The 121,896-nt window shown below is 44.6% G+C and overlaps 3 protein-coding genes across 3 annotated transcripts in view; all 3 read right to left on the bottom strand.

The window, feature by feature from the left end:
* Nucleotides 1-6,431: 6,431 nt before the first annotated feature.
* LOC115462261 (granzyme A-like) lies at nt 6,432-31,971 on the bottom strand. Its single transcript, XM_030192271.1, has 5 exons — nt 31,911-31,971; nt 19,122-19,260; nt 16,399-16,540; nt 9,431-9,703; nt 6,432-6,590 (listed from the first exon to the last, which is right to left on the bottom strand). Exons 1-5 carry the CDS (start codon nt 31,969-31,971, stop codon nt 6,432-6,434), a joined length of 774 nt encoding a protein of 257 aa, XP_030048131.1.
* A 23,762-nt stretch (nt 31,972-55,733) lies between these two features.
* LOC115462260 (granzyme A-like) lies at nt 55,734-82,011 on the bottom strand. The gene is made up of 5 exons (XM_030192270.1): nt 81,951-82,011; nt 77,985-78,123; nt 72,707-72,848; nt 58,097-58,369; nt 55,734-55,892 (listed from the first exon to the last, which is right to left on the bottom strand). The coding sequence occupies exons 1-5, from the start codon at nt 82,009-82,011 to the stop codon at nt 55,734-55,736; spliced, it is 774 nt and encodes a 257-aa protein (XP_030048130.1).
* A 37,789-nt stretch (nt 82,012-119,800) lies between these two features.
* Nucleotides 119,801-121,896, bottom strand: part of LOC115461874 (granzyme A-like) — a 5,600-nt gene continuing 3,504 nt past the window's right edge. The window contains exons 2-3 of the mRNA XM_030191933.1: nt 121,784-121,896; nt 119,801-119,959 (exon numbers count right to left, since the gene is read on the bottom strand). The exon at nt 121,784-121,896 is cut by the window's right edge and continues 160 nt beyond it. Of these exons, the coding sequence (XP_030047793.1) occupies nt 119,801-119,959; nt 121,784-121,896 (272 nt within the window). The remainder of the gene's footprint in view (nt 119,960-121,783) is intronic.

Raw genomic sequence — 121,896 nt, 5'->3', positions numbered from 1 at the left:
ATAATCTGTAAAGTCCACAGTTTCAAAACTTCAGTGATACCATTATTACTGAAGCAGGAAAATTACAAAGTCCAAAGAAAAAAACAAATTCAAACTTCTTGAGCACTTACTAAATGAAGGTTGGGGCTTCCACTGAGGTGTTTTCTCTCTCCTCCAGCACAGGGTGATTGACTAGAATTCTTTGATCCTGTTTTCAAATACAATAATCATGTCAATGTGTGTTTGGCAATGGCAACTGAACTTCCAGAACCAGGTTTTTATCTCTCTGGTGCTGGCCCTGGGCTCAGGCCCCCCTGCCTGGGGAATCTCCCCCCTCCTCCCAACCCTCTCGTTCTGCTTCCCTGGAACCAGAAGGGTTGAATTTGAGGCTCTGCTACATTTTTAAAAATAATGTTAATAAAGTTGGTTTCAAAGATTGAATGGAAGGGCTTTAAATTGCTAGCCACCATGTTTGTTAGCCTCAAACCCTGCAAGTCAGAAGAGTTTATCAGCATCTTTTTGAAGTATGTAAGAATGACAGCATAAGAATGTTTGATATATTTAATAGAGCATGCTGGCAAGTTTTATGTATACAATGTGCTTTTGCAGTGGCAAAAATTAGAACTTCCCTGACATGATATTCACAATGCTTGTCACTGTCAGAAGTGCTTGAAGACCTTTATGATATTCTGACATGCTCAGATAAGTTCAGCTTATCTAAATTAAATTAAATTAAATGTATTTTTTGAAAGCTTTCTGATGTTCTACAGAATTTAACTTTTGATTAACTTTTGATTAGTTTGGATTGGTTTTTAATATTATGAAAAAAATTTTTTTTTTTGCCTGTGATTGAAAAATATTAAGCACTAAGGGGTCCTTTTTCTAAGCTATGGAAAAAGTGGCCTTTTTTACTGCAGCCATAAAATGGCTGATTTTTTTTTTTATTAATGACCATTCGATAATGTTACAAAAAATGGCCAAAAGCAGTCCACCACTTTATAGTTTTAGAACACCAAAAACTATAAAGTGGACCAAATAGATTCACTCATTTAATTTACAAAAATGGAGGAAAAAGACCTCAGATGCCACATGGCCCTTAAACATCCCAATAAAACAGGTCACTGTTTTTTGGCAAGTTTAATCATAGGTCAACAAACCTCCATAAAATGTGCATATATCGTAAACATAATGCCACACTGGGAAAAGACCAAGGGTCCATTGAGGCCAGCATCCTGTCCATGACAGCGGCCAATCCAGGCCAAGGGCACCTGGCAAGCTTCCCAAATGTACAAACATTCTGGAATTGTGGATTTTTCCCAAGTCCATTTAGTAGTGGTTTATGGACTTGTCCTTTAGGAAACCGTCTAACCTCTTTAAACTCTGCCAAGCTAACTGCCTTCACCACGTTCTCCGGCAACGAATTCCAGAGTTTAATTTTTCGTTGGGTGAAGAAACATTTTCTCCGGTTTGCTTTAAATTTATGACACTGTAGTTTCATCGCATGCCCCCTAGTCCTAGTATTTTTGGAAAGCGTGAACAGACGCTTCACGTCCACCTCTTCCACTCCACTCATTATTTTATATACCTCTATCATGTCTCCCCTCAGCCGTCTCTTCTCCAAACTGAAAAGTCCTAGCCTCCTTAGTCTTTCTTCATAGGGAAGTCGTCCCATCTCCGCTATCATTTTAGTCGCCCTTCGCTGCACCTTTTCCAATTCTACTATATCTTTCTTGAGATGCGGCGACCAGAATTGAACACAATGCTCAAGGTGCGGTCGTTCCATGGAGCGATACAACGGCATTATAACATCTTCACACCTGTTTTCCATACCTTTCCTAATAATACCCAACATTCTATTCGCTTTCCTAGCCGCAGCAGCACACTGAGCAGAAGGTTTCAGTGTATTATCGACGACAACACCCAGATCCCTTTCTTGGTCCGTAACTCCTAAAGTGGAACCTTGCATGACGTAGCTATAATTTGGGTTCTTTTTTCCCACATGCATCACCTTGCACTTGCTCACATTAAACGTCATCTGCCATTTAGCCGCCCAGTCTCCCAGTCTCGTAAGGTCCTTCTGTAATTTTTCACAATCCTGTCGCGAGTTAACGACTTTGAATAACTTTGTGTCATCAGCAAATTTAATTACCTCACTACTTACTCCCATCTCTAAATCATTTATAAATATATTAAAAAGCAGCGGTCCTAGCACAGACCCCTGAGGAACCCCACTAGCTACCCTTCTCCATTGTGAATACTGCCCATTTAATCCCACTCTCTGTTTCCTATCCTTCAGCCAGTTTTTAATCCACAATAGGACATTTCCTCCTATCCCATGACCCTCCAATTTCCTCTGTAGCCTTTCATGAGGTACCTTGTCAAACGCCTTCTGAAAATCCAGATACACAATATCAACCGGCTCCCCTTTCTCCACATATTTGTTTACTCCTTCAAAGAATTGAAGTAAATTGGTCAGACAAGATTTCCCCATACAAAAGCCGTGCTGACTTGGTCTCAGTAATCCATGTACTTGGATGTGCTCTGTAATTTTGTTTTTAATAATAGCCTCTACCATTTTCCCCGGCACCGACGTCAGACTCACTGGTCTATAATTTCCTGGATCTCCCCTGGAACCTTTTTTGAAAATTGGCGTTACATTGGCCACCCTCCAATCTTCCGGTACCACGCTCAATTTTAAGGATAAATTGCATATCACTAAGAGCAGCTCCGCAAGCTCATTTTTCAGTTCTATCAGTACTCTAGGATGAATACCATCCGGTCCAGGAGATTTGCTACTCTTCAGTTTGCTGAACTGCCCCATTACGTCCTCCAGGTTTACCGTGAAGTCAGTAAGTTTCTCCGACTCGTCCGCTTGAAATACCATTTCCGACATTGGTATCCCACCCAAATCTTCCTCGGTGAAGACCGAAGCAAAGAATTTATTCAATCTCTCCGCTACGTCTTTGTCTTCCTTAATTGCCCCTTTTACCCCTTGGTCATCCAGCGGCCCAACCGATTCTTTTGTCGGCTTCCTGTTTTTAATATACCAAAAAAATTTTTTACTATGTTTTTTTTGCCTCTAATGCTATCTTTTTTTCGTAATCCCTCTTGGCCTTCTTTATCTGTGCCTTGCATTTGCTTTGACACTCCTTATGCTTCTTCTTGTTATTTTCAGACGGTTCCTTTTTCAATTTTCTGAAGGCGTTTCTTTTAGCCCTAATAGCTTCCTTCACCTCACTTTTCAACCACGCTGGCTGTCTTTTGGACTTCTGTCTTTCTTTTCTAATTTGTGGAATATGTTTGGCCTGGGCCTCCAGGATGGTATTTTTGAACAGTGTCCATGCCTTTGTAAAAGGAACCCAAAGCGAAAAAACTGGATGTGAGATAACTTTTTTTAATTTTTAATTTCCAGTAGCATGGAATGTTGCTAGTATTTGGGTTTCTGCAAAGAACTCGTGACCTGGATTGGCCACTGTTGAAAACAGGATACTGGGCTTGATGGTCTGACCCAGTATGGCTATTCTTATGTTCTTTCATAAAAAGGAGGGGATTCAAGATGGCTGCAGAGTTTTAAGATACTCTGTCTGGGGCTTGTGTATGCAAATGTCTCTCATGAATATTCATTATGGATATCCTAAAAACCTGATTGACTGGGGTGCCTCCAGGACCAGGTTTGGGAACCACTGACTTAGCATATGGTTTATAGAATAGCCCTTAAAGCCGGGAACCATGACTACATTTAGGCATGACTAATGAAAACCTGGTGTAAGTCCCCATTCGTAAATTAGGCTTGAATCCCCCTAATTCTGTAATAATGTGCATAAGTTGCAGGAATGGCCCGACCTGCCCATGCTCCTCCCTCGGCCATGCCCCCTTTTTGAGTACACACTTTAGAAGTTATGTGCACCGCTTTATATAATACGCCTAAAAGATGTGTGCGTAAATTCTAATTATTGCCTATTAGTGTTAATAATTGCTTGATATTGCCCAATTGGTTCATTATTCAAGTAAGTTCCATGCGCAAATTGGGTGTGTGCCCAAATTTACACACGCAGCTCAAAGCGCCATGTATAGAGGCATATTTTCAAAGCACTTAGAGTTTCAAAGTTAGTGAAGGGACATTTTTGATATGATGTCTAAGTCGAACTTTGGATTTTTTGCGTTAATCTTCCCAAATCCAAATAGGAATTATGAACATTTTTGAAACATCAAATGTCTGTCTGTCTTTTTTATTTTTTTTGGAAAATGGCCACATTCAAGATGTTTTCGTGCTCAGTGCATTTATCTTTTTGGGCCATTAAAAAAAAAACATCCAAGTAAAAAACTTAGAAAATCAAGCCATTGGGATGTAGGAGAATCTAGCATTCTTAGTAGACTGGCCACAATGACATTCCAGAAGAGCAATAGGGCTGCATAAAAGCTCCCAGGTACACATCTCACCATTACCTCCTTATACTGTATACTGAGCCCTCCAAAAACCTACTGTACCCAATTGTACACCACTACAATAGCCCTTATGGGTGAAGGGGTCACCTATATGTGGGTACAGTAGGTTTTGGAAGAGTGTGGAAGGTCTCACACTTTCCACCACAAGTGTAACAGGTAGAGTAAGATATGGGCCTGGGTTTTCCTCTCTATAGTGCACTCCACTGACCACTCCACTACTTCAGGAACCTGGTTGCTGCTCTAATAGACCTACTTATAACATCTGAAGCTGTCATAGAGGCCGGTAAGCAATATTTTAAATCATATTTTGGGGGTTAGGAGGGGGTCAGTGACCACAGGGGGAGTATGGGGGATATCATCCCTGTTTCCCTCCAGTGCTCATCTAGTCATTTAGGGCACCTTTTTGTGTCTTGTTCGTTCCAAAAAACAGGCCTAGACCAAAACATTGAAGTTTCAGCCCTAGAGTTTCTGTTTTGTTCCATTATGACTGTAAAACGTCCAAGTGTTAGGAATGCTATAAGCCCACCCCCAAAACGCTCTCAACATGCCTCTTGTGATTTGGATGCACTACAGATGAATTGGAAGTTTTGAGAGGAAATTCATCCAAATGCTGCTTCATGACATGTTTTGGATGTTTTTCTCTTTTGAAAATGAGCCCCATAGTAACCTATTGAATTTTGCAAGTTTTAGTGCTTTGAAAAATGAGCCCCATAGAATCCTGGGGTATATGACTTTCAGCTTTGCCCTTGCTTGCCCAGCACTAAAGATCTCTGGGGCCCTTTTACTAAGCTGAGTAAGCGTCTACGCGCGCCCAACATGTGCCAAAATGGAGTTACCGCCCGGCTACCACGTGACTCTTGCAGTAATTTCATTTTTGGAGTGCGTCCGATATGCGCATCCAAAATATTTTTGGATACGCATATTGGGCACGCACCAAGTGGCATTTGACATGCATAGGTCATTACCACCCGGTTACCGTGTGAGACTTTACCACTAGGTCAATGCTGGCGATAAGGTCTTAGACCCAAAATGGACGTGCAGCAATTTTCATTTAGCTGCATGTCCTTTTTCGGCAAAAATTTTAAAAAGGCATTTTTTGCAGGTGCGCTGAAAAATGATTCTGCGTGCGCCCAAACACATGTCTACACTACTGCAGGCCATTTTTCAGCACACCTTAGTAAAAGGACCCCTCTGTGTTTATCCCAGTCTTTATTGAATTCTGAAACTGTCTTTGCCCCACTGTTTCCATTGGGAAGCTATTTTAATTATCTGTCACCCTTTTGGTACAGAAATGCTTCCTTTTGTTGCTTTGGCGGGTGTCATCTAAGTTTCATATCATGATACTTTGCTCTGGAATTTCTTTTTCAGTGCAAAATGTTTGTGTTATGTGCAATATTTATATCTTTGTCTGTACCCTGCATTTAATATTTGTGTCATGTCTGTCCTTTAGGATACCCCTCTAAAGCTCTTTAATACTTCTCATATAGGGCTTGTGCTGCAGACTTTGCATCCTTTTGGTAGTCCTCCACTGACTATTTTCATTGAGAGTGACACCCCTCTAGTACAGAGGTACTACAGGAGAGAAATGAAGTATATTAGGTGAACAATTACAGAAAACAAGACAATTTATGCACGTTTTGAGTGTAACACATAAAATAATGTACAGAACTGCTAATAATTTTATATATATATATATATATATATATATATATATATATATATATATATATATATATATATAACATATATATATTAAGTTTCACAATTATTATGTTCTAGAAACTGACACTGCTTTAAAGCTTGCATGAGCTTTCATTATTATGCTTGTTTAGGATTTTCATACCACTGTCATATATGAGGGACAAATGATAATATCTTACACCAAAGCAGATAAACATTGGAGGAGGGTTTGTTAGTTGCAAAAGTAGATTTTTTAATAGGTTTAATAATATAGCCAGGCTGAGAATTTACTGTCCAGAACCCACCACCCCCCCCCCCCCAAACTTTTAGAAATCGCCTCCTATGGTTTTCTTGATCCATGACAGATAGGTGTCTGTAAGACGGGTGTAAATTCCAGGTTTCTTAGGATCACCACATATTTTGTGGCCAAAAGAAGTGATGCCTCGAAGAATGCCCTTGCACAGTAAAGGGCCCCCGGAATCTCCCTGGAAAACAACAGAAAATATTCTTCACAAATATCTCTACAAAACCTTAGAAATGTTCTAAAATTCTGGCCTTATTTCACATCTATTTCCTAAGACTACACTTTGGAAAGATAATAAAACAATCATAATGTAGTAGTTTTGTTTAATGGTCTCTATGCATGTTTAAAGGATCTGCTGTATTACTTGGTCTGTCTCCATGCTCCACTGTGCTGGCTAGTTATGCAGGATTTAGTCAAAAACGTAATGATGGAGTTGTCATGACCATAAATGCTATTCGTACTCCCACTAATTTGTTTTCTTTCAGGAAGGGTAGTGCTGCATGATGGTTATTACATTATTTAATTTTAATTATTTTTATAGTCTGCTCCGGTTCTCATTCTCAAAACACATAGACTTACAAAGTTACATGGAGGGGCATTTTCGATATGACATCCAAGTCCAACTTTGGACATTTTGCATAAAATGTCCAAAATCTGAATATGAAAGAAGGTCATTTTTGAAAAAAAAAAAAAAAGTCTATCCTTTTTTTTTTTTAAATACCGTTTCGAACAAGGTTTTGTGCTTTACTGTTTTGTTTTTTGGTCCATTTTTGGAAATAAATGCCATTGGGACATAGGAGGAGCCAGCATTTTTAGTAGACTGGTCCTCCAGACATCCTAGGAAAGAACTTCTGTGCACTTCATAAAAATGCTCCCAGGTACACATCTTACATTTGCTCCCTTATCTTGTCCTCTGAGCCCTCTAAAACCCACTATCTCCCGCGTCCCCCACTGTACACCACTATAATAGCTCTTATGGGTGAAGGAGGCACCTATATGTGGGTAAAGTGGGTTTCTGGTGAGTTTTGGAGGGCTCACAGTTTCCACCACTGTTGGATGGTTGGAAAGATGGAAGGAGAGGAACAACATAAAATTCAAGAAACAGCTTGGTGAAAAACAAGACGCTGATGACTTTGGTGCTGAGAATTGGGTTGTTTCAGTTCTTCCTACCATCTTGAACGAGTTTGCACCTTGTGACATTTTCAATGCTGATGAAAACGAACTCTACTGGTGAGCGATTCCTGATGGAACACTTGCATTCAAACCAGGGGCGTAGCTATGTGGGGCCACGGGGGCCTGGGCCCCCGTAGATTTGGCTCTGGACCCCCCTGCCGATGACCCTCTCTACCCCCAGTCTCGCCGCCAACCCTCCCCCGTCGTTGCCGTGGGCTACCTTTGCTGGTGGGGGACCCCAATCCCCGCCAGCCGAGGAGGTCTTCTTCCCACGAAGGCTTCGTTCTATTTCTGACGTCCTGCACGTTATACGTGCAGGACTTCAGACTCACAGAAACAGAATGAAACCTTGCAGATCAACCAGGCTTTGTTCTGTTTCTGTGAGTCTGACTTCCTGCACAAACAGAATGAAACCTTCGCGGGAAGAAGAGGACCTCGGCTGGCGGGGAATGGGGTCCCCCATCAGCAAAGGTAGGCGACGGCGGCATTGGGGGAGGGTTGGCGGTGGGAGGGGGGTCGAGAGGGTCGTCGGCAGGGGTAATCAAAGTTGGTGGTGGCGGCGGGGGGGTCGGTAATGGCGCGGGGGGGGGGGGGGGAGTTAAAATGTACCCCATCACCTCGGGCTCTGGACCCCCCTCCTGCCGAAGTCTGGCTACGCCCCTGATTCAAACAAGCCAAAACTACAGGAAGTAAAGCGTCGAAGGACCGACTGACGATCCTCCGTTGTTGCAACATGGATGGGAGTGAGAAGTTGGAACCACTCATCATTGGAAAGAGCAAACAGCCCCATTGCTTCAAGAATGTTAAGCGACTTCCTGTGTTTACAAGGCTAATGCAAATTCATGGATGACTGGGGAAATTTGGAAGCAGTGGCTAAAGAAGTTAGACACTAGAATGCAGGCACAAAAGCGTCAGATTTTCTTGCTTTGTGATAATTGTGCTGCACACAGTGATGATGTCAGGCTGTCTAATGTCAAAGTGATCTTCCTGCCTCCAAACACTACCTCTCTGATCCAAACTATGGATCAGGGCATAATAGTCAATTTCAAACAACATTATTGGGCTCTTGTGCTACGTTGTCTGATGAGTGTTATGGATGACCAGACTGGCAAGGATAAACGTGCTGTTTAACTGGCTCGTAATCTATCACTGTTGGATTCCCTACATATGTAGAAAGAATCCTGGAATCATGTTACACAGGCAACCATTGTGAACTGCTACAAGCGGGCAAGCTTTGCTAGGGATATGGAGAGGGACCATAGGCGGTTGGTGGCCCAACTGTTTGGGGAGGCTAAAGGGGGTGATGTTAGGGGCGGGGTTAGTGGCAGGGTTAGGGGTGGGGCCAGGTGTGGAGTTTAAATCCATAATTGTCTGATAACACACAAAAAAAATAAATAAAAACAAAAGTCACAATTAATACCTTTTATTAAATTTAGATATTAGATATGTATCATATGTCAAAGAATAAAGTGGTTGCTCAAAGCATATACTAACCACAATCGCTCAACTGCAAAACACTATGCACCACTTTGTGCAAAAACACACTCAGAACCTTATTGTACCATAAATATTACACAGGTGAAGGGGTTGGCTATACTACAGCCATACCTATGGGTGGGGCTACAGTTTTTTTATGTTTATGTGTCTAAGTATGATAGAGTATTCAAATATAAGCATAATATGAACTCTCAATATTTACTACCTTCTTACTAGAGGCTTCCAGAGCTCATCTTTTTCTATCTTCTGCCATCTCCATCTCTTTAGGTCTTTTGATTCAGTATTGCTTTTCCTTCAAACACTTTAAATTTCAAATTTGCAATAAAAACTAAGTAGGTCTCTTGTACTTACACTACAAGTATCCTTTCGTCCTCTCTTATCTCCAGCACAGAGCATGTTATTTGTAATGACAGGATTAAAATTATAGTGCTTCATATCACTGCACATTTGTCTGTCCAGAATGGTAATAGTCACATGCATTAGTTTGTCTGAACCAGATGTGGCTTTATTATTAGTTATTCCCCATCCAGCTACTTCACATTTCGTTCTCGCTTTGATGTCTTCTCCATTCTTTGGTAGTGAGTGAAGTTTAACATTTTTATTGAGCTTTGCATTTCCAGTCAGCTGCAAGACAAATGAAAATAAAAATCTAAAAAATCTAGAAGCCACTGTATGATGATTAGTGGAAATGTGTCTGAGGTTAATGTCAAGAAAAAGAAAATATTTAGGTCCCCGATATTCAATAGGGTTGAACCCTGCTGAGCTGGTCATCCACCAAAATTCAGTGGCACTTAAGTGGGTAATGCCACTGAATATTGACTGTGACTGCCTAGGCATTGTCTGGTTAGTGCCGGGGCATTCTGGGGATGGAGCCTGAGCAGAGTCAGAATTAACTGGTTAGCAGTGATATTCAGTCAGCTGTCCTAACTTTATCTACTGAGCTAACCGGGCATCGGTCTGAATATCAGCTACTGCTTGGTTAACTACTGGACGACAGCACATACTCAGATACTCAATGGCAGAGCCCAGATATAGCCTGGCATTGAATCTCCTGGGTTAATTCAACCTGCAGCTGTAAGCGGCTTAAAAACCATGGACTGCTGCAAGCTGAATGTCTACCTCTTAGTGTTCTTTGGTGACTCTGAAAGGATATAGAAAGAGTAGAGGCAATATTAGAGCAGTTTTCAAAGGAATTTGTCCAGGTAATAGTTACTGGGTATAGACTGGAAACTTACTTCCATTTAATATGCACACAAGTACATATGTAGCAGTGGATTTCTCCAAAGGGAAACTCTATATGACACTAAGCTCACCAGAGAAAGACACAGAAACATAAACATACTCTCTCTCTCTTTTTTCTCATCATCATGTGCGTTGGCGTTCCTTGATTGGCTGCCACCCAGGGCGGATTGCCTCTGTGCACTCCCCCCCTGGGTGCAGCGTCATCCCCCCCCCCCCCCCCCGGGAGCAGCACCTCCCCTAGTGCATCACCGTGCTCCTCTGGCACATCACTTCCAAGCATCCCACCCCCCCAGGTGCATTCTTCTTACCTACTGAGGTGGCTGTCGGCTTCACTGGTTCCCTGCTCCCTCTGGCCCAGAACAAGAAGTAACAGCAAAGGGAGCAGGGAACCAGCGGAGCCAACAGCTGCACGGCTGCTCCCTGCACCCCTCCTACAGCGTGCACCTGGGACGGACCGCCCCCACCGCCCCTTCATCGGGACGCCACTGATCATGTGAAGTTCTTGTAGTTTCTACTACTACTACTATTTAGCATTTCTATAGCGCTACAAGGCGTACGCAGCGCTGCACAAACATAGAAGAAAGACAGTCCCTGCTCAAAGAGCTTACAATCTAATAGACACAGCTCTTTTTCTCAGCCTTCAGCAGCTGCTGCCCCTTCTCTCATCCCTCTCCTATTCCTACCCCATCTCAGCACCCTTCCCCCAGAAAATACTCATTGGCTTTCTTCAAGGTCATCCCATTGCCTAATACACAAGCTTCCTTTGTACAGCAAAGGGCCTTCCCATGGATTACCTTCTCCCTTGCTGTGACAAGAAGGTTTGATTGACAGCAGATGGTGTCACGTGACAAGGCTAAAGCCATTGACACCCTACACAGCCGCAATCTTGATACACTCAAAATACATTACCTTGTATGGCAAGCTCCGCCTACTGGTTTCAGGCCAGATAATAGGCCAAGCATGTTCATACCTCTTCACCTTTTCCAGCTAGGTTTCTGCACCCACCATAGTACCAAGACAGTAATTATTAGACTTCTTAGTGATCTTCCCTAGAAAACCATGACATCATGTTCCTGGCCTTTGACCTTGCTGATCACTCTCTTCTAACTTGTCTGTCATTGGTCTTTGTGACTCAGTACTTAGCTGGTTTAGATCTTTTGTTCACAAACATAAATTCTCTGTGGCAGCTCATTCATCAACTTCCCTGCAGTACCCTCTCACTAGTGGAGTGCTGCAAGGATCCATCTTATCTCCCTATATCTTCTTATCTCCTCAATATCTTCTTAAGTCCCCTGGCCACTTTAATCTGTGGCCAGGGGATTTAAGAAGATATTGGCTAAATCTGTGGCCAAAGCTTTCATCTGTGCAGATAACAATCCCCCCCCTGGCTGTGCTGGCATTACTGCACCGGCAGCTGCAAGCATGGCTTTGTAAACAGGGGGGTTAATTACTTAGTTGCTACTTTCCACAAACAAATCTCAAATGTACTGGAAGCTGGTTTTTATGCTCTTCAAAAAATCTGCTCACTCCTTGAGCATTGCGTTCAATTCTGGTCACCATATCTCAAAAAAGATATAGCGGAATTAGAAAAGGTTCATAAAAGTGCAACCAAAATGATAAAAAGGATGGGACTCCTCTCATATGAGGAAAGGCTAATGAGGTTAGGGCTCTTTAGCTTGGAAAAGAGCTGTCTGAGGGAGGATATGATTGAGGTTTACAAAATTCTGAGTGCTGTAGAATGGGTAAAGGTGAATCAATTTTTCACGCTTTCAGAAAGTACAATGACTAGGGGACACTCAATGAAATTACATGGATATACTTTTAAAACAAATAGGAGGGAATATTTTTTTACTCAAGGAATGGTTAAGCTCTGGAACTCATTGCCGGAGGGTGTAGTAACAGCGGTTAGTGTATCTGGGTTTTTTAAAAAGTTGGACAAGTTCCCGGAGGAAAAGTCCATAATCTGTTATTGAGGTGGACACAAGGAAAGCTACTGCTTGCCCCAGGATTGGTAGCATGGAATGTTGCTACTAACTGGGTTTTTGGCAGGTACTTGTGACCTGGATTGGCCACTGTTAGAAGCAGGGTACTGGGCTAGATGGACCATTGGTCTGACCCAGTATGGCTATGCTTATATTCTTATCTTTGACTTTTCTGCACTCCATACACTCATGCAGACTTTTCTCATTTCACGCATTGATTATTACTATGTTGTGTATGCTGTCTTGGTCAAATCCCAATTTAAACGGGCTTGATTGTTATATAATGCAAAATGATTTGATCATGTCACTCCACTATTATTCTGCCTTTATTGGCTATCTGTTGAAATTAGTAACATATAGTAACATAGTAGATGACGACAGAAAAAGACCTTCACGGTCCATCCAGTCTGCCCAACAAGATAAACTCATATGTGGTACCTTTTGTGTATACCCTATCTTGATTTGTACCTGTTCTCTTCAGGGCACAGACCGTATAAGTCTGCCCAGCACTATCCCCGCCTGCCAACCACCCAAACTCGGCTAAGCTCCTGAGGATCCATTCCTTCTGAACAGGATTCCTTTATGTTTATCCCACGCATGTTTGAATTCTGTTACCGTTTTCATTTCCACCACCTCCTGCGGGAGGGCATTCCAAGCATCTACCACTCTCTCCATGAAGAAATACTTCCTGACATTTTTCTTGAGTCTGCCCCCTTCAATCTCATTTCATGTCCTCTCGTTCTACCGCCTTCCCCTCTCCTGAAAAGGTTTGTTTGCGGATTAATACCTTTCAAATATTTGAACATCTGTTTCATATCACCCCTGTTTCTCCTTTCCTCCAGGGTATACATGTTGAGGTCAACAAGTCTCTCTTCATACGTCTTGTAATGCAAATCCCATACCATTCTCGTAGCTTTTCTTTGCACCGCTTCCATTTTTTTAACATCCTTCGCAAGATACAGCCTCCAAAACTGAACACAATACTCCAGGTGGGGCCTCACCAACATCTTATACAGGGGTATTAAAACCTCTTTTCTTCTGCTGGTCACACCTCTCTCTATACAGCCTAGCAATCTTCTAGCTACGGCCACCACTTTGTCACACTATTTCGTCGCCTTCAGGTCCTCAGATACTATCACCCCAAGATCCCTCTCCCCGTCCGTACCTATCAGACTCTCCCTGCCTAACACATACGTCTCCCTTGGATTTCTACTCCCTAAATGCATCACTTTGCATTTATTCGCATTGAATTTTAATTGCCAAATGTTAGACCATTCTTCTAGCTTCCGCAGATCTTTTTTCATGTTTTCCACTCCCTCCGGGGTGTCCACTCTGTTGCAAATCTTGGTGTCATCCGCAAAAAGGCAAACTTTACCTTGTAACCCTTCAGCAATGTCACTCAGAAATATATTGAATAGAATCGGCCCCAGCACCAATCCCTGAGGCACTCCACTACTCACCTTTCCCTCTTCCGAGCGAACTCCATTTAACACCACCCTCTGGCGTCTGCCCGTTAACCAGTTCCTAATCCAGTTCACCACTTCAGGTCCTATCTTTAGCTTGTCTAGTTTATTCAAGAGCCTCCTGTGGGGAACCGTGTCAAAAGCTTTGCTGAAATCTAAGTAGATTACGTCCATAGCACGTCCTTGATTTAATTCTCCAGTCACCCAGTCAAAGAATTCAATGAGATTCGTTTGGCACGATTTCCCTTTGGTGAAACCATGTTGTCTCGGATCTTGCAACTTATTTGCTTCTAGGAAATTCACTATCCTTTCCTTCAGCATCGCTTCCATTACTTTTCCAATAATTGAAGTGAGGCTTACCTGCCTGTAGTTTCCGGCTTCTTCCCTATCACCACTTTTGTGAAGAGGGACCACTTCCGCCGTTCTCCAATCCCACGGAACCTGTCCCGTCTCCAAGGATTTATTAAACAAATCTTTAAGAGGACCTGCCAGAACCTCTCTGAGCTCCCTCAATATCCTGGGGTGGATCTCATCTGGTCCCACTGCTTTGTCCATCTTTAGATTTTTAAGTTGTTCATACACACTCTCTTCCATGAACGGTGCTATATCCACTCCATTCTCACATTACTTTTGCCAGTCCATTGCGGTCCTGCTCCAGGATTTTCTACTTGGCCCATAAGGCCTACTATCATGGAAACCCCTCCTATCTATCCCAATAGTGCATAAGTTAAGTAATTTGGGAGACATTTTTAATTTATTTATTTGGATTTTGTTCACACCTTTTTTAGTAGTAGCTCAAGGTGAGTTACATTCAGGTACACTGGGTATTTTCCTGTCCCTGGAGGGCTCACAATTGGTGTCTTTAAAGTGTTTAGCATATGTCTATTTTTAACCTCAGCATGCCTGAGTAAAAGACCCCCTAAGTTTGTACCTGAGGCAATGGAATGTTAAGTGACTTGTCCAAGATCACAAGGAGCAGCAGTGGGATTTGAACCCGGCACATGCTCTAACTACTAGGCCACGCCTTCAGGTTTAGCAATGAGAGTTCAGACACAAAAAATCATTAACGTTGTGTTTTACAAGTTGAGACTGGTAAGGTGTTTAAAGGATCTACTTAAACCATGTAATTTTCAGACAGTAGTACAAAACCTTGTATCACCTTGTTTTGACTACTGTAACAGGTTACTCTTGGGGATTTAAAAAAACCTCAAATTAGAGCCCTATAGGTGACCCAGAATTCAGTCGCCTGGGTTTTAACTAGTAGAAATCGTTATGAGAACATCTCTCTAGTTTTATAAAGATTGCACTGGCTCCCTATTGAATACAGAATACAATTCATGATCATTTGCATGTTTTTTAAAATAATAATGGTACAGGTTTCTAAGGTTTTTGCTGTGAAGCTTCACATATATCAACCTATGCGATCTTTGAGATCAGCAGGTCAATCTGTCATATCCTGTGATAAAATCAATTGAATGCAGGAACTCAGTCTTATATATTGCAGGTCCTTTGCTCTGGATCAAATTACCTTTGAGGTTGAGAAGGATTCGGGACATGAAAGAATTTAAATGAGAACTAAAAACTCTCTTTTTTATGCAGGGTAGATGTCTGAATTAAGAAGGTGAAAGCTTTTATTCTTTGTAATTTGCTTACTGTTTTTGATATTGTGTTGTTTTTGTCCGTAGTATTATGTGATTAACATATTATGAATGCATAATCTGTAATCTGCCTAGAATTTTGCAGAAGTTTTTAAAATAAATAAATAAATTCATGCACTATACCTTATACCCTTCCTCGGATGCTCACCATATGGTACTACCTGCACCTTGCTCAGCATACCTTAAATCAACCAGACATTCATGGGTCTGTTTACTAAGCTGCACTAGTGGCTTCCGCATGGCATTGCCGACCCAGCCCCTTCAGTCCTAGCGCACAGCCAGCCGCGCTACCGGCTTAATAAACCCCAGCATTAGTCTTTTTTTTTTAGTGCCCCATGTTTGGAACAAGTGTTTTCCAGGTTTAAAATTTTTTTTTAATGTACACCACATTGACCTGCAAGACAGATAGGGGTCCTTTTACAAAGCGGTGGTAAACTCACTAAAAGGGAAGTACTACCGGGCTACCGCAGCAGCAGCCCGGCGGTAGTTCCCACACTCAGCATGCACCATTTCCAGCGCTACAAAAGTAGGGCCAGTGTGTATCCGGTGGTAATCGGGCAGTGCCACATGGTGCCTGGTTACCGCCAGGTAAGTGCTCCCACCCGAAAGGGGTTCATGGCAAGTGCTTCACTTGCCACATGTCCATTTCTTTTTTTAAAAACCCTGCCTTTTACCAGCTGCAGTAAAAGGGGGCCTCAAAGCACATCAAAAACACATGCCGACACCAGCGCAGGCCCCCTTTTGCCGCAGCTTTGTAAAGGGACCCCATAATGCTGCATGTCAATGAAGTTGATAATGAAGTTCTGTTTGATTTATTCTTACTGTAACCATCTAGAGTGAATTCCTTCAAAAATACAGTAAATAAATCCTAATAAATAAGTCAATAAAAGATAAACATAAACATAGTAATTCAACATTGTTCTTCTGTTTGATGTCATGTTCTGGTCATCTAAAAACAGGTGCAAGATGCTTACCTGTAGCAGCATAAGATCATTTTCACCTGTCTTTTTGTCAAAGCACTGATGTGGTATCCTTTTCTTTATCGAAAACATTTGTTGTTCCTTCTCTTTCGTGGATATCGAATGAACCCCAAGGATAACTTTTGTGTAGTTATCCCTAAAATAAAGTAAGTTCTAGGTAAGCATGTTTCTAAATGGATTCATCATAGTAAAATAATGAAGCATATGTGAATGTATATGCTAGGGATGGGCAATTGTTTCAAATGACTATTGTTCACCCATAAGAATGCTCCTGATGCCCACATAGTATGCTCTTTTCTTAGAGGCCGCACTATTTGCATATAGTGCACACTCTTTCCTGAGAGGATGCTCATGCGCTGTGGTTTATGCATGCATGCATACTAGTTTACACATCTGCACTCCTTGGGAAAGAGCGTGCACTATCCTCCAGATTCAATATATGGTACCCAGATTCAGGCGTGATCACGAGATGTGTACACAGCCTAATTGGCTAATGTGCTGTTAGCAAGAAATAATTGATGGATAACCAATTATTGATATTAATTGGCAACAATTAGGTATGTATGCACATGCAAATGAAACAGGGCATAAGAACATAAAAACATAAGACTACCATACTGGGTCAGACCAATGGTCCATCTAGCCCAGTACCTGGCAGAAACCCAAATAGTAGCAACATTCCATACTACCAGTCCCAGGGCAGGCAGTGGCTTCCTCCATGTCTATCTCAATAACAGATTATGACAATGCCCAACAAGTTCTACACACATTAATTAGTTGTACTAAATAATATAAAAATTACATCTAACAACCGTTTGAAAATACAAAAAATTCCTTTATTATTTCAATATACTAAAATACTAAAATCTGAATTTAACATAAACTAACCCATAATACTCCTTACATTCACTTCAATCATAATCATTCATCCTCCAAAACACAATACATTGAGACTCCTAATTTTTCAGCACACAATAACAGATTATGGACTTTTCCTCCAGGATCTTGTCCAAACTTTTTAACCACATACACTAACCATTACTTACCACTGTTGAATACCTCTAGGAGCACTATAAAATAAGTATTATTCTTCCGAAAAATCCTCACCCCTAGCTCAGGGGTGGCAACCTATGGCCTGCCATTGAATTTTATGTGGCCCACAAGACCATGGGAAATATACACAGAAAATGTCATGAACCAGAGTTTTGGTGATTTTAAATACTGTATTTCACAAATATTTTCACAATAACCACTCTAGTGGTTTCTTTCCTTTGTTGTTAGTTAAATTTTTACTTATTCATTTATCACAGAAGGACTATGGAGGTCTGTGCATTTCTATCTCCAACATTACGCAATGTCACAGACTGCTAAGGATAATAATCCTATATAATAAAACGCACCTCCAACATTCTGAAGCTGACTGCATGGCCGAGGCATTCCTGCTCTCTGTATCCATCTCCTGAATTGACATCACGTACTTCCGAGTTCGTCACAAGCAGAAGTGACCAACCACACGAGGTTTCTCGGCTTCAGAATGTTGGAGGTGCATTCTATTAAATAGGATTGGTGAGTTCCTTGAAGTACAGCCAGAGCTCAGCGTCCTGCACAGTAACGCTCAGACACCAGAAAGAGAGAGAGAGGGGGGGGGGGGGGCTGACACCAGAGGGAGGGAGGGAGGGAGGGGGGGCCTGACACCAGAGAGGGGGGGGGGAGGTATCTCTGTCACACACACACACTCTCTCTCTCACAGTCAATGTCTTTCTCTCTCTCACTCTCACAGTCAATGTCTTTCTCTCTCTCACACACTCTATGTCTCACACTGTATCACATTCACGCTCTATGTGTCACACAGTCACTCACACACTCTCTTGGTCTCATACAGTCAGTCTCACAGAGAGTCTGTGTTTCACACACACTCTCTCGCACACACTGTATCTGTGTGAAACACACTCTCTCTCACACTGTGTCTCACATATGCACTTGCACACACTCTCATTCGCACACACACACTCTCTCTCTCACAGACACACTCGCACCCAGACTCACTCTCTCTCTCTCACACACACACACTCGCACATTCACTCTCTCACACACACAGTCACTCTCACATACACTCTCTCAAACATACACACTCCAAGGAAAACCTTGCTAGCGTCCGTTTCATTTGTGTCAGAAACGGGCCTTTTTTACTAGTAATAATATATAATTTATAATCCGCCAACACCTCATGGTTCGAGGCAGATGGTTATGCCTAGGAATTTACATAAAATAATTCCTACCTAAGTATTAGATTGTGTGACAAATTTCTGAAATAAATAAGTTTTTATCGATTTTCAAAATTGTTGCAGAAAATAGTAGGGTTAAAATTTCTTTTTCAAGACGGGGTGCTTGAAATGAGAATAAAGTGTCAAACAATCTAAGGGCCCTGTTTACTAAGCAGCACTGTAGTTCTAATTTTCCTAATAAAAACAAAATGATCTAATAAATATAATGGTACTGCAGACTTCTGTGTATAAAATTTGCCTACCCTTACCATAGCTATGGTACTGCTTGTATTAATATAGCTCCATAGCACCAATAACATAAGCAAGCATTTGACGCTGCAGGATTTCTATTAGCTTTGGATCTTTGTATTAATCCTTGGAATCATCACTAATTTCTGAGTCTGGTCCTAAATAATTCATTTGCTAGTCATCTGAATGAGAGGATGAACTTACGTTTCACAGTGAGCTGCAGTTAACACCCAATTGGATTTGATCAAAATTCCTCCACATATAGATTTGCCTTTAATTAGAGCCATGAAAGGCATTGAATGAGGTTTTGCTTCCTTTCCTCCAATAATTTTCACACCTAATCCTGGAAAAACAACAACATATAAAATCCTTATTAAAACATCTCACTGTGTTCTAAACATATAGACATAGGTTAGAATATCAGGCTGAGAACCAAAGGAAGTTCCAGCAGATATCCGTCCAGGAGGAGAACTCTGAAATCCCATGAAAAGAAGCAGAATAGTGGGAAACTGACCACGGACTCCAGAAATGAGGAAGACAATCTTGATGCTTAAGAAGGTTTATTGATAAAAGACTCGACACAGTACTGTGTTTCGGCCTATGGCCTGCTTCAGGAGTCTTTGGCAATGAATGGATTATAAAAACTCCAATATCAAATCTTTCCAGTTTTGTACTACAGAAATTTGGTCTTGAGAAAAACCTTTGTAGCAATGTTGCCAATAACAGATAATTTGTGCGATAATCTACAGGAGGGTGAAAGTAGTAGCCCAACACCACCTCTGCGGCCAACTGGGCGAGGAGTATGGGAAAAAAGGTAACCTCCATGACACAGGGCTGCGGCTGAAGCTATCTCTTCAGGGCAAAGCCAAGTCTCAGTTAGGGCAAGCAGATGAAAAGTACGAGAGATAAAGAGGTCATGGATGTAGGAAAGTTCATTGCAGACAGAGCGGGCATTCAACAGAACACATGAGAAAGGCAGAGAAGAACAAGGAAGGAGAGGAACAGAAATTAGATTGGAGACATCATGGTGTGACCTGCACGGATAGGATGAGAGCTGATGTGGAGGACCAGGATTGGGACTGATATCCCAAGCAGAGAGCAGGAGAAGGAGCAAAAGAGTACGGAGAAGAGTAGGAAAGGCATGACGACAGAGATGAAGGCAAGATGTGCTCAGATGGAATGGAGATGTTTGAATGGAAGGAAGGAAGTGTTGAAAGTTGAGAGCTGAGAGGAAAGGAGAAGACAAAAGAGATGGCGAGATGATGAAAGGAGAAGGTGGGCAATGTGTTCCTGCAGTATACAGTGGTTTCAGATGGAGACAGAGATTGGGAAGGGACATTACCAAGAAGAGAAAGTGTACTGGAGCCTTAAGAAGTAACTGGGAGAAAATACAAAGTTTATAGAGAAAATGGGCACCTCCACCACGCACCTCCCAGCCAAGAAAAGGCTTACCAGGGGTTAGGCCGAAGCCAGCATTCCTCTCCCTAAGGGCCACCTGATCTTAGCTAAAAGGCACCTGGAAGCCCTGGACACCTGGAGCAAAGGTCCTGGGAGGATCGGGGTGGACCTGGGAGTCACCCTGGAGAAGGCTGTGAGGATATGCAGATGGGCTGCAAGTCCTAGGCTTCTGGTGGGAGCACTGTGCTCCTCCACCACGCACCTCCCTGTCAGGAAAAGGTCACCTGATCTTATTATATAATCACATCTAAAAAGTTTATTAAAAAAAATACCATACTGTCAATATTTATACTCTGTACATTTGCACAATGAAAACAACAAATCTCACTGGCTATTATTTGCTCTCATTAGATAATATCCTTGGCTGTCAGCATGGTGAGTGGACTGAACAATTTACTATGGCACTTCTCTCTAGGAGTGATCACAATAGTGCAGTCCAGGGCGTTGGTCAGTGCAGCCCTACAACCCCTACTGAGGGTCTTGGAGCTCAGGAGGAGAAGGTCAATCTCATTTCTCTAAAGTTGTAAAGGGGAACTGAAGGGGGAGGAAGCCTGCAATGGATACAGAGGGCCGCACAATACAGTCCTTATGGTGCTTAGAGCTGACACTAGAGGGGGAGGGGTAAAGGAGGCAGCTGCTTCAGCAAGAGGTGTCAAGGCAGGCTGCTTTCCACATTGCAACACTGCCTACAATCCCCCTACCTACTGTGCACCTCTTAGGCAGTCGGAAGCAGAAAACATTTCATTTTATATCAATTACTGATGAATACACTCTGCCCAAGTGTTAGATTAGGCAATGGGGCCAACCGATTGTCAAATCTAAATCGATTAAAAAAATAGCCTCAAGAGCCCAGGGAACCTATATTTAGGACTCCACTATAGTGGCTATCATCATTGGCTCCTCCCTCCTCCACAACAAACCACAGACATCAAAAAACTCCCTTTTACTCTCAATCTTAGGGAGAAAAAGATTCTGTGGCCAAAAAAACGGATAGGGGGATATCTTAACTTTATCAATATGTCGCTCCCAGTGCACAAATCCAACACCCTACTATACAAAGGATGTGAAAAACATTTTCCAGTCCCATCAGAGGAGCTCACTTATTCAAAATATACATCCAAAAATATATGTCACACTTAACTAACGTATATCAATTTAAGGAACCCCCAAGATGATCTCATATTTAAGGTCTTTTCACTTAGCTTCAAATCCTGGTTATGAAGATCCTACAAGTGATCCGAAGTCTTGGCTTTCACAGGAAGCACTGCTCCCTCTAGGTTTCTTTTCTCAATGTGAACCACACAGTGCAACATACTCCGAGGAGCTCTCCGTCAACCGTTGATATCACCAACGTTTCAATTTATATGGGTATTCCACTTGTTACTCGCAATGTCTTTACAATTTCTCGACAGCAAGGGACCCATCTGTTTCGCTACTTCATCAGGAGAATATACAACAGTGCCAAGAACCTGTTTCTCGTATCAATCCAATGCGAACAACTAGCTCAAAATGGCAGACATTTATATAGGACGCCTACAGAGTGACTCCTCCTCCAAGCAATCCCCACACAGCCAATCGAACAGAGCCAGAACGCAAAGGGAAAAAAATTCCTCAAACTAGCATCAGACAACTAAAGAACTTTAATAGAAGGCTTCCCATTCCATAGGACCATTAAGCCCCTTCGGCCAAACAGTTTGCAGATAATATATCCATTTTTGTTCCTTTTGATGAAGAACACGTGAGGTGTCACCTCTTCTCCCATTATCTTTCAACTGTTTTATGATCACACATCGCAGTTTTTCAAATGTATGTTTCTTTTCGTCACAATGTTTAGCTAAGGGCATATGTAATTTACCTGATGTAATCACATGCTTATGTTCCAATAATCTTGTTTTAAACATCCGCTTAGTCTGACCTATGTAACGCAAATTACATGGGCACGTGATCATATAAATAACTGCCTTAGATGTACAAACATAGTAACATAGTAACATAGTAAATGAAGGCAGAAAAAGACCTGCATGGTCCATCCAGTCTGCCCTACAAGAAAAACTCATATGTGCTACTTTTTGTGTATACCTTACCTTGATTTGTACCTGTCCTTTTCAGGGCACAGACCGTGTAAGTCTGCCCAGCACTATCCCCACCTCCCAACCACCAGCCCTGCCTCCCACCACTGGCTCTGGCACAGACCGTATAATTCTGCCCAGCACTATCCCTGCCTCCCGCCACCGGCTCTGCCACCCAATCTCGGCTAAGCTCCTGAGGATCCATTCCTTTTGAACAGGATTCCTTTATGTTTATCCCACACGTGTTTGAATTCCGTTACCATTTTCATTTCCACCACCTCCTGCGGGAGGGCATTCCAAGCATCCACTACTCTCTCTGTGAAAAAATACTTCCTGACATTTTTCTTGAGTCTGCCCCCCTTCAATCTCATTTCATGTCCTCTCGTTCTACTGCCTTCGCACCTCCGGAAAAGGTTCATTTGCGGATTAATACTTTTCAAATATTTGAACGTCTGTATCATATCACCCCTGTTTCTCCTTTCTTCCAGAGTCTACATGTTCAGGTCATCAAGTCTCTGCTCATACATCTTGTAACGCAAATCCCTTACCATTCTCGTAGCTTTTCTTTGCACCGCTTCAATTCTTTTTACATCCTTCGCAAGGTACGGCCTCTAAAACTGAACATAATACTCTAGGTGGGGCTTCACCAACGACTTATACAGGGGCATCAACACCTCCTTTCTTCTGCTGGTCACACCTCTCTCTATACAGCCTAACAACCTTCTAGCTACGGCCTCCGCCTTGTCACACTGTTTCGTCACCTTCAGCTCCTCAGATACTATCACCCCAAGATCCCTCTCCCTGTCCATACCTATCAGATTCTTCCCGCCTAACACATACATCTCCTGAGGATTTCTATTCCCTAAGTGCATCACTTTGCATTTCTTCGCATTGAATTTTAATTGCCAAACCTTAGACCATTCTTCTAGCTTCCTGAGATCCTTTTTCATGTTTTCCACTCCCTCCCGGGTGTCCACTCTGTTACAGATCTTAGTATCATCTGCAAATAGGCAAACTTTACCTTCTAACCCTTCGGCAATGTCACTCACAAATATATTGAACAGAATTGGTCCCAGCACCGATCCTTGAGGCACACCACTACTCACCTTTCCCTCCTCCGTGCGAATTCCATTCACCACCACCCTCTGGCTTCTGTCCGTCAACCAGTTCCTAATCCAGTTCACCACTTTGGGTCCTATCTTCAGCCCATCCAGTTTATTTAAGAGCCTCCTGTGGGGAACCGTGTCAAAAGCTTTGCTGAAATCTAAGTAGATTACGTCCATAGCTGTTCCCTGATTCAATTCTCCTGTCACCCAATCAAAGAACTCAATGAGATTCATTTGGCACGATTTCCCTTTGGTAAAACCATGTTGTCTCGGATCTTGCAACTTATTGGCTTCCAGGAAATTCACTATCCTTTCCTTCAGCATCGCTTCCATTACTTTTCCAATAATCGAAGTGAGGCTTACCGGCCTGTAGTTTCCAGCTTCTTCCCTATCACCACTCTTGTGAAGAGGGACCACCTCCGCCGTTCTCCAATCCCTCGGAACCTCTTCCATCTGCAAGGATTTATTAAACAAATCTTTAAGAGGACCCGCCAGAACCTCTCTGAGCTCCCTCAATATCCTGGGGTGGATCCCATCCGGTCCCATGGCTTTGTCCACCTTTAGCTTTTCAAGCTGTTCATACACACTCTCTTCCGTGAATGATGCTCTATCCACTTCAATCTCATTTGTACTTTTTGCAGTCCATCGCGGTCCTTCTCCAGGATTTTCTTCTGTGAAAACAGAACAAAAGTACCTATTTAGCAAATTTGCTTTTTCTTCATCATTATCCACATAGCGGTTCACAGTATCTTTTAGTCTCACAATTACCTTTTTAGCCATTCTCCTTACATTTCTAGCCATTTGTTCTTCCGCTTTTGCCAGACGTATCTCTCTCTTGGCTTCTTTCAGTTTCATCCTGTATTCCTCCTCGTGTTCCTTTTCTTGAGTTTTTGTGTATTTCTGGAACGCCAACTCTTTAGCCTTTATTTTCTCAGCCACTTGCTTGGAGAACCATATCAGTTTCCTTTTTCTCTTGCTTTTATTTACTTTCCTTACATAAAGGTTCGTGGCCCTATTTATAGCTTCTTTCAAACAGTGTTATTTCGCAAAAAAATCCATCTTCTTTTAATAGGATCCCAAATTTTATCCGTTTTTTCCATTACACCACACATCACACATTTCCCACATTTCTTATGTCCTATAATTTTAAATTGTGAATACTCTATGTTCTTGTAGATGTCAGAATGGCATAAGACATCGGAAAGATTAGCTCCTCTAGAATAGGAAACTCTGCATCTCTGTTGAGCAAACATCTCATGTGCAGACAATATTTTCCAATTTTTTTGAACAATACAGTGGCGTAGGAAGGGGGGGGGGCGGTGGGGCGGTCCATCCCGGGTGTACGCCGCTGGGGGGGGGGGTGTCGGCTCGCTGGTTCCCTGCTCTTTCTGCCCCAGAACAGGTTACTTCCGGTTGGCCTCATTGCCTAATCTAACACTTGGGCAGAGTGTATTTATTATTTGATTTTCTGAGATATTTTTCACTCTGAGCAGTTGTGAGAATTTTTTGAGTATCAATTACTGATGCCATGGGGCCAAATTGCACAGTTATCATGAGACTGGCACTGTGACAGCAAGAGATGAGGTCAGATTAAATGTGTCTCCTGCTGCCCTCGTGTAGGGATGTATGGAAGGCAGAAAAAGGATCAACTGTGTAGGTGACTGCATGGCTTTCTCAGCTTGGGAAGAGGTGGAAAAGGGATAACTGAGGGAAGGAAGGATGAGTAAGGGGTGAGTATCAGGAGGGAGAAAGGACAGGCAAAAGGAAACACAATTAAGAGAAATAAGGTTGAGAAGAAAGGAAGAACATCTGGATGAAGGGGTTGGGAAGATAAGAACAGCCTCCAGAGAGAGTGGAGTGAGAAGGGGAGTATATCTTCAGACGTGAGAGGTGAGAAGAGGGGAAAGAGTGTCTGGAGAGAGGAGATAGAAGGAGATAATATCTTAAGGAAGGAAAGAGAGGAAAGGAGAGCCTTGAAAGAGATAGAGGGAGGGGTGAAAAGGGGAGAATGTAGTAATGTAGTGTAGCTTCCGAGTCTCAGAAGGCACTGCAAGCTCTACTATTACCCGTGGCCAAATACCTCAAGCTTGCAGTTCACCTCTGAGCTCAGAGACAATTAAACTAACCTCATCTCCAAAGTTCTAAACTAGGGAAAGGAAAGAAAACTAAAAGGATTTTAAGACCCAGTAACCAGACAGATGGTAAGTACTAGTTGTTTATTTAAACCCAATATGGGGTATAGAAAATGTGGTGTTAACACATTAGGTTCTTTTGTTGCATAAACCTACATTTAAAAATAAACTAACAACAGACAGTGCTCTAACAGGTGCAGTAATATACAGTGGATTAAGAACAATGAAACCATCAGATAAATATTCATCAAATTATCTTATTTGCTCTTTCCTACTCTACAGTTATAACTTTTCTTTATAGTGTATGTCTCAAGAATTGATTCTTTTTGTCTTTCAAGTGTGAACACCCAGATCCAGTCTCTAGAACAGGTAAATCAGATTAAACTCAGTGGCCTTTCTTTAGCAGTGCTTGGGAGTACAGTGGTATCTTTGGTCTTCTTGAAGCTTCTTTCTTCTCCTTGCTTGTACATTGGAGCTCAGGTTCTTCTCTTCCAGTTCAGAGACCTACTGCCTCATACTTTAAGTAAAATCAACAAAAAAGACTTCCTCCCTGACTAACACTATGCTCAGTTTCACTATAATGAGCATGCATGGCACAACTGAGAATAGCCCCCATGGCCCCCTGTAACTATGCCACTGCCCCAAAGATGTCAGAAACACCTGTGCTCAGCATAACAGTCAGCAGCAGCTTCCTGAGCCCCAGATGCTGATACTCTGCGCATGCTCAGTTTTCGCAGAATATGCACAGTGGTCAGCGTTAAATCAGCCATTCCCAACCCAGTCCTCATGGCACACCTAGTCCCATTGGGATTTCATAATATCCACAATGAATATCCATGAGAAGTTTTGCTGCAAATCTAACTCATTAATATTCATTATGGATATATCCTGAAAACCTGATGAGACTGGGTGTGCTCTGAGGACTACATTGGGAATGACTGCATTAAATACTGACCATCACTAACTACATTAGAAATGATTATTCAGTGCCAGCCCCTATCTGGGCACTGACCTTGAATATGATGGCACCAAGATGTTATTTGTGTACGGCCAATTTTCAGCACTGTACCTGGATAGCATAGGTAGGATATGTAGTCCTTCTTGCCCAGTTAGCTATCCGAGCACCAGATAACTTCTGACTCCACTCCAAATCCACTCCCAGACCTCTGTGGCACCAACTGAATAGCACCAAGGTAGTAAGAGCAGATATTCAGTGGAACTCTCCAGTTAACTGCCACTGAACATCTGCTCCCAACCCACTCAGTACGATTTAAGGTTTAACAGTTTTTATTCAGGATCAAAACACCCAACATCTAACAATGAAACAACACATCTAGACAAAGACATCAAACGGTTACATGACAATGAGCAAGCATAACAATAATAAGCAAAAACATCTTACAGCAAAAAACTGGGTATCATATGATCCCTTTTATTTTTTGTGAGAAATCTCCCGCTACCCTCCTACCATGCAACCCTATTTTCTGTTCAACAGTTGTATGCAGGATCGTCCCCCCTCTCCAACCCTACCTTTACCTGTATCTTAAACAGACAACTGAGATGACCCAGCATCTGGACTCTTATGACCCCAGGTCATCTTTGAAAGGATAACGTCTATTATTCCCAATCCACTCTCCCCTACCCAAGCAGAGAACACCAAAACATCCCTTTATATAGTAACATCAACTTAGGAAACACTCTGAAACCTATTCAGTACAGCGCTTCTTGCTTTATGGGAGATAGTTTGCAAATAACAGTTCCAGATACACATGAAAGCCCTTCTTCCCTTTGGGGGAATTCCTAGAAGCCCTTGCCTCCCATAACATGAATGCATGCAATCTGTTTCTTCAGTACCAAAAAGAGGGAGGCTTCTCTTGCATCCAATGCCTAAGTATACACTTCTTCCCCAATGCATACGATTTACTAAGTAGTAAGCACAAATTTTTGTCTGAGATTCCATATGTCTCCCAATTATTCAGTAAGTTTCCTTTGCAAGAAAAAACTACACAGTGACCAAAACGAATCCCTAAGTATCGATGAATCGACCTCCAAAACGCTTGAATGCAACTACATCACCAAAAAGCATGAAAAAAGGTATTGTCTCCCCGCTGACATTTGGGACATTGCCTACTCAGTATGATATCATTAGGCAGCAGCCTGTCCTGCCCGGTTAAATCATTTTAAACCGCAGGCCCTAAGTTTCGACAGTATTCTAGGAATGTACATTCATTAGCAAGCAGTGTGTGCACAATCAATGTAATGCATATTAACTCACAAATGAATGCATGCACAATCTGTTTGCATGTATTAAAAAGTTCTGTGTATTAAAATTTTTAAAATTAAACTGAATGTGGGAAATGAATAAAAAGAAACACCTTAAAATTGAGAAAAATTCAATAAACAAACATCTTTTTGGGTCATGCAGCTCCCTACAATACTCTAAACACTATTACCACCTATTGAGTAGATTGATTTCAGTCTAGTTATTTTAATTAATACCTCATCATAATGTAACTACGTTTCACTCTTCCTTATTCAACCTTATTTTATTACAAAACACTTCTAAAACATCTTATTAGTGATAGAATTAAATATGCCAGTATCCCCAGGATCAAAGTCCACTGCACTAACCACTAGGCTACTCCTTGAGGGCAAATCCAGTTGTATTCTGGATTTGCATGAGCAACTTAATTAGTCAAGCCAATCAGTGCAGATAATTGCCACTTAACAAGCAATTATTGGCACTAATTAGAATTTACGCACAAAACTGTCTAGGCGTATTCTGTAACAGATGCGCATAAATTCTAAATCGCATAGTTGAAAAGGGGGCATGGCCATGGGCATGGAATAAGTGGGTCATGGGCATTTCTGAATTCTATGTGCATGGTTATAAAATATACCCAGTCTACACCCAATTTAGCTGTCAGGATTTACAAAACGTTTTACTTGGTATAACTTCCCACGACTACTTTTAGTCATCATGTGGACAGTCACTCGGCATACTCTATAATGCACACATAAATTTAGGCTTATCTATATAAATAATTCTCACCTGCAACATTCTGAAGCTCACTCTGTGGGAGGGAAACACTGAAGGCTAGGTTGTCAGCAACACTCACTCACACTCATGCACCACTCACTCTCACTCATAGACCCGCCCTCAGCAACGCTCCTTCCGGACATAATTCGTAACCCCAACGTTCTAAATGAAGCCTCCAGCCGGAAATTGAGGCGTTGAGACCACTTTTTGCCCATTACTGTGTGCCCCGCCCTCGCGTCACAACGTGATGACGACGAGGGCAGAGCACTGATACTGACACTCCAGGAAACGCCATTGACGAGGGCGCAGCGCTCACACTCCCTCTCCGATTGGCTATGATTGCCTCCTGCCACTCCCTGGAGCACCCTCCCTCTCTCCCCTCCAACTTCCAGCCCTGCCCTTGGACCCGCAGCACGCTCTCTCCCTCCCCCGAGCCCCCTCCTCTCCCAAGTCGCCGGCGCCACTGCACATCACCCCGCCCTCAGCCCTCCCTCCCTCACCCTCCTCCCCGATGTTCACTGCCCGTAAGCTCTGGCCGCAGCGGCCCGGCTACAGGACCGACCTCCAACCACTAGAAGACGCCGCAAGCGCCACTGCCTGAGTTCGCGCGTCAACCCTCCCAGCCATGGAGCTTAGTAAACCCTTCTTCCTGCTACTAGCCCTTCCCCCTTCTTCCCAACCTCCTCCATCAGGGTTGCAAAGGAGGTGCAGCAGCGGCTTTTGCGGAAAGCTGAGGGAAATAAAGGCGGCCAATCACGAGCGCCGAATGGGAGGTGTGTGTGCGAGCTGACACCATCAGCTGGGAGCGTCATTTCCGGTACCTGTGCTGACACAAACAAGGACGTGTGAGTCACCAACTGCTGCAGCCACAGCTGTTGTCCTTGCTCCACGGGGCATAGCACCACTTGCCTCTTCGCCAGGCAGCGGCTATTCCCCGCTCCCGCACGACGTAAGGCTGCTCTCAACTTTTTCAGTCGGAGGGAGAGCACACAGTTGCGTGCAGCGTGAACACATCTAACAAACAAGCCTTACACTTCGCCAGATTGCACGTGTCGGGACTCGCTGTCACCCTTTCTCTGAGCGATGTTTCGCTATGGTACGGTCACATGGTTCCAAATCTGCCACAAACTTTGCAGGATGCCAATTGTGGGGGGAGGAAGGGAGAGGGGGCGAAAGGGAGGAACAGGACATGGGGGCAAACGGGAACACTAGGGGTGGGGGAAAGGAGAACGGTGGCAAAACACACTCTCTTACACTCGTTGTGTCTCACATACCCACTTGCACACACTCATTCTGAAACACACACACACACTCACAGATACACAAGCACCAACTTTCAATCTCTCTCTGACACACAATCCCACAGTCACACTCTCTCTCTCACACAGTCACTATCACACACACACTCAAACATACACACTACAAGGAAAACCTGGCTAGCGCCCGTTTCATTTGTTTCAGAAACGGGCCTTTTTTACTAGTTTTATATATTACGCCTAAATTTAGGCGTACTTTATAGAATATGCCTAGGCATATTTTTTGGGGGGGCGGTGGATTTTTCAGGTGCCATATATAGAATCTAGCCCTTAGTGGGTAATAACAAAATATGAGGGCCTTTTACTAAGCTACTTTCAAGTGGTCAGCACTGTTCGTAGCACGTGGGTTTTCCACACACTGTGGCCACTTTGAGCACAGCAGTAAAATGGCTACATTTGTCTAATTTTTGGTAATGGCCATAAGTTAATTTCCCAATTAGCGCATGGCTATTACCGCAGGAGCACTTACTGCCACCTGTTTACTAGCCGGAAAGGGCTCTGGCGCTACACTCCTAATAATCGGGCAGTGGGTGGCAATGTACCTGTGCTACCCATTTACTCCCAGATTCTATATAGCGCGCGTAGAGTTCTGCGTGTAAATCTAGGCATATTCTATAACTACACATGTAAATTAATTATTTTAACAAGCTGTTAAGTGTTAACAGCTCTTAACAAGCAATAATGAGCAATAATTGCCAAAAAAAATAGAATTTACACACGTGCATTGCTAAGCGTACTACTACTACTTATCATTTCTAAAGCGCTACTAGACATACGCAGCGCTGTACACTTGAACATGAAGAGACAGTCCCTGCTCGATAGAGCTTACAATCTAAATAGGACAGATAAACAAGAGTATCCTGCCAATAGTGACTAACACCAAAAGCACTGTTCAAATCACTGCTCATGTCGCAAGTCTTAACAGTTCAATATAAGTTTCAAATACTGGCAAGAAAAGGCACGAAAAGCCCTTATCTGGAAACTTTCAATCCAGCAACACAGCAGTGAATTGGAACTTGTGTCAAATCATTTTCATATATAAATCAGCCATCATGTGCAGCAGTCATTGTGGTGTACACATTTGTATTCCATCCTGATGTAATTTTCAATCGGGGAAGAAAGGCAGCTTATGAATGTTTAGAATCAATTAAATTAAATGTAGGATGCATTAAATCTGAGCAAGAGGTACCTATACATAGGAGGAAAGAATATCTACTATATATGTATTGAAACATAGATGTTGACTATAGTGTTGCTTCCGTAGTTGCAGAGCAGCCAAATTACCCGGTTTCAGACAGTCCTGGTTTTGAACTTATATCCAAAGCAGTGTGTTATTTGTAGTCCCTGAGTTTGCCTATCAAAATCACTGCTGAAGTCCCATGATATATCATGACAAGGTTGCAAAAAAAATAGAAACAGCCTGAAATCTCTCTCCTCGAACTAGGCAGTCTGTAGCTGCGAACTTACCCAGTTCCAGTAGGGACATTTGGGCTACTCCTGATTTTGAACTTATATCCAGGGCTTTATCAAGGGCTGACTCAACCACTAGGCAGGACTAGGTAGTCACCTAGGGCAGCAGCTTTTGGGAAGTATAAAAGGGCTGCTACAGTCAAAGCAAAACAATAGGTCCTGACAGCTACACAAAGTCAAAAGAAATAGCTAGGAGTAGTTTCAGAGCTGCCAGGTTACCCATTCCAGGAAGGAAACTTTTTCGCTGGTCCTGGATTTCTGGCAACCTTATCCTGCTGCATTATGGGACCATCAGCACTGATCTCAATGGATAGAATCATGGACTACACCGCTTTGGGATGGAAGTTCAAAACCAGGAGCAGACAAATCTCTGGATTAGAAATAAATAAAAGAAACACTTACCTCCATGGATATTCAGGAGAAAGGCAGCTGCACAGAGAGACAGAGTTAATACAAGGGCCATTCTTCTTAACTTCTGTTTGCTCTGGTCCCTGAATCTTTTCAATATATACTAAAAAGAAAAAGGATGTGGTTTCTTTGGCTTTTGAAACATTGCCAAACCTTCTGCCCTGTCTTGAGTACTTTATTTTCAGCTGTATATTAAATATTGCTTTGTCTTCCTTACCTGGCTTTTCACTTTAGAGAATGTGAATCTTAACCACACAGGAAAGGTTATGACTTCCTTTTCACACCATGAGTAGGAAAATCTATCACTGGCCCCTCTATTTGTCATAAACTTCTGGGAACATAGAGCAATAATGAATGTTTCCTAAATATGGTCATATTGACCAAATATCCCTTTATTGGAAATATTGACGTCAAAAGATGAAAATGCTAATTTAAGGGCCAATGCTCAAAGGCTGCTGGTAGAGCTGTGAGCGGATGTCTGTGTGTGTGGCATCTACCATGAGTATAATACCGTACAAGAGCAGAAAGCAGATTATATGCAGATTATATGGCTAATGGAGAGAGAAATGTGCTTGACCAAAAAGGTTTTGCGGTAAGCGCGGTTCTTATGCGCATGCCCAGACAAAAATTGAAGTGTCAGCATGCATCAGCATATGTTCTGTGCCTAAATTTTTTCCAAGATTCATATTCATGTGCAGAAGAACAGGAGTGCATATGGGCTTTTACGTTTGGTTTCTTTTTTCAGACACCTGAACATCCCTCCCTGTTTACTAAGCCACGCTAGCGACTGCTGAGCAGCAATGCCAACACAGTCCGTTCAAAGTGAATGGGTTGTGCTGGCATTAGTACATGGCAGCTGCTAGTGTGGTTTGATGTTATCATGGCATGCACAACTGAGACAAGGCTTGCCTTCTCAATGTAAGGAGATAGTGTAGTTGTCGCAAGCGAAAGAAGCTGCTCTTGAAGGTTGCTTGGATTTGGGGGATCAGAGTAAGTGTTGAATCAAGCAAGTACTGTTCCACTGAAACTTGTTTCTGCCACTCGTGCTAGCATAATATCGTGATCCACAGTGTCAAAAGCTGCTGAGAAATCTAGCAGTGCTAACACTGAGGCAAATCCCCTGTCTCGGGTTTTGTAAAGATCATCTAGTAGGGATACAAGGACTGTTTCTGTTCCATATCCAGGTCTGAATTCAGATTGTCATGGATCTAGCCAGTTTCTTTCTTCTAGCTAATTGTATCTTATTTAGATTATTGCAATGGTTTGCATTGTCTTTGTATTGGCCCATTCCATTTCCAGTCTGCAGGTTTTGCAAAATACTGCAGCAAAACTGGTATTTGGTAAGAAAATGTTTGGCCATGACACTCCGTTCTTGATTAGCCTGCATGCATTGTCTTTCTATAAATGCTTGTATTTCTTTTAAGTTGGCATGTTGAGGTTATAAAATGTTTGATGGGTCATGGCCAGATTACCTGGTAAAGTTATTTGCTTTTTTTCTGTTTCTTTATTTTCCTTCATTGTTAGGAGTTTGGAATTCTCTACCTATTAAGTTTAGGACAATACTCACATATTTGTCCTTTTGGAACAGTTTGAAAACTTAATTGTGCAGGAACTTTTTCTGGCCCTAGAGGGCTCACAATCTAAGGTTTTTTTTGCTTGTTTTTTGTACTTGGGGCAATGGAGGGTTAGGTGACTTGTGCAGGGTCACAACAGGTTGCCAGGATCAAAGCCTGCTGCACTAACCCTTAGGCTACTCCTCCACTCCAGAAGAGATGTGTTCTCAAAATGTGTGACCTTATAAACAAGTCTGGCTGCAGTGTTCGGGGCTGTTTGTCATCTTTTTAAGGTCAATTTTTTGCAGCTGGCATACCAAGGATCTGAAGTTATCATTAGGGAAGAGATATCTGATTCTTTTTAACCTCCATATTATTCTGCACGCTTTTGCTATGACTGCTTGAACTTGGGCATTGAAAGACATATAAGAGTCTATTATTACTCCTAATATCTTTAGTTGTGACTCCAACAGCTAAGTTACTTGATCGATGGTAAAACTATGGCAATGTATAGTGTGATAGGGGTTAGATAAGATAAAAAATGTGTTTTTTCTCTATTTATTATTCATTATTCAGCACGTCTTCAGTGGTATTGTTCATAAGGGATATAAATTGTTACATCATCTGTGTAAAATTCCAATTGAAACTGAACACTGAAAAAACACATTGCCTCATCCTCTCATCTCAACACAACAAGAACAAACCCACAACCATAAACACCCCAGAACACACCCTCCCTATCTCAGACAGCCTCAAAATATTGGGTGTCATAATCGACCATAACCTCACTCTTGAGAGCCAAATAAACTCCGTAACAAAGAAAATGTTCTATTTAATGTAGAAACGTAAACTCGTAAAACCTTTTTTCCCGAGGGAAATATTTCAAAACCTAATACAATCAATGGTTCTAAGCCATGCAGATTATTGTAATGGAATCTATGTGGGATGTAAAGAACAACTTACAAAAAAACTTCAGACCGCCCAAAACACTGCGGCCAGGCTGATATTTGGTAAAACATGTTTCGAAAGTGCCAAACCCCTCCGAGAAAAACTACACTGGCTCCCAATCAAATAACGGATCACCTTCAAAATCTGTACCCTGGTCCACAAATTATCCATGGTGTAGTCCCAGGTTACATGATAGACCTTATAGATCTACCAACCAGAAACAGATCCAGATCATCTCGTACATACTTAAACCTCCATTACCCAACTTGCAAAGGACTCAAATACAAAACAACCTATGCATCAAGTCTCTTCTACATAAGTGCACAAATATGGAACGCACTCCCAAAAGCTGTGAAAACAATTCACGACCACTTAAACTTCAGAAAATCGCTAAAGACCTACCTCTTCAAAAGGGCCTACCCTACTGATCCAACATAAATCCCCACATTCGGCCACACAACTATACCAAAGAATGAACTGGACAATAAACAACCCTCCTCCATTCGACCCTACTGGAGCCTGGAAAACACCTACCTTATTCGAACACAGCATAACCTTGTATCTGCTCTCTACCGGATTGGCAAACGCCTTTACGGTACTGTGTAAGCCACATTGAGCCTGCAAATAGGTGGGAAAATGTGGGGTACAAATGCAACAATCAAATAAATAAAATGAAATTTTTGTAACCTCGAGCATCCAGAAACTTCCATAGAGGGGCCATCATGATGTTGAACAGGATGGGTGACAGGAGAGAGCCCTGTGGCACTCCACAGTCTGGTGACCATGGGGGAGCAATAGAGTTTTGTGATTTGACCTGATAGGATCTGGATTTTAAAAATCCTTGGAACCAATTATGTACATTCCTGCCTATTTCTAGATTGTCCATGAGTGCTAGTAGCAAATTGTGATCGACCTCATCAAATGCACTAGACAAGTGAAATTAAAGATGAATGGTTTTTCTATCTATATTGATTTCTTGAAGAAGAGTCAGCTGAGGGGAGATATTATAGAGGTTTATAAAATATTGAGTGGAGTGGAACAGGTAGATGTGAATCGCTTGTGTACCCTTTCCAAAAATACTAGGACTAGGGGGCACACAAAGAAGCTACTAAGTAGTAAATTTAAAATGAATCTGAGAAAATATTTCTTCACTCAACGTGTAATTAAACTCTGGTATTCATTGCCAGAGAATATGGTAAAAGCAGTTAGCGTAGTAGGTTTAAACATCAAGACTGGATTACTATAATGCACTCTGTATGGGTCTGACTACAAGGGTTTGCACCAGCTCCAATTGATTCAAAATGCTGCATCAAGACTAATAGACAGTTGTAAGCGATGTGACCACATCTCACCATTTTTGTATAAACTTCACTGGCTACCAGTACATTACAGAGCCAAATTTAAAACTCTCTATTTGATCTTCAGTGCCCTTAAAGGAAATGACCCTGAGTACTTGAAGAACAGGATCTCCCTCTACACACCTTCAAGGTCACTAAGGTCCTCCCAAGGAGTTTTCCTAACCACACCCTCTCCAAAGACCATCACAGGATGTGATACCCGCAAGTGAGACTTCACTGGAGTAGCCACCATGCTCTGGAATGCACTCCCTGAAAGGCTTTGCTTAACACAAGACTATCTCTATTTCAGGGAGCAGTTGAAAGCTTGGCTCTTCAACCAGGCCCTTAACGGAAGAAATAAATGACACAAGCTGCACATACTATAGTGGGACATATTTATCCACTCCTACCCTAGCTAAGATAATGTTCAAGCACCTTTCTGACCTCATTTGCAACTTTCTTTAAACTAGTCCCTTATTTTCTTACTCCTGTTACTCTATCTTATCTATCTGTTCCATCTTTGCTTACACCCTATGTTGTCTATTAAAATGTTTTATTGTATATTGTGTTGATATTGTAATGTAGCGTCCTATGCCATACTTTGTATTGTTAGTTGAACATTTTTTAATGCTGTAATTGCCTATTGCTTATGTTTGATTAATTCTTGCTGTACACCACCTTCAGTGAATTCCTTCAAAAAGGTGGCAAATAAATCCTAATAAATAAATAAATACAATTATTGACTAGACCAGAATAAAATGCATATCCTTCGTATTGTTTAATATTTAGTTATGTTAATAGAATGTGGCACGGAGTTTCACTATGTATTTATATCTATGTGTACAGTTATTCTATATTTATTTATTGGATTTACCTCACCCCTTTCCAGTGAAATACGTACATTCAGCTGCACTAAATATTTTCCTGTACCCACAGGGCTTACAATATAAAGAACCATTGCAGTAAGCTTGCATAATACAAATATTTTGCTCCTCAATGCAGTACACAAATAGTACCCAAACAGGCTGAGCACTAACCTGGGAAAACACATTGCACGCATGCGACAAAAAGATTGTATCAGCAATGGGTTCCCCAAGGGTCTGTGCTGGGACCGCTGCTTTTTAACATATTTATAAATGACCTGGAGATGGGAGTAACTAGTGAGGTAATTAAATTTGCTGATGATACAAAGTTATTCAAAGTCATTAAATCGCGGGAGGATTGTGAAAAATTACAAGAGGACTTTACGAGACTGGGAGACTGAGCGTCTAAATGGCAGATGACGTTTAATGTGAGCAAGTGCAAAGTGATGCAAGTGGGAAAGAGGAACCCGAATTATAGCTACATCATGCAAGGTTCCACGTTAGGAGTTACCGACCAAGAAAGGGACCTAGGTGTCGTCGTTGATGATACGTTGAAACCTTCTGCTCAGTGTGCTGCTGCGGCTAAGAAAGCAAATAGAATGTTAGGTATTATTAGGAAAGGAATGGAAAACAAAAATGAGGATGTTATAATGCCTTTGTATCGCTCCATAGTGCGACCGCACCTCGAATATTGTGTTCAATTCTGGTCACCGTATCTCAAAAAAGATATAGTGGAATTAGAAAAGGTGCAGAGAAGGGCGACGAAAATGATAAAGGGAATGGGACGACTTCCCTATGAGGAAAGGCTAAAGCGGCTAGGGCTCTTCAGCTTGAAGAAAAGGTGGCTGAGAGGAGATATGATAGAGGTCTATAAAATAATGAATGGAGTTGAACAGGTAAAAGTGAAGCTTCTGCTTACGCTTTCCAAAAATACTAGGACTAGGGGGTATGCGATGAAGCTACAACGTAGTAAATTTAAAACGAATTGGAGAAACGTTTTCTTCACTCAACATGTAATTAAACTCTGGAATTCGTTGCCAGAGAATGTGGTAAAGGCAGTTAGCTTAGCGGAGTTTAAAAAAAGTTTGGACAGATTCCTAAAGGAAAAGTCCATAGACCATTATTAAATGGACTTGGGAAAATCCACTATTTCTGGGATAAGTAGTTTAAAATGTTTTCTACTTTTTTGGGACCTTGCCAGGTATTTGTGGCCTGGATTAGCCACTGTTGGAAACAGGATGCTGGGCTTGATGGGTCTTTGGTCTTTCCCAGTATGGCAATACTTATGTACTTATGCACCCAGAGTTGCATACATCTTGTTCATGTGCATGTTACACCAACCCACGCTCTGTCCCTGTGAACATGCCTTTGCATATATATATGCTGATCCCCAAATTCTATAAATGGTGCCCAGAGTTGGGCACACAAATGCTCACCCAGTAATAGAATAGGGTCAGTGATGGGAGATAAATACCTGTAATTGGCCTTAACAAGCACTAATTGGCACTGATTAGCAGTTGTGTACATAACTTTGCACAAAGGTCCCTGGAGGAAACTGCTCGCTATTTCCACCTCGGTAAAAGTTACTGAGGTGAAAATAGTGAGCAATTCCCAAAGAAAATTGCATGAAAGTGAGCTGCTCGCAAAACCAGTGATTAGCTCGGTAAGGGAAAGCCAGCCTGTAAGCTACACATGCACAGAACATAAGTACATAAGCACCACCACGCTGGGAAAACTAGGCGCGGCTGCTCTGCGCATGCTCAGAACAGTGTGTGCTACCCACGGCTTTCATAAACGCCAACAAGCAGCATGTATGAAAGCTGTGGGTAGAGGAAGGTTGGGAGCTTTTGCCCATCTCTCTTATTAAATTGCCAGCAACAGGGAGAGAGCAGAGGAAGGTGGGCACAGGCAGACAGGGAGAGGGAAGTGCCAGTGCTTTGTTTTCACAGGCTGTCAGTGCAGATACCTATAACCCTCACCTTCTGCCCCTGGTCCTGGCTTGATCTGCCTGTGCCCGGTGCTGCTTCTGCTGCTCTCTCCCTGCCCACACAGATGACTTCTTGCCCTTTAGGAAGGACCCTATTCTTGCCCACAGAGCTCAGGGAGAGGCCCTGGCTGGTGACTTCATGATGGGACTTGCCTGCAGAACCCCAACCACTTCTTCCATTACCCAGCAGCCCACCACTGATCACAGCTGTTTCCCTCATCAGAGAAATATGCAGCAGACTGCTCCACCAAGAAGCCACCATCATTCTACGACAGCTCCTAACCTCATGTTAAAATTTCCACATAAAAGGTAGGGTCTGTTTCTGTGCACGACTCAGAAAATGGCTGTATATCGCTGGGAATGCACATTTGAGTGCTAAACAGCTCATTTAACTAGATTAGCATAGAATTCCCATTGTCTGCTGTGCTGCCCCACATGGTAAAAAGCCCTCAGAGCCCCTTTGTGCATCTCCCACTGAATAATGTGCTCGCTATACTGGCTGGAACCAGTTTAAAAAGCACATTGCTGGCCTGGTAGGCTTTGTGCAGGGAGCCCTTACACCCTTATTTTGTAAACTGACCATGTCTCCAAAGGGGGTGTGGCCATGGGAGGGGCATAGGCATTCCCAGGATATTATAGAACACCTGCAGTTACATGTCCAACTTCCATTAGTTGCATGCCAGCGTTTACATCAGGTTTTCAGCAGGTGTAAATGTGGTGCCCCTGGTTAGGCACTGGGAAGATCTGCACTAAACTAGTAGTCAGCAAAGGGCACTCTGCGCTGTGCATCCTTTACAGAATACTATCTTAATGTAGATCTTCCCAGTGCATAATTTTGGGTGCCATTTACTGAATTCACCCCAAGTGATTTCCACATTAAAATAGAGTAGCAGTCAGGGGAGGCCCAATGCAATCTGCTGCTTGAAGCAGGGATGAGATGCTGCCCCTGCCTGCACCCAGTCTAGCATCTCTTCCTTCCCTCCTCAACTCTCTTCACTGTGTTTACCTTATTTTTGTTTCCAAAAGGCGGCAGAGGCAGCAATTCCCATAGGCTGCCATACTGTGGTTCCTCCAGCACTGGTCTCTTCGCTCTACTGCATCCTGCCTCTGAGGAAACAGGACGTTACATCAAGAAGTGGGCCACAGTGGGAGAAGAGGCTGGTGCCAGCGCCAGAGCAGCCTATGGGAATTGCTGCCGTTGCCACTGCCAGCTTTTGGGAAAAAAAGTAGGGTAAACGGGGGGAAGAGGGTTGAGGAGGGAAAGGGAGAATGCCGCTCCTGGAGAGTGCCGCCTGATAGCAGGGCCGTCACTGGCAGCTCTGAGTCCTCTCCTAGCACTTTCATATGTAAATGTGCATTCATGTGCACTAAGTACTAATACTCTTGTGCATTCATGTGCACTAAGTACTAGTGCAAATGGTGCTGAAATTTAAGTGCCCTGTTATTGATTGAGGAGGATGCTGTGTTCCAAGTCTGCCATATAGTTGTGTGTTCCAGCATAACTGGGAGGACCTTTATTATTGCAATACAGAAACTCACAGGCCGATGCTCAGAACCAAATACAGGTGTTGGAGGCAATTAGCGCCAAACTAGCACCCGCATTAGTGAGCACAGAATGTTCAGAGGCTATAGTGCGGGAGACAATGAGCATGCCAAAGATTAGCGCAATTAGCATGCTAATGCAGTCAAACTGATTTTAATGAGGTCATTTCCTGTTCCCTCCAATGCTCAGAGAACAGTGGACAAAACAAAGCCACCTTACCACTGAAAACAAAAATGCCAGCTCAGAGGAGGCATTAGGGTATTTGAAGAGAGGATTTCCCATGATTCTTTCTTTAAAATCTGCTGGTTTTTATATAATTTGGAAGCAGAAGGAAGCCCGTGCAAGCCCTTAAGCGCTGGTAGTGAGAGATAAGTACATAAGTAATGCCACACTGGGAAAAGACCAAGGGTCCATAGAGCCCAGCATCTTGTCCATGACAGCGGCCAATCCAGGTCAAGGGCACCTGACAAGCTTCCCAAACATACAAACATTCTATACATGTTATTCCTGGAATTGTGGATTTTTCCCAAGTCCATTTAGTAGCGGTTTATGGACTTGTCCTTTAGGAAGCAGTCTAACCCCTTTTTAAACTCTGCCAAACTAACCGCCTTCACCACGTTCTCCGGCAATGAATTCCAGAGTTTAATTACGCGTTGGGTGAAGAAAAATTTTCTTCGATTTGTTTTAAATTTACTACACTGTAGTTTCATCGCATGCCTCCTAGTACTAGTATTTCTGGAAAGCGTGAACAGATGCTTCACATCCACCTGTTCCACTCCACTCATTATTTTATATACCTCTATCATGTCTCCCCTCAGCTGAATGTGGTAAAGGCAGTTAGCTTAGCGGAGTTTAAAAAAGGTTTGGACAGCTTCCTATAGGAAAAGTCCATAAACCATTATTAAATGGACTTGGGGAAAATCCACTATTTCTGGGATAAGCAGTATAAAATGTTTTGTACTTTTTGGGGATCTTGCCAGGTATTTGTGACCTGGATTTGCCACTGTTGGGAACAGGATGCTGGGCTTGATGGACCTTTGGTCTGTCCCAGTATGGCCATACTTATGTACTTAAGTCAGAGCAAACTCAAAAGTGAAAGCACACATTGGTGCCTGTTTCTTGCATTTAAATTTAAGCATTCCAAGTTTTTAAAAATTGTGGGCTTATGTTTAAAGGTGCATAAATCAAACTCCAATGTGTGCTTCCCTTTCAAGTTTCAGGTCCACCCCTACTCCTGGTTTTGGTTGTTTGGATGTAGGGGTTCTGTTACCTTTTTGGATTTTGTCGTGTTCACCTTCAGGTTTGCCACGGTAATGCACACAGGAACTGAGCTTACCATGAAACTCCTCTGTACATGTGCCAACGACATTCCCTCTCCTTGCTTTTGGTTTTACAGCATGCATATTTATTTATTTTCAGTATTTATATACTGCCTAGACATAAGTGGTTTACAATTTCCTTTTTCAGGTACTGGTACTATCCCTAATGGGTTCACAATATTGTATTATATTCAGTGCTTTTTTTTGTAGGAAAAAAGGTACCGGTACTCATTATGGGTGGGGTCACCATCTACGGCTCCGTCTATACGGTAGCCACACCCACAGTAGCCACACCTCTTATACCATCCATGGCACCTATAAACAGGTATCTTTGAAAATACTATACCAGTATAGGAGAAAAAATAACTTGTGATTTTTTTTCATTATAAATAATTTCTATAAGCTGTTACAGCTCCAGTATATCCAGCACAAAAAAAGACATGTCAATTCTCAAATTGGACGTATTCCAAACACTAAAATGAAAATAAAATGATTTTTCTACCTTTGTTGTTTGGTGACTTTGTTTTTCTCATCATGTTGGTCCCAGTCTCTGATTCTGCTGCTCTCTAGCTATTCCCTTAATTCCGTTTCCAAGGCTTCCTTTCCATTTATTTTTTTACTTTCCTCCTTTCTTCTTCATTTCCTGCTCAACATCCATAGGTAAAAGCTGGGTCTTCCACAGACGTGACTGGAGGAGGTATAGTGGATCCAGTTTTTGCCTATTTTCTCCATCCATGTGCAGTTTTTTTCTCCTCTTTTCCCTTTCCCTCATCTTCATCAGTATGTATCTCCTTCCTATTCTTCCCTCTCATCCATCCATGTCTCTCCTCCCCTCCATCCATGTTCATCTCACTTACTCTCTCTTCCCTCTCCTCTATCTATGTTCATCTCATTTCCCTCCCCTCCATCCATGTCCAGCATTTCAACTCTCTCCCCTCCCCTTCATCCATGTCCAGAATTTCTTGTCTCCCCTAAATCCATGTGCATCTCTTCCTCTGTCTTCCCTCCCCTCCATCCACGTCCAGCATTTCAACTCTCTCCCCTCCCCTTCATCCATGTCCAGAATTTCTTGTCTCCCCTAAATCCATGTGCATCTCTTCCTCTGTCTTCCCTCCCCTCCATCCATGCACAGCATTTCTCCTCTCCCCCTCCCTTCCACTCCATCCATGGTTATCTTCTTCCTTTGACTTCCCTCTCCTCCATCCATGTCCAACATTTCTCCTCTCTCCCTTTCCCTCCATCCGTGTGCATTTCCTTCCTCTGTCTTTCCTTCCCTCCAACATTTCTCTTCTTTGCCCTCCACTCCATCCATATCCAGCATTTCTCCTCTCTCCCCTCTCCTCCATCCATGTGCATCTCCTTGCTGTCTTCCCTCGCCTCTATCCATCTCCATGTCCAGTATTTCTCCTGCTCTCCCCTCCATCCATCTGTGTCCAGCAACTCTCCTCTCTCCCCTGCCCTCCCCTCCCCTCCCATCTATGTCCAGTGATTCTTTTCTGGCCTCCCTTCCCATCCATGTCCAGCAATTCTCCTTTGCCTCTATCCTTCCCTCCCATCCATGTCCAGTGATTGTCCTCTCTCCCCTGCCCTCCTCACCCCTCCCCTCCCCTCCATGCAGTGGCGTAGGAAGGGGGGTGGGGCGGTCTGCCCCGGGTGCATGCCGTTGGGGTGGTGTTGTCTCCATTGGTTCCTTGCTCCCTCTGCCCTGGAACAGGTTACTTCCTGTTTCGGGGCAGAGAGAGCAAGGAACCAATGGAGCCGACGCAGCTCCCAGCGACGTGGACTCGGGGGCGGATCGGCCCTCCCGCCCGCCCCTCGCTTCTAAACTAAGTAAGAATGCGCTCCGGGGGAGGGTGCGCGCTGAGGGGGGGGGGGGGCGCCGTGCTGCACCCAGGGGGGTGCGCAGCGGCAACCTGCCCCGGGTGTCAGCCGCCCTCGCTACGGCACTGCCTCCATGTCCAGCAATTCTCCTTTGCCCCTATCCTCCCCCTCCCTTCCATGTCCAGTGACTTGCCCCAGCCTCCACCTGCCCCCAAGATCATTCCAACTCCAGCCCCACCTGCCCGCCCTCAGCTCCCCGAATTTCCGTTCATGCCCCCTGCATTGAAATCTATTTACCCAAAGTTGCAGCGGCGAACCAGCAGTGAAAGAAGCAGGCAGGCTCGCCTCCTCATCACTTTTCTCCTTCCCTCTCAGCATCCCGCCCTCGCGGAAAGGAAATTACATCAAAGGAAGGCAGGATGCTGAGAGGGAAGGAGGGAAGTGACGAGGAAACGAGCCTGCCTGCCTGCCTGCCTGCCAGCTGCTTTCACTGCCGGTTCGCCGCTGCGACTTTGGGTAAATAGATTTCAACACAAGGGCACGAATGGAAAGTCGGGGAGCTAAAGGCGGGCAGGTGAGCCGGCCCTCAGAAAAAAGGTGCTGGTACGCCATACCAGCGCATATCGGCACAAAAAAAGCACTGATTATATTGTAGCTGGGGCAATGGAAGGTTATGTGACTTGCCCGGGGTCACATAGAGCTGGTTTTAGGCAGTAGCAGGAACTGAACCTGGTTCCCAGATCCACAACCCACTGTACTACCCATTAGGCCACTCCTCCACTTGTGTATAATTTGAATATAATTTCCTTTGAGCACTGGCAAGCTAGGTTTCTGTGCTGTTCCAGCGGTATGGTTTCTGCGCTATTGGCTTACCGTGGGAGCTGAAATAGTTGATAGAACTGAGAAACATTAGTGAAAGGAAAATCAAGCCAAGCAGAAGGAAAGCAGCTTCTCTTTCCATAAACCTGTCCTTTGGCCTTCCCGAGGTAACAGAAGAACAGCCTACACCCAATCAGTCTGAAAATATTCCATTTAATTGAGCTTGGGAAAATGTGACTGCTGAACACACAGTGTTTTGGTCGTAATATCAGCACCAAATGGTGGTTGAGGAGGGGCCAGCACACTTAGCATTCAGTGGGGTCATCCACTGCTTTCAGAAATGAATTTGCAAAGTCATAGAACTACTGCTTCACTGTTCCCACTCTTAGTTTAAACTGAAATATTTACTAGAAATCACGTGAATGCTGACTTTAAGCCTAGAGAGTTGAAATGTCATCTCAGATATTGGTTACTGTCTCCTGGTATGCACATGAAAAGGTTACCAGAGTGCTGTATGCGCTAACCATAATGTTTCAGTGGCAGTTCAAATGTGGTCTTCTTCAAAGAACACTGAAGGAAGTGCCTTTTTGTTATGTTAAAAATAAAAGCATTCTATCTGCAGATAGTGAGAAAGTAAACTTACCAGAGTACTTTTTAATATAATAATGCATCTGACTTTAGATTGTAAGCTCTTTTGAGCAGGGATGGTCCTTCCCCATGTTAAACTGGCAGCGCTATAGAAATGCTAAGTAGTAGTAGTAGTAACTACAGTTAGGCTTTCTGTAACATGAACCCTGCTTTAATAAGATAGGTGAGAATGCTAATACCAGAGCTCTCTGAGAGTAGACTATTTGAGCTGGACCTGGTATAACTCGTCAATTTTCCCTACCACATGTGAATAAAACCTTTCCTTCTCTCTATAGCCACTGGAAAAATACCCAATTATGCTTTAGAGAAAGTATGGACAAAAAGGATTAGCATTCGATAAGCAAAGAGGAGCACAGGGAAGAATATCCAAAAAGGATGAAAGCAATAGGGAAAGTACTCAGGTGGCTACTTGTGTTTTTCCTTTTTCCACATTACTTTCCAACATGATACTTTTTCTTTTCTGTCTTACAGTCTTACAGTTCTACCTCTGCATTTCCTCCTTTCACTGGTATACTTGACAAAATCCTGTCACTTCACTTTATTGTGTCATTTATCTTTTTTCCTTCTCATCTTTGCCGTCCTGACTACTTTTCCATTTTTTCTCTGTGCTCCTCTTTCCTTATTGAATGCTAATCCTTTTTGCCCATGCTTTCTCTAAGGCATGATGGGGACTATAGATAGAACTTTTCTTCACATATGGTAGGAGGGAAAACACGAGTTAGACCATGTCTACTGAAATATTCTATTCTCATTTCAAAGAACTCTGGTACTCACTTCCTGCCTGCCCTATAACTATACAGACCTAGATATAGATATCAACACCCCTTTTAACTAGTGGGGATTGCAACCAGCAGACATTAAGGGGTTTATCTTCAGAATGTAGCAAAAATCACTTATTGAAATGTCTGAGAACAAGACAGGACCAGAGCTGTCAACTTTCACAGTTCCAGGAGGGAGATTTTATTTCACCACAACCCAGTGTTACTTCCCAAAGGAGTGTGGTATTGCTAGTCCCTGATTCTATTGTCTGGGCAACTTGGCAGCTCTGCAGGACCTGCAATAGCTGTGAGACCTTTACATTAAGGGATCACAAACTCCTTTTCACTCCACTCAAAAAATAGCCCAGATATTTGTTCTAAAAAAAATCAAACAGTGCAATAGAGAAAATTGATGATGATACAGAAGAATATAATCTGTTAAAGTCCACAGTTTCAAAACTTCAGTGATACACCATTATTACCAAAGCAGGAAAATTATGAAGTCCAAAGAAAAACAAATTCAAACTTCTTGAGCACTTACTTAATTGAAGGTTGGGGCTCCCACTGAGGTGTTTTTTTTATCCTCCACCTCAGGGTGATTGACTAGAATTCTTTGATCTTTTTCTCAAATACTACTACTACTACTACTATTCAGCATTTCTATAGCGCTACAAAGCGTACGCAGTGCTGCACACACATAGAAGAAAGACAGTCCCTGCTCAAAGAGCTTACAATCTAATAGACAAAAAATAAAATAAAGCAAACAAATCAATTAATGTGTAGAGGAAAGAGGAGAGGAGGGTAGATGGAGGCAAGTGGTTACAAGCGGTTACAAGTCAAAAGCAATGTTGAAGAGGTGGGCTTTCAATCCAGAATTAAAGATGGTCAAGGATGGGGCAAGACGTAGGGGCTCAGGTAGTCTATTTCAGGCGTAGGGTGCAGCGAGACTGAAGGAGCGAAGTCTGGAGTTGGCAGTAGTGGAGAAGGGAACAGATAAGAAGGATTTATCCATGGAACGGAGTGCACGGGAAGGGGTGTAGGGAAGGACGAGTGTGGAGAGATACTGGGGAGCAGCAGAGTGAGTACATTTATAGGTCAGTAGAAGAAGTTTAAACAGGATGCGAAAACGGATAGGGAGCCAGTGAAGCGACCTGAGGAGAGGGGTAGTATGAGTAAAGCGACCCTGGCAGAAGACGAGACGGGCAGCAGAGTTTTGAACCGACTGAAGAGGGGAGAGGTGACTAATTGGGAGGCCAGCAAGAAGCAGATTGCAGTAGTGTAAATGAGATGTGACAAGGGTGTGGATGAGGGTTCTGGTAGAGTGTTCGGAAAGAAAGGGGCGGATTTTACGGATGTTGTAAAGAAAGAAACAACAGGTCTTGGTGATCTGCTAGATATGAGTAGAGAAGGAGAGAGAGGAGTCAAAGATGACCCCAAGGTTACGAGCTGAAGAGACAGGGAGAATGAGAGAGCCATCAACAGAAATAGAAAACGGGGGGAGCGGGGAGGTGGGTTTGGGGGGGAAAAATGAGAAGCTCGTATTTGGTCATGTTTAATTTCAGGTGGCGCTGAGACATCCAGACAGCAATAGCAGACAAGCACGCTGAAACTTTGGTTTGGATGCAAGGTGAGATATCAGGGGTAGAAAGGTAGATTTGGGAGTCATCAGCATAGAGATGGTAGAAAAAGCCATGGGATAAGATTAATGAACCAAGGGAAGAAGTGTAGATAGAAAAGAGGAGGGGACCAAGAACAGAACCCTACGGTACGCCGACAGGCAGAGGGATAGAAGTAGAAGAGGATCCACCAGAGTGAACACTGAAGGTGTGGAGGGAGAGGTAGGAAGAGAACCAGGAAAGGACAGAGCCCTGGAATCCAAGTGAGGACAGGGTATCGAGGCATATGCTGTGATCGACAGTGTCAAAAGCGGCGGAAAGATCAAGAAGAATAAGGATGGAATAGAGACCTCTGGATTTAGCTAGTAATAGGTCATTGGAGACTTTAGTGAGCACAGTTTTGGTTGAGTGGCGAGGGCGAAAACCAGATTGTAGTGGGTCAAGAATAGTATGTGAGGAGAGAAAATCAAGGCAGCGGTGGTGAACAGCACGCTCAAGTAATTTGGAGAGAAAAGGGAGGAGGGAGATGGGTCGGCAATTAGAGGGACTAGTAGGGTCGAGTGAAGGCTTCTTAAGGAGAGGTGTGACCACAGCATGTTTAAAGGCAGCAGGGACAGTTGCAGTGGAAAGTGAGAGGTTGAGAATGTGACAGATAAAAGGAATACGAGCAGGAGAGATGGCATTAAGAGGTGGGTGGGAATGGGATCAGAGGAACAGGTGGTGCATTTTGAGGAAGAAAGGAGAAGTGTAGTTTCCTCAATAGTAACTTCAGGAAAGGAGGAAAAGGAATGAGGGGAACGAGAGAGAGGGGAATGGACTAGTGGAGGGAGAGGTGGCGAGGTAGAGAATTCAAGGTTTATCTTTTGAACCTTGTCGTGAAAGAATTCAGCAAGGGTCTGAGGAGATAATGAAGGGGGAGTTGGGGGAGGGGGCACCTTGAGGAGAGAGTTCAATGTGGTGAAGAGAAGTCGAGGGTTAGAGCCAAGAGAGTTAGTCAGTTGGATATAATAATCCTGTTTGGCGCGTAAAAGAGCAGATTGGAAGGAGATCAACATGAACTTAAAGAGTGAGAAATCAGCAAGGGCCCGAGATTTCAGCCAATATGTGTTTGGCAACTGAACTTTCAGAACCAGGTTTTTATCTCTCTAGTGCTGGGTCCACTCTCTGGTGCTGGACCCAGGCCCCCCCTCTCTTTCAGCAGCCCTGGAACCAGAAGGGTTGAATGTGAGGCTCTGCAACATTTGTAAAATAATGTTAATAAAGTTGGTTTCAAAGATTGAATGGAAGGGCTTTAAATTACTAGCATCAGCATCTTTTTGAAGTATGTAAGAATGACAGCATAAGAATGATTGATATATTTAATAGAGCATGCTGGCAAGTTTTATGTATACAATGTGCTTTTGCAGTGGCAAAAATTTGAACTTCCCTGACACGATATTCGCAATGCTTGTCACTGTCAGAAGTGCTTGAAGACCTTCATGATATTCTGACATGCTCAGATAAGCTCAGCTTTTCTAAATTAAATTAAATTTATGTTTTGAAAGCTTTCTGATGTTCTACAGAATTTAACTTTTGATTAGTTTGGATTGGTTTTTAATATTATGAATTTTTTTTTTGCCTATGATTGAAAAATATTAAGCACTAAGGGGTCCTTTTTCTAAGCTGTGGAAAAAAGTGGCCTTTTTTACTGCATTTAAAATATTTAATTTCTTTTATTACAATACATATATCACATAAAACCACTTATGCTGTGTAAGTTCCGGAACTTGCCCAGTCACACCCTTCACTTCACCACCCATTCACATAAACCTTGTGTGGGCACATTTCTATATATCCATAATCTGTGTACATGCTCCCCAATTGTTGTTTCCTCAATTTCAAATCTTCCACTTGTGTCTTAGATATCGTCCTTAAAGGTTCAAATTATAGTCCTTTTAAATCATAAAAATCTTCTAAATCACATCAAGCAGGAGCACAGTGTTCACAACAAAGTCTCTCCAGCACTCTTCTTGGAGTAGTGTTAGTTCAGCAGAGTGAATCAGTGCAGTGTGTCAAGGGCTTCCTGGAATTTACATACTGTTTCCAGACTTTAAGTACCTTCTAACTCTTCACACCTTCTCTCTTTTGTTCCTCGATGCGAGACCCGCATTTCGAACACTCCTTCTTCAGGAGGAACATTTCCCTTAGGAATCATGAGTCCAGCACAGGACCCTCTGTGAGCGTCTCAGCAACTTAAATGACACAGATTATGGATATATAGAAATGTGCCCACACAAGGTTTATGTGAATGGGTGGTGAAGTGAAGGGTGTGACTGGGCAAGTTCCGGAACTTACACAGCATAAGTGGTTTTATGTGATATATGTATTGTAATAAAAGAAATTAAATATTTTAAAGGAAGAACGTTTTTTGTGATATAGTTTTGGGATCTGTTCTTCTAGTTTAAATATTTATCCCCAGTAATATATATACTTTTTTACTGCAGCCATAAAATGGCTGATTTTGTTTGTATTAATGACCATTCGATAATGTTACAAAAAATGGCCAAAAATAATCCACCACTTTATAGTTTTAGAACACCAAAAGCTACAAAGAGGGGCATAATCGAACGGAAACGTCTATCTCCATGGGCGTTTATCTCCGAGAACGGGTCCGTGAAGGGGTGGACTGAACTGTATTTTCGAAAAACATGGACGTTTATCTTTTTTTGAGCTGGGCGTTTTTGTTTTTCAGCGATAATGGAAACCGAAAGCGCCCAGCTCAAAAACGAATAACCCCAAGACATTTATTTGTGGGAGGGGCCAGGATTCGTAGTGCACTGGTCCCCCTCACATGCCAGGACACCAACCGGGCACCCTAGGGGCACTTTTACAAAAAAAAAAAAAAGGTAAGAAAATCACGAGGGGGGGGGGGGGGCGTGTCAAGATGGCTGCCAGACCGATAGGTTGGTAGAGAGCGCCGAGCGTTTTGGGGAAATTTATTTTACCTTTGTGTGATAATGCCTCATTCTAAAAGGAAGGGAGCGTTAAGGAATGTTCCTCAGCCTACCTTGACGTCTTCCCCGGCCCAAGCGTCTCTGGAACGATACTTCCCCTGTTTCTCCAAATCTCAGAAGGAAGTAGATCCCATAGCGGGGGTTCTCGGAGAAGCGAGTTCCCCGCCGGGAGAGGAAGCCTCCCTTTCGCCACCACCCATTTCGACGATCCCTCCATGTCCAGCGTCGACTGCGGCCCTGGAGGGAAACCCCGCTGATTCCGGAAGTGTATCGGAAGGGGCAACCAGCGAGGACCCAGGACCGCAACAAACGGCTCTGAAAGCTGATGGAACTCGGTTTCCCTCAGTAAAAAGCTCGGAGGTGACACTGGAAATGCTTTGGGTGATGTTGGACCGGATGAATACTACACTGCAGAAAACCTCAGGTGACGTTATAAATTTAAATGCCAAGTTTGAGGGTTTAAAATCAACTGTTGATTCCGTAAAAGAAGATTTAACAAAGTAAGTGACAACTTTGAGGAAAGAAGTGGACTCGCTTAAGGATTTTAAAGATGTGGCTCTTAAAGATAATATGGAAATGAGGAGGAAAATTGAACAGTTAGAGAACTATAATAGAAGGCTTAATCTCCGTCTTTTGAATTTTCCCAAGTTAACAGGGGTAACCCCGATTGACACATTACGAAGATATTTGACTGAGATATTAAAAATTCCCCTAGACTCTATTCCTCCAATAAATAAGATTTATTTTATTCCTAAACCAAAGGGGGAATTACAAGGTATTGAACAGAATATGCCTGACTTACAAAATATCTCTGAAATATTGGAACAATCTATGGAAATAGTATTGGATAGAGCTACAATAATAATTTCTTTGGTTTGTGAGCAAGTTTATAATAATATCTTAAGACTTTACTTTCGGAATTCCAAAGCTCAATTTTGTGGATCTAAAGTCTGGATGTATCCAGACGTGACAAAACAAACACAACAGAAAAGAAAGGCGTTTCTTGTTTTGAAACAAAAGACAATGGATATTGGGGGATCTTTCTTTTTGGCATATCCGGCTAAATGTGTAGTTAAATTAGGTCAAACTAAATATAATTTCTTTTCACCGGAACAAGTGAAATCGTTTTTAGAAATGAAACAACTGAAGTAAATGTAGAAAATAATTTGGAGAAATGGCAGCTTTTACTTCTGTAAATGTTACTTCTTTTGATTACTTCTCTAATTCTATCACTCCCCCCTCGTGTTTTGAGGTCTAAGAAAGGTTAATTGTGTTTCTTAATTGATTAGTCAATTCTAATTTTCTTTTCCTGTATAAGATATTTCTTCATTTCTTTTTTTTTATTCTCTTTTTTGAGTTTTGAATAATGCAGGATAAGAATATTAATATTACTTATTACTTGCCTGTTTTATGTTCGCAAGGTTATCCTTGTTAATGATATATTGAAAATATAAATAAAGAATTAAAAAACAAAAAGGTAAAACAGCTCCCAGGTGCATAGCACCCTTCCCTTGGGTGCTGAGCCTCCCCAAATCCCCCTCAAAACCCACTGCCCACAAGTCTACACCATTACTGTAGCCCTAAGGGGTGAAGGGTGGCACCTACATGTGGGTACAGTGGGTTTGGGGGGCGGTTTAGAGGGCTCCCATTTACCAGCACAAGTGTAACAGGTGGGGGGAGGATGGGCCTGGGTCCACCTGCCTGAAGTCCACTGCACCCCCTAATAACTGCTCCAGTGACCTACATACTGCTGCCAGGGAGGTGGGTATGACATTTGAGGGTGAAAATAAAAAGTTGTGAAACGGCATATTTTGTGGTGGGAGGGGGTTTGTGACCACTGGGGGAGTCAGGGGAGGTCATCCCCGATTCCCTCCAGTGGTCATCTGGTCATTTAGGGCACTTTTTGGGGCCTTATTCGTGGAAAAACAGGGTCCAGGAAAAGTGCCCTAAATTCTCGCTAAAAATGCATATTTTTTTTCCATTATAGGCGAAAGGCGCCCATCTCTGATCGACCGATAACCACGCCCCAGTTCTGCCTTCACCATGCCTTTGACACGCCCACATCAACTTTGTCTGCATCCGCGACGGAGTGCAGTTGCAAACATCCAAATTTGGCTTTCGATTATACCGCTTTATTCGTTTTTGTGAGATAAACGTCTATCTCCCGATTTGGGTCACAATATAGGCGTTTTTTTTATTTCGATTATAAGCAGGAAAGTGGACCAAATAGATTCACTCATTCAATTTACAAAAATGGAGGAAAAAGACCTCAGATGCCACACAGCCCTTAAACATCCCAATAAAACAGGACACTGTTTTTTGGCAAGTTTAATCATAGGTCAAAGAACCTCCATAAAATGTGCATATATCGTAAAAATGTCTTCAAACGTGACAAACTAACATCGTGAATAAATCCATCAAAAGCAAATTTTTCTTCAAACAGCACAGAAATGCAAAAGGCTCCTTTTACAAAGCCATAGCAATGATTCCCGCAAGGCAAATGTGATGAAGCACATAGGAATTGAATGGACTTTGTCGCTTTTGCCTCGCTGGGAAACAGTACCATGACTTTGTAAAAGGAACCCAAAGGGAAAAAACTGGATGTGAGATAACTTTTTTTAATTTTGCATTTCTGGTAGCATGGAATGTTCCTACTATTTGGGTTTCTTCAAAGTACTTGTGACCTGGATTGGCCACTGTTGGAAACAGGATACTGGGCTTCATGGTCTGACCCAGTATGGCTATTCTTATGTTCTTCCATAAAAAGGAGGGGACCCAAGATGGCTGCAGAGTTTTAAGATACTCTGGGGCCTGTACATGCAAATGTGTCATGAATATTCATTATGGATATCCTAAAAACCTGACTGACTGGGGGGCCTCCAGGACCAGGTTTGGGAACCACTTGACTTAGCACATGGTTTATAGAATAGCCCTTAAAGCTGGGAACCATGACTACATTTAGGCATGACTAATGAAACCCTGGTGTAAGTCCCCGTGCGTAAATTAGGCATGGATCCCCCTAATTCTGTAATAATGCACATAAGTTGCAGGAATTGCCTGACCTTCCCATACTTCTCCTTGGCCATGCCCCCTTTTTGAGTACACGCTTTAGAAGTTATGTGCACCTCTTTATAGAATACGCCTAAAAAGATATGTGCATAAATTCTAATTATTGCCAATTAGTGTTGATAATTGCTTGATATTGCCCAATTGGTTCATTATTCAAGTAAGTTCCATGCGCAAATTGGGTGTGTACCCAAATTTACACACGCAGCTCAAAGCGCCATATATAGAGGCATATTTTCAAAGCACTTAGAGTTTCAAAGTTAGTGAAGGGACATTTTTGATATGATGTCTAAGTCGAACTTTGGATGTTTTGCGTTAATCTTCCCAAATCCGAATAGGAAATATGAACATTTTTGAAACATCAAATGTCTGTCTGTCTTTCTTTTTTTTTTTTGAAAATGGTCACATTCAAGATGTTTTCGTGCTCATTGCATTTATCTTTTTGGGCCATTAAAAAAAAAAAAAGCATCCAAGTGAAAAACTTAGAAAATCAAGTCATTGGGATGTAGGAGAAGCTAGCATTCTTAGTAGACTGACCACAATGACTTCCCAGAAGAGCAATAGGGCACCCTATGGGCACTGCATAAAAGCTCCCAGGTACACATCTCACCATTACCTCCTTATGCTGTATACTGAGCCCTCCAAAAACCTACTGTACCCAACTGTACACCACTACAATAGCCCTTATGGGTGAAGGGGTCACCTATATGTGGGTACAGTAGGTTTTGGAAGAGTGTGGAAGGGCTCACACTTTCCACCACAACTGTAACAGAGTAAGATATGGGTCTGGGTTTTCCTCTCTATAGTGCATTCCACTGACCACTCCACTACTGCTCTAATAGACCTACTTATAACATCTGAAGCTGTCATAGAGGCCGGTAAGCAATATATTTTGTGGTTTAGAAGGGAGTCAGTGACCACTGGGGGAGTATGGGGGGGGAGGCTCATCCCTGATTCCCTCCAGTGCTCATCTAGTCATTTAGGACACCTTTTGTGTCTTGTTCATTCTAAAAAAACAGGTCTAGACCAAAACGTTAAAGTTTCAGCCCTAGCGTTTTTGTTTTGTTCCATTATGGCTGTAAAACATCCAAGTGTTAGGAATGCTATAAGCCCGCCCCCAAAACGCTCCCAACATGCCCCTTGTGGTTTGGATGCACTGCAGACTGAATTGGAAGTTTTGAGAGGAAATTCATCCAAATGCTGCTTAATGACATTTTTTGGATGTTTTTCTCTTTTGATAATGAGCCCTGTAGTAACCTACTGATCTTTGTAAGTTTAAGTGCTTTGAAAAATGAGCCCCATAGAATCCTGGGGTATATGACTTTCAGCTTTGCCCTTGCTTACCTAGCACTAAAGAGCTCTGGGGTCCTTTTACTACGCACGCCCAACATGCGCCAAAATGGAGTTACCGCCTGGCTACCACATGGCTTTTGCGGTAATTTCATTTTTTGAGTGCATCCGATATGTCATCCGAAATATTTTCAGATGCGAGTATTAGGCACGCGCCAAGTGGCATTTGACGTGCATAGGTCATTACCACCTGGTTACCGCGTGAGACTTTACCACTAGGTCAATGGCTGGCGATAAGGTCTTAGACCCAAAATGGACGTGTGGCAATTTTCATTTTGCCGCATGTCCATTTTCGGCAAAAGTTTTAAAAAGGCATTTTTTTGCAGGTGCGCTGAAAAATGATTCTGTGTGTGCCCAAACACACGTCTACACTACTGCAGGCCATTTTTCAGCACACCTTAGTAAAAGGACCCCTCTGTGATTGTCCCAGTCTTTATTGAATTCTGAAACTGTCTTTGCCCCACTGTTTCCATTGGGAAGCTATTTTAATTATCTGTCACCCATTTAGTACAGAAATGCTTCCTTTTGTTGCTTTGGCGGATGTCATCTAAGTTTCATATCATGATACTTTGCTCTGGAATTTCTTTTTCACTGCAAAATGTTAGCATTATGTGCATTATTTATATCTTTGTCTGTACCCTACATTTAATATTTGTGTCATGTCTGTCCTTTAGGATACCCCTCTAAAACTCTTTAATCCTTGTCATATAGGGCTTGTGGTGCAGACTTGCATCTTTTTGCTAGTCCTCCACTGACTATTTTCATTGAGAGTGACACCCCTCCAGTACAGAGGTACTACAGGAGAGAAATGGAGTATATTGGGAGAAAAATTACAGAAAACAAGACAATTTATGCAAGTTTTGAATGTAACATAAAATAATGTACAGAACTGCTAATAATTATATATATATATATATATATATATATATATATATATATATATATATATATATAAAGTTTCACAATTATTATTTTCTAGAAAGTGACACTGCTTTAAAGCTTTCATGATCTCTCATTATTATGCTTGCTTAGGATTTTCATACCACTGTCATATATGAGGGACAAATGATAATATCTTACACCAAAGCAGATAAACTTTGGAGGAGGGTTTGTTAGTTGCAACTGTAGATTTTTAATAGGTTTAAAAATATAGCCAGACTGAGAATTTACTGTCCAGAACCCCCCCAAAAAAACTTTTAGAAATCGCCTCCTATGGTTTTCTTGATCCATGACAGATAGGTGTCTGTAAGACGGGTGTAAATTCCAGGTTTCTTAGGATCACCACATGTTTTGTGGCCAAAAGAAGTGATGCCTCGAAGAATGCCCTTGCACAGTAAAGGGCCCCCGGAATCTCCCTGGAAAACAACAGAAAATATTCTTCACAAATATCTCTACAAAACCTTAGAAATGTTCTAAAATTCTGGCCTTATTTCAGATCTATTTTCCTAAGACTACACTTTTGAAAGATAATAAAATAATCATGTGGTAGTTTTGTTTAATGGTCTCTATGCATGTTTAAAGGATCTGCTGTATTACTTGGTCTGTCTCCATGCTCCACTGTGCTGGCTAGTTATGCAGGATTTAGTCAAAAACGTAATGATGGAGTTGTCATGACCATAAATGCTATTCGTACTCCCACTAATTTGTTTTCTTTCAGGAAGGGTAGTGGTGCATGATGGTTATTACATTGTTTCATTTTAATTATTTTTATAGTCTGCTCCGGTTCTCATTTCAAAACACATAGACTTACAAAGTTACATGGAGGGGCATTTTCGATATGTCTAAGTCCAACTTTTTTTTTTAAATACTGTTTCGAACAAGGTTTTGTGCTTTATTGTTTTGTTTTTTTGGTCCATTTTTGGAAAAAAATGAATAAATTCAAAATGTAGAGATTTATGCCATTAGGACATAGAAGGAGCCAGCATTTTTAGTAGACTGGTCCCCCAGACATCCCAGGAGAGAACTTCTGTGCACTTCATAAAAATGCTCCCAGGTACACATCTCACATTTGCTCCCTTATCTTGTCCTCTGAGCCCTCCAAAACCCAACCAAAACCCACTACCTCCCCCACCCCACCCCACCCCCCACTGTACACCAATATAATAGCTCTTATGGGTGAAGGGTTCAAAACTCTGCTGCCCGTCTCATCTTCCGCCAGGGTCGCTTTACTCATACTACCTCTCTCCTCAAGACCCTTCATTGGCTCCCTATCCGTTTTCGCATCCTGTTCAAACTTCTTCTACTAACCTATAAATGTACTCACTCTGCTGCTCCCCAGTATCTCTCCACACTCATCCTTCCCTACACCCCTTCCCGTGCACTCCGCTCCATGGATAAATCCTTCTTATCTGTTCCCTTCTCCACTACTGCCAACTCCAGACTTCGCGCCTTCTGTCTCGCTGCACCCTACGCCTGGAATAAATTTCCTGAGCCCCTACGTCTTGCCCCATCCTTGGCCACCTTTAAATCTAGACTGAAAGCCCACCTCTTTAACATTGCTTTTGACTCGTAACCACTTGTAACCACTCGCCTCCACCTACCCTCCTCTCTTCCTTCCCGTTCACATTAATTGATTTGCTTACTTTATTTATTTTTTGTCTATTAGATTGTAAGCTCTTTGAGCAGGGACTGTCTTTCTTCTATATTTGTGCAGCGCTGCGTATGCCTTGTAGCGCTATAGAAATGCTAAATAGTAGTAGTAGTAGTAAGGGGGCACCTATATGTGGGTAAAGTGGGTTTCTGGTGAGTTTTGGAGGGCTCACAGTTTCCACCACAAGTGGAACATGTAGGGGGAAGGTATGGGCCTGGGCCCACCTGTCTGCAGTACACTGCACCCACAACTAGACTACTCCAGGGACTCGCATGCTGCTCTAATAGACCTGAGTTTAACATATTAGGCTGGTAAGTAATGTTTTAAATCACATTTTGGGGGGTGGGGTGGGGTGGGAGGGGGTATCCCTGACTCCCTCCAGTGGTCATCTGGTCATTTAGGGCTGTTTTTTGTGGCTTATTCATCAGTAAACCAAGTCTAGACCAAAATGTCCAATTTATAGCCCTGGATGTTTTTGTATTGTTCTATTATGGCAGAAAAAAGTGTTAGGAATGCCCAGATTCCACCCTTAAGATGCCCCTCCTTGTGATTTGAATGCACTTCTGATGGACTTCATGGAAAAACATCTAAAAATTGGTTTTGAAAATACCAATTTGGATGCAGATTTATGCCACCTTTTGGACATTATTCTCTTTTGAAAATGAACCCCCAGTTTTAACATGCTGTGTTCATTCATTGGTTCACAGGTGAAGGGGTTGGCTATACTACAGCCACATCTATGGGTGGGGCTACAGTTTTTTTATGCCTATGTGTCTAAGTATGATAGAGTATTCAAATATAAGCATAATGTGAACTCTCAATATTTCTTACTAGAGGCTTTCAGAGCTCATCTTTTTCTATCTTCTGCCACCTCCATCTCTTTAGGACTCTTGATTCAGTATTGTTTTTTCCTCAAACTCTTTAAATTTAGAATTTGCATTAAATACCAAGTAGGTCTCTTGAACTTACACTACAAGTATCCTTTCGTCCTCTCTTATCTCCAGCACAGAACATGTTATTTGTAATGTCAGGATTACAATTATAGTGCTTCTTATCATTGCACATTTGTCTGTCCAGAATGGTAATAGTCACATGCATTAGTTTGTCTGAACCAGACGTGGCTTTATTATTAGTTATTCCCCATCCAGCTACTTCACATTTTGTTCCCGCTTTGATGTCTTCTCCATTCTTTGGTAGTGAGTGAAGTTTAACATTTTTATTGAGCTTTGCATTTCCAGTCAGCTGCAAGACAAATGAAAATAAAAATCTAAAAAATCTAGAAGCCACTGTATGATGATTAGTGGAAATGTGTCTGAGGTTAATGTCAAGAAAAAGAAAATATTTAGGTCCCCGATATTCAATAGGGTTGAACCCTGCTGAGCTGGTCATCCACCAAAATTCAGTGGCACTTAAGTGGGTAATGCCACTGAATATTGACTGTGACTGCCTAGGCATTGTCTGGTTAGTGCCGGGGCATTCTGGGGGCGGAGCCTGAGCAGAGTCAGAATTAACTGGTTAGCAGTGATATTCAGTCAGCTGTCCTAACTTTATCCACTGAGCTAACCGGGCATCGGTCTGAATATCAGCTACTGCTTGGTTAACTACTGGGCGACTGCACATACCCATATACTCAATGGCAGAGCCCAGATATAGCCTGGCATTGAATCTCCTGGGTTAATTCAGCCTGCAGCTGTAAGCAGCTTAAAAAACCATGGACTGCTGAAAGCTGAATGTCTACCTCTTAGTGTTCTTTGATGCCTCTGAAAGGATATAGAAAGAGTAGAGGCAATATTAGAGCAGTTTTCAATGGAATTTGTCCAGGTAATTAAATAGTTACTGGGGTAAATTCTATAGACTGGAAACTTAATTCCATTTAATATGCACACAGGTACATATGTAGCAGTGGACTTCTCCAATCAAAGGGAAACTCTATATGACACTAAGCTCACCAGAGAAAGACACAGAAACATAAACATACTCTCTCTCTCTCTCTTTTCTCATCATCATGTGCAGTGGTGTTCTTTGGTCGGCTGTGGATCGCCGCTGTGCACCCCCCCCCCCCCCCGGGTGGAGTAACATCCGTCCCCCCGGGTGCAGCAAGACACCCCCCAGGTGCAGCATCCCCCCAGTACATCACAGTCCCCCCCCCCGGTGCATCACCTTCAACCCCCCCCCCCCCAGGTGCATTCTTCTTACTTGCTGGGGTGCTGAGAGCAGCTGCACGACTGTCTTTTCAATACATCTATCTCGACAGTTAACTCTTTTACCCCTATGTTTACAAAGCCGCACTATCGGCTAGCGGCTGCTGCATCGGCAGCTGCTAGCGTGGCTTTGTAAACAGGGGGATTACTTACTTAGGTGTTACTTTCCACAAACAAATCTCAAATGTACTGCAAGCTGGATATTATGGAGAAGCATAATCGAACGGCAGCGGCCATCTATATGGCCGGCACCGCAAACAGCGGTCCCGAACCAAATTATTGTAACTCTATGGGTTAAATTGTAAAAGATTAACCTGGCTCCTTCTAGATCTGGTAAAGAGATAGTGAGCAGTGCTGTGAAACTGAGTGGTCTGTGTGCATGCGCTGAGTGTTCCGCATGCTGATGGAACTCTCAGGAGAGTGACAAACAGCTCAGGCTGGCAGTTGTGAAGGAGCTGTATTGGTGAGAACATGTTACTAGGGAAAGGCTGGAAGAAAGTTGATGCTGGAGATCATCACCTGAAAGAAAAGGCGCCCACCGTTCAAGAGAGCCAGAGAGAGAAAACAAAGAGAGCAGCTAAGTGACTGAAACTATTTTAAAAAGTGCACATAAGAGAAAATAGTAAAGGAAACCTGAACAATAAGTGAGAGATAACTAAAAGAAGAAAAAAAGAGTAGAGGAAAACTTACATGTTGAGATCCTTGGGGGTCTCCAGGGGACTGAGGGACAGGAGAGGGGAGACTTTGAAGAGTCTGGTGTTTTGTGGAATTGAATGTACCTAAATGATTTATGTAACTAATATTTATACTTATCTGAGGATGCTCTCAATGTTTCTAGAGACTAAACTGATTTGTGTTGCAAACCTGTAATTGAAATACATATGTTAAATTTGCAAGTTGGTAAAATTTCATTAGCATTTAAATATAATTCAAATAATAAAAAAATATTTTCTTTTTATTGTTAAACTCCCTGGTTGGTATTGAGTCATTTTGGGGAAACACTGTGACATATTTAGTACCATCATTGTAATACCTTGCTCTGCCACCAGGGGGTTTACAATTGGCGTCACGGACAGGATAAATCACCCCACTTAACACCCTGGGGGTGGCCTTGCCTGTAAATTTAAAATGTATTGTGGAATGTGTATCAGTGGGTTCTTTCTGGCTAATTTTTAGGTCCCCCGAGGGTCTGAATTCACTCCCAGCCACAGAATGGAGAAACAGAGAAGATTTTGGGATCGAGGAGCAGATTATAATAGAGATGATTACTGGGAAGAAGAAGAATACTGTAGAAAAAATGCAGGTTGGCATCATGGACAGTGGTGTGAGAAAGCTGGGAGGTTCTCATTTCAAGAGGACCGGAGGCCTCTCATATGTCACAAGTGTGGTCAAGCAGGTCATGTCTGGTGACACTGCCGAGCTGAGTGGGCAGCGGAAGACCTCCATCATGAGAGGATGCCGAGGTCCATGGCAACCAGAAGCAGGGACCGTAGGCCTCTCATATGTCATAAGTGTGGTCAAGCAGGTCATTTCTGGTGACACTGCCGAGCTGAGTGGGCAGTGGAAGACCTCCATCATGACAGGATGCAGAGGTCCATGGCAACCAGAAGCAGCAACCTAGGCCTGTGGGAATATGAGTCAAGCCCTGAAGTTGAAAGGTCCGGCAACCCAGGTCTAGTCCAACACAGTGGTACCAGGTCTATCAGACCACTGAGATCCTGACCCTCTCGTCTGAGGAGTTGCTTCAAAGACAGAAGAAAGCTCAGCTACTAGCACTGATGAAAGAGAAATTAGATAAGATCGAGAGGGCGTTTGAAAAGCTGGTTGAGGAAGAAAGAAGGAAAAAGGAGGAAATTGTGGAAAATTCGGGTGTTCAGCAGGACATGGAGTCACAAGTTCTGGTGTTTGAAGAAGAGCGGCCAGTGGCAGAGGGGAATGGAAATGCAGAAGCCTCAGTTCCTGAGTTGGTAGAATCACTTCCTAAATCAATATTGTTCTCTCACTCTGATGAAGTCGAGCTGCCAGAAGGAGAAGTAGTAAATGAGGATCCTCCGGTGATACAACCACACAGGGAACCTGTGCAAGAGGAAGAGCTCCATGTGGAGAGTTCTCTGGAGGAGGAGATGTTGGAGCGGCAGGAAATTTTTGAACCCCTTGTGGAAAACAGAAATCTCCAGGCAGATGTTGATGATGTAAAGAAAACAAATCCTGAGAGAAATGGTCCTGAAAATTTAATATGGTCAGAAATAAGTGAATCAGCACATTCAGAAGAGATTGAATGGACAGTCAGTTCAGTAAGAAAAGAAATGGTACTGAAGAAAAAGTTACCAGAATCTGGAAATAAATACAAGAATAAATTGAGGAAAATTGTGATCAAGAAACACACTAAAGAAATAAAGCAAAGAGAATAAATGGACAGAGATGCAGCTAGAGTCTGTTGCAGGGCAAGAACTGCAACTGTTTTCCTGGCCTGCGAGACGAAAAGGTACAGATGGAGAATTGGACTTCAGTCAGAGAGATCCAGCCAGAGAGTGTAAGGCGGAGAAGCATGTAAGAAGATGCAAGGAAAGACCTATGATTTCAAGAAGAGGAAAAAGAAGAGACATTTTGTGGCTGAGAGGTGACTCTGACCTGAGGAAAGGACTGGGGGTTACCCAGAAACAACCTTGTCGGTTTATGCTAGAGGCTGTGCAAACAGGAGATAACTTGTAATTAATTATTGTGCTTGTAGTAAAAGAAAAGTATATTGAAACATATTCATCACCTAAACAAATTGTGATAAAAACTGAAGTTAAAAAGGGTGGCATGTAAAAATTAAATGTATATGTGGGTAAAGTGCATGGAAATTGTAATGTTGGTAATAGATGAATATGTATTGATTAGACAAATGTAGATGGAATAGTGTGTTTGGATATATGGTTTGTCTAAGGGGGTGTTGGTTTTGGGGTGGTGTTTGGAAAAAAAAGTTTATTATATACATTTTATTTTATTTTGCCAGCCCGAATGTAACCCTATGGGTTAAATTTTAAAAGATTAACTTGGTTCCTTCTAGATCTGGTATAGAGATAGTGAGCAGTGCAGTGAAACTGAGTGGTCTGTGTGCATGCGCTGAGTGTTCCGCATGCTGATGGAACTCTCAGGAGAGTGACAAACAGCTCAGGCTAGCAGTTGGGAAGGAGCTGTATTGGTGAGAACATGTTACTAGGGAAAGGCTGGAAGAAAGTTGATGCTGGAGATCATCACCTGAAAGAAAAGGCACCCACCGTTCAAGAGAGCCAGAGAGAGAAAACAAAGAGAGCAGCTAAGTGACTGAAACTATTTTAAAAAGTGCACATAAGAGAAAATAGTAAAGGAAACCTGAACAATAAGTGAGAGATAACTAAAAGAAGAAAAAAAGAGTAGAGGAAAACTTACATGTTGAGATCCTTGGGGGTCTCCAGGGGACTGAGGGACAGGAGAGGGGAGACTTTGAAGAGTCTGGTGTTTTGTGGAATTTAATGTACCTAAATGATTTATGTAACTAATATTTATACTTATCTGAGGATGCTCTCAATGATTCTAGAGACTAAACTGATTTGTGTTGCAAATCTGTAATTGAAATGCATACGTTAAATTTGCAAGTTGGTAAAATTTCATTAGCATTTAAATATAATTCAAATAATAAAAAAATATTTTCTTTTTATTGTTAAACTCCCTGGTTGATATTGAGTCATTTTGGGGAAACACTGTGACATATTTGGTACCAGCATTGTAATACCTTGCTCTGCCACCAGGGAGTTTACATTATTAAAAAAGATGGCCGGCCATCTTTCGTTTTGATAATATGGTTCGGGCCGGCCAAATGTCAGAGATGGGCAGGTTTGAGATGGCCGACATCAGTTTTCGCCGATAATGGAAACCGAGGCCGGCCATCTCAAATCCGGCCAAATCCAAGGCATTTGGTTGTGGGAGTGGCCAGCATTTGTAGTGCACTGGTTCCCCTGACATGCCAGGACACCAACCGGGCACGCTAGGACACACTGCAGTGGACTTCAGAAATTGCTTCCAAATGCATACCTCCCTTACCTTGGGTGCTGAGCCCCCCCAAATCCCCCCAAAAACCCACTCCCCACAACTGTACACCACTACCATAGCCCTAAGGGGTGAAGGGGGCAACTACATGTGAGTACAGTGGGTTTTAGGGGGGTTTGGAGGGCTCAACACTTATCACCACAAGTGTAACAGGTAGGGGGGATGGACCTGGGTCCACCTGCATGAAGTGCACTGCACCCACTAAAACCTGCTCCAGGGACCTGCATACTGCTGTCATGGAGCTGGGTATGACATTTGAGGCTGGCAAAAAAATGATTTTTAATTTTTTTTTTTGGTGGGAGGGGGTTGGTGACCACTGGGGAGTAAGGGGAGGTCATCCCTGATTCCCTCCGGTGGTCATCTGCTCAGTTGGAGTGGAACGGGTGGATGTGAAGCGTCTGTTCACGCTTTCCAAAAATACTAGGACTAGGGGGTATGTGATGAAACTACAGTGTAGTAAATTTAAAACAAATTGGAGAAAATGTTTCTTCACCCAAAGCGTAATTAAACTCTGAAATTCGTTGCCGGAGAACGTGGTGAAGGCGTTTAGCTTGGCAGAGTTTACAAAGGGGTTAGACGGTTTCCTAAAGGACAAGTCCATAAACCGCTACTAAATGGACTTGGGAAAAATCCACAATTCCAGGAATAACATGTATAGAATGTTTGTACGTTTGGGAAGCTTGCCAGGTGCCCTTGGCCTGGATTGGCCACTGTCGTGGATAGGATGCTGGGCTCGATGGACCCTTGGTCTTTTCCCAGTGTGGCATTACTTATGTACTTATGTACTAAAATAAATGGACCAAGTGAAGCCGGCGAAATGCTCCTCAGAGCAGCCTTCTTTTTTCCATTATTGGCCGAAACCAACCATCTCATAACCACGCCCCCGTCCCACCTTCCATACCCTGCCGAAACGCCCCCTTGAACTTTGGCTGGCCCTGCGACGGAAAGCAGTTGAAGCTGGCAAAAATCGGCTTTCAATTATACCGATTTTGCCGGCTTCAGGAGATGGCCGGCCATCTCCCGATTTGTGTCAGAAGATGGCCGGCCTTCTCGTTCAAAAATAAACTGGATGGTCTTCGAAAAATCTGCTCACTCCTTGAGTATTGTGATCAATTCTGGTCACAATATCTCAGAAAAGATATAGCGGAATTAGAAAAGGTTCACAGAAGAGCAACCAAAATGATGAAAAGGATGGAACTCCTCCCATATGAAGAAAAGGCTAAAGAGGTTAGGGTTCTTCAGCTTGGAAAAGAGATACCTGAGGGAGGATATGATTGAGGCTTACAAAATTCTGAGTGCTGTAGAATGGGTAAAGGTGAATCGATTTTTCACTCTTTCAGGAAGTACAAAGACTAGGAGACACTCAATGAAATTACATGGAAATACTTTTAAAACAAATAGGAGGAAATATTTTTTCACTCAAGGAATAGTTAAGGTCTGGAACTCATTGCCGGAGGATGTAGTAACAGTATTTATCGTATCTGGGTTTTAAAAAAGTTTGGACAAGTTCTTGGAGGAAAAATCCATAATCTGTTATTGAGATGGACGCAAGGAAAGCCACTGCTTGCCCCAGTATTGGTAGCATGGAATGTTGCTATGAACTGGGTTTCTGCCAGCTACTTGTTACCTGGATTGACCACTGTTGGAAGCAGGATACTGGGCTAGATGGACCATTGGTTTGACCCAGTATGGCTATTCTTATGTTCTTATCCTTGACTTTTCTGCATTTCATACACTCGTGCATGCTTTTCTCATTTTACGCATTGATGATTACTATGCTGGCTTAGCCATATCCCAACTTAAAAGGTTACAAACTTTACAGAACACCATGGCTCGATTGTTATATAATGCCAAGAGATTTGATCATGTCACTCTACTATTATTCTGTCTTTATTGGCTACCTGTTGAAATTAGGATTCATTTTAAAAATGTCTGCTTGGCCCATAAGGCCTACTATCATGGAACCTCCTCCTATCTATCCCAATAGTGCATAAGTTAAGTAATTTGCAAGTAATTTATTATTTATTTACTTGGATTTTGCTCACACCTTTTTCAGTAGTAGCTCAAGGTGAGTTACATTCAGGTACACTGGGTATTTCTCTGTCCAAGGAGGGCTCACAATCTAATTTATTACCTGAGACAATGGAGGGTTAAATGACTTGCCCAAGATCACAAGGAGCAGCAGTGGAATTTGAACTGGGCATGTGCTCTAACCACTAGGCCACTCCTTCAGGTTTAGCAATGAGAGTTCAGACACAAAAAATCATTAACGTTGTGTTTTACAAGGTGTTTAAAGGATCTACTTAAACCATGTAATTTTCAGACAGTAGTACAAAGCCTTGTATCACCTTGTTTTGACTACTGTAATGGGTTTAATAAGATTGCAAAGGCCCCCTATTGAAAACAGAATACAATTCATGATCATTTGTATGTTTTTTTAAATAATAATGGGACAGGTTTCTAAGGGGTTTTTTTGTTATTTAATTTCTTTATTAACTTTTTATAATTTACAAGATAAACTTATAAATGGCAATACAGCCGTAATTGTCACAGAGGTTGCTATAATAATCAGTCCAAACAGAAAATATATCCAACCTTATCTAATATTAGCATTCTCCAGAAAGTAAAAGGTTTCTAAGGTTTTTGCTGTGAAGCTTCACATATATCCAGTGCTTTTTCTGTAGAAAAAAAGGTGCTGGTTCTCATTATGGGGGGGTCACCACATATGACTCCACCCCTATGATAGCCACACCCACATTAGCCACATCCCTTATACTAGCCATGGTGCACATATGAAGACATCATTGAAAATATTATACTAGTATTGGAGAAAAAAATAACATGATTTTTTTTCATTATAAATAATTTCTGTAAGGTGTTACAGCTCCAGTATACCCAGTGCAAAATAAGACAACAGATGTAAATTCTCAAACTGGACATATTCCAAACACTAATGAAAATAAAATGATTTTTTTCCACCTTTGTTGTCTGGTGACTTGTTTTTCTATCCATATTGGTCCCAGTCTCTGATTTTGCTGCTCTCTATCTGTTCTCTTAACTCCATTTCCAGGACTTCCTTTCCATTTATTTCTTTACTTTCCTCCTTTCTTCTTCATTTCTTGCCCTACATCCATAAGTAAAAGCTGGGTCCTCCTCCATGGAATTGACTAGAGGAGGTATAACATGGATCCAGCTTTTGCCTATTTTCTCCATCCATGTGCAGTTTTTCTCCTCTCTTCCCTTTCCCTCATCGCCATCCATGTGCATCTTCTTCTTTTTTCTTTCCTCCCCTCCATCCATCCATCCATGTCTAGCACTTCTCCTCCCTCCTCCCCTCCATCCATGTCCAGCATTTCTCCTCTCTCTTCCCTCCCCTGTATTCATGTAAAGCAATAATTCTCTCTCCCCTCTCCTCCATCCAAGTCCAGCATTTCTCCTCTCTCCCCGCCAACTCCACCATCTATCCATGTCCAGCAATTCTCTATCACCTGCTCTCCTCTCCATCCATTTCCAGCATTTCTCCTCTCTTCCCTGCCCTCCCATCCAAGTGCATCTCCTTCCTGTCTTCCCTCCCCTCCATCCATGTCCAGCATGTCTCCTCTCTCCCCTGCCCTCCCCTCCCACGTCCAGTGATTCTCCTCTGTTCCCTGTCCTCTCCTGCAATCCATGTCCAGCGATTCTCCTCTCTCCCCTGCCCTCCCCTGCCATCCATATCCAGCGATTCTCCTCTCTCCCCTGCCCTCCCCTGCCATCCACATCCAGCAATTCTTTCTTCCCTGCCCTCCCCTCCCATCCATGTACAGCAATTCTCTCTTCCATGCCCTCCCTTCCCATCCATGCCCAGCGATTCTCCTCTCTCTCCAGCCCTCCCCTCCATCCATGTCCAGTGATTCTCCTCTGTCCCCTGCCCTCCCCTCTCATCCACGTCCAGCGATTCTTCTTCCCCCAGTCCATCCTCCTTCTCCACTGCCTGCCAGCCAGCCGGTGAAGCGATAAAGAAAGGCTGCCAGCATCGGAGCTTCCCTCTGCAACTCCCGCCTACTTTGTTTCAACTTCCTGTTTATGCATAGCAGGGGCGTAGCCACGGGTGGGCCTGGGTGGGCCCAGGCCCACCCAGTTTTGGTTCAGGCCCACCCAGCAGTGGAGGCAGCGGAGCGGAGGGAGCAGGCTGAGCTCCGATCCCGCATCTGCCTCCCCAGCCCGCCACTGCCCCGCCCCCCGCCGTACCTTTAAATATTACAGTTTTGCTGGAGTCGCGGGCAGCCGGCATTGAAGACATCGGCAGGCTTACGCCGGTTCCAGCAGCCTTCCCTTCCCTCGTTGCAAGTCGAATGATGGCTCCGCCCTCTTCTGACGTATTTCCTGTTTCTACGAGGGCGGAGCCATCATCCGACTTGCAACGAGGGAAGGGAAGGCTGCTGGAACCGGCGTAAGCCTGCCGATGTCTTCAATGCCGGCTGCCCGCGACTCCAGCAAAACTGTAATATTTAAAGGTACGGGGGGGGGGGCAGGAAGGAAACAGGGCAGACGGGAGAGGAGGGTTGCTGCACATGGTGGAAGAAGGGGAGAGGAGGTTTGCTGGATGGAGGGAAGGGGAGAGGAGGGTTGCTGAACATGGTGGAAGAAGGGGAGAGGAGGTTTGCTGGATGGAGGGAAGGGGAGAGGAGGGTTGCTGCACATGGTGGAAGAAGGGAGAGGAGGGTTGCTGGATGGAGGGAAGGGGAGAGGAGGGTTGCTGCACATGGTGGAAGAAGGGGAGAGGAGGGTTGCTGGATGGAGGGAAGGGGAGAGGAGGGTTGCTGCACATGGTGGAAGAAGGGGAGAGGAGGGTTGCTGGATGGGGGGAAGGGGAGAGGAGGGTTGCTGCACATGGTGGAAGAAGGGGAGAGGAGGGTTGCTGGATGGAGGGAAGGGGAGAGGAGGGTTGCTGCACATGGTGGAAGAAGGGGAGAGGAGGGTTGCTGGATGGAGGGAAGGGGAGAGGAGGGTTGCTGGATGGAGGGAAGGGGAGAAGAGGGTTGCTGCACATGGTGGAAGAAGGGGAGAGGAGGGTTGCTGGATGGAGGGAAGGGGAGAGGAGGGTTGCTGCACATGGTGGAAGAAGGGGAGAGGAGGGTTGCTGGATGGAGGGAAGGGGAGAGGAGGGTTGCTGCACATGGTGGAAGAAGGGGAGAGGAGGGTTGCTGCACATGGTGGAAGAAGGGGAGAGGAGGGTTGCTGGATGGAGGGAAGGGGAGAGGAGGGTTGCTGCACATGGTGGAAGAAGGGAGAGGAGAGGAGGGTTGCTGGATGGAGGGAAGGGGAGAGGAGGGTTGCTGCACATGGTGGAAGAAGGGGAGAGGAGGGTTGCTGGATGGAGGGAAGGGGAGAGGAGGGTTGCTGGACATGGTGGAAGAAGGGGAGAGGAGGGTTGCTGGATGGAGGGAAGGGGAGAGGAGGGTTGCTGGACATGGTGGAAGAAGGGGAGAGGAGGGTTGCTGGATGGAGGGAAGGGGAGAGGAGGGTTGCTGGACATGGTGGAAGAAGGGGAGAGGAGAGGGCAGGGGAGAGGAGGGTTGCTGGATGGAGGAAAGGGGAGAGGAGGGTTGCTGGACATGGTGGAAGAAGGGGAGAGGAGAGGGCAGGGGAGAGGAGGGTTGCTGGATGAAGGGAAGGGGAAAGGAGGGTTGCTGGATGGAGGGAAGGGGAGAGGAGGGTTGCTGGACATGGATGGAAGAGAGGGAAGGGAGAGAGAAGAAATGCTGGACAAGGATGGAGGGGAGGGAAGAATGAGGAAGGAGATGAGATGAGGGAAAAGGAAGAGAGGAGAAAAACTGCACATGGATGAAGAAAATAGGCAGAAGCTGGATCCACTAGACAGTCAAGTCTGCAGAGGACCCAGCTTTTACTTATGGATATAGAGCAAGAAATGAAGAAGAAAGGAGGAAAGTAAAGAAATAAATGGAAAGGAAGCCCTGGAAACGGAGTTAAGAGGACAGATAGCAGCAGAATCGGATACTGGGCCAGCATGATCAGAAAAACAGTCACCAGACAACAAAGGTAGAAAAAAATCATTTTATTTTCATTAGTGTTTGGAATATGTCCACTTTGAGAATCAGGTGCTCAACATTAAAAGTTTATATTTATTTACTTATTTATGGCATTTTATCCCACATTAAACATGAATTAAATTGGAACCTGGGATCATTTCATTTTTTTTTCCTGGAGACAGTAATGCATTGCCCCCCCCCCCCCCCCAGGCTCTCTCCCCGGCTATAGCCAGCTCTGCAATTTTGAGGGGAGGTGCACAGGTGGATGGGGGGGGGTGCAGAGGTGGACCGGGGAGAGAGCTTGTTGTTAAACATTTACCAGCACACCACTGTCTAGTGCCCACCCATCCAACCTGTTGGCCCACCCAAAAATTGACTTCTGGCTACGCCACTGATGCATAGGCGGGAATCGCAGAGGGAAGCTCCGACGCTGCCAGCCTCTCTCAATCACTGCACCGTTCGCGCTGCCGAGTCCGTAAAAAAAATAAGAAGGGGAGTGAGAGGAAGGGTGCAGGACTCGCCGGGGAAAAAAAGGTGCCGGTACTCTGTACCGGTACGTACCAGCACAACAAAAGTCCTGCCTATATCAACCTACACGATCTTTGAGATCAGCAAATCAATCTGTCATATTGTGTGATAAAATCAATTGAATTCAGGAACTCAGTCTTTATATTGCAGGTCCTTTGCTCTGGATCAAATTACCTTAGAGGCTGAGAAGGATTCGGGACATGAATGCAGGGGCGTATCTGCGTGGGGCCATGGGGGCCTGGGCCTCCCTAGATTTGGCCCTGGACCCCCTACCGCCAACGCCTTCGACCCCCCTCCCGCCGCCGCTGGTACCTTTGCTGGTGCCGCCAGCCGAACAAGTCCTGTTCTCCGGCGCGGATCTGCAAGAGCGGTCTTCTGTTTCTGTGAGTCTGACATCCTGCACGTTGTATGGACTCAGCAGCGCGAACGGTGCAGCGATTGAGAGAGGCGATAGGGGGGTCCAGGGCCACGTGCTTCTGTTTCTGTGACGACGTGACATCCATACGGTCCTTCCCGCTGAAGTCTGGCCTGATCTAGTCTGGTCCAGGTCAGCGGCCATCCGACTCCACAATCTTCCCCCTGCCTCCCTGTTGCTCACCACCTCGTCATGCCTCACTGCCGCCCTGGCTGGCTGCTCACCGTGACCCGCCTCATGCCTCACAACTTCGGGTTCGCGAACTTCGCGCCAACCAGTTACCACTCACCAGAGGAGGAGGACTGGAGCACTGAAGAGCCCACCACCGAACAGAGCCACCATCCGCTGCCTAGCCTGCCTATCACTGCAGCAGCAGCACCAGTAGTCCTCCAGGCTCCACACTGCCCTGTCTGCTGTCCACTCCAGAGTCCAGACTGAGAATCCCGACTCTCCAGGTAAAAAAAAAACCCCCAAAACAAAACAAAAAACTTTGGGGACACTGGTGAAGTGATGCTGGGTTGGGCTGGTGTTGTGTGGGTTGTGGAACTATGGGAACTGCAGAGTTAACTCGATGCTAGGTGATGTGGAGTTAGTGCCCCCCTTTTAACTCTGGTCCCCTCAAAATGTCAGGTCTAGATACACCCCTGCATGAAAGAATTTAAAAGAGAACTAAAACTCTCTTTTTTTATGCAGGGTACATGTCTGAATTAAGAAGATGGAAGCTTTTATTATATGTAATTTGCTTACTGTTTTTTTTATTGTGTTGTTTTTGTCCGTGGTATTATGTGATTAACATATTATGAATGTATAATCTGTGATCAGCCAAGAACCTAGGATTTTGCAGAAGTTTTTAAAATAAATAAATAAAACCATGCAGCATACCTTATACCATGAATGTGTGGTTGATTTAAAGTATGCTGAGCGAGGATGCTCACCATATGGTACTACCTGCACCTCACTCAGCATACCTTAAATCAACCAGACATTCATGGGTCTGTTTACTAAGCTATACTAGTGGCTCCTGCGTGGCATTGCTGACGCAGTCCATTCAGTACTAGCACACAGCCAGCTGCGCTTCTGGCTTAGTAAACCCCAGCATTGGTCTCTTTTTTTTTTTAGCGCCCCATCTTTGGAACAATCTTCCCCCTTCTGTATGAGCTAAACAAGTGTTTTCCAGGTTTAAAATTTGCTACAAACTCATTTTAAAAATTTTATTTTTAAGCATATGCTCAGAAGTATGTCTATGCCAGTGGCGTAGCTACGTGGGGCCTGAGGGGGCCTGGGCCCCATAGATTTAAGTCGGGACCCCCCTCCCGGCGAACCCACCCCCGCCGCCATTGCCGCCCCCCATCTCTGCCGCCCCCCTCCCGCCGTGAACCCTCCCCCACTGCCGCCTACCTTCGGTTTTGCTGGCGGGGGACCCCAATCCCCGCCAGCCGACGTCCTCTCCGACCGTTCTGCTGCAGTCAGACTCAGAAAAGTCTTCTTCCTTCAACAGTACGTGCAGTACGTTCCTTCCTGTACGTGCAGGACGTCAGACTCAGAGAACAATGGCGGGGGGGGGGGGGGAGGCGGCGCCGGGGGGGGGGGCTAAAATGTGCCCCTCCCCTCAAGCTCTGGACCCCCCTCCCATGGAAGTCTGGCTACGCCCCTGGTCTATGGTAGATACTCTCCTGGACTACTTTCTTTTCCTGCCCTAGCTCCTTTTTCTCTCTATACTATTACAAGTATGTTTGTTTGACCTTTCCTATAAGTATATTGGCATTCCTTTTCTGCTTTTCCAAAATGTTTTTAATGTACATCTCATTGGCCTGCAAGACAGTTAGGGGCCCTTTTATAAAGCGGCGGTAAGCCCAATGTGGGCTTGCCGCTCGCTGAAAGGGAAGTACTGCCAGGCTACCGCAGCAGCCCAGTGGTAGTTCCCACCCTCAGCATATGCCATTTCCAATGCTACCCGCTGGTAATCGGGCAGTGCCCCGCTCTGCCCGGTTACCGCCAGGTAAGTGCTCCTACCCGAAATGGGCGCATGGCAAGTGCTTCACTTGCCGCACGTCCATTTCTTTAAAAAAAACCCTGCCTTTTACCTGCTGCCAGTGCAGGACCCCTTTTGCCGCAGCTTTTTAAAAGGACTCCATAATGCAGTATATCAAGCTCTTATAATGAAGTTATGTTTTATTTATTCTTACTGTAACCATCCAGAGTGAATTCCTTCAAAAAGGCAGTAAATAAATCCTACTAAATAAGTCAATAAAAGATAAACATAAACATAGTAATTCAACATTGTTCTGTTTGATGTCATGTTCTGGTCATCTAAAAACAGGTGCAAGATACTTACTTGTAGCAGCATAAGATCATTTTCACGTGTCTTTCTGTCAAAGCATGGATGTGGTATCCTTTTCTTTATCAAAAACTTTTGTTGTTCCTCTTTTTTGTTGGATATCGAATGAACCCCAAGGAATACCTGTGTTTTCTTATCCCTACAATAAAGTAAGCTCTAGGTAAGCATGTTTCTAAATGAATTCATCATGGCAAAATAACGAAGCATATGTGGATGTATATGCTAGGGATGGGCAGTTGTTTCAAATGACTATTGTTCACCCATAAGAATGCTCATGATGCCCACATAGGGCCCCTTTTACTAAGCCGCGTAGGCGCTTATGCGCGCCCAGTTACTGCGTGTCAGAGTGGTAATTTCAATTTTGGTGTGCGTCTGCTACGTGTGTCTGAAAAATATTTTCTGGCGCGTGTAGCGGACGTGCGTCGGTCATTTCCGCCCAAATTCTTTACCGCTAGGTCTGTGGCTAGCAGTAAGATCTCAGACCCAAAATGGACACACAGCAATTTTGATTTTGCTGCACGTCCATTTTCGGGAAAAAAGAGGGCTTTTTTATAGGTGCGCTGAAAAATGATTCTGCGCGCGCCCAAAACCCACACCTACCCTACCGCAAGCCATTTTTCAACACGCCTTTGTAAAAGGACCTCATTGTATGATCTTTTCTTAGAGGCCACACTATTTGCACATAGTGCACACTCTTTCCTGAGAGGATGCTCATGCGCTGTATGCTCATGCGCTGTACTAGTATGCATGTATACTAGTTTGCACATCTGCACTCCTTGGGAAAGAGTGTGCACTATCCTCCAGATTCAATATATGGTGCCCAGATTTGGTCGTGATCACGAGAGATGCACACAGCTCAATTTGCTAATGTGCAGTTAACAAGCAATAATTGAAGGATAACCAATTATTGATGTTAATTGGCAACAATTAGGTATGCATACACATGCAAATGGAACAGGGCATCCTATCCGAACGACCCAACTTAATTTTAGTACCTAACCACACCACTAATCCACACCACTAACATTAACCATACCTTAATCCTGCCCCCATATTTCGTCATCTTATCATTTTCTTTACAACTTGCTTATCTCTGTAAGACGTTGTATCCAAATATTGTGTTATCTCTGTAATACCTGTACCTACTTATTGTAAGCCGCACTGATCCTGCTATTCGAGTGGGAAAGAGCGGGGTATAAATGCTGCAAATAAATAAATAAATAGCACCTCCAATGTTCTGAAGCTGACTCCGTGGCACTTAAACCTTGAGCCATTCGTGCTCTCCGTGTGATGAAATGACGTCGGCACTTCCTGGTACGTCACCAGCGACACTAACCAACCACAAGAAAGCAACACGATCCACAGGAATCACACTCGCTCTCATAGCCCCACCCTCGGAGCCCTCCCGCCCTAGGAGCCCAGCTGATCTGAACAGCCAGCTGGCTAAGTTCCTCGTGCCCTGTTCTGCCCTCCCACCTCTCACACCGTGTCCTGCCCCTCCCCCCCAGGATCACCACCATTCCCCCCCTCCACCCCCACCCCCACATTGCCACCGATGAAAACAAGAGCCAGAGCTGGTATAGTTCAGAGGGGCAGAGATTAGACCTCTATGTGGAAAGTGCATGCTTCTGAACAGCAGGGTTTTTAATGAAACACAGACGCAGACAGGCACTTTGCACTGCAATTCAGAACTATGCTTACAGCACAGAACAGTACTACAGGCTCCTATAAGAAGTAAACTCAACTCACACTGTCAAACTGGATTCCAGCATTGTTTCTACCTTCAAACTGCATTTCAGAAAGAGCAGGAAAGATCAGTAGAAGATGCAGAGCAGACGGCAAAAGGCTAAGACATCGTACTACAAAGCAGCCATACATAGTCACAGAAGCAACAGAGAAGATAATAGAACCTTGGGACAGAAATAAATAAAAACACAAATGCCTGAAAGAGAGAAGATATCGGAAGGGAGAAACCACAGAGCAGAGGGCAGAAAAGATTCACCAGGCAGCAGTCTCACAGAGAGTCTGTGTAACGCACACATACTCTCACACTATCTGTCTCAATCACACTCTCTATCTCACACACACACTCCCACCCACATTCACTCTCTCTATGTCACACACACACACTCGCACATTCACTCTCACACAGTCACTCTCACACAAACTCTGTCAAACATACACACTCTGAGGAAACCTTTCATTTGTGTCAGAAACGGGCCTGATTTACTAGTAAGAACATAATACCATACTGGGTCAGACCAATGGTCCATCTAGCCCAGTACCTGGCAGAAACCCAAATAGTAGCAACATTCCATGCTACCAATCCCAAGGCAGGCACTGGCTACCCCCATGTCTATCTCAATAACTGATTATGGACTTTCCCTCTAGGAACTTGTCCAAACTTTTTAACCATACGCTAACCATTACCACATCCTCCATCAATGATTTTCAGAGCTTAACTATTCTTTGAGTGAAAAAAAATATTTCCTCCTATTTGTTTTAAACGTATTTCCATGTAATTTCATTGAGTGTCCCAAAGTTAATAATAAAATTCTGGATTATCTTCTGTACCTGGTTTCAATCTGCTTGGGAATCTGGACAATACTCTCAATTGGCATGAGTCTATTCAATCAAGAATCAAAAGTGACTCACAGACAGTTCGTATATCCCTACCAGGGTCACCAGCTACTTCCATGAAAATGCAGTTCTCATTTCTTCAGGAAAAGATGGACTCTAAATCCTAGCATACAGTAAGTAAAACCACAACTTTAGTGGCCTAGGAAAAAGGACTGCGAACCAGGGTTCAATTTCAGCTTCTCTCACTTAGGAAAGTCACTTCATCTCTTGTTGCTGCAAGTACCCACCTTTGGTTGGGAATCATTTAAAATGTTAATGGTGTTATTGCTCAAAGGGCCCAGTAGCAGATAACATGCGATAACAGTGTTAATGTACATTAACGGTTCATAATAACCTCATTGGTTTGTAAGCTCTTGGGGAATAGACTTATTGTACCTAATACTTATCACTGTTGAATACATCTAGGAGCACTATAAAATAAGTATTATTCTTCCGAAAAATCCTCACCCCCTAGCTCAAGGGTGGCAACCTATGGCCTGCCATTGAGTTTTATGTGGCCCACAAGACCATGGGAAATATACACAGAAAATGTCATTAACCAGAGTTTTGGTGATTTTAAATACTGTATTTCACAAATATTTTCACAATAACTGCTCTAGTGGTTTGTTTCCATTGTTTTTAGTTACATTTTTACTTATTCATTTATCACAGAAGGACTATGGAGACTGTGCATTTCTATCTCCAACATTATGCAGTGTCACAGCCTGCAAGGGATGATAATAATAATAATAATAATAATAATAATAATAATAATAATAATCCACCTACACCTCACAGTTCAAGGCAGAAAACAATAAAAGCTGGTCATGTCCAGGAATCTACATAAAATAATTCTTACCTAAATATTAGATTGAGTGAGAAATTTCTGAAACAAATAAGCTTCTGTAATTTTTCAAAATTGTAAATAGTTTGTTGCAGAGAATAGTAGGGTTAAAATTTCTTTTTTCAAGACAGGCTGCTTGAAATGAGAATAAAGTGTCAAACAATCTAAGGGCCCTGTTTAATAAGCAACACTCTAGCCAGCTTATAATCGAACGAGAATAACGCCCAAGTTCCGACCTAAATCGGGAGATGGGCGTTCTTCTCACAAAAACAAATAAAGCGGCATAATCGAAAGCCGAACTTTGGACGCTTTCAACTGCACTCCGTCGCGGATGCGGACAAAGTTGACGGGGGAGTGTCGGAGGCGTGGTGAAGGCGGAACTGGGGCGTGGTTATCACCCGAACAGAGATGGGCGCCCTTCGCCGATAATGGATGCGTTTGTAGCTAGAATTTAGGGCACTTTTCCTGGACCCTGTTTTTTGACGAATAAGGCCCCAAAAAGTGCCCTAAATGACCAGATGACTCCCAGAGGGAGTCGGGGATGACCTCCCCTGACTCCCCCAGTGGTCACTAACCCCCTCCCACCACAACAAATGATGTTTCACAACTTTTTACTTTCACCCTCAAATGTCATACCCTCCTCCCAAGCAGCAGTATGCAGGTCCCTGGAACAGTTGTTAGGGGGTGCAGTGGACGTCAGGCAGGTGGACCCAGGCCCATCCCCCCCCTACCTGTTACAATTGTGCTGCTTAATGCTACTAGTCGTCCAACCCCCCCAAACCCCCTGTACCCACATGTAGGTGCCCCCCTTCACCGCTTAGGGCTATAGTACTGGTGTAGACTTGTGGGCAGTGGGTTTTGAGGGGGATTTGGGGGGCTCAACACCCAAGGGAAGGGTGCTATGCACCTGGGAGCTCTTTTACCTTTTTTTTTGTTTTTGTAAAAGTGCCCCCTAGGGTGCCCGGTTGGTGTCCTGGCATGTGAGGGGGACCAGTGCACTATGAATCCTGGCCCCTCCCACGAACAAATGCCTTGCATTTATTCGTTTTTGAGCTGGGCGATTTCATTTTCCATTATCGGTGAAAAGCAAAAACGCCCAGCTCACACCTTGGCGAATAAAGCATGGGCGTCTATTTTTTTTTTAAAAATACGGTTCACTCCGCCCCTTCACGGACCCGTTCTCGGAGATTAACGCCCATGGAGATAGGCGTTTCTGGTCGATTATGCCCCTCTAGGTGCGCTAGCATTTTTAGCGTGCGCTAAAAATGCTAGCGAACCTTAGTAAACAGGGCCCTAAATCGTTTCGTAATTTTAAGAGAAGGAAAAGTAAATAAGGTTAATGATCTTGTAGTTCTAATTTTCCTAATAAAAACAAAATGATCTAATAAATATAATGGTACTGCAGACAGAAGTATAAAATTTGCCTACCCTTACCCTAGCTATGGTACTGCTTGTATTAATGTAGCTCTATAGCACCAATAACATAAGCAAGCATTTGACGCTGCAGGATTTCTATTAGCTTTGGATCTTTGTATTAATCCTTGGAATCATCACTAATTTCTGAGCTTGGTCCCAAAGTGGAGGAGTGGCCTAGTGGTTAGGGTGGTGGACTTTAGTCCTGAGGAACTGAGTTTGATTCCCACTTCAGGAACAGGCAGCTCCTTGTGACTCTGGGCAAGTCACTTAACCCTCCATTGCCCCATATAAGCTGCATTGAGCCTGCCATGAGTGGGAAAGCATGGGGTACAAATGTAACAACAACAAAAAAAAAAAGTTCATTTGCTAGTCATCTGAATGAGAGGATGAACTTACGTTTCACAGTGAGCTGCAGTTAAAACCCAATTGGATTCAATCAAAATTCCTCCACATATATATTTGCCTTTAATTAGAACCATGAAAGGCATTGAATGAGGTTTTGCTTCCTTTCCTCCAATAATTTTCACACCTAATCCTAGAAAAAAAACAACAACATATAAAATCCTTATTAAAACATCTCACTGTGTTCTAAACATATAGACATAGGTTAGAATATCAGGCTGAGAACCAAAGAAGGTTCCAGCAGATATCCATCCAGGAGGAGAACTCTGAAATCCAGGAAGGCAATCTTGATGCTTAAGAAAGTTTATTGATCAAAACCTCGACACAGTACTGTGTTTCGTCCTATAGCTTGCTTCAAGAGTCTTTGGCAATATCAAATCTTTCCAGTCTTGTACTACAGAAGGTTGGTCTTGAAAAAAACCTTTGTAGCAATGTTGCCAATAACAGATAATTTGTGTGATAATCTACAGGAGGGTGAAAGTAGTAGCCCGACACCACCTCTGCAGCCAACAAGGCAAGGAGTATGGGAGAAAAGGTAACCTCAATGAGACAGGGCTGTGGCTAAAGCTATCTCTTCAGGGCAAAGCCAAGTCTCAGTTAGGGCAAGCAGATGAAGAGTACCAGAGATAAAGAGATCATGGATGTAGGAACCTACTGCCTCACACTTTAAATAAAATCAACAAAAAAGACTTCCTCCCTGACTAACACTATGCTCAGTTTCACTATAATGAGCATGCATGGCACAACTGAGAATAGCAGGGCAGACAATATGGCAAGACCAGCGTGGGACAAACTCTTCAGCTGCTGGGGGTTGGGAACCACTGCCAGCCAAACCAGGGCCCCCAGAGCCAATTTGGGGGGCCCAGGCCCCCATGGCCCCCTGTAACTATGCCACTGCCCCAAAGATGTCAGGAAACACCTGTGCTCAGCTTAACAGTCAGCAGCAGCTTCCTGAGCCCCAGATGCTGATACTCTGCGCATGCTCAGATTTTCGCAGAATATGCACAGTGGTCAGCGTTAAATCAGCCATTCCCAACCCAGTCCTCATGGCACACCTAGTCCCATTGGGATTTCAGAATATCCACAATGAATATCCATGAGAAGTTTTGCTGCAAATCTAACTCATTAATATTCATTATGGATATATCCTGAAAACCTGATGAGACTGGGTGTGCTCTGAGGACTACATTGGGAACGACTGCATTAAATACTGACCATCACTAACTACATTAGAAAGGATTATTCAGTGCCAGCCCCTATCTGGGCACTGACCTTGAATATGATGGCACCAAGATGTTATTTGTGTACGGCCAATTTTCAGCACTGTACCCGGATAGCATAGGTAGGATATGTAGTCCTTCTTGCCCAGTTAGCTATCCGAGCACCAGATAACTTCTGACTCCACTCCAAATCCACTCCCAGATCTCTGTGGCACGAACTGAATAGCACCAAGGTAGTAAGAGCAGATATTCAGTGGAACTCTCCAGTTAACTGCCACTGAACATCTGCTCCCAACCCACTCAGTACGATTTAAGGTTTAACAGTTTTTATTCAGGATCAAAACACCCAACATCTAACAATGAAACAACAAGTCTAGACAAAGACATCAAACGGTTACATGACAATGAGCAAGCATAACAATAATAAGCAAAAACATCTTCCAGCAAAAAACTGGGTATCATATGATCCCTTTTATTTTTTGTGAGAAACCTCCCGCTACCCTCCTACCACTCAACCCTATTTTCTGTTCAACAGTTGTATGCAGGATCGCTCCCCCCCCCCCTCTCCAACCCTACCTTTACCTGTATCTTAAACAGACAACTGAGATGACCCAGCGTCTGGACTGTTATGACCCCAGGTCATCTTTGAAAGGATAACGTCTATTATTCCCAATCCACTCTCCCCTACCCAAGCAGAGAACCCCAAAACATCCCTTTATATAGTAACACCAACTTAGGAAACACTCTGAAACCTATTCAGTAAAGCGCTTCTTGCTTTATGGGAGCTAGTTTGCAAATAACAGTTCCAGATACACATGGAAGCCCTTCTTCCCTTTGGGGGAATTCCTAGAAGCCCTTGCCTCCCATAACATGAATGCATGCAATCTGTTTCTTCAGTACCAAAAAGAGGGAGGCTCCTCTTGCATCCAATGCTTAAGTATACACTTCTCCCCCAATGCATATGAGATCCCATATGCCTCCCAATTATTCAGTGAGTTTCCTTTCCAAGAAAAAACTACACGGTGACCAGAACGAATCCCTAAGTATCGATGAATCGACCTCCAAAATGCTTGAATGCCACTACATCACCAAAAAGCATGAAAAAAGGTAATGTCTCCCCGCTGACATTTGGGACATTGCCTACTCAGTATGATATCATTAGGCAGCAGCCTCTCCTGCCCGGTTAAATCATTTTAAACCGCAGGCCCTAAGTTTCAACAGTATTCTAGGAATGTACATTCATTAGCAAGCAGTGTGTGCACAATCAATGTAATGCATATTAACTCACAAATGAATGCATGCACAATCTGTTTGCATGTATTAAAACGTTCTGTGTATTAACATTTTTAAAATTAAACTGAATGTGGGAAATGAATTGTTTTAACAAGCTGTTAAGTGTTAACAGCTCTTAACAAGCAATAATGAGCACTAATTGACAAAAAAATAGAATTTACACATGAACAGTGCTAAGCGTATTCTGTATATACAGCGCCTAAATTCTAATGCACACAGGTAAAAAGGTGAATGCTCAGGGGTGTGGAAATGGGCGTTTCGGGGGCGTTCCAAAATCTATGCATGTTATTATAAACTACGGGCCAATGTGCGTAAATCTACATGCAGGGACTTATACCGCATGTAGATTTACGTGTGGTATTTAGAATACGCTTAGGTGTGATTGCCTAATGCATGCTAATTTTAGGCTCCATATATAGAATCGGGACCTTAACGCTAGTCATGCCTACTCTCCACCCATAGCCACGCCTCCTGTGCCAAAAAATAAAAACTAATTTTTAGCATGGGATTCGTGTGCGCTGATCAGCACGCTACCACAGCTTAGTAAAAGGGCCCTCAATAAATCAATAAATTTCTATATATAAACCCAAAAGTGAAAAACATTATGTTTACAGGTGATGTTTGCTCAGAAACCTTGTGCCAATAGTGACTAACACTAAAAGCACTGTTCCAATTACTGCTCATGTCGCAAGTCTTAACAGTTCATTATAAGTTTCAAATGCTGGCAAGAAAAGGCACAACAAGCCCTTATCTGGAAACTTTCAATCCAGCAACACAGCAGTGAATTGGAACTGGTGTCAAATCATTTTCATATATAAATCAGCCATCATGTGCAGCAGTCATTGTGGTGTACACATTTGTATTCCATCCTGATGTAATTTTCAATCGGGGAAGAAAGGCAGCTTATGAATGTTTAGAATCAATTAAATTAAATGTAGGATGCATTAAATCTGAGCAAGAGGTACCTATACATAGGAGGAAAGAATATCTACTATATATGTATTGAAACATAGATGTTGACATAGTGTTGCTTCCATAGTTGCAGAGCAGCCAAGTTACCCAGTTTCAGACAGTCCTGATTTTGAACTTATATCTAGGGCTGGCTCAACCACTAGGCAGGACTAGGTAGTCACCTAGGGCAGCAGCTTTTGGGAAGTACAAAAGGGCAGCTACAGTCAAAGCAAAACAATAGGTCCTGACAGCCACACAAAGTCAAAAGAAATAGCTAGGGGTAGTTTCAGAGCTGCCAGGTTACCCATTCCAGGAAGGAAATTTTTTGGCCGGTCCTGGAGTTCTGGCAACCTTATCCTGCTGCATTATGGGACCTGCAGCACTGATTTCAATGGATAGAATCACGGACTACAAATACTACACCGCTTTGGGATGGAAGTTCAAAACCAGGAGCAGACAAATCTCTGGATTAGAAATAAATAAAAGAAACACTTACCTCCATGGATATTCAGGAGAAAGGCAGCTGCACAGAGAGACAGAGTTAATACAAGGGCCATTCTTTTTAACTTCTGTTTGCTCTGGTCCCTGAATCTTTTCAATATATACTAAAAAGAAAAAGGATGTGGTTCCTTTGGCTTTTGAAACATTGCCAAATCTTTCACTTTAGAGAATATGAATCTTAACCACACAGGAAAGGTTATGACTTCCGTTTACACCATGAGTAGGAAAATCTCATAAACTTCTGGGAACATAGAGCAATAATGAATGTTTCCTAAATATGGTCATATTGACCAAATATCCCTTTATTGGAAATATTGAAGTCAAAAGATGAAAATGCTAATTTAGGGGCCAATGCTCAAAGGCTGCTGGTAGAGCTGTGAGCGGATGTCTGTGTGTGTGGCATCTACCGTGAGTATAATACCGTACAAGAGCACAAAGCAGATTATATGCATAGAAAACTTGTGGCTAATGGAGAGAGAAACATGCCTGACACATGCACAAAAAGGTTTTGCGGTAAGCGCGGCGTACCCAAGCAAAAATTGAAGTATCAGCACTCATTAACACATATTCTGTGCCTAAATTTTTACCAAGACTACTACTACTACTACTATTTAGCATTTCTATAGCGCTACAAGGCGTACGCAGCGCTGCACACACATAGAAGAAAGACAATCCCTGCTCAAAGAGCTTACAATCTAATAGACAAAAAATAAAGTAAACAAATTAAATCAATTAATGTGTACAGGAAGGAGGAAAGGAGGGTAGGTGGAGGCGAGTGGTTACAAGTGGTTACGAGTTAAAAGCAATGTTCAAGAGGTGAGCTTTCAGTCTAGATTTAAAGGTGGCCAAGGATGGGGCAAGACGTAGGGGCTCAGGAAGTTTATTCCAGGCGTTGGGTGCAGCGAGACAGAAGGCGCGAAGTCTGGAGTTGGCAGTAGTGGAGAAGGGAACAGATAAGAAGGATTTATCCATGGAGCGGAGTGCACGGGAAGGGGTGTAGGGAAGGACGAGTGTAGAGAGATACTGGGGAGCAGCAGAGTGAGTACAAAGTAAGTTAGTAGAAGAAGTTTGAACAGGATACGAAAACGGATAGGGAGCCAGTGAAGCGACTTGAGGAGAGGGGTAGTATGAGTAAAGCGACCCTGGCGGAAGACGAGACGGGCAGCAGAGTTTTGAACCGATTGGAGAGGGGAGAGGTGACTAAGTGGGAGGCCAGCAAGAAGCAGATTGCAGTAGTCTAAACAAGAGGTGACAAGGGTGTGGATGAGACATTTGGTAGAGTGCTCGGAAAGAAAGGGGCGGATTTTACGGATGTTGTAAAGAAAGAAACGACAGGTCTTGGCGATCTGCTGGATATGAGCAGAGAAGGAGAGAGAAGAGTCAAAGATGACCCAAAGGTTTCGAGCTGAGGAGACAGGGAGAATGAGAGAGCCATCAACAGAAATAGGAAACGGGGGGAGTGGGGAGGTGGGTTTGGGGGGGAAAATGAGAAGCTCGGTTTTGGTCATGTTTAATGTCAGACTCATATTCAGGTGCAGAAGAACAGGGGTGCATATGGGCTTTTACTTTTGTTTTCTTTTTTCAGACACCTGAACATCCCTCCCTGTTTACTAAGCCACGCTAGCGACTGCTGAACAGCAATGCCAACACAGCCCATTCAAAGTGAATGGACTGTGTCGGCATTAGCACACGGCAGCTGCTAGCGCGGTTTAGTAAACAGGGAGGGATGTTTGTTACTTCCTCTCTGTACTTATTTGGCTCTCTTAATTCTAATTTAGGTTCTCTCCCCTCTTTTTTAATGGACTCCTTAAACAGTTTTCTTTTCTATTAGGGAGTCATTATATTAGGGACTAGGGGTGGAGCACGGGAGCAGGACAAGGGAGGGGCATGGAGCAGAGCAATTGATAGATTTTTCTTTGTCAAAAAGTTGCCATCCCTAAGTGAATATGGCTGGTACTTGCATAACTAGTGACTCCTCCCTGACTCCGCCCATGGACTGCTCTGGCCAGGACACTGCGCACGATTTAACTGGAGTGGAGTTGAGCAGGTAGACATAAATTGTTCATTCTTTCGAAAGATACATAGATTAGGGGACATGCAATGAATTTGAAAAGTTGTACATTTAAAACAAATAGGAGAAAATATGTTTTCACTTAATGCACAGTTAAGCTTTGGAACTCATTGCCAGATGATATAGTAAAAGCAGTTTGCATAGCTGAGTTTTAAAAAGGTTTGGAAAGTTCATGGAGAAAAAAAAAAAGATTATTATTAAGGTTTTCCAGAGGAAGTCTCTGCATAGAAGTTAGCTACTTTTTAGGATCCTGCCAGGCAGTGGCGTACCAAGGGCGGGGCGGTGGGGGCTGTCTGCCCCTGGTGTCAGCAGGTGGGGGAGGGGGGGTACACCACTCCCGCTGTTCCCACCCTTTAAAAAAATCTGTGAAGCGGCGTGGCAGGCAGCGCCTCGCATCTGCCCTGCTTGTAAAAGAAGCAAATCTCCTCCTCATCGTTGGGCCTTCCCTCACTGTGTCCCGCCCTCCTCTGAGGTAACTTCCTATTTCCGCGAGGGCGGGACACAGTGAGGGAAGGCCCGACGAGGAGGAGGAGATTTGCTTCATTTACAAGCAGGGCAGATGTGAGGCGCTGCCTGCCACGCCGCTTCACAGGTTTTTTTTTAAAGGCAGGGTGGTGGCAGGAGAAGAGGGCTGTCGTCGGAGCTGGTAGTCGGGTTGGGTCGGGGGGGTTCTCAGATGGGAGAAGGGAACTGGGAGGGGGTTTTCAGATGGGAGAAGGGGACTGAGGGGGTTCTCAGGTGGGGAGGGGGTTCTCAGAGGGGACGGAGGGGTGGGGGCTCTCTCAGATGGGAGAAGGGGGTGGGGTGGGGACTGGGTGGGAGAAGGGGGCTAGAACTGGGGTCTGAGAAGGGGCCATGAGGGAAAATGGGGGCCATGCCTGGGGCTGGTGAGAAAATGGGGTATGCCTGGGTCAGGTGGGAGAATGGGTCTGGGGCTGAAAAGGGGGGCCCTAATGCAAGGCATGTGGATTAAGGGGGCTGAAAAAGAGGGTGGGTGGGATAAGGGGGCTAGTACTGGGACTGGGGGCTGAAAAGGGGCAGGGGTTGAAACTGTGGGTAATGGGAGCTGAAAAGGAGACAGGGAGAAGTGGCTGGGGCTTAAGCTCAGGACTGGTGAGAGAAAAGGGCTGGGGTTGAAACTGGGGCTGAAAAGGGGACAGGGAGAAGTGGCTGGGGGCTGAAGCTCGGGATTGGTGGGAGAAAAGGACTGGGGCTGAAACTGGGGACTGGTGGGATAGTGGGGCTGAAACTGGGGGCTAAAAAGGGGGGGGGCAGGTGGGAGATGTGGGCTTGGGCTAGAACTAGGGGCAGGTGGGATAAGGGGGCTGGAACTGGGGGCTGGAAAAAAGGGGCAGAGAGAGGGGACAGATCCTGGATGGAAGGGGGAGCGAGAGGGAGGGCAGACCCTGGATGGATGGGAGAGGGAGGGCAAATGGTGGATTGAAAGGGCAGACAGTGGATGGAAGGGATAGAAAGGGCAGACAGTGAATGGAAGGGGGAGAGAGAGAGGGCAGACGGGCAGATGGTGGATGGAAGGGGCAGAGATAGAGGGCAGATGTGGATGGAAGTGGTAGAGGGCAGATGTGCATGGAAGGGGCAGGAAGAGAGGGCAGACATTGGATGGAGGGGACAGCAGAGAGGGCAGACACTGGATGGCAGAGAGAGAACGAAGACAGATGCTGGATGGAAGGAAGACAGTGAAAAGAAGATGAGGAAAGCAGAAACCAGAGACAACAAACTGTAAATAAAATATATATTTTTATTTTTTTGCTTTAGGATAAAGTAGTATCGTAGCTGCGTTAATCAATCTTTATAATAGATCATGTAAACAAGGTAATCTTTTTATTGGACTAATTTTAATACATTTTGACTAACTTTCGGAGAACAAAACCCCCTTCCTCAGGTCAGGATAGGATACTGTAACAGCACTATACTGTATTGACCTGAGGATGGAGGTTTTGGCCTCTGAAAGCTAAATGTATTAGTCCAATAAAATGTTATTATTTTATTTTCTATATTTGTTTTATTTCTATTTGTTAATTTGTAAAGTGGTGATTGGTACTTGTTAGTTTTTTCAAATTTACATCTGCTGTCTTTATATTTTGCACAGTACCAGGGGACATTTTCTGTTTCTGTGGTGTTGCATTGTATGCAGAGTCTGGCATCTTGGGAGTTCAGTTTAATTTTTGCCTAAATAGAACGTTTATTATTACTTATTCTATAGTGGATTAGGGTGCATCTGTGTTTGTGAAAAAGACATGGCTTTCAGTTGGCATTAACTGTGCAGGATCGATGATCTGTACTATTCTGTCTGGTTTCGTTTTGCAATAGGTGAATTGATGTTCTAGTGTTCACTGTAGCAGTGGCATTCCTAGGGCGGCTGACACCCGGGGTGGATTGCCGATGCGCCCCCCCCCCCCGGTGAAACGACACCTTCTCACCCCTCTGGCGAAACGACACCTCCCCCCAGCGAAACGACACCCCCCCCCCCCCCGGGTGCATTTTTACCTGCAGGAAGTAACCTGTTCCGGGGCAGAGGGAGCACGGAACGAGCGGCGCCGACAGGCGCATGGCACACCCCAGTGGCGTGCACCTGGGGCGGACCGCACCCACTGCCCCCCCATAGGAACGCCACTGCACTGTAGTGTTTAAGATGCTTTCCTTTTCCTTGTGTGACTCATAGAAATGACTGCTTATGGTATGGTGGAATTGCTCTATAGGTCCTCAGTGTTTTGTATTCTCGGCATGCCTAGTACTGGATTTTGGAGGGGGGTGTTAAAAAATGACCAGCCCTGGGTGTCAACTACCCTAGGTATGCCACTGCTGCCAGGTACTATGGAAACAGGATATCGACCTTGACTATGTAAGTTCTTATGTTCTTAACTTCAATCTACACACAATAGAGAGCTAGTGATTGTCCAATAATAAGGAGATAATTTAATCCTACTACTACTACTACTACTACTTAACATTTCTAGAGCGCTACTAGGGTTACGCAGTGCTGTACAAATTAACAAAGAAGGACGGTCCCTGCTCAAAGGAGCTTACAATCTAAAGAACAAAATGTCAAGTTGGGGCAGTCTGGATTGCCTGAGTAGAGGTGTAGTGGTTAGGTGCCGAAGGCAACATTGAAGAAGTGGGCTTTAAGCAGTGATTTGAAGATGGGCAGGTAGGGGGCCTGGCGTATGGGCTCGGGGAGTTTGTTCCATGCATGGGGTGAGGCGAGGCAGAAAGGGCGGAGCCTGGAGTTGGCGGTGGTGGAGAAGGGTACTGAAAAGAGGGATTTGTCTTGAGAGCGGAGGTTACGGGTAGGAATGTAAGAGGAGATGAGGGTTGAGAGGTAAGGAGGGGCTGCAGATCGAGTGCATTTGTAGATTAGTAGCAGAAGCTTGAACTGAATGCGGTACCTGATCGGAAGCCAATGAAGTGACTTGAGGAGAGGGGTGATATGAGTGTATTGGTTCAGGCGGAAGATAAGACGTGCAGCAGAGTTCTGAATGGACTGAAGGGGGGATAGGTGGCTAAGTGGGAGACCAGTGAGGAGTAGGTTACAGTAGTCAAGGCAAGAGGTAATGAGAGAGTGGATGAGAGTTCGGGTGGTGTGTTCAGAGAGGAAAGGGCGAATTTTGCTAATGTTATAGAGGAAGAAGCGACAGGTCTTGGCTATCTGCTGGATATGCGCAGAGAAGGAGAGGGAGGAGTCGAAGATGACACCGAGGTTGCGGGCAGATGAGACGGGGACGATGAGGGTGTTATCAACCGAGATAGAGAGTGGAGGTAGAGGAGAAGTGGGTTTGGGTGGGAAGACAAGAAGTTCGGTCTTGGTCATGTTCAGTTTCAGGTGGCGGTTGGACATCCAGGCAGCAATGTTGGATAAGCAGGCCGATACTTTGGCCTGGGTATCTGCAGTGATGTCTGGTGTGGAGAGATAAAGCTGGGTGTCGTCAGCATAAAGATGATAGTGGAAGCCATGAGACGAGATCAGGGAGCCCAGGGATGAGGTGTAGATTGAGAAAAGAAGGGGTCCAAGGACAGAACCCTGAGGGACACCAACAGAGAGCGGGATAGGGGTGGAGGTAGAACCATGAGAGTGTACTCTGAAGGTACGATGGGAGAGATAAGAGGAGAACCAGGAGAGGACAGAGCCCTGGAACCCAAAAGAGGACAGTGTGTCGAGAAGTAAGTTGTGATTGACAGTGTCAAAAGCGGCGGATAGGTTGAGGAGAATGAGGATGGAGTAATGACCTTTGGATTTGGCGAGGAACAGGTCATTGCAGACTTTGGATTATGCCGTTTCTGTTGAGTGTAATGGGCGAAAGCCAGATTGAAGCGGATCGAGGATGGCATGAGAGGCGAGAAAATCAATGCAACGGCTGTGAACGGTGCGTTCAAGTATTTTGGAGAGGAAGAGTAAGAGGGAAATGGGGTGGTAGTTGGAGGGACAGGTAGGGTCAAGTGAAGGTTTTTTGAGGAGAGGTGTGACTACAGCATGATTGAAGGTGTCAGGGACAGTTGCAGTGGAGAGAGAGAGGTTGAGGACATGACAGATGGGAGGGGTGATAGTAGGAGAGATGGTGTTAAGTAACTTGGTGGGGATGGGGTCTGAGGGACAGGTGGTGCATTTCGAGGAGGAGAGAAGATGGGCGGTTTCCTCTTCGGTGATATCAGGAAAAGAGGAGAAGGAGGCCTGGGTTGGTTGGTTGAGGGAGTGGGTGATAGGATGAAGAGGAGGAGAAGGTTTAGTGGTGAATTCGAGGTTGATCTTCTGGACCTTGTCCCGGAAGTTGTCAGCCAGTGATTGAGGAGAGAGTGAGGGGGGGTGGGTGGGAGCGGAGGCACTTTGAGGAGGGAGTTGAGGGTGGCGAAAAGACGACGAGGGTTAGAGCTGAGGGAATTAGTCAATTGGGTGTAATAGTCCTGTTTGGCGAGGAATAGGGAGGACTGGAAGGAGGATAGCATGAATTTGTAGTGAATGAAATCAGTATGGGTGCGAGATTTCCTCCATAGGCATTCAGCTGATCGGGTGCAGGAGCGAAGGTAACGGGTGCAAGGGTTAAGCCAGGGCTGGGGATTAGTGTACCTTGTGGGACGGGAAACGGACGGTACAAGGGTGTCTAGGGCAGAGGAGAGAGTGGCATTGTAAGTGGAAACAGCCTTGTCGACAGACTCGGAGGACATGATGGACGGGAGGAGATCAGAGATACTAGAGGATAAGGTGGGGGGTCAACAGCCTGGAGATTCCTGGAGGTAGTGGTTAGTGTTGGACGGGACTGAGGGGGAGGGTGATGAAGTGTGAATGTGATCAGGTGATGGTCAGAAATGGAAAGAGCAGAGGCGCAGAAATTGGAGGGCGAGCAGGTAGAAGAGAGGATGAGATCAAGACAGTGACCAGATTTGTGAGTAGGGGTGGTGGAGCTCAGGTGGAGGTTGAAGGAGGAGGTTAGAGTGAGGAATTGAGAAGCGTATGAGTCAGATGGGTTATCAGTGTGTATGTTGAAGTCACCAAGAATGAGGGATGGGGATGAGGGCTCAAGAAAAACGGAGAGCCATGCATCGAAGTCGGTAAGGAAGGAAGGGAGGGACTTATCAGGGGGGCGGTAAATGACTGCAACTCGGAGTGGCAGCGGGTAGAATAGATGGATGGAATGGACTTCAAAGGATGAGAAGCAGACTGTGGTAGGAGGAGGGGTTGAAAACTGCAGGAGGGCGAAAGTAGTAGGCCAACGCCGCCACCAAGGCTAACTGGGCGGGGCAAATGGGAGAAAAGATAGCCTCCATGGCATAGGGCCTATTGGCCTATTGGCAGAATAAATACATCTGACAGCAGAGACAGATGAGGGGAGATAGGATTGAGGTTTACAAAATCCTGAGTAGTGTTGAACGAGTAGAAGTAAATTGATTTTTTACTCGTTGCAAAAGTACAAAGACTAGGGAACACTCAAGGAAGTTACATGGAAATACTTTTAAAACAAATAGGAGGAAATATTTTTTCACTCAACGAACAGTTAAGCTCAGGAACTCTTTGCCGGAGTTGGTGGCAACAGCAGTTAGCATATCTGGGTTTAAAAAAGGTTTGGACAAATATTTTCCTGGAGGAAAACCATAGTCTGATATTGAGACAGATACGGGAAGCAACTGCTTGCCCAGGGATTTGTGGTATGGAGTGTTGCCACAATTTGGGTTTCTGCCAGGTACTTGTGACCTGACTTGGCCACTGTTTGGAAAACAGGATACTGGGTTAGATGGACCATTGGTCTGACCCAGTATGGCTACTCTTATTTTCTTATGTTCTGTTTGAAGCCTTCTTGTGGATAAAAGTGGGAAACCATTGTAAAGCCCATTACAGTAACAAGGGGCAAATCTACCATATGTGGTGCAGATGGAAGAAACATAACTTAATGACTGAGGAAATCTGAGCCTCAAATTTCAATTCAGGGTCAAGCATGATCCTTAATATATGCAAGTAGTTGGAGAGAGGATGATGGTGGCCAGAAGATATAGATGGATGTGATTGTCAATCAGTCACTGGGATATTTCTTTCAAGCAGTGATTAAGAGAGCCAAGATCTGACTGTGCTGGGCCTACATAGTGGACTAGTTGAATATCATTGGCAAAGAAGAAAGTCTTTGGATGCAGTTTCTGTGTCAGTATCTATAGCAGACCAGTTTGTTCTATTTTCCTATAAGAGGTGTGCTGGTGTTGTAGTAGCAGGTGTAATGTTTGTAATGTTGCTTTTTCATAAACACTGTGGCCAGTTGCAGGGGAGGCTATTGGTCCCTTTTACAAAGTGACGGTATTTACCGCTCATTAAACAGGAAGTACCGCTGGGCTACCGCAGCAGCCTAGCGGTACTTCCCACCCCCAGCACGCCGTCATATCCGGTGCTAGAAAAATATATTTATTTTTGTAGCGCCAGGGTGTACCCGGCGGTAATTGGGCAGTGCCGCGTACTGCCCGGTTACCACCGGATTAGCGCGGGAGCCCTTACCGCCACCTCAATGGGTGGCAGTAAGGGCTCCCCCCTGAAATGGCTGCGCAGCAAGTGCTTTACTTGTTGCACGGCCACTTCCTGAAGAAAAGAAAGACTACCCTTTTACCAGCTGCGGAAAAAGGGGGCCTCGGCAAGTCTCAAAAACACACGCTGATGCCAGCGCAGGCCCCGTTTTGCCACAACTTGGTAAAAGGGGCCCTTTGTGAGGGCAATGCTGAGGTGGAGACAATGTGTGTCCATCTTTCCCTCCCTCAGAAAGATGACTGTATGTCAGTACTATCACCTTTTTTCCTAGAAATAAAAACACTATCAGGCTCATTTTCGAAAGAGAAGGATGCCCATCTTTCGACACAAATCGGGAGATGGGTATCCTTCTCCCAGGGTCGCCCAAATCGGCATAATCGAAAGCTGATTTTGGGCATCCTCAACTGCTTTCCGTCGCGGGGATGACCAAAGTTCATGGGGGCGTATTGGAAGCATAGCGAATGCGGGACTGAGGCGTGCTTAACACATGGACGTCCTCGGCCAATAATGGAAAAAAGAAGGGCGTCCCTGACGAGCACTTGGCCGACTTTACTTGGTCCATATTTTCTTGTGACCAGGTCTCAAAAAGGTGCCTGAACAGACCAAATGACCAATGGAGGGAATCGGGGATGACCTCGCCTTACTCCCCCAGCGGTCACTAACCCCCTCCCACCCTAAAAAAAACCTTTAAAAATATTTTTTGCCAGCCTCTATGCTAGCATCAAATATCATACCCAGCTCCCTGACAACAGTATGCAGGTCCCTGGAGCAGTTTTAGTGGGTGCAGTGCACTTCAGGCAGGCGGACCCAGGTCCATCCCCCCCTACCTGTTACACTTGTGATGGTAAATGTGAGCCCTCCGAAACCCACCAGAAACCCATTGTACCCACATGTAGGTGCCTCCCTTCACCCCTTAGGGCTATGGTAGTGTTGTACAGCTGTGGGGAGTGGGTTTTGGGGGGCTCAGCACCCAAGGTAAGGGAGCTATGCACCTGGGAGCAATTTCTGAAGTCCACTGCAGTGCTCCCTAGGGTGCCCGGTTGGTGTCCTGGCATGTGAGGGTGTCAGGCCTATACCACGATAAGTGAGCCCCTGTGCCAAACAACGTCTGGCAGCCAGACAGTTCTGATCTTACCTGGAGAGTCAGGACAGGAGCCTCCAAAGGAGGGCAGGACGGGACACAGGATGGCAAGTAGACAGATGACCAAAGACAAGGTCCAGGTCCAACCAAAGGTACGAAGCCGGAAATGGCACAGTCCAGGTCCAAGCAGAGGTACAGGGCAGGCGGCAGGCAAAAGCAAAGTCCAGGTCCAAACAGAGGTTCAAGGCAGGCGGCAGGCAAAAGCAAAGTCCAGGTCCAAACAGAGGTTCAAGGCAGGCGGCAGGCAAAAGCAAAGTCCAGGACCAAACAGAGGTTCAAGGCAGGCGGCAGGCAAAAGCAAAGTCCAGGTCCAAACAGAGGTTCAAGGCAGGCGGCAGGCAAAAGCAAAGTCCAGGACCAAACAGAGGTTCAAGGCAGGCGGCAGGCAAAAGCAAAGTCCAGGTCCAAACAGAGGTTCAAGGCAGGCGGCAGGCAAAAGCAAAGTCCAGGTCCAAACAGAGGTTCAAGGCAGGCGGCGGGCAAAAGCAAAGTCCAGGTCCAAACAGAGGTTCAAGGCAGGCGGCAGGCAAAAGCAAAGTCCAGGTCCAAACAGCCGGAAAGCAATCCAAAACACAGAACTCAGGGATCCGCAAGCAGAAGCCGAAGCAAAGAGTTCTGCCAGCGTCTGCACTTAAATAGCCCCCTCCAACAGGGAGATACTCATCAGCTGTCCGGAAGGTGGAGCCAACAGCCAGCCCCAGGGCTCTGGATAGGCTGGTCACAGAGAGAAGGCGGAGTCCAGCCGCGACCAGCCAATCCGGGCCCAGAAGGGGCGTTCTCTATGCTCCCAGGTCCCGCACCCGGAAGAGACTTTCCAGTTTGTGAGCGCCGGCCATTTTGGCAGCGCCGGCGCTCTCCGGCCGCCACAGCGCTATAGCGGCGAACCGGCACTGTCCAGGAGGCGGGCACAACTCCCCGCACACGCCGCCCATAGCCAGCGATACCCCGCTCTCTCCTGCTCGCAGAGCGAGGCATCCCAGCGGGCAGGGCGGCGCAGGTAAGGGACGTGACAGTACCCCCCCCGTAAGCCCCCCTTCTCCGTCTTGGTCCCGGTTTAGTAGGGTAGCGAGAGTGGAACTCGTGCAACAAATCAGGAGCAAGGATATTATCAACTGGCTCCCAGGAGTTATCTTCAGGACCAAAGTTCTTCCACGAGATCAAGTAAAACAATCGACCTCGCTGAATTTTAGAGTCAAGAATCTCCTTTACCTCGAACTCCGGATCAGGGTCAGAGTCTGGAACCAGAATCTTCTTTGGAGCAGGATGCCAGTGGGAAGTCCTAAAAGGTTTAAGCAGAGACACATGGAAAGCATTGTGAATGCGAAGATTACCAGGTAAGTGAAGACGATAGACCACCGTCCCCACTCTAGATCTCACAGAAAATGGCCCGATGAAGCGAGGAGCAAACTTAAGGGAGGGAAGACGAAGTTTGAGGTACTTGGTGCTGAGCCATACTCTCTGTCCTGGCTGGAATACGGGAGCGGCACAGCGACGCCGATCAGCAAATTGCTTGTACCGTGCAGCCGCCCTCCCCAACTGCTGACGGACTGTCCTCCAAGTTGCATGAATGGTGGTGAGAGTAGACCGGATCAGTGGAGGAGCCTCAGTCACAGGAATCGGAGGTGGAAGACGAGGATGACGTCCAAAAACAGTAAAGAAGGGTGATGTGCGGGAAGCAGAATGGAAACTATTGTTGTAGGCAAATTCAGCCCAGGCCAGGAGATCAGTCCAATTATCTTGACGAGCATTAGTGAAGGCCCGAAGAAAAGCTTTAAGGGTCTGGTTAGTACGCTCTGCCATGCCGTTGCTCTGAGGATGGTAAGCTGAAGAGAAATGCGTGGTAACCCCAAAGGCTGAGCATAAAGATCTCCAAAATTTAGAGGTGAATTGAGACCCTCTATCACTGATGATACGGTGCGGCAGTCCATGCAACCGAAAAATGTGCTGGATAAAATGGGACGCAAGAGCCTTCGCGGATGGCAGGGACCGCATGGGTACGAAGTGGGCCATGCGAGAAAAACGATCCACCACCACCCAGATGATCGTGTTGCCCTTGGAACAAGGAAGATCAGTTATAAAGTCCATCGAGACCTCCTGCCACGGTAGGTGGGGTACTGGCAATGGTTGAAGAAGCCCCCACGGCTTGCCTGGCAAGGACTTGGTACGGGCACAAGTAGGACAGGTAGAGACAAACTGCCGAATCTCCTGAGCCATGTGGGGCCACCAAAAATAACGGGAAATAAGATGATAGGTCTTACGAAACCCAAAATGTCCCGAAAACGCAGCAGAATGACCCCACTGAAGGACCTTGCGACGAGACCGGGCAGGAACAGAAGTCTTGAGGCAGGCGGATGCCCCCACCGTAGGGGAAAGGCAAGCAGGATTGAGCATAGGATAGAGCTCCTCAGGTTCCTCAGGTACATCAAAAGCTCGGGAGAGGGCATCCGCCTGTATATTCTTCTCCGCGGGACGAAACACCAAGTGAAAGGTAAAACGCGCAAAAAATAGTGACCAACGGGCCTGCCGGGGATTCAAGCGTTTGGCATCTTGCAAATAAAGCAGGTTTTTGTGATCAGTAATGACTGTAATAGGGTGGGCAGCACCCTCCAGTAGGTATCGCCACTCCTGAAAGGCGAGCTTCAGAGCCAGCAGCTCTCTGTCCCCGATGGTATAATTACGTTCAGCTGGCGAAAACTTCTTAGAAAAAAAAAAACAAGGATGTCTCTTACCAGAAGAAGTTGTCTGGGACAGCACCGCCCCCACCCCCAAGGCAGAGGCATCGACCTCCACGATGAAAGGCTTCGTGACATCAGGACTACGGAGCACAGATGCAGACAAGAAAGCCGTCTTCAAGGCAGAAAAAGCCTCCAGGGCAGCAGGAGACCAATGCCGAACATCCGCCCCCTTCCGAGTAAGGGCTGTCAAAGGAGCCGTGAGGAGCGAATAATGGGGAATGAATTGTCTGTAGTAGTTAGCAAAGCCAAGGAAACGCTGCAAGGCCCGGAGACCTTGGGGAAGAGGCCAGTCCCGGATAGCCTGCAGTTTAGCAGGATCCATTTGTAATCCAACAGCAGAGATAATATGTCCCAAAAAAGGAATAGTGGATTGATGAAACGCACATTTTTCCAACTTGGCAAACAGTCGATGATCCCGGAGTCGTTGAAGCACTGTGCGGACATGCCTGGGATGATCCTGGGGAGAAGCAGAGAAGATCAGAATATCGTCCAAGTAAACAATGACTGAAGAATAAAGGAGGTCCCGGAAAATGAAGTTGATGAAATCTTGAAACACAGCTGGAGCATTACAAAGTCCAAAAGGCATGACACGATACTCAAAATGGCCTTCGTGAGTATTAAACGCAGTTTTCCACTCGTCCCCCTGGCGGATACGAATCAAGTTGTAGGCCCCTCGGAGATCCAACTTAGTAAAAATAACTGCCCCCTGGAGTCGATCAAAAAGCTCCGGGATAAGCGGAAGGGGATAATGGTTCTTGACTGTGATGTTGTTAAGCCCTCGATAGTCAATGCAGGGCCGCAAGGACCCATCCTTTTTGGAGACAAAAAAGAACCCCGCCCCGGCAGGAGAAGAAGATGGTCGGATGAATCCTTTCCGAAGATTGTCCTGAATGTAGTCCCGCATGGCAGCAGATTCATCCCGGGACAAAGCATATAATCTTCCTCTAGGAGGCATCGTGCCGGGCAACAAATCAATGGGACAATCAAACGGGCGATGGGGTGGGAGGGAATCTGCCTCCCGGGCATCAAAGACATCAGAAAACTCATCGTATTCCCTCGGAAGATAAGCCTCACAGGGGTGGAGGACTCCAGGTAGCGCTGGCACATTAGTAGGAGGAGGGTGCACTGGTGTCAGACAAGTCTCAAAACAACGAACACTCCATTGGCTGATCTCTCCCGAAGGCCAGTCTATGCAAGGCGCGTGCAGCCGCAGCCAGGGCATACCTAGAATTACAGGATGAATGGCTTGAGGTAAAATAAGAAACTGTATCTCCTCATGATGAAGAAGGCCCACCTGCATCCGAAGCGGAAGAGTGAGATGAGTAATAGGCTGGGGCAGAGTAGAGCCATGAATGGACGTTACTTGAAGAGCTGGTTTACAGGGAATAACCGGCCTTCCTAGGCCCTGAAGTAGACTAGCATCAATAAAGTTGCCTCCTGCTCCCGAATCCAGCAAGGCTAGGGTGTTTATCCTGTATTCTTGCCAGAGTAAGATAATAGGTACTGTCATTAAGTTATCCGGAAGGGTTCCTGATCGACCCAAAACCACCCCCTTCACAAGGCTAGGGTCTAAGCATTTCCCGGCTTGTTGGGACACCCTTTCACAAAATGACCAGGTTTCCCACAGTACATACATAGTTTATTCTCCCTCCGGTGGGTCCGTTCAACAGCAGTCAGTCGGTGCCTGCCAATCACCATAGGCACTTCTGATCCCTCCGCAGTCGGGACCGCAGCTTCCTGAGGAGAGACAGTTCGTTGTCTTTGAGGGGAAAACCTGCGAGACGGACGAGAGGCAACCTGTTCTCGTGCCCGTTCCTGGAAGCGGACATCAATCCGAGTACTTAGGGAGATTAGAGCGTCCAGAGTACTAGGGATTTCACGGCCGGCTAACTCGTCCTTAATGCGCCCACTCAAGCCTTGCCAGAAAATGGCCGTAAGAGCCTCTTGATTCCATTTAAGTTCCGCCGCCAGGGTACGGAATCGAATAGCTTAGGCTCCAACCGTACTGCTCCCTTGCTGAATCCGTAGTAGCTCTCCTGCAGCAGAAGAGGGGCGCCCTGGAACATCGAAGACCATGCGGAACCGACGCAGGAATTCTCCTAGTTCCGAAAGGAGAGGATCCTGTTGCTCCCAGAGAGGTGAAGCCCATGCCAGGGCCGAACCGGAGAGTAATGAAATGATGTAGGTAATCTTTTGTTTGTCCGTAGGAAAAGAAGCAGGTTGCATGTCAAAGAGCATTTGACATTGGTTCAAGAATCCGCGGCATGCGGAGGGTGTGCCGTCAAACCGGGGAGGTTCAGGCAGACGAAAAGGCAGGTTGAGGTGGAGATGTCCTACTTGCTCCGGGAGCCGGTGCTCGCTGCGCTGACATCTGAGAACACACATCTTGCAGTACTCCAGACAATCTGTTGAGCTGGGCCTGTTGCTGTTGAAGAGCTTGAGCCAAGTCGGTCAGATCAGGCTTATCTGGCGAGCTCATGGCTTCGGCTTTCTGTCAGGCCTATACCACGATAAGTGAGCCCCTGTGCCAAACAACGTCTGGCAGCCAGACAGTTCTGATCTTACCTGGAGAGTCAGGACAGGAGCCTCCAAAGGAGGGCAGGACGGGACACAGGATGGCAAGTAGACAGATGACCAAAGACAAGGTCCAGGTCCAACCAAAGGTACGAAGCCGGAAATGGCACAGTCCAGGTCCAAGCAGAGGTACAGGGCAGGCGGCAGGCAAAAGCAAAGTCCAGGTCCAAACAGAGGTTCAAGGCAGGCGGCAGGCAAAAGCAAAGTCCAGGTCCAAACAGAGGTTCAAGGCAGGCGGCAGGCAAAAGCAAAGTCCAGGACCAAACAGAGGTTCAAGGCAGGCGGCAGGCAAAAGCAAAGTCCAGGTCCAAACAGAGGTTCAAGGCAGGCGGCAGGCAAAAGCAAAGTCCAGGTCCAAACAGAGGTTCAAGGCAGGCGGCGGGCAAAAGCAAAGTCCAGGTCCAAACAGAGGTTCAAGGCAGGCGGCAGGCAAAAGCAAAGTCCAGGTCCAAACAGAGGTTCAAGGCAGGCGGCGGGCAAAAGCAAAGTCCAGGTCCAAACAGAGGTTCAAGGCAGGCGGCGGGCAAAAGCAAAGTCCAGGTCCAAACAGAGGTTCAAGGCAGGCGGCAGGCAAAAGCAAAGTCCAGGTCCAAACAGAGGTTCAAGGCAGGCGGCGGGCAAAAGCAAAGTCCAGGTCCAAACAGAGGTTCAAGGCAGGCGGCAGGCAAAAGCAAAGTCCAGGTCCAAACAGAGGTTCAAGGCAGGCGGCAGGCAAAAGCAAAGTCCAGGTCCAAACAGCCGGAAAGCAATCCAAAACACAGAACTCAGGGATCCGCAAGCAGAAGCCGAAGCAAAGAGTTCTGCCAGCGTCTGCACTTAAATAGCCCCCTCCAACAGGGAGATACTCATCAGCTGTCCGGAAGGTGGAGCCAACAGCCAGCCCCAGGGCTCTGGATAGGCTGGTCACAGAGAGAAGGCGGAGTCCAGCCGCGACCAGCCAATCCGGGCCCAGAAGGGGCGTTCTCTGTGCTCCCAGGTCCCGCACCCGGAAGAGACTTTCCAGTTTGTGAGCGCCGGCCATTTTGGCAGCGCCGGTGCTCTCCGGCCGCCACAGCGCTATAGCGGCGAACCGGCACTGTCCAGGAGGCGGGCACAACTCCCCGCACACGCCGCCCATAGCCAGCGATACCCCGCTCTCTCCTGCTCGCGGAGCGAGGCATCCCAGCGGGCAGGGCGGCGCAGGTAAGGGACGTGACAGAGGGGGACCAGTACACTATGAATGCTGGCTCCTCCCATGACCAAAGGGCTTGGATTTGGTCATTTCTGAGATGGGCGTCCTCGGTTTCCATTATCGCTGAAAACCGGGGACGACCATCTCTAAGGACAACCACATCTAAGGTCGACCAACCACCTCTAAGGTCGACCTAAATGTTGAGATTTGGACGTCCCCGACCGTATTATCGAAACGAAAGATGGATGCCCCTTCGCCGGGACGTCCTGCGAGGACGTCCTCAGGAAAACTTGGCCGCCCCATTCAATTATGCCCCTCTGTATGTCAGTACTATCACCTAATTTTCCTAAAAATAAAAACACTATCTGCATCAACCACTTCCTTTTGCTGTCATTTTCAGAAAGTCAGAAGCTGTGGTGTAAATATGGCCCAAGCACCCCCCCCTGCAGACCGGGGGTGGGGGCAGTGATGAAGGGGTTCCAAGTGTAACCGTAGAGTGTAACACACACCAGAAGAGGGAACGAGGGACAGAAAGGAATGGTCAGAAGAACATGAAAAGATAATATATATTATTTTCTTATATATCTTCCTTTTAATGAGTTAATAGTATTGGAGAACTTGCTAGGTCAACATTCAATTAGTGAAAAAATGGGCGAATGATTATCGGTTAAAGCTGATCAAAGACAAAACCAAATTCCTGCTGCCAGGGTCACTTTTAATCTCAATTCAAATGTGCAAATAACAGTTTAAAACAAACTGATTATGCTGGAGCCTTATTTGAAAATACTGTTAGTAGTGGTTGACGGGTATCGATCTTTCAATATACAAATAAAAGGAGTTTCTAAGAAGGTTTTTTTGGATTTAAAAAAAATTAAGATGTATAAGGGACTGCTTTCAACAGGATAAGTTTAGATTAATAGTGTAGTTTTTAATTTTATCTCTGATTGATTACTATAACATATTCCTAAAATTCTACATATCATGCCTTTATTTCCACATGGAAATTGAAGCATATTGTAAACAATGCGCATAGCATAACTTAATTGGTTAACTAGCTAATCAGCACTTTTAATTGGATGCTAACAAGCAATTAGCAGTAATTGCCATTAAAATTTACGAGCACAACTCACTAAGGGGCCCTATTACTAAGCCATGTAAGGGCCTACGCGTGCCCAATGTGCGTCAATATGGAGTTACCGCCTTACCGCATGGCCCATGCGGTAATTTCATTTTTGACACACGTCCGCCACGTGTGCCAGAAAATATATTTTATTTTGTGGTGCATGGTGAAAATCAGGCAGTAACTCCGACTTGACGCGTGTAAGCGATTACCGCACAGTTAATACAAGAGACCTTACCGCTAAGTCAATGGCTGGCGGTAAGGTCTCAGACCCAAAATGGACACACACCAATTTTTATTTTGCTGCACGCCCATTTTTGGCAAAATTTTTAAAAAGGCTTTTTTTCCAGATGCACTGAAAAATAGATCTGTGCACGTCCACAACACGTGCCTACACTACCGCAGCCCATTTTTCAGCACACCTTTATAAAAGGACCCCTTAGTGTATTCTGTAACGTGGTGTGTGTAAATTCCAAGTTGCATAGTTGAAAAGGGGACATGGTTATGGGCGTGGAACAGTTATGCATCACTCTAATTTACCGTCTACCAGGAAAATGGAACCTAGCTGAGGATGACCTAATAGATTTAATTTCAAGTATTTGTGTTAATCACCAAACGTCCATCTAAGTGGCGATATTAACCTACATCTAGACAACCTAGCTGACCCTAAAATAAAGGACGTTCTTAATTTCTTATCCTCATGGGATTTCACTAAGTCACACACCTCTTTTTCCTACTGAAAAAGTCATTTACTGAGGGGCCCTTTTACAGAGCGGGGATAAGCCCAATGTGGGCTTACCACTCGCCCTTCCGGGACTACCACCAGCCCAACACAACTGCTGATGGTAGTCCCTCCTTGAGCACGCGCCATTTCCGGGGGAAAAAGAAAAACCCCTGGAAATGGCTTGCATGGCGGTAACCCAGCGGTAATCGGGCATCGCTGTTACTGCTGGGTTAGCACTGGAGCCCTTATCTCCACCTCAATGGGTGGCGGTAAAGGCACCCTGTCGCATGGTCATGCAGTAAGAGTTCTCTTACCGCATGGCCATGTGTGCCTGGGATCTTTTTACCCGCTGTGGTATAAAGGGGTCTGGTGTGCCGGAAAAATGGACATTTAGCTCATGAAACGAAAATTTAGACAGCGTGAAAGAAAATGGCTTAAATCTAAATCTGAGGAAAACAAATTACTGTGGAAATTAGCTCTAAGATTATAAATACAAAATTAAGAAGACTAAAATGGAAAACAAATAACTAATGAACCATTCAATACCAAAGTTATTTATAGCCTATTAAACAGTTTATTTAATACTCAGGAAATAATCTGCTCTAATGTTGTTCTTTCCACAATTCAATTAGCCACATACTTCAAGCAGAAAATCTTAAAAATTAGACACATACTGCTGTTCAAAGGAGACCCAGAGGAATTCACAAGAGAATCATTAGCACAATCTATAGGAACTAAAGCTGATAGACTATGGTTATCATTCTCTCCCCCTATTGCTATTTCCTATTGAAATACTCATCCTCTATTTGCATACTAGATGCTTCTTCCAGCTACCTATTAAAAGCTGCATTGAATATGTTCATTGAGTCTCTTAGATCTCATCTCTCTATTTTATTCTCACTAGGTCACTTCAGGGCCGCCGAGAGGGGGGGCAGGGGGGACAAAATTCCAGGGGGGGGGTCCTCGCCACAGTCCTCGGTCTCACCTGCCTGCCCTTGGCTTCGTCGACAGCCCATCTCCGTCCGCCACCGGGCCCCCTGCATTCAAATCGGCAGCAGCTCACCTCTGTGTGAAAGCGCAGAGGCAAATCGCCTCCCTTCGGACCTTCCCTCTCTATGTCCCGCCCTCATCTGATGTAGCTTCCTGTTTCTGCAAAGGTGGGACACAGGGAGGGAAGGCCCAAAGGGAGGCGATCTGCCACTGCGCTTTCACACGGAGGTGAGGCGCTGCCGATTTGAATGCAGGGAGCCTGGTGGAGGACAGAACGGGGCTGTCGATGGGGCTGGGAGTGGGCCAGTGGAGACTGGGGACTGCGGTGCCGGCGGCCTGAGTAGTGATTGGGGGGGGAGGCGCTGGTGGAGGCCTTAGGGGGCGGTGGTGGCGGTGGGGCCCCGGGGGCGATGGCGGTGGGGCCCCAGGGGCGGCCTTGCCCTGGGTCTGGCTCAGTCTCTCGGCAGCCCTGGGTCACTTCCTCATACATAAAGGGTGTATAATTCTAACCCCCATTCTGAAAAACCCTCAGGCAAATAAAAATGACATCATCAACTATAGACCTGTGGCCTTCATTCCCTTGTTGGTTAAGGTTGTGTCAGATTCACATCCAGGATAGTTGGGTTTAGGCAGTTTCAGTCTGAAATACAAGTCCCAGAAGGCATTGCAGGCAAGGAGCCAGGGGGTGAGATGAAGAACCCGGATGGGACTCCTAGCTGCAATAGGGGAAGACATGGGTGTAAGGTGTCAGGACGTGTAGATTGGCTGCCACTAGGGGGAAAGAGAGATAGGAAACCCTGTGTTCAGGAGCTCATTATTAGTCTACTGCTTAACTCAGCTGGTATGGGTGTGGGGGAAGCTAATGGAAGGAGAATGATTGGTTGTGAGAGCAGAAGCCAGGGATTGATTAGGCAGGTGGGAAGGAGTCCCAAGAGAGAGAGAGAGAGGAGAAGAGGGTAGAGGGGAGAAGCAGGGTGAAATCCCTTGGGTGTGAGAAAGTCCCCAAAGTATTTGCAGGTTGAAAACCCTTGGGTAAGAGAGGTCCCTAAAGTATGGAACCCATTATGAAGGTAAAGAGAGTAGGAGGTAGAAACTTTGGCTTTGTGGTTTAACTGTGATGATGCATTGAATGAACTGCCTATTTGGAATTGAACTAGTTACTGTGCATTGGCTAAAGAGCCCAGACTGGAGCTGACTGTGAGCCTGTATTGAATCTTGGTATGTGCTGATAGCCTACTGCTTAAAGGGGACTATTAGCCACACACTTTCAGGTGGCTTATATGTGCTTAAGATTGAAGGTGAATGCTGCTGTTGGAACTGTGTATCAGGTCTACTAGAAACCTGCATGGGATAATGTCCTTAAGATTGAAGTTGCTGCTGGACATTTATTTCTTGACTGTACCGGGAGCCTGTGGCTGGAGGAGATTGTTCTATCCTTGGCTGCACCTAGAGGTACCTGGTTACAAGGTGATGGAGGGTATAGTCACTCACCAACTCATGGACTACTTGACTTCCTTTTCCCTCCTACACTATTCACAATCAGGCTTTAGATCTAATTATAGTACAGAGACAGTCCTTACCACACTCATTGCTAACTTAAGAACTTAAGAACAAAAGTATTGCCATGCTGGGACAGACCAAAGGTCCATCAAGCCCAGTATCCTGTTTCCAACAGTGGCCAATCCAGGTCACAAGTACCTGGCAAGATCCCAGAACAGCAAAACAGATTTTATGCTGCTTATCCTAGAATATGCAGTGGATTTTCCCATCTTTATAATGGCTTATAGACTTCTTTTAGGAAATTATCCATACCTTTTTTTAAACCCTACTAAGCTAACTGATTTTACCATATTCTCTGGCAATGAATTCCAGAGTTTAATTAAACGTTGAGTGAAGAAATATTTTTTCAGATTCATTTTAAATTTACTACTTAGTAGCTTCTTTGTGTGCCCCCTAGTCCTAGTATTTTTGGAAAGGGTACACAAGCAATTCACATCTACCTGTTCCACTCCACTCAATATTTTATAAACCTCTATAATATCTCCCCTCAGCTGTCTCTTCTTCAAGAAATCAATATAGATAGAAAAATCATTAATCTTCAATTGCACATGTCTAGTGCATTTGATGAGGTCGATCACAATTTGCTACTAGCACTAATGGACAATCTAGAAATAGGCGGGAATGTACTTAATTGAATCCAAGGCTTTTTAAAATTCAGATCCTAGGACAAGATGGCTGCTGAGCGTACCTGCTAACAGCCAGCTCTCTGATTTCCTAGCACGATGCTGAAGCAAAGGGGCAAGTCCGCCTCCTGTGCTCCACAGCGATCGGCTCCTACTTCGCAGGATATTCGGTCCTTTTTGCAGACGTCTGTAGCTTCATCTACCGCAGTGTTTGGAGTGCCGGGAGGCAGCCCACTGATACGCGCCAGTGCGAATGGAGGCACGGCAGCGTCTCCTGGGTTACAGCTTACGCTCAGCCCCGACACAAGGGAACCACCCCCTCAGCCGTTGGGCTGCAGCACTCCGTCAGAGACGACTTTGAATGGGTCCCCCAGAAGCGGTGAGACCAGTTCCAGTCGGGAGGCAGACCATCGATTGGCTGGAGAGCAAGAAGCCTTGATGGTTACACCGATTTTTACAACGAATTCGGTGGGGAATGCTGCAAGCATGAATCCGGTAGGACCACCACTTCTTTCTTTTGATATGCACAAGCCAGCAGAAGTTACTCTGGACTCTTTGTGGACTCTGATTGTAGATCTAGGGAAATCAATTACTCCACAGATAAATAGACTAAACCAGGAAATGTTAAAACAAGAGGAAAAAATAAACAACATGGACTTAAAAATAGGTAAACTGGAACAGATAGAAGAACAAAAAGATTTGGATATGAAAAGATTGCTTACCCAGCAGGAGGCTATGATTAAAGATTTGACCTCACTAAGAAGAAAGACTGAATCTCTTGAGAACAATGCTAGAAGTAATAATTTACGTTTGTTAAACTTTCCTAAACAAATTGTTATATCTCCTAGGGAAATGTTAAAAAAATATATAATGGAAATTCTGGGTGTAAGGGAGGATTTGATTCCTCCTTTCACCCAAGTGTATTATCTTCCAGTTAAAGAAAGGAGTGACCAAAAAATAGCAAGCCAAGAACAACCATTGAATGTCACTGATTTATTTGAACTAGCAGATAATGAAAATGTAATTCCATCGACATTAATAGTTACAGTGGCACTGGCACCTGATAAACAGTGGTTAATGTCCATGTACTTTAAGAATAAAGATAAAACATTCCTTGGTCAGAAAATACAAATGTTTCCCGACATCTCCAGAGACATGCAAAAACGTAGGAAGTCTTTTCTTTTAATGAAACCAGCAGTAACTCAGCTGGGTGCAACATTTTACTTGCGATATCCTTGCAAGTGTGTGGTGAGGTACCAGGCAAATAAGTTTTTTTTTTTTTTGATCCAGCACAGCTGACAACATTCCTTACCTCAAGGCAAAATAGGGGTATTTAAAACATCTTATCCCTTTAATATGTAATAAACACTGTGGAATGATGGCTGTTATCATCTAGTGCTCTACCTTTGAAATTTATGTTTATAAATAATTCCATTTCTTAAAATCTTGTCCCAATAATGTGGACTTGAGCAAGAAATTTCAAATAATTACTTTCCTGTTATGTATTTTCTTTGAACTGATTGAAATGTATTGCTTTTTCAAACAAGCATTTGCTCGATTATAAATGTATAAATTTTCATAAATAAATAAAAAAAAAAAAATTCAGATCCTATCAGGTCAAATCACAACACTCTATTGCTCCTCCATGACTGTGGAGTGCCACAGGGCTCTCCCCTGTCATCCATCCTTTTCAACATCAAGATGGCCCCTCTCGCGAAGTTTCTAGATGCTCGAGGTTACAAAAATTTCATTTACACAGATGATGTAACAATTTATATCCCTTTTGACAATACCACTGAAGACGTGCTGAACAATGAATAATAAATAGAGAAAAAACACATTTTTAAATCTTATCTAACCCCTATCACACTATATATTACCATAGTTTTACCATCGATTAAGTAACTTAGCTGTTGGAGTCACAACTAAAGATATTAGGAGTAATAATAGACTCATATATGTCTTTCGATGCCCAAGTTCAAGCAGTCATAGCAAAAGCATTCAGAATAATATGGAGATTAAAAAGAATCAGACATCTCTACCCTAATGATAACTTCAGATCCTTGGTACAATCATTTATGCCAGCTGCAAAAAATTGACCTTAAAAAGATGACAAACAGCCCAGACATAGGCGGTCGGTGGTCCAACTGTTTGGGGAGGCTAAAGGGGGTGGGGTTAGGGGTGGGGCCAGGGTGGAGCTTAAATCCATAATTGTCTGATAACACACAGAAAAAAAAAATAAAAGTCACAATTAATACCTTTTATTAAATTTAGATATTAGATATGTATCATATGTCAAAGAATAAAGTGGTTGCTCAAAGCATATACTAACCACAATCGCTCAACTGCAAAACACTATGCACAACTTTGTGCAAAAACACACTCAGAACCTTACTGTACCATAAATATTACACTGGGCAGAACCTAATACACCAATATACCACCCATATGGAAAATGCAGACCGTCAACAATATGAAACAAGGAATCATATTATCACAATTCTCATGTAGAGCCACAAAACACCCTAATCCATGTTTAATGTGGGATAAAATGCCATAAATAAGTAAATAAAGATAAACTTTTAATGTTGAGCAGCTGATTCTCAAAGTGGACATATTCCAAACACTATAATGAAAATAAAATGATTTTTTTCTACCTTTGTTGTCTGGTGACTGTTTTTCTGATCATGCTGGCCCAGTATCCGATTCTGCTGCTATCTGTCCTCTTAACTCCGTTTCCAGGGCTTCCTTTCCATTTATTTCTTTACTTTCCGCTTTTCTTCTTCATTTCTTGCCTTACATCCGTAAGTAAAAGCTGGGTCCTCTGCAGACTTGACTGTCCAGTGGATCCAGCTTCTGCCTATTTTCTCCATCGATATGCAGGTTTTTTCCCTTTTCCCTCATCTCATCTCCTTCCTCTCTCTTCCCTCCCCTCCATCCATGTCCAGCATTTCTTCTCTCTCTCCCTTCCCCTCCATCCATGTGCATCTCCTTCCTCTGTCTTCCCTCTCCTCCATGCATGTCCAGAATTTCTCCCCTTCACCCATGTGCATCTCCTTCCTGTCTTCCCTCCCCTTCCTCCATCCATGTCCAACAATTCTCCTCTCTCCCTGCGCTCCCCTCCCCTCCATCCATGTCCGGCAACCCTCCTCTCTCCCGTGCCCTCCATCCACCCATGTCCAGCAACCCTCCTCTCCCCTCTAGCCATCCATGTCCAGCAACCCTCCTCTCTCCCCTGCCATCCCCTCTATCCACCCATGTCCAGCAAACCTCCTCTCCCCTGCCCTCCATTCTGTCCCCTTTCCCCCTCCATCCATACCCAGCGCGATTCTCCTCTCCCCTGCCTCCATCCATCTGGGCGAGCGGCGCTGTGGGTCTCCCCTTCCCTCCCCTTACTTCCTATCTGCCTCGCGCCGCCCTTTAAATCTTTAATTTACCTCGTCCCAGTGGCGGCCGCGTCATTTCAGCCCGCCCTGCCCGTCTCTAGTCTTCTCTCCCTTCGTGACATGAGTTCGTTCCACAGAGTCCCGCCTTCTGACATCATTTCCTCGAGGGCGGGACTCTGAAGGAACGAACTCACTCCCTTCGTGAGTTTGTTCCCTCAGAGTCCCGCCCTCGAGGAAATGATGTCAGAAGGTGGGACTCTGCAGAAGGAACTCACGTCACGAAGGGAGAGAAGACTAGAGCCTGGCAGGGCGGGCTGAAATGACATGGCCGCCGCTGGGACAAGGTAAATTAAAGATTTAAAGGGCGGCGCGGGGCAGATAGGAAGGAAGTGGAAGGGGAGGGAAGGGGAGACTCATGGCGCCGCTCGCCCGCCCAGAAATTTGGACAAACGGGCGGGCGGGCGGCCGGCCGGCCAAAACCCCTCAGGCGCCGGCTGGGGAGGCTTAGCCTCCCCAAGCCTCTTATACCGGGTGCCTATGAGCCCAGAACACTGCAGCCAGACTTGTTTACAAGGTCACACATTTTGAGAACACATCTCTTCTGGAGTGGAGGAGTAGCCTAATGATTAGTGCAGCAGGCTTTGATCCTGGCACCTGCTGTGACCCTGCACAAGTCACCTAAGCCTCCATTGCCCCAAGTACAAAAAACAAGCAAAAAAAAAGCTTAGATTTTGAGCCCTCTAGGGACAGAAAAAGTACCTGCACATAATGTATACAGCACTTGTGTATAATTTGAATATCATTTCCTTTGAGCACTGGCGAGCTAGGTTTTTTTTTTTTTTTGTTACATTTGTACCCCGCGCTTTCCCACTCATGGCAGCCTCAATGCGGTAGGCAATGGAGGGTTAAGTGACTTGCCAGGAGTCACAAGGAGCTGCCTGTGCCGGGAATTGAACTCAGTTCCTCAGTTCCCCAGGACCAAAGTCCACCACCCTAACCACTAGGCCACTCCTCCTCCGCTGTTCCAGTGGTATGGTTTCTGCGCTATTGGCTTAACGTGGGAGCTCTGAGCGTCGGCCTGTCAGTTGCTCAAAGCAGAGCTGAAATAGTTGATAGAACTGAGAAACATTAGTGAAAGGAAAAACAAGCCAAGCAGAAGGAAAGCAGCTTCTCTTTCCATAAACCTGTCCTTTGGCCTCCCCGAGGTAACACAAGAACAGCCTACACCCAATCAGTCTGAAAATATTCCATTTAATTGAGCTTGGGAAAATGTGACTGCTGAACACACAGTGTTTTGGTCGTAATATCAGCACCAAATGGTGGTTGAGGAGGGGCCAGCACACCTAGCATTCAGTGGGGTCATCCACTGCTTTCAGAAATGAATTTGCAAAGTCATAGTACTACTGCTTCACTGTTCCCACTCTTAGTTTAAACTGAAATATTTACTAGAAATCACGTGAATGCTGACTTTAAGCCTAGAGAGTTGAAATGTCATCTCAGATATTGGTTACTGTCTCCTGGTATGCACATGAAAAGGTTACCAGAGCGCTGTATGCGCTAACCATAATGTTTCAGTGGCAGTTCAAATGTGGTCTTCTTCAAAGAACACTGAAGGAAGTGCCTTTCTGTTATGTTAAAAATAAAAGCATTCTATCTGCAGATAGTGAGAAAGTAAACTTACCAGAGTACTTTTTAATATAATAATGCATCTGACTTTAGATTGTAAGCTCTTTTGAGCAGGGACGGTCCTTCCCCATGTTAAACTGGCAGCGCTATAGAAATGCTAAGTAGTAGTAACTACGGTTAGGCTTTCTGTAACATGAACCCTGCTTTAATAAGATAGGTGAGAATGCTAATACCAGAGCTCTCTGAGAGTAGACTATTTGAGCTGGACCTGGTATAACTCGTCAATTTTCCCTACCACATGTGAATAAAACCTTTCCTTTTCTCTATAGCCACTGGAAAAATACCCAATTATGCTTTAGAGAAAGTATGGACAAAAAGGATTGGCATTCGATAAGCAAAGAGGAGCACAGGGAAGAATATCCAAAACAGATGAAAGCAATAGGGAAAGTACTCAGGTGGCTACTTGTGTTTTTCCTTTTTCCACATTACTTTCCAACATGATACTTTTTCTTTTCTGTCTTACAGTCTTACAGTTCTACCTCTGCATTTCCTCCTTTCACTGGTATACTTGACAAAATCCTGTCACTTCATTTTATTGTGTCATTTATCTTTTTTCCTTCTCATCTTTGCCGTCCTGACTACGTTTCCCTGTTTTCCCCTGTGCTCCTCTTTCCTTATTGAATGCTAATCCTTTTTGCCCATGTTTTCTCTAAAGCATGATGGGGTATTGTTCTAGGGACTATAGATAGAGATAACTTTTCTTCACATATGGTAGGAGGAAAAACATGAGTTAGACCATGTCTACTGAAATATTCTATTCTCATTTCAAAGAACTCTGGTATTCACATCCTGCCTGCCCTATAACTATATAGACCTTGATATAGGTATAAACACCCCTTTTAACTAGTGGGGATTGCAACCAGCAGACATTAAAGGGTTTATCTTCAGAATGTAGCAAAAATCACTTATTGAAATGCCTGAGAACCAAGACAGGACCAGAGCTGTCAACTTTCACAGTTCCAGGAGGGAGATTCTTTTCACCACAACCCAGTGTTACTTCCAAAAGGAGTGTGGTATTGCTAGTCCCTGATTCTGTTCTCTGCTGCAGATCCCACAGTGCATTAGGATGTGGGCAACTTGGCAGCTCTGCAGGACCTGCAATAGCTGTGTGACCTTTTCATTAAGGGATCACAAACTCCTTTTCACTCCACTCAAAAAATAGCCTAGATATTTGTTCTAAAAAAATCAAACAGTGCAATAGAGAAAATTGATAATGATATAGAAGAGTATAATCTGTAAAGTCCACAGTTTCAAAACTTCAGTGATATACCATTATTACTGAAGCAGGAAAATTACAAAATCCAAAGAAAAAAAACAAATTCAAACTTCTTGAGCACTTACGAAATGAAGGTTGGGCCTTCTACTGAGGTGTTTTCTCTCTCCTCCACCTCAGGGTGATTGACTAGAATTCTTTGATCCTGTTTTCAAATACAATAATCATGTCAATGTGTGTTTGGCAATGGCAACTGAACTTCCAGAACCAGGTTTTTATCTCTCTGGTGCTGGCCCTGGGCCCAGGTCCCCCTGCCTGGGGAATCTCCCCCCTCCTCCCCACCCTCTCTTTCTGCTTCCCTGGAACCAGAAGGGTTGAATTTGAGGCTCTGCAACATTTTTACAAATAATGTTAATAAAGTTGGTTTCAAAGATTGAATGAAAGGGCTTTAAATTGCTAGCCATCATGTTTGTTAGTCTCAAACCCTGCAGGTCAGAAGAGTTTATCAGCATCTTTTTGAAGTATGTAAGAATGACAGCATAAGAATGTTTGATATATTTAATAGAGCATGCTGGCAAGTTTTATGTATACAATGTGCTTTTGCAGTGGCAAAAATTAGAACTTCCCTGACATGATATTCGCAATGCTTGTCACTGTCAGAAGTGCTTGAAGACCTTTATGATATTCTGACATGCTCAGATAAGTTCAGCTTATCTAAATTAAATGAAATTTATTTGTAAAAGCTTTCTGATGTCCTACAGAATTTAGCTTTTGATTAGTTTGGATTGGTTTTTAATATTATGAAAAAAAAAATTTTTTTACCTGTGATTGAAAAATATTAAACACTAAGGGGTCCATTTGCTAAGCTGTAGAAAAAAATGGCCTTTTTTACTGCAGCCATAAAATGGCTGATTTTGTTTGTATTAATGACCATTCGATAATGTTACAAAAAATGGCCAAAAACAGTCCACCACTTTATAGTTTTAGAACACCAAAAACTATAAAGTGGACCAAATAGATTCACTCATTCAATTTACAAATATGGAGGAAAAAGACTGCAGATGCCATACAGCCCTTAAACATCTCAATAAAACAGGAAACTGTTTTTTGGCAAGTTTAATCATTGGTCAAAAAACCTCCATAAAATGTGCATATATCGTAAACATGTCTTCAAACGTGACAAACTAACATTGTGAATAAATCCAACAAAAGCAAACTTTTTTTCGAACAGCAGAGAAATGCAAAGGGCTCCTTTTACAAAGCCACAGCAGTGATTCCCGCATGGCAAATGTGATGAAGCACATAGGAATTGAATGGGCTTTGTCGCTTTTGCCTCGCTGGGAATCAGTACCATGACTTTGTAAAAGGAACCCAAAGTGAAAAAACTGGATGTGAGATAACTTTTTAAATTTTGAATTTCCAGTAGCATGGAATGTTGCTACTATTTGGCAAAGTACTTGTGACCTGGATTGGCCACTGTTGGAAACAGTATGGCTATTCTTATGTTCTTCCATAAAAAGGAAGGGATCCAAGATGGCTGCAGAGCTTTAAGATACTCTGTCTGGGGCTTGTACATGAATATTCATTATGGATATCCTAAAACCCTGAGTGCTTTGAAAATATGCCTCTATATATGGTGCTTTGAGCTGCGTGTGTAAATTTGGGCACACACCCAATTTGTGCATGGAACTTACTTGAATAATGAGCCAATTGGGCAATATCAAGCAATTATCAACACTAATTGGCAATAATTAGAATTTACGCACACATCTTTTTAGGCGTATTCTATAAAGAGGTGCACATAACTTCTAAAGCGTGTACTCAAAAAGGGGGCATAGCCAAGAGAGGAACACGGGCAGGTTGGGCCATTCCTGCAACTTATACGCATTGTTACAGAATTAGGGGGATCCATGCCTAATTTACGCAAGGGGACTTACACCAGGTTTTCATTGGTCATGCCTAAATATAGTCATGGTTCTCGGCATTAAGGGCTATTCTATAAACCATGTGCTAAGTCAGTGGTTCCCAAACCTGGCCCTGGAGGCAACCCAGTTAGAGTTTCGAAGTTACGTGAAAGGACATTTTCGATATGATGTCTAAGTCGGACTTTGGATGTTTTGCGATCAAATTCTCAAATCCGAATAGGAAATATGAACATTTTTGAAACATCAAACGTCTATCTTTTTTTTGTTGTTGTTGGAAAATGGCCACATTCAAGATGTTTTCATGCTCAGTGCATTTATCTTTTTGGGCCATTAAAAAAAAAAAAGCATCCAAGTGAAAAACTTAGAAAATCAAGCCATTGGGATGTAGGAGAAGCTAGCATTCTTAGTAGACTGGCCACAACGACTTTCCAGAAGAGCAATAGGGCACCCTATGGGCACTGCATAAAAGCTCCCAGGTACACATCTCACCATTACCTCCTTATATTGTATACTGAGCCCTCCAAAAACCTACTGTACCCAACTGTACACCACTACAATAGCCCTTATGGGTGAAGGAGTCACTTATATGTGGGTACAGTAGGTTTTGGAGGAATGTGGAAGGGCTCACACTTTTCACCACAAGTGTAACAGGTAGAGTAAGATATGGGCCTGGGTTTTCCTCTCTATAGTGCACTCCAGTGACCACTCCACTACTTCAGGAACGTGGATGCTGCTCTAATAGACCTACTTATAACATCTGAAGCTGTCATAGAGGCCGGTAAGCAATATTTTAAATCATATTTTGGGGTTTAGGAGTGGGTCAGTGACCACCGTTAAAGTTTCAGCCCTAAAGTTTTTGTTTTGTTCCATTATGGCTGTTAAATGTCCAAGTGTTAGGAATGCTATAAGCCTGCCCCCCAAAACACTCCCAACATGCCCCTTGTGATTTGGATGCACTACAGATGAATTGGAAGTTTTGAGAGGAAATTCATCCAAATGCTGCTTCATGACATTTTTGGATGTTTTTCTCTTTTGAAAATGAGCCCCGTGGAGGGGCATAATTGAACGTGAACGCCCATCTCCATGGGCGTCTATGTCCAAGAACGGGTACGTGAAGGGGTGGGACAGACCGTATTTTCGAAAAAAAATGGGCGTCCATCTTTCGTTTCAAAAATACGGTTTGTACGGACCAAATGCCATCTATCCCCCCTTCAATCTGTCCAAAATTCCGCCGCACGTCTTATCTACCGCGTGAACCGATACTCTCATATCACCCCTCTCCTCAAGTCGCTTCACTGGCTCCCAATCCGTTACCTTATACAGTTCAAGCTTCTCCTATTGACCTTCAAGTGCACTCAATCTGCAGCCCCCCATTACCTCTCTACCCTCCTCTCTCCGTATGTTCCCACCCGTAACCTCCGCTCTCAGGACAAATCACTCCTATCTGTACCCTTCTCCACCACTGCTAACTCCAGACTCCGCCCCTTCTGCCTCGCATCACCTTATGCCTGGAACAGACCTCCCGAGCCCATACGCCATGCGCCCTCCCTGCCCATTTTCAAGTCCTTACTCAAAGCCCATCTCTTCTCCCTTGCTTTTGGCACCTAACAACCTTCCCATTCATGATACCTACACTGACTACATAGTTCGTAACCTTTAGATTGTAAGCTCTCATGAGCAGGGACTGTCCTTCCCCATGTTTAAACTTGTACAGCGCTGCGTAACCCTGGCAGCGCTATAGAAATGCTAAGTAGTAGTAATAGTAGGATTTAGTCATTTCTGACCTGGGCGTTTGTTTTTTTTAGCGATAATGGAAACTAAAAACGCCCAGCTCAGAAACATCCTAATCCAAGCCATTTGGTCGTGGGAGGGGCCAGGATTCGTAGTACACTGGCCCCCCCTGACATGCCAGGACACCAACTGGGCACCCTAGAGGTCAGTGCGGTGGACTTCAGACAACGCTCCCACATGCATAGCTCCCTTACCACGGGTGCTGAGTCCCCAACCCCCCTCCCCCAAAACCCACTACCCACAAATGTACAACACTACCATAGCTCTTAGGGGTGAAGGGGGTACCTACATGTGGGTACAGTGGGTTTTGGAGGCCTCCCATTTACCAGCACAAGTGTTACAGATAGGGGGGATGGACCTGGGTCCGCCTGCCTGAAGTGCACTGCAGTACCCACTAAAAGTGCTCCAGGGACCTGCACACACGCAGGCCTCTAGGACTTGTTGCTGCTGTATAACCTTGGCACACCAGTTGACACCTGAAGACTAATCTCTCTGAAAACGTCCTTTATTGGAATAAGCACGTTTACTCACAGTTAACTGCAGATCAGAGGTTGTGCCCCACTGGCAAAGAGTCTCCCTGGTACTGAGATTAGCAGTAGGTCAGAGCTGGCAGAATGCTGTACAATGCCCTCTTTCAGCAACATTCAAAGTAAGAACTAAGTTCTCTAACGTGGCTAACACATGAAAGGGAGCTAAAACTGTCTTACAAAAATGGCCACTACCTCAAGGACTGCCGGAAACAAAACAGGGCACACTCTGACCCAGTAAGCAGGGGGAAAAGCACCATGGGAGTAGAGTCTACCAACTACCAACATCGTAAGCATTTAACACAAGCTAGTGGAATCACGGAGGCCAATACCCTTCACCCACCACAATGCATTGCTGATGTGACTCTGCAGTGCGCATAACAGAAAAGGTGTCACACTCACCCGAGAGCCACATCAGAACCAGGGAATGGCTGTCAGAGGATAGAACACATTCTGCTGTCATGGAGCTGGGTACGGCATTTGAGGCTGGCATAGAGGCTGGAAAAAAAGTTTTTAAAGTGGGTTTTTTTTTGGTGGGAGGGGGTTAGTGACCACTGGGGGAGTCAGGGGAGGTGATCCCCGATTCCCTCAGGTGGTCATCTGGTCAGTTGGGGCACTTTTTTGGGACTTGGACCTGAAAAAAAAAGGGTCCAAATAAAGCGGACCAAATTCTCGTCAAAAACGCTCTGCTTGTTTCGATTATCAGCTAAAGATGCCCATCTCTCCTCGGCCGATAACCACGCCCCAGTCCCGCCTTCGCCACGCCTCCGACATGCCCCTGTCAACTTTATTCGTCTCCGTGACGGAGTGCAGTTGAAGACGACCAAAATCGGCTTTAGAATATACCGATTTGGTCACTCACGGGAGAAAGACGCCTATCTCCCGATTTGGGTCGAAATATGGGCGTCTTTCTCTTTCGAAAATAAGGCTGATAGTAACCTATTGAACTTTATAATTTTAAGTGGTTTGAAAAATGAGCCCCATATAATCCTGGGGTATATGACTTTCAGCTTTGCCCTTGCTTGCCCAGCACTAAAGAGCTCTGTGGCCCTTTTACTAAGCTGCGTAAGCGTCTATGCGCGCCCAACATGTGCCAAAATGGAGTTACCGCCCGGCTACTGCATGACTCTTGCGGTAATTTTATTTTTGGAGTGCGTCCGATATGCGCATCCTAAATATTTTTGGATGTGCGTATTGGGCACGCTCCAATTGGCATTTGACATGAGTAGGTCATTACCACCCGGTTACCGCGTGAGACTTTACCACTAGGTCAATGGCTGGCGATAAAGTCTCAGACCCAAAATGGACGTGTGGCAATTTTCATTTTGCCGCATGTCCATTTTCGGCAAAAATTTAAAAAAGGCATTTTTTGCAGGTGCGCTGAAAAATGATTCTGCATATGCCCAAACACACGTCTACATTATTGCAGGCCATTTTTCAGCACACCTTAGTAAAAGGACCCCTCTGTGTTTATCCCAGTCTTTATTGAATTCTGAAACTGTCTTTGCCCCACTGTTTCCATTGGGAAGCTATTTTAATTATCTGTCACCCTTTTGGTACAGAAATGCTTCCTTTTGTTGCTTTGGCGGGTGTCAGCAAAGTTTCATATCATGATACTTTGCTCTGGAATTTCTTTTTCACTGCAAAATGTTAGCGTTATGTGCAATATTTATATCTTTGTCTGTACCCTGCATTTAATATTTGTGTCATGTCTGTCCTTTAGGATACCCCTCTAAAGCTCTTTAATACTTCTCATATAGGGCTTGTGCTGCAGACTTTGCATCCTTTTGCTAGTCCTCCACAGACTATTTTAATTGAGAGTGACACCCCTCCAGTGCAGAGGTACTACAGGAGAGAAATGGAGTATACTAGGTGAAAAATTACAGAAAACAAGACAATTTATGCAAGTTTTGAGTGTAACACATAAAATAATGTACAGAACTGCTAATAATTATCTACTACTAGTAAAAAAGGCCCGTTTCTGACACAAATGAAACGGGCGCTAGCAAGGTTTTCCTCGGAGTATGTATGTTTGGGAGAGTGCATGTGAGAGTGACTGTTTGAGAGTCAGAGTGAAAGTGTGAGTGTGTGAGAGAGAGAGTGAGTCTGGGTGTGAGTGTGTTTGTGAGAGAGTGTGTGCAAGTGTGTATGTGAGACACAGTGTGATAGAGAGTGTGTGTGTGTGGCCATCCATGCTCCTCTGTCCCCTGCCCCCTCCATTCATCCCTTTCCAGCATTTGCCCTCTTAGCCTGAGGCCTGCCCTGCAATCCATATCCATCCATGCCCATCTGTCCCCTCCATTCATCCCTATCCAGCAATTCCCCTTTCCCTGAGCTCTGCCGTCCCAATCCATGGCCATCCATGTTACTCTGTCACCTGCCCCCTCCATTCATCCCTATCCAGCATTTCCCCTCTCTGCCTGAGGCCTGCCCTGCAATCCATGCTCCTCTGTCCCCTGCCCCCTCCATTCATCCCTTTCCAGCATTTCCCCTCTCTGCCTGAGGCCTGTCCTGCAATCCATATCCATCCATGCCCATCTGTCCCCTTCATTCATCCCTATCCAGCAATTCCCCTTTCCCTGAGCCCTGCCCTCCCAATCCATGGCCATCCATGTTACTCTGTCCCCTGCCCCCTCCATTCATCCCTTTCCAGCATTTGCCCTCTGTGCCTGAGGCCTGCCCTGCAATCCATATCCATCCATGGCCACCTGTCCCCTCCATTCATCCGTATCCAGCAATTCCCCTTTCCCTGAGCCCTGCCGTCCCAATCCATGGCCATCCATGTTACTCTGTCACCTGCCCCCTCCATTCATCCCTATCCAGCATTCCCCTCTCTGCCTGAGGCCTGCCCTGCAATCCATGCTCCTCTGTCCCCTGGCCCCTCCATTCATCCCTTTCCAGCATTTCCCCTCTCTGCCTGAGGCCTGTCCTGCAATCCATATCCATCCATGCCCATCTGTCCCCTTCATTCATCCCTATCCAGCAATTCCCCTTTCCCTGAGCCCTGCCCTCCCAATCCATGGCCATCCATGTTACTCTGTCTCCTGCCCTCTCCATTCATCCCTTTCCAGCATTTCCCCTCTCTGCCTGAGGCCTGCCCTGCAATCCATATCCATCCATGCCCATCTGTCCCCTCCATTCATCCCTATCCAGCAATTCCCCTTTCCCTGAGCCCTGCCGTCCCAATCCATGGCCATCCATGTTACTCTATCACCTGTCCCCTCCATTCATCCCTATCCAGCATTTCCCCTCTCTGCCTGAGGCCTGCCCTGCAATCCATGCTCCTCTGTCCCCTGCCCCCTCCATTCATCCTTTTCCAGCAAGTCCCCTCTCTCCCTTCCATGACCCCCCCTCGCATCCATGCTCCTCTCTCTCCCATGTCCCAGCCTGGCCCGCCCTCTTCTCCTCCCCCCCTTCGCATCCATGCCCCCCCCCTTCGCATCCATGCATCGGGTTTTTTTTTTCTTCTTTTAAAATTTACCCCGTGGCGGTTCCGGCAGCGAAGCGTCAGGGAAGGAGGCGGCGCTCCCGATGTCTAGGTTTCCCTTCGCTGTGTTCCGCCTTCTTTTGACGTCATCCTTGACGTCAGAAGAAGGCGGAACACAGCGAAGGGAAGGCTAGACGTCGAGAGCGCCGCCTCCTTCCCTGACTGGTTGAGTGTCATTGCTCCGCCCTCGACGTCATCACGTTTGACGCGTGGGCGGGGCAGACACAATGGGATCTCACCCCCTTCACTTCTGGCTAAAAGAGGCTTCATAGAACGTTGGAGGTGCGTTTTATATAGAGAGATAATAAAACTCACCCTCAACGTTCTGAAGACAACGTTCTGAAGTCACTCAGTCACTCACTGAAGGGTTCATGGATTCATGGTGGTGAAGCCAGAACACTGACCATGTCTCTCTGCCCCGCCCTCGCATGACGGACCAATCAGAAAAAACACCCTCAACATTCTGAAACACAAAGGACCATCACAACACCGTTCCCAGGCAACACTAGGCAACGTAAGACGGACCAATCAGAGGAAACTACGTGACAATAAGGGAGGAGCATTCCCCAGCAGAATGGCTCATTATCTGTGCAGCACGGAGAGCACAGAACCACCGCTGGAACGAGAGAAGAATATTCCTGCTGTGGGTATGTGCAAAAATAGACCGGGGGAGAGGGGGGGGGGGGAATTTTTAAATGCCTAATGCCAGTACTGAAGAGTGCCAGAGGGCCTATAGCACAGACTATATTTGGGATCGCTTGACATGGAGTCAGAGGAGCCGGAAAACAACGTGCCCGTCACCATCTGGGACGTGGGTGAACAGGACAAGCTGCGGCCCAGCTGGAAGGATTACCCGCGACCCAGCCAGCAGCAAACAGCGACCAAGGAAGGGGGAGGAGTAGGGAAACACGTGGAGCGTGTTTCCCTACTCCTTCCCTGCCTAGGAATCGCTGGAGACTGGCTGCCAAACTAACGAAACAACCGCACACCGACACACCACCTCCATCATTCGAAAGGCATCCACTCTTTCTTCAACAGAAATGCAAACTAATAATGCAAAACAAACAAAGAATACATGGTTTCTCAGGCGGCTGCAGGTAACTCCCCACCCCCTTCCTCTTCCCCTTTTGCCGAAGCGGCCAAGGACGTGCCCAACCATCCCCAGCCTCAGGCAAGCTGTCTCCCACCTTGGGGATTCCCCGAGCACCCGGAAAAAGACGGCGCTGATTTCTGCAGCGCATAAATGTTCCAGCATTCCCCTGCAGCCGGCCTGAAATGGACCAAACATACCGGATCACCCCCCGACGGCCAGAAACCACGCTCTTCTCCCTTCCGCCAACTTAAAACAACCATCCCCGTCCTCAGGTAAGCCGTCACCCACCTCCAGGATGCCCAGAACCCCAGCCCAATGGAAAAAGATGGTGCTGCTTCCAACAGCACATTTCTCTTCCAGCATTCCCCTACAGCAGCCCTGAAATGGCCAAACAATACCGACAGACAAAGAACGTGCTCCTCAACCTTCTGCCCATCTAAAACACTGCTGCCTCAGCACAACACAAAAAAAAAAACATGGAAAAAAAAACACTCAACAAAGGCTGACCCCCCCCTACAACCACATTTACATTTCACCAGCAGAAAGACCCCCCTCCACAAACCTCCTTGACAGACAAAACCACACACACACAATACAACAGAAACACACCCTCAAAGCCACACACCAATCCAACCCACTTTGCCAGCACAGCACAGCACATCCCACAACCCCCAAGCAAATAACAAAACAAAACAAAAGAAGACACACATCAACAACCTGCACACACACACCGCACCCTCACACACTCACACACACACACAAAATAACTCTGTGACACATACACACAAAAAAAACCACATGCTAGCGCCCGTTTCATTGGTTTCAGAAACGGGCCTTTTTTACTAGTATATATATAAATAACATATATATATTAAGTTTCACAATTATTATTTTCTAGAAGATAAACACTGGAGGATGGTTTGTTAGTTGCAAAAGTAGATTTTTTAATAGGTTTAATAATATAGCCAGACTGAGAATTTACTGTCCAGAACCCTCCCCCCCCCAAAAAAATTTTAGAAATCGCCTCCTATGGTTTTCTTGATCCATGACAGATAGGTGTCTGTAAGACGGGTGTAGATTCCAGGTTTCTTAGGATTACCACATAGTGGTGGGCCAAAAGAAGTGATGCCTCGAAGAACGCCCTTGCACAGTAAAGGGCCCCCGGAATCTCCCTGGAAAACAGAAAATATTCTTCACAAATATCTCTACAAAACCTTAGGAATGTTCTAAAATTCTGGCCTTATTTCAGATCTATTTCCTAAGACTACACTTTTGAAAGATAATAAAACAATCATGTGGTAGTTTTGTGTAATGGTCTCTATGCATGTTTAAAGGCTCTGCTGTATTACTTGGTCTGTCTCCATGCTCCACTGTGCTGGCTAGTTATGCAAGATTTAGTCAAAAACATAATGATGGAGTTGTCATGACCATAAATGCTATTCGTACTCCCACTAATTTGTTTTCTTTCAGGAAGGGTAGTGGTGCATGATGGTTATTACATTGTTTCATTTTAATTACTTTTATAGTCTGCTCCTGTTCTCATTCTCAAAACACATAGACTTACAAAGTTACATGGAGGGGCATTTTCGATATGACGTCTAGGTCCTACTTTAGACGTTTTGCATAAAATGTCCAAAATCTGAATACGAAAGAATGTCATTTTGGAAAAAAAAAGTCTATCATTTTTTTTTTAAATACCGTTTCGAACAAGGTTTTGTGCTTTACTGTTTTGTTTTTTATGCAAAACATAGAGATTTATGCCATTGAGACATAGGAGGAGCCAGCATTTTTAGTAGAATGGTCCTCCAGACATCCCAGGAAAGAACTTCTGTGCATGTCATAAAAATACTCCCAGGTACACATCTCATATTTGCTCCCTTATCTTGTCCTCTGAGCCCTCCAAAACCCACTATCTCCCGCGTCCCCCACTGTACACCACTATAATAGCTCTTATGGGTGAAGGGGGCACCTATATATGGGTAAAGTGGGTTTCTGGTTAATTTTGGAGGGCTCACAATTTCCACCACAAGTGTAACAGGTAGGGGGAAGATATGGGCCTGGGTCCACCTGTCTGCAGTACACTGCACCCACTACTAGACTACTCCGCATGCTACTACTACTACTATTTAGCATTTCTATAGCACTACAAGGTGTACGCAGCACTGCACAAACATAGAAGAAAGACAGTCCCCGCTCAAAGAGCTTACAATCAAATAAACAAAAAAATAAAGTAAGCAAATCAAATCAATTAATGTGTACATGCTGCTCTAATAGACCTGAGTATAACATCTGAGTCTGGCATAGAAGCTGGTAAGTAATATTTTAAATAACATTTTGGGGATGGGTGGGAGGGGGTTAGTGACCACTGGGGGGAGTAAGGAGAGGTCATCCCTGATTCCCTCAAATGGTCATCTGGTCATTTAGGGCTTTTTTGTGGCTTATTCATCAGTAAACCAAGTCTAGACCAAAACGTCCTACTTATAGCCCTGGATGTTTTTGTATTGTTCCATTATGGCAGAAAAACGTCCTAAGTGTTAGGAATGCCCATATTCCACCCTTAACATGCCCTGACGCACCTCCTTGTGATTTGAATGCATCTAAAAATTGGTTTTGAAAATACCAATTTGGATGTTTTTGTGAGAAAAACGTCCAAATACAGATTTATGCCACCTTTTGGACATTTTTCTCTTTTGAAAATGAGCCCCCTAGTTTACATCGTGTGTTCATTCACTGGTTGGCTATACTACAGCCACACCTATGGGTGGGACTACAGTTTTTTTAATTCCTATGTGTCTAAGTATGATAGAGTATTCAAATATAAGCATAATGTGAACTCTCAATATTTACTACCTTCTTACTAGAGGCTTTCAGAGCTCATCTTTTTCTATCTTCTGCCATCTCCATCTCTTTAGGTCTCTTGATTCAGTATTGCTTTCCCCTCAAACTCTTTAAATTTCGAATTTGGAATAAAAACGAAGTAGGTCTCTTGTACTTACACGACAAGTATCCTTTCGTCCTCTCTTATCTCCAGCACAGAACATGCTATTTGTAATGATAGGATTAAAATTATAGTGCTTCTTATCATTGCACATTTGTCTGTCCAGAATGG

This window comes from Microcaecilia unicolor, chromosome 2, assembly GCF_901765095.1.
Source record: "Microcaecilia unicolor chromosome 2, aMicUni1.1, whole genome shotgun sequence".
In the NCBI taxonomy this organism is placed as follows: domain Eukaryota; kingdom Metazoa; phylum Chordata; class Amphibia; order Gymnophiona; family Siphonopidae; genus Microcaecilia; species Microcaecilia unicolor.
The sequence above is the reverse complement of the archived record's forward strand: the minus strand, read 5'-3'. Positions and strand labels throughout refer to the sequence as shown.

Coding starts and splice junctions, on each gene's coding strand:
- LOC115462260 (XM_030192270.1), bottom strand. CDS start 82,011: ATGGCCCTTGTATTAACTCTGTCTCTCTGTGCAGCTGCCTTTCTCCTG. Junction 78,124..81,950: donor TCTCCTGAATATCCATGGAG/GTAAGTGTTTCT, acceptor TTTTTTTTCTAG/GATTAGGTGTGAAAATTATT. Junction 72,849..77,984: donor ACTGCAGCTCACTGTGAAAC/GTAAGTTCATCC, acceptor ACTTTATTGTAG/GGATAAGAAAACACAGGTAT.
- LOC115462261 (XM_030192271.1), bottom strand. CDS start 31,971: ATGGCCCTTGTATTAACTCTGTCTCTCTGTGCAGCTGCCTTTCTCCTG. Junction 19,261..31,910: donor TCTCCTGAATATCCATGGAG/GTAAGTGTTTCT, acceptor TTGTTTTTCCAG/GATTAGGTGTGAAAATTATT. Junction 16,541..19,121: donor ACTGCAGCTCACTGTGAAAC/GTAAGTTCATCC, acceptor ACTTTATTTTAG/GGATAACTACACAAAAGTTA.